This window comes from Astatotilapia calliptera, chromosome 7 (assembly GCF_900246225.1).
Source record: "Astatotilapia calliptera chromosome 7, fAstCal1.2, whole genome shotgun sequence".
Classification (NCBI taxonomy): domain Eukaryota; kingdom Metazoa; phylum Chordata; class Actinopteri; order Cichliformes; family Cichlidae; genus Astatotilapia; species Astatotilapia calliptera.
This window is the reverse complement of record NC_039308.1, coordinates 23,881,929-24,026,107: the sequence shown is the minus strand read 5'-3', so window position 1 is coordinate 24,026,107 and position 144,179 is coordinate 23,881,929. Positions and strand designations below refer to the sequence as shown.

Below are 144,179 nucleotides of genomic sequence, written 5' to 3'. Positions count from 1 at the left end.
CCAGCAGGTGGATGAAGGAAAGGGGACGCAGAAGGAAAAGAGACCCGAGGCAGCCGCCGGTCCAAGTGTGAACTGAACTTCAGGTAAGAAGTTATGACCTGCAGTCTCTCTGGGTCAGATATAAACCAAGTTTAGGTGGAGTTTATTTTCGTTATTCTGACTTTTTCCGTACTGCGTGCTAGCTAGCATGACGGGAGTTTCTATACAGCTGGGTGGGTGCTATGAAGTTAATGAAGTTGAACTTTATTTTGTTCATAAGTTATTAGAGTTGCCAACCGTCCCGTCTGGTATTCAGAGAAAATATTAAACGCTTCTTATTGAGGTGAAAAGGAACAGTTTGTCCCGTAATTCAGCTACAATGGAAAAGGCACAAAGCTGGAGTTATTCTGTGTCTTTGCTGCACAGCTGCCTCTTCTTCTCTCATTCTCTCCCCCTCCCTCTCCCGTTTCTACTTCAATCATGAAAACTGATCAATGATCAGCTGATCGGCTCTCTTGTTTGTTTATCGCTCACTTTGCGCCGAAAGAGGAAACCAGTGGATGTCACGCTAAACAACAGCAGCACGTTTAAGCTTGATCAGCTGTTGTTAGAATTTATTTAATATTAATTTCTAGTATCAGCTGATGTTTGCTGGAGCCACAGCTGTAAAAAAAAGCTGCTGGTCATGATATGGTTTGGTTATCTGGTGAGAGGGAAACATGAAGATGAAACCAGGAGATGTCCTTACTGGATCATCAGAGCTGAACAGGTGATGGAGAAACAGGTTTACCTTTTAGGTGACATGAATGAGTTGAAGGGAAGTTATGAACTGTTTCTGAGAGACAAATAACACCAGGATCCTTTTTTAGGTAGCTGACAGCTGGTAACTGTGCAGGGGCGGATCTAGCAAAGTGTTGCCAGGGGGGCATGTAGGGCATTAACAGGGAAAGGGGGGCACAAAGAAATACTTTTCTTTCTTATTCCCATTTAAAATGTCTAGCTTTTAAAAAATAAATATCTGAATCTTACAACAAACGATTGATAGATTGATGCATATATACCATCAAAACAGTGTACAACACTGTCACAACAGTGTTTATTTTCATTCAAAGGCTTTATGATTTTTTCCTATAATGGTGGGACGGTCTCTAGTCAAAATGCCCGGGACGATTTTCTGTCCCAGTCCAGCCCTGTATGCAGCTCATCTGCAGTCTGGTGTTACCTACATCTTCCTATTCAGAAGGCAGAATTTCCGAGTTCTGAGTACAATCGAAAGCACCACGACTGCAGTTTTTGTGTTGGATGTAAAAGGCGCACATGACGCTGTGACGTAGGCTAGAATCATGGCAGCAGTCAATGACGGTCCAGGCGTGGGATTTCTCTCGTGGAAATATGCATTATACATTATACATTATATTTTCCTTTCTATTGGTAGGTGGCACAGTGCACTTGTGGCAAGTAAGCAAGCTAGAAGACTGGCAAAGTTATGGGAGAAACACATTAACAAGAGAATTCTGAGTAAAACCAAAGTTACTTTCCCTAGTAACTAGTTACTTTGAAAGTAACGAGTAACTTGAAGTAACTGAGTTACTTTTGAGAGAAGTAACTAGTAATGTAACTAAGTTACTATTTTAAAGTAACTTACCCAACACTGGTGATAAGTGATAGCTTCCATAATTTCTTTGTGCCTGCGGGAGTTCGACGTGTATAGGGAAGCGCTGCATAAGGTTCCTGTTATTGATGTTTGGGTGGTTGACCGGGACAAATTTTCTCCAGTCACTTTCTTGTCATCCCTGACGTGCTCTCCGTTGTTTTTTTTCCCTGCCAATTTCAGCAGCCAGCTTCTGTATCACGTGGTATAAGGCTCCGCCCTTGTCATTTGTTGAGCAGGAAGAGTGAGCGCTTGTTGCAGATTGTACCCAGATCAAAATGCGGTACAATCATCGTCTTTTTTTTAAAAAATTGTTGTCATTTGGAAATGAGATCGCACATAAGTATGAATTGAGATCGCAATTTTCTAACGATTAATCGTGCAGCCCTAGCTAAGACCGTTAATTTTCTTTCACTTAACCTGAGCTTTAATTTTTTTTTCTTAAGTTGATAGCAACAGTGCTCGTTTTTATAATCACAATCAAGACCTATATTGGTAAAAAGCTATTAAACTTATTATTTTAGTTTAAGCAGCCCAGTTGTGGGTGGGAAGAGTGGCAGCAAAAATATCCAAAGGGGGCAGTAAAACTGTATTGGCCTTTTTGTGTGTGTGTGTGTGTGTGTGTGTGTGTGTGTGTGTGTGTGTTTACGTATATGACTACTGTATATCCTCTGGTATAATGTTTCTTTCTGTCAGCAGTACTATACTGCTGACAGATGACTGCAAGAAGAGTACTACATCTCATTCCTCTGGAAACTAACGTTAAATAGTTTTGTGCCATCAGCAATTGAATTACTTGTAAATTCACATATTTTTGAGTAAAGTTGTTTAAAAAATAATACGTAGATAATAATAAGCTAAAAATTACAGATCTGATTAGATAAAGCAAAAGTACCGATGGCAACAGTGCCATCTTTGCCTCCAGTCAAATTCCTCACCTCACTATTTGCCGAACACATGACCACTACACAATGCTCAGCAACACTTTATTGCTGAGCATTGTCGAATTTTGAGAGGACAGCAAAGTTGCCAGCAAAGTTGTTAAACGGTTTCATAAATGTTAACAAAGCCAGAGATCACATTAACAGTAGCCATTTCACTATTAGCAGTTAACCAATAGCCACAGTAGCCAACATCATTAAGCTAGGAACTAGCAGCTATGGCTAATAATAAAATATTAGGAGGATAACACAGTTATTTGTGTCCAGTGTCAAGTACTCAAAGGTAATAAGTGGCATTTTTTTTCTGTTAGAGCATTAAAGAAAACAAACTAATGATATAGTGATATATATGACTGAGTATGATTATGTCTTGGGTTATTAGTTTTATTGTAAATATTCTGTATTTTTATATAAACTTGTTCTCAGAAAACATTTTAAACTAAAATCATCATTCAGTCCAGCAGGCATCATTGTGTTGAGTGTTGAGACCCAATACACCTCTTTCTGAGAAGTCAAATCCAATGAAATGCAGAGTGGCAAGGGACTGATGTTTAGCTTCTTGGTAGTGTTTGGCTGTAACTACTCCAAGTTCCCAGTATGCATGCATCTAATATGTTCTGAAGTTCACTGGTTGACTGCTCTTTGTTTTTTCAGTGTAAGCTTGACCATTGGGGCATTCAAGAATACAGATTACTGATGTTGTACTGTAGATTAGTTTATGAATTGTTTGATAAGGAACGTTTTACCAATATGGGTAAAATATATCTGAAATGGTGTTACACTGTCTGCATTTACCAACATCTTAAGTTTCCTTTTAGGTGATGCCAAGTGTGATTAGGTTTGCTGGCCTGAAAACTGTGTGCACGATTATTGCTTATTGTTTGAGCTCTTTGAAATGATAGGAGAGGAGGCATTTCAGTGATTCCACTCAGTGATTCCACTTAGTGACGGTTCAGCTTTTAAGATGTGCCAGTGTCTGTTAATTATGTCCCTGGATTTCTGATGATAGTGGTTCAATTCAGTGATGAAAGTTATTCTTTCATTTTTTTTCTGTTAAGGTTTTAAGGCTTAAGCAGTTCATATCTTGAAGATACTAAAGCATGGAATTAGGCTCTGACGATTATGGAGGGATGGCACTTTCCTTAATTAAATCATGATTTCATCTCCTTTGTCATGCTTTTGAATTCTTCCAAGTCTGAGAAATTTCTCCAAAGGCATAAAAATTGCCCCGTAGGTATGTTTTCCTTGAGATGACTTGGATGGTGTTGCAGTGAAGAAGAGTGTTATGTTCAATAGGGTTCCTTTAAATTGAAATATGTAGGCTTCCATCTTGGTGTATAGACATGGGTAGATTACAATGAAAAAGTGTCTAGAAGGAAATACTTGAATTTACATGTCAGAAACATTTTGAGTTCTCCAAGAAAGTACCATCTCTCCATAATTGACATAGCCTACACCCAAGTCATATGTCATTTCTGTGTCAGTGTGACCTAAGGGTGGAGGATGTTAAGGATGATTCAGGTAACAACTAGTTACCTGAATGCCAGCGTATCATTGGTAGTGCAGTGCTGTTTATGCATAACAGGCCTGTGCAGTCTTGCAGTCAAGTTAAACGGTGTGAGTCTCAGCAAGTTAGTTCACTTGAGGAATTTAACTAGCTAGCCACCATGCTAAAACTGAATCCATCTGTCTAATCTTTGAAACACTTTCAGTTAGTTAAAATACTTTTCTGTCAATTCAGATTGTGGATCAGGCTAAAATGTTAAAAAATAATGCTATATATCTTGACGCATGCCCAATCATCCAGGTAAGTAAATCCCAAAAGGTTGATTCTGTTCATCTGGACGTTTCGTCACTTGGGTGGGTGACGAAATGTCCAGATGAACAGAATCAACCTTTTGGGATATTGCCATATAGTTTCAAGGTTATATTAATAGGTTATATTATATTTCAAGTACCCATGCATTTCCTTTTTGTTACTGACAAATGAGAGTAAAAAGGCAATAAAGGCTCAGGGTTTTTTAGAAAAAAAAATTAATATGGGACAGGATTAGGAAGCTGAGGAAAAATGAAGACAAGATAGTGGCGCTCGTAATAATCATAAGATTTAAGTTGGGTTACTGCTCAGTTTAACAGGCAAAACTGAAGCAAACTACAGGCTCACTTACCACAGAGATACATTTGCGGTAGAGTTACGAGTGCCTGCGTGTTTTTAAAAATATCTGTATGTCTGAAGCGTAACTATATTGTATAGCAAGATGGGGCACTATGATATGCAACATGAATATTTTATTGCACATGTAATTAGTGTGTCCTTGTGTAGAGATGCCACAAGACCCAAGACTTGAGTGGAAAGCCAGTACAAATAGTTAAGGACCTGATGGTACTTCTATTTTACTGTAATTTATATAATTGCAAGAACTATGAAGTTTACTCCAAAATAATAACATAATGCTGCAGCATGTAGGTGTAAAGGGATGTACAGCAGAATCTTTGTAAAGAATTATTTGTTTAAACTAAGAAGTTTGGGTTTTGTTTTTTTTTGCTTTTTGCTGGAGCTTTTTGTTCCTAAAACATTAGACTTTACATTGCATGTCTGCTGATTGTCATATCCAATCAAATTTACAGCATATTTAAAAAATAGAACTTTTCTTTTAGTTGTGCCAATCTGACACATTTAATAGTTGACAAAAAACAAAAGGAGAGAAAAGCAGAGATCAACTTGTGTGTGGATTTATGTCAACATATGTTCTCTCTCAGAACAAACCTGTAGAACAAGCTTTCTACCTGACACTTCAGGTTTGGCATGCTAACCTAAAGTCTTATAGCCCTTTTTCACTACTACCTGCTCAACTCAACCCTACTCTGTTTCGGCCATTTTCCATTACGATCAAGTACCACCTAATGTATGTGGGGGTCATTGAAACTGACAAATGCAGACTTGACGTCACAGCTCCAGGGTCAGGGTGCCGGTGCTTTAAATGCTTGTACACTGCATGTCGTGAAAGGAAAGCTCAGTCTGGAGTCTGGATTTAAAACACTTGCTCTTGCCAACTAGCAAGAGCAGCAATGTTTAAACATCTAGTTAACTAGATGTTTAAACATTGCTGCTTTTGCTAGTCGGCACCAGAAGTACTTGTCAGGTAAACAAGTGATTCTTATTTTATTGATATCCAAAATTACCCATTGGTTGTAATATCTCGTCTTCCGTCTAAGGGCAGGCAGTGGTGCTTGCTCCCTCTTTGTGATGGAAAGTAGGCAGACAGCTGTGAGAACTAGTGCGGTTCTACAATGCTTTGAAAGATGAGTGGTTATACGTTAGATATTACAAGAGTTAACATAAACAAGACTGAAGCTGTGTGTAACCACATTCTGCACAGGCACATATGTAGATGCTGGCCAACAGGAAAGGTGGATAACTGCTGCTAGCAGTGCTAATGTAACACTTGGCAAACTGATCTAATACTGCACGTGTGTAGTGTTATACACAGCACAAAATCTTCAGCAATATTTAAAAGCACAATGTCATTAATGGAATGTTAAATGCAAATGCAATGATTGTATTTGCACTTTTCCTGCACCTTTTTTTTTTTTTTTTTAAATAATCTTAATACAAACTTTTTTAAAATATTGTTCATATGTACACTAATGTGATTATTTTAATGAATGAATACCTTAGTAAAAGTTAATAGAGTTAAAAAATTAAAGAAGAAACTTTACACCTGGAAACCTAGTTTTTAAAGAGAGAAATACAAAGTCCTGTTAAGACTTATCTACAGTACAAGTCGATGATGCTTAACCCTTTAAAACCGGTCGGAGCGGGTATGCTCGGTTTTGCGTAATTATTTTTAAATCCCTGTAGAACCAGAACCACGTAAGCTAGCACAATAATTTTTAAAAGTCATTTTTGAGTTCATAGTTTTCTGAATAGTTTCTGGGATGCTTAGAACTCAAATTGCACTGCTGGAAATAGTTTATTTTGATGCACATGGTGTTTATTTGCATTGTAATATTTATTTTCACTTCTCCAGCAGTATATAAAAATTGGTGCAGCTCAAACATAAAACTATGAAGACACTCAAAATAAATTTCCTGTTATTAGAAACTATTTTGTGCAACTTTTTTGTATTTACAATTTTGAGGGATAAACCTCTTAAAACCCAAAAAAGTATTATCAATTTTTTTGTAGTTTATTGCACTTTGTTGTAATATATGTAGTTATTATAGACTTAATGCATACATATTATTAAAATCTGGGCTATAACGGTTATATTGATGTATAGCAACTTGAAATGCTCCCAAAAATGGCACTACTGCATGCAAAAATATAAAGATAACTCTGGCGGACTTGGTTCTATAGTAGGTCTTAAAGGGTTAAATGACTTTTGCACTTTTTAAATAATCCTGTTAAATCTTAAGGAGTTTTGAGGGCTTCTTCAGTAGATCTTACAGCTGTATAGACAGAGCTAATCCTGCTGAATTTTCTATTTAAGAGCACACATTGACCTGAGTTTGGCACACTACTAAGGCACCTGTTGGATGTGTCCTGAACAGAAGCACCACTAAGATAACCTCTCAGAGCTGAAAAGCTCAATTTGTTTTAATTTGGAGAGACAGGCGCCTAATCAAGCTTAAATTTTAATGGTGGTCATCTGTGCTGATTAAATGAGTAAAATTGTTACATGTTGAGGCCAGCCTTAATAGGTATGTGCAACAGCTAGTATTATCCCTGATGTCTTAATACAAACTGATAGATTCTTGGTTAGTTGGTTATTCAACTTATTTTTTCATTAGCATACGTCATGCAGTTACAAAACTTTAAAACATGTCTTTTTGCAGGAGATTTTCTCTTTTTGTTTAAAAAAAAAAAAAAAAAAAAAGATTAATTCAAGAATGTATTTTTGATCTCATTATTATTTTTGCTTACTAGTCACTGGACTCCAAAATTGTAAACCCCTCCTAGAGGCAATCTTTGCTACGTTAAGATGAACGATGGGCTGTCGGATTGTAACACCAGAGATGAAGCCTGACCAGAACCGCCTGGATCTGACCAAGATCCATTTCAATGCTAAATTCTCAAACAAACACAAAATGGAAAGATAACTCATTACAGTACCAATGCAGAGGAAATGTGTCCTTTTATATTGGGTGTAGTCCATTAATGTCCATAATTGATCATAAAGGTGAGACACTAAATGCTACCTAATTGGAAGTCAAACACCCAGTGCCTCGCTTAATGTAATTGATGGGAAAACTTGTTCGCAAGATTAATGTTAGTCCTGGAAGACTTGCCTTTTTTCTGTTTAATTTGTGTGTGTGTGTGTGTGTGTGTGTGTGTGTGTGTGTGTGTGTGTGTGTGTGTGTGTGTGTGTGTGTGTGTGTGTGTGTGTGTGTGTATTAGACCAGACCTGAGTAAGATGTTCATTTTGCAATAGTAGACTTTTGCTACTATACCTCACAGTAGCAAAAGTCTTTATTGTGGCCTGTTGACCTGGCCTTTAGTGGTCAGGTCTGGATGCAACTAGGACTGGGCGATATGACCCAAAATTCATATCTCGATATTCTTTTGCTGGATGGCGATATATGATATATATCTTGATATTTTATTTTATTTTTTAAATTTTTTTTTAAATCCCTAAAGTAAGAACAAAAAGTGAGTTCGTAGTCAAAGCTGTGTCCCAGATCTCACACAGGCACTTTTATTAATATACAGCGTACATGAAAAAATTACTCAGAAATAAATTATCAGCATTTATTAAATAATAATTCTCCATAAATAAAATAAAACAATGTTGTTTTTGTGCATAACAAAAAGCTCACAATTGTGTTCTACTATGTGACTGACAGCCTGGAGTTTGAAATCCTCTTTGTAACCATGTCTCTTAACTGGTGCCATTTGTGGTCCTTACAAACACACAATGCGGTAATATTACGTTGAAGCACAGTAGGTATTACTCCGCGAGGCTCCTGACTACGGTAGCCGTAATGCTCCAACAATCCATCAAGTGGTGCGGCTTTGTAGCTTACAGATTGCTGAGCGCCGTGTACCATATAAAAGCGGTTTGCGGTCAGTAAGCACAACCAGAATTCATACATAATTCTGGTTGTATGAATTCATACACTGTCGATTTTTGAGAAAATGAAAGGGTTTTAGGCCGGGCAGCCCCCGTGCGTGGGGCTGCATGGTGTCAATGTGTTAGCCCGGTTGGCTCGTTAACGTGTTGACGCCGTCCAGCCGCATTGACGCATTAATGCAGTTATGGCATTAACGTCGTTTTAATGAGATTACCATTTTAGTGCTGGTAGCATTAATCTCCAAATGTTTACTTTTTACCGACCAGCTCCTCTTTGATAGCTGCCATGTCCATCTTGTCGTTGCCTGCAGGTGAAGCGATGGGAGAGGGGGAGTTGTGTTCAGTGAAGGAGAGAGGCGAGGCAGAGTAACGTTGCGTAGAGACAAAAGTGGACGAAAGACAGGCAAACTTGCAGCTCCTCAAGTATAATTCTAACTTAACACATACTATAGCGTTACGATATTGTCACATCTCATATCTCGTCTAAAAATATATCAATATATTTAAAAAGTCGATATATCGCCCAGTTCTACATGCAACTGCTTTGATTAAGAATGGTATTGGAATTGTTATTGAAAACCTAGTCTGTCAGCGAACAAGGACGTCTTATGGCACTTCGGGCTACCGTCCAGGCCTCAACAGTCCGGGATTGTATTTTGTTTTTAAATGTTCCATTCATCTATCTCACCCATGTTCTACAGGCTTCTGTGCACAGAATTCAGACGAACCAGTTCGATGCTAGAATATGAATTAGGTCTGTGGGAGATTAAACTAGCTGTCTGTCTGCTTGCTGTGTTGACAGTGGAGCAGTGACCTCATTGGTGTGTTGTAAAACAAAGTCAGCTTTCCCTTATCACTTTATGAATGCTCGAAACCAAACTGACCATGTTGTTTTAACCCGCACCTAGAGTCAAATATACCAACCCCCATTGTAATGCTGTATGATGCAGTGCTGTCCTAGTGTCCCGTTTCCACAGTGAACTGTATGTTAGTGTTCCAGACTCAGAGACCCAGTAGAAGTTTCTGTACCACTGAATAAATGAAAGCGACAACGGTCTTGCTTTTTTTCACTTTTGCAGAGTAAGAACTAGAGCAGGGGGATATGATCAAAAATATTTATCACGATATACATTTGAAAATTTGTGATTAAAGATATAACTGACGATATAATTGACACTAGACAAAATACTTTACAACTCCACAACTTTATTAGTGCAAAAAATCAATGTATCAATGTATTTTCACTTAAACAAGCAGCTGTTTTTTGTGTATTAAAGTTATATAAAAATTTATCAGTGCAAATGCAAATTCCTTGCTGACTGTTTAACCAAAAGGCATTTCCAGTGGAAATTGGCCGACATATCCTCAGCATAACCATGTATAATATCCACAAAACTTAAAAAGAGGTTATAGACACACAATACAGTAATATTATGTTGAAGCACAGTACGTATCACTCTGCGAGGCTCCTGCCTACAATAGCCGTAATGCTCTGCCAATCCATCAAGCGGTGCTAAAACATTTGACAGATTTTCGAGCGCCGTGTACCGCATAAAATCGTTTCGAGGTCAGTAAACACAACCAGAATTCATACATAAGGCACACGGGATAATAAGGGGCACTGTTGATTTTCAGAAAAATCAAAGGATTGATTTTAAAAACACCAAAAAACACGGTAATAATGACGGCCGGCTAGCATGCTCTACCAAAATAGTGCTTTGTTGTGTATCTGACGGACGAAAGCTAAACCAGTTCCACACCACTGAAGTTGCAGCATTTTTACAAACCAATTCTGGTTCATCCGTTTCATTTAACGATCCGCTTTCGCCCTTCTCGTTCTCCTTCGCCGCCATGTTTTTTCCACCATGTGCGTATGAAAACAAAGGCACTGCACATGCACGTTTTACCCATATTCTATCACTATATTTCATTTTCTTATCGTTACCCAACATTATACCAGAACACCAAAGTGCAGCTTGTGCCAATGGAAGTGATGTCACTTCTGGCGTCCGGTGCAACTCGCAAGGATGAGAACTGAGTATAAAGGGCCCATTATGCTAAATGTTCTATCAGTGTTTGGAGGAAAAATAATTATACAACTCAACTGCATGCCAGCAGAAAATAAATCTTTGTAATTGCACAGCCAAACTAAAAATGCATCCCCTTTATATCATGATATTGTGTGTGTGATAAGCTTTACATTCGGGTCAGTTCAGGCCTGCAAAATAAAGTCAGCATGGGCCAAAAACAGCAGTTCCTCTGCCACTAGAACCTTGTTCCAAAAGCAAGTCAGCTCTCATAGACTCCCATCTTAAAATGTCCATCTTTGCAGCAGGATCAATTTTACATCCCCCAGTTTTAATAGCTGACCTGTTTGAATTGTACAAAATCTAAATTCTGTTGGAGGTGTGGCAGCATAGTCTGACAGGTGGCTGCCGAGACGTGGGTGTAGCTGGTAGATATTTCCTGGGCTGGACATCAGCCAATTAATGTTGATGAACTGGATCTCGGTTCGTGTACATGGTGTTGGAGTATTTCATCTGTGTTGACACTGTGTGTATTACGGTATATGTACCAATAACCAATTCAAGGAAACTGTTACTTATAACATTCGACCTATGGAGTTGCTCTCAAACTTATCTTCTACTGGCTTTAATTAAAAAAACAAAAACAAACAAAAAAATATCCAAGGATTGTTTGATTTAATTAAAGCTGAGAGGCATTATGGTGCACACTACAGAGATAAAACATCCAAGATTGCATTTGTTCATTGTCGCTCTTGAAGTATAGCTCACGAAATTGGCTTCAAAAATGCAGATTTTCAGTTAGTTATGATTGCTATATATTATAATATAGCTTTCACATTTTGCTGGTGCTGACAACACAAACGGAAATGTAATGTGTATAATATAGGATGTTGCAAAGGAAATCATTTTTGCATCCATTCAGTGTTGTTTCATAATAACCAAAGAGGATGTAGCTGCTGGCATCAGGTGTCATAGTGTGAGAAACATTTGAAACACTACGAAGTGATACTATATTATATTACTTTTAAATGTCGTACATATAGTCCACATATAGTTTCTGACACTGTGTGTTTGTATGTTTTCTCTTTTTTAACACCTTATTTCTTTCTCTGTATATTTTTATTTCATTTACTCTTTAGTAAACATTAAATTCAACAGCACTTTTAAATACACTCTGCATTCCTCATCCATGACCAGAGTTTGACAGGAGACACACGGGTAGGATTTGGGTCAAATTTGCACCTCGTACTAAGGCAGGCAAATTACAATACCAGCCTAGTTTTTGACTGCATAATAAGGTTGCATGTCAAGGATGTGCCGCATATTGATATGGGACGAAGATCAAAATAAAAGCCTGGGTAAACATTTGTTTGAAAACAGCTGCCACTGTTTAATGTGCAAACATCCAGATTAGATGCAGAACTCTAATCATGACTGATTAACAAACTGAAATGGATAGATGGATATCTGAAGTTTTAAAACCATGCTCACCCTTTATCAAAATAAGTGCAATGCATCTGTCATTGTGCATAACTATGATTCCTGCTGCTTTCAGGCTGAGTTGTGTGGATCATATTTTTAATAGTGACTGAGCAGAGGGCTATTGCGTTGTTGTGCTCAATCTGTTCCTCGGCTATTTAATAAAACTGAAAAACATAAGTGCTATAGCACATGGGGATTCCACTCCAGAGGCATTATTTCAGCAAGATCTGCAGATGATCATAGGTGGCAATCCCAGACTATAGAACATTTTCTATACAATCTTTTATGTTACAGAGTATTCTAGGAACCAAATGCATGATTTATATTTTCTATCTGGAGTGTTGGCTTATGCATTTCAGTCCGATCGGGAATTGTTATACACACAGTGAAATTTCAGATGTTCAGATGTTGATGGATCTAATATAGGTGCAAAGCTAGTATTTAGTGCAAGCTCAGCTTTTATAAAACCTCAATGTGCCAGTCATTTGCTTTTAAACTACACCAATAAACATAACACCTAAAACCTGAACTTAACATTAGTACAGTTCTTTCTTTTCTTTTTTTTAATTCACACCCTCTTCTTTAGTATACAGTTTCCAGTGTGCCTTCAACTCTGTTCCATTGGCCTCATTGATTTTCATAATCAATAACTTGCTTTTCCTGAGTTCTCATTTTAACATGCAGCAAAATTAGCAATTCAGATTCTGCTGTCGAATTGGTTTCATTCGCTCCTTTGGTGTGTGTGCATTATGAGGTCCGGTCATCTCAGGGGAACATATGCTCATGGTTGTGCGGCTCAACAGTATTGTGCAGCTTCAGTGGGATGTAGGGTGGTCATAATTAATTTATTCAGATTCTTTTCCAGTTCTGTTCTGTTGCATGTTTGGTTATGTAGTGATAAACGGGGATTTTTTTTTTTGTTCGTTTTATTCTTATTCTTTAACAGGCCACTGTGATGGTTAACTGAACTCTGCTGACCCAGTTCCCTTTGTATGCACAATGCACAATGCTGTACCTTTGTATAGAATGGACATGCTGCCCAGTTAGTTTACACTTGCTGGTACAGTCTGCAGACTTCATTATTTTATTTCCAAGCATTAAACTTGCTCCACTCAGTTTATCATTTTTGTGGTTGCTGTTGGTGCCGTGCTACTTTGCTGGGACAAATGTGTCTCATGGTGATAAAATTGCCACAGCCAATTTTTCCATTGTCAGGTATAGAGTCTGAAAGGAGTCACACAAATTGCCATTTTCAGCTAGAGTCTGTTTTTGCTATGTTTAGAGTATGATGATTTAAAAAATAATACTCCATGGAAAGAACAGCACAGCCATAATTTATTCGGACATCACCAATGGTTTGTATGTCTCTATGGGTGAATTGATTACAGAGTAGAATCCAGCAGGAAAACCACCTTTTATTCTCAGAGAGAGGCTTATTTACACAATTCACCACAGTCTAGCAAATCTAAGGGCTGAACTTTCTTCCCCTGTAATATACCAGCTCTGAAGCTCATATTTCCTCTTCCATAATTGAACTTTGAGTAAATTTGACAGTAATCACATGCATCCTGACTCACTAAATAATCCTTGTCAACTCAACATGTTTTGTTTCATAACTTTATTTGTTTTGCTGGTGTGATAGTTTTTTGGTTTGTTTTTTTTTCCCTTCTTTTTGGTAATGCTTGTATTTTAGTGAATATTTTCTTCTCCTTTAGCTAAAAAAGGAGAGGCTAGGAAGCCTCACAAAAGCTAAAATCACTTTTAAACAATTTCTCTTTTGGTACTAGTTGTCAGATCACATCAAGTGAGAATTCAACTTGTGCAACAAGCAAAAGTATATTAAAAAAACTGAAGAGTGGGCAAATCCCAAGTTAAACTTTTCTAAACTTCAAGACAAGCAAAGCTGGCACTAATGAAAGTACGGGATAGCGTTGATTGACATAAGAGTGAGTGGTGCATTTAGAGCAGGGGTTGGCAACCGTGTGGCACGCGAAGGGTTAACTGATGGCACGACCATAGCTGGATTGGCCATAGGGCATACCGGGCATTTGTGCGATGGGCCGATTGTGATTTTTCATTTTTACGGGCCGATGGTTCTTTTTTTTGTTTGTTTGTTTGTTTGTTTTTGTAACGATATAAACAATGTAAGGTGGTGGATTGGCCAGATGATGGCCGATGTGTAAAAATAAGTTCGTTGTTTGGTGGTGGCTATGGCGGAGCTCACAGAGGCCAGTGGGTGGATGAGGGAAAGAGGAGGCAGGAGGAGGGCGAGACCTGAGGCAGCCGCCGGTCCGAGTGTCAGGTGAACTGAACTTTAGGTAGAAAGTTATGACCTGCAGTCTATCTGGGTCGGGTATAAACCAAGTTTAGGTGTAGTTTATTTTCATTGTGCTGACTTTTTACAGTCAGTTACAATAACTCGTACTGTGTACTAGCTAGCATGATGAAGTTTCTATACAGCTGGCTGGGTGCTATGATGTTACTGATAGTGAACTTTATTTTATTCATAAGGTTTGTTAGCAGAGTTGCCAACTGTCCTGTAAAAAAACAGGATCGTCCCGTATTCAGAGAAATTATTACGCGTTTCGTATTGAGCTGAAAAGGAACAGTTTGTCCCGGACTTCAGCTAGAATGGAAAAAGACACAAAGCTTGAGTTTTTCTGTCTTTACGCTATCAGCTCCATCTTCTTCTCTCATTCGCTAGTACATAACAGTAACCTATAGCACACCAGAAAAATAGATTCGGACTACCTTTTAGGCTCAAGTGCAGTGACACGACTTTAACAAGTAGAAAAGTCAGTCATTCACCATCTTTCTCTTCTTCCTGTGCACTAAAACCACCAAAGTCCTCTTCTCCAGTGTCGGATATGAACAGGCTCATGATGGCTTCGTCATCCACTCTTCTTCTCTCCTTTGTTGTCACTTTCAAAACCAAACAAATCCTCGTTGTCAGTGTCAGAGTCGAACACCCTCGGAAGGGCCGTGGCGGTGTCCTCCTCTCCATCATGCAGCAGTCCAGCCCTTCGAAATCCGTTGGTGATCGTGGATGTTTTCACACTTTTCCACGCTGTCAGAATCCACTGGTGGAGTTGAGCATAACTTGCTTTTCGCAAGTTTATCGCCTATCATTATTTACGCCTCCAGCTGAACGCGTAGCGCTACTTTGAAGTTTGTTTTTCGCGCTACTTCGTACGGCACTATGTTGCCTGGCGGATGGACATGTGACCAACATACCACTCTTGAACCCTGATCCTTCCGCCAGGCAACGTAGTGCCGTACAAAAGCGGAACAAACAAAACAAATCCTCTTACGATATGACAAAAATCATGGACAATCCATAGAAAGCCGCACCTGACTAAAAGCCGCAGGGTTCAAAGCTTGTGCAAAAAGTAGCGGCTTATAGCCTGACAATTACGGTAATATTCATTTCTAGTATCAGCTGATGTTTGCTGGAGCCACAGCTGTAAAGGCTGCTGGTCATGATATCGGTTTGCTTATCTGGTGAGAGGGAAACGTGAAGATGAAACCAGGAGATGTCCTGATGTTACTGAATCATCAGAGCTGAACAAGTGATGGAGAAACAGGTTTACCTTTTAGGTGACATGAATGAGTTGAAGGGAAGTTGTGAACTGTTTCTGAGAGACAAATAACACCAGGATCCTTTTCTAAGTAGCTGACAGCTGGTAACTGTGCAGGGGCGGGTCTAGCAAAGTTTTGCCAGGGGGCCAGCTGGGGCATTGACAGGGAAAGGGGGGCACAAAGAAATACTTTTCTTTCTTATTCTCATTTAAAATGTCTGGCTTTAAGTAAATAATTATCTGAATCTTACAACCAAAGTTTTCATCTCATGTAAAATGTATAGAGATCATACATATACCAACAGGACTGTACATCACTGTCACAACAGCGTTCGTTTTCATTTAAAGGCTTTATGGCTTTTCCTATAATACCTGGTGGGCCAGTCTTTAGTCAAAATGCCCGGGCCGATTTTTTTTTTTTTTTTTTTTTTTTTTTTTTTTTTTTTGTCCCAGTCCAGCCCTGGGCACGACACGCAGTGAATTAATCTGAGAAGGTGCATTAAAAAATAAATGGCTGGGCCAGCGGTGCACATCGCACACATTAGTTGTGCCGCTTCTTAATGATGGTATTTTAGCTGACAACTCCAACTACCAGATTCAACTTGTAGTTGGCTAAAGATAACTTAGCCTACCGGTGAGAGGGACGTTGCTAGCTGGCACCTTTTCAAGCGATGTTGAAATTTCCACATTCCGACACTTCAAATGTGCTCGGCGCAGCAACAGCACTGTGGAAATACATGGATACATCCGTAGACTCAAGACAGAATTCACAATGTGTTTTCAGGACTTTCAGGTGTATGGACCACTGTTTTCTTTTCTGATCAAACCAGAAAGGCTTAATGAGCAGCTGGATTTGGCGCAATGAATAAATTTAATAGTTAAAGACATTCAAACATTTTCTGAACTTTTAAGTGCCCACTGACACTCTGTTTTACACAACAAAATAAAAAATGTTAACTCTTTACCCCTTGAAAGCCTTAGAGGAGCAGTTTCAGTAATGTTTCAGGGCTGTTAGTGAAGGTGGTCTCTGCTTATGCGGCTACCCTTGGAAAAAATGGTCATCGAACCACATCTTTATTATTTATATGGATTCTAGCAGAAGCATTTCACCACAAAGGTTTGATTTATTTTTACAGCAAAAGCAGTACCTAAACTCTTTTTTTTTTTTTTTTTTAAGTTTTTCACTCGAGTTAACTCCTCCACATTGTTGTCTCCTGCTGCATCATCCTGACTTTTGTTGTTAACCTTTGTGGTTTAAAAAAAGAGAGACTTTGGTGTTTTCTTTTCTTTTCGCTCATACTTTGAAGCATGTGACACTTGTTTTCAGTCTCCTTTTCCTGGCTGCTGCATGTCTTAGCACTTATTGAAAAAAACATTTAAACTGATGAAATATCAAGTCTAATAATGCCAAGTGTTAGAGGCCACACCACTGTATTTTTAGTTAAACAAATCCCATCAGCATCACAGTTGTGAGACTGCTCTCCAGAACAGCAGCCACTTTGCTATAGCAGTGAAACTCATCGCATATTCCTCATATTCTTAGCAGTTCTGTTTGTGAGATGTCATTGAGGTTGCTGGCATTGGTCTATTTAATACTTTTTTATATGCTGTTCACTATTGAATGTAGTGAATGGAGCCCAGAGTTTTGCCCTGACAGCTGTGACCGGAGAGTACAGAACATAAACACACACAAGCATCAAGTATAATCGCTTGACAACAGCATCTGAGTGTTAGGAATTTGAAAACTTAAGCTGTGGTAAAATAAATATCAACAGCAGCACAGTTAATTATCAGATTCATGTGTTTCTGCTCTTCAACAGTACATAGCAGTAATCTTGTGTTAATAATGAGACAGTTGTGCTTTTGTTGTTGTTAAATGTCCATGCGTAGTCATTTGTGCCGTAAGTAATGTTTGTATGTCTCTCTTTCTTCTATAGGGCGTACTCCCTAGTTGACTCCAGTCAGGTGTCCACCTTCCTCATTTCCATTCTGCTCATTGTCTATGGCAGCTTCAGGTGAGTGTTAATAGCAAAAGGGGTTTTTAGTGTTTCTATTACAGTAGATGAGCAGTAAAATGTAGGTTGGTTTTTTTTTTTTGGTTTTTTTTTTTAATAAATTTTTTTGTTTGTGTTCAAGTCAGTAAAAATGCTCAAGTTCTAGTTTAATTGTTTGGATTAGCAAACAGCAAAATTACGACATCTCTCTAATTTATATTTTGTGATTAATCTGTATGGATATATTATCTTCTCCCATCCCAGTAATAACAGGTGTAATCTATCATTAAAACTGGACATAATTTAATTAATGATCAAAATGATGATAACATTTTCACAGTGTTTTACCAGTCAGCCCACAAAACAGTCCCTATGAATTTTCACGTAGTCTAAATTTGTCTCCATACTGGGTACCTGAGGGGCTTTACTGTTGACTGCGGCAGTCTTTATGTGACCAAAGCAATCAAAGGTTTTCAGTTAGCACTGTATAACCCTTTGTGACCAAATTTACCTAGTGACAACAAGCAACCTCCAGCAACTACTCACAACCACACAGGGAATATTAATGTTTCCCTAGAGAGCCGTGGTTGCCTGGGGGTGGGGGAATGGGCTCCTGTTAGACTTGTAACCAAGACCAGAGGGTATCAAGACCAAGACAAAGTCGAAACGAGACCGAGACAAAAAAGTCTTTAAACTGCAGCCAGATGCTGCTTCGTTTATGGGTGTCAGGCATATTTATGTGTTTTTGCGATGCACTTGCACAGCCCTCCTCACCGCTGTCTACTGTCTCACTCACTTACTGAGAGGACAGACACAAGCTCCACTTGACTGTCGTGTCTCTCACCCTCTGTTTTCCACATAATGATATTATCCTATATCTTCGCATGTGATTGGCCACAATATGGAGGGATTGGACCATAGCTGAGCCACTGTGTGAGAGCTGAGCAGTGAAAGGAAATTGAGGAGCCGGCTCTCGCTCAATGGGAGTCGACTCTGATTCACTACAAAGCACTCTCTATGCACGGCTCTTAGAGCTGATGCTTTTGCGCATGACAGATTATCGAACGTTGCGTTGTGTGTCATGGATACTGTTGACTCCAAATCTCCCAACCACTATGTTGATCTGAGACAGCAAGACAGAGAGAGCGAGACCAAGACAAGACCGAGGGATCCGAGACCAAGACAAGACCAAGACCACGTAAAAGTGGTCTCGAGACATCCTACTCTAGCTCCTGTGTGCCCGGTGCCTTATTCACACTTCTAATTATATGATAGAAATCAATAAGTCACACTATAATCTGTGAACAATAAACAGTTTAACTCTAATAACTGCACATTTGCAAAGCTACACACATGCTGGGTAATATTTACTAGCTAGGTAACCTGACATCATTAACATTCGACATGGAGTCCATCATTGCATTACACAAAGAGACCAGGAATATGTCAAAAACATACAGCACTCGTCTACTGTCTGACTTTGTTCAATTTAAAAAAAGAAAAAAAAAATTGTGCTGAACTTTCACTGTGGTTGTGTCTCAGGCAGCTTCTTTACACAAAGTATCAGGAAACCAGCTAAGGCACAGAAACATGTTACTTGAGGCAATCGAGTGTTCTTCCTGATAACAGGATAGTTTGTGCCACATAAGTTTGTTTTAAAGTCTTAGTTCACAGCTCTGCTATGGAAATGCTAGCCTGACTTTTAACTTTTAAGGACTTTTTCCTTAAAATAGGGCATCACAGCTAACCAAAAACAACAGAGAACGCCTCTTATGGGAGTCTCTGTCTCTTTTTATGACCTTAAAATGTTTTATACACTTTGTGGTACTGAAAAAAGGTTGAAACACTAAACATTCATATAGCTGTGATTATACCATGAAACTGCCACTCAGCCATCACTCCAGCAAGCACAGCAGCTTGCAAAGCATCAGACAAAATTTAGTTAGTTAATTATTATTAACTTATTGCACTCTGCTCATTCTAGTCTGAGGCGGCTGCTGTTGGGAGGCATGCCATTTGATTTTGCACAGTATAAATCTCTGGCAGCGATGACAAAAATAAATCAAAATGTAAAAAAATTCCAACTTGGCTAAGGTGAAATCTTAATTAGAAACAAAAAGTGATAAAATTTTTTACGATAAAAAATGTCAGTTAAATATATGATATAGGAGACACACACAGTGATATTTGAGAAGTGAAACAAAGTTTATTGGATTTACAGAAGCAACCAATGATTTATACAGGAAAATAATGACTATTAAGGTTGCCCAAACTTTTGCATCCCACTGTAAGTGATAAGTGGCCTCAAACTATTTTTGCAGGATCTTCAAGTGTTTGAAATGCGACTTGGTGGTAACTGATGTTCCCAAACTTTGGAATTTCCCACATTTTCATGTGTGTTTGAAAAGATGGTTTACATTAGCAAGTTTGACTTACTCATGCATCTCAGATCAGCTTGTTGCAGCTGTTGACGAGACTATCTAAAGAACCTCAGCCCAACCACAAACACAAGTGGCACCTTTTAAGTAACTGATATCAGGATTTTTTATTTTTGGTTACTGTGTTGTTGGTCTTTAAAACTTTCGTTTTGTCTTTGAATCAAATCTGGTTTGAACTGTAGGATCCCAGCCTCTCTAGTGTGACAGTAATCTTGTACTTTATTAACATGAAAAGTGCCATAGATGTTAAAGAATGCAAAAAAGATGGTTAGAGAAGGCAACGAGTTTTCAAAGATATCCAGTGAGCATTTTTCTATCTGTGTAACAATAAATGGTATAAAGTCTGCTTATAATTGTTTAGATAAACATGCATCCATACGTAATTTCCACTGCTTCTCCACATTTTCAGTTTGCACCCTCTTCTGGTAGTATGGCTTATAGTACCAGAATGGAAAATTGGTATCAAAGTATGACTTAAAAAAGCTACTGTAGATAAGCATAATTAATTCAAAACATGCATCAAGTTTAAATTTGCTAATGTTTAAGGATTAAATTTTTTTGAACTCAAGGTTTCCAGTCACGGGATTTGTGAGTCAGGCATTCTGACTCAAAGAAAAGATGTGCTTTTTCAGGCACAAGCTTTACACTCTTCTGCCCACACTCTTTATTAGCAAGTCATCAGACTGGACCTGTGTATGCAGACTTGGCCTGCACAATATGAAGAAACTCAGTATTGATTATCTGTTTGACATGTGACAAAGAAATATTAAAATATGCATTTTTGGCAGTACAGGTCTCTTGTCTTTTTTGCTTTAATAGATACACAGCTTATGTAGAAACCAAATATTTAAAAAAACAAAAAACAAAACCTATGCCTAGTAAATGAAGAAATAAAATTAAAAGCTTGCATGCTAAATGTGAGGGTCTTTTGCAAGGTGCTTATCATGCAAAAGACCCTGAAATTGAGCTGCTAGAGCATCCACAATGAGATCTGATTTGCAGAGATTGCGTTTTCACCTCCCTTCACCTCATACTAATGTACATGCTTTGAGGAGCTAATTGTGGAAGCCAGAATCACACATAGGTTTTCTTTCCCTTCCTTGTGCAGGTCATTAAACATGGATTGTGAGAACCAGGACAAGGATAAGGATGGAAACCCTTCAACAACGGGGTCATTCAATAACAACAATACAAACAACAGTAAGTATTACATACAGGGCAAAGTTGAACTGTGCATGCTAAACGTTTTCTTGGATTTTCAGGTAATAACTTATGAATGATTAAATTCTCTGCTCGTACCGTTGTTTTTAAAGTCATATATAATATCCATTTCTGTTTTGTGCATTTTAATCCATCTTACATTAATGTTTGAATTCCTTTTCAGGCATTCAGACTATAGACTCCACACAGGCCCTGTTTCTGCCCATAGGAGCCTCAGTGTCTCTGCTAGTCATGTTTTTCTTCTTCGACTCTGTACAGGTGGTCTTCACCATCTGCACTGCAGGTAACTACCAGTCTTGAACATACCACAAAAAATAAGCTGTGGAGTTATTATAAAGCTTTTATGTTAGTGTTGTGTAATTACGCACTGGGGAAACATCTTTACTGCATTGATTATTATAACTGAAGACATTAGCTGCCCCATTAAACTGACAGGAACCACTGGAACAAGCAGCGGAGGTGAACTGGGCTTTGGATTTAACTGCTGTGTTTTGTTCCTCTCCTCAGTTCTTGCAACAATTGCATTTGCATTCCTTTTGTTGCCAATGTGCCAGTATCTGACCAGACCCTGCTCCCCACAGAACAAGTAAGAAAATCATGTTTCATAGTCTTTCTGGCTCCTGCTCAATTGCTCTGTGGTGTTTTGCGTTTCTTCCACAAAGTATTCAAAAAGGTCTTTTACTACTGCTTATCAAATGTCCTTGTCCTCTCAGCTGTTCCTGGTGTGATGGAAATGCTTTGCATTAATTTCACAGAGTAGAACGGAAACTAGATGCAAAGCTCAATACCACTGGGAAATTTATTTTGAATGTTTGGAGGTAGTAAAAATTCAATAAATTCTCTTGCATTGCCTTGCTCCATATAATTTCCATTTAAAAGTTCAGCATAGTCTCTAGATTAAGACATCTAGAATAATCAACTCTTCTATTCCACCGGGGAGTTCACACAGAGTCACCAGGAGAGCTCATCTGCTCAATAAACTGACACGGAAAAAACTGCTTTAAATAAAAACGACTTTGTTTAAACATTCAAATCCCCATATCTAGTTTTCAGTAAATCTTTGTCTGCTTCTCTCACCCAAAACAATTCCATACCTACCCAGAATCCCTTTAGACTTAATAAAGTATGGTCATGATGGCAACGGCTTTCCACATGCCATTTGACAAAAATTCCTGACATCACCCTCCCATCAAAGCATCAGCTGAATGCCCCAGAGCAAGCCTGAACCACTGAGGCTCCACCCTACAACCCACACAATGTAATGGTTTCTCTGCCAGCGCCACACCCCAGGGAAAACTCCTAGCTGAAAGATGGACACCTGCATGCTATTTACCAAAATAACTACTGTTAACTTGATCTGTAAAGCAGTTTACAGGCTTACCTTCCACTCTCACTCATCCAAACATCAGTTGTCTCAAACATAAGTTCTTTGTACAGTAGTCGATATGCAGCAGATCCTCAGTTAAGAAATATATCCACCTGTAAAAGTTTTTGTGCACTGCATTTTACCCCAAAGTGCTCTGTGAGATTTAAGTGGGTCACTTCTGTGTCTTTTTGTCTCATTGCAGGATTTCGTTTGGTTGCTGTGGGCGCTTCACTCTGGCTGAGCTCCTGTCTTTCTCACTCTCTGTTATGCTGGTGCTCATCTGGGTGCTGACTGGACACTGGCTTCTCATGGACGGTACGTTGCTCTGCCTTAACTTTTGTATGAATGTTGCTTCAGTTCATACTACAAACAGAATGAGAATCCACAGATAAGAGCCGCAGCAATGAAATTTAAACACAAAGTAGTCAGGTTTCAGAAATGTAACTGCAATGTGTGATTTGGTGTTGTTTTAACATGCCCTGCTACACAGCATGCTAAAAGTAAGCATTTTAACATCTTCAGCTTGTAATGATTCATAGTTTTAAAAGAAGTACTTCTCCTAATGGTGGAAAAGTACATGCTAAATATTAGTCATTGGTTCTATATTTTACCCACATGACTAACCCATGAACTGGCATTCCAGTTCGCTGGACTTTGAAAAAGGTAATGACAGACTCCCAGCTCAATATAAAGGTATATGTTGGTATTCATCTTCAGTTATGCAGCCCTGAGAAAATCAATTTCAAGTAGGAAAATAATTTGAACAGCTTTATCGTGTTGATGTTTTCATTCATTTCTTTTGAAAATGTGAAATTATATGTTGTCCTCTCCTTTCAGCTTTAGCCATGGGCTTGTGCGTCGCCATGATAGCGTTTGTGCGACTTCCCAGTCTGAAGGTGTCTTGCCTGCTGCTGTCAGGACTGCTCATTTATGATGTTTTCTGGGTAAGAGATGCTCCCAACCCAAATTAAACCTGCAACACATACAAGCAGCTTCCATGAGACGCAGCAAACAGACTGCGATATATGAAGCACACATTCAAAGAGAAAATTTCTGTTTATAAACAAAAAACAAACAAACATGATGATTCACGATTATGAAAGGCTTTGTATTTATTCCTCAAACCTGCAGGCCGGTGTCTGTCATTGCTGATTAAGTGAGGCACTTTACATTGAACAGTATTGAGTTTGGGGGAGAACTTGATTGCATTGACTGCTGTGCAGAAATTAAATAAATCATGAAAAATTAAAAATTCATTTGGCAGAAAGCAAAACTGATCGAATTAACATGTTAAATGAATCATGAAGGTGATCTTGCTACAGAGGGTGCTAGTCCAGGAAACACTAGATCACTAATTCACTAAGACATTTAAGCATCTAAGTCTTGCTAGCATTTTATGGCAGACTTTTGGTATGTCTCTCTTCTTTGTTTAATATCCTCTAATTTTACAATGCTACACATCTTTCAACAGCCCCATGTCTGGTCAGTTAAACAGTTCTTCCATTTTGTAGGTAGTGTGTTGAGTACTGCTTAGAGCTGCTCAAAACAGAGGAAAAAAATATATTTTAAGACACAAAAAAATAGTTGTGTATCTGTGTTTACATGCACAAAAGGTTTACGTTTTGTGTCTATAAATAATAGAGCGATGTTTAGCTGTCTCTGCAGTAAGTTCATCTCGTGGATGGTCTTCAGCGCCACTGTCTTAGACCACTCGTTCTGCTCAGCAACCTAGATGAGCTACAGCATCACAGCAGCAGCCCTTTACCTGCTGTGGGTTCATGTTGTCCTCCAGCTCACAGCAGATCTCCAGAGCAGAACAACAACTTTAATAATGGCAGAGACTGTTTTAAAAGTGTGCCGTCATAACGCCACCCATTCATTTCTGAAGTCCTGATTGTGAAGCCTCAGGTTGAGCATTTCTGCTCTCTCGCTTCCTTAATTGTAAAAAACCCCCCACAAAAGTGACAAGGACAAGTCTGACTGTGAAGCCACATGCTCATTTTCTATTGACTTGTGATTCATACCACAGAAATTCCTCTATGTTGAAACAAGCCACGACGAAGATTTACATAACAGGCTTAATTTTCTTAATTATTTATTTTCGTGTTCAAAATTACCCGAAATGATTGACTGAGCCCTTCAGCTCAAGGAAGGTGTATACAGGCATAAAGTCAGAAAGCAGTTTTTTCCCTTAGACCTCTATAGGACCAGAAGTCTTTTTGAAATTATAGCCATCACTATCTAGTCGCCTTCAGATAGATTCCAGGATTAAGACACTTCCCACGTCTGCACTGGCTTCATTTTTCTGACCCGGTAGCTGCATCCATATTTTATATTAGACAGTTGTCTATCAAAGACATCTGCAGTTGTGGCTTCAGCAATGAGAAAAAGAGTCAAGACATATATACATAAAAATATATATATGTGTATGAAACTGGCAGTGATTCCTAAACAGACGATGCAGCACTTATTAAAATCTCTTGAATTAAAACTTATTAAACTACACCTCTGGTATGCAAAGACAGAACTTACAAACAAGTGTCTTATGATCGAAATACTTATGGACGTAGTTGTATACTTGGGTGACATTCGGTGTATATATAAGAAGAGAACCTGGCCAGTTTATTGGAGGACCACTATTAAAAATGTTTCAATCTGTCAGTATATGGCTTTAAATGAAAAGGAAGGGACAGAAAAAACAACCTTCATCCATGTTATGAAATCTGTTTGTTTCGTCTACCTGGAAGAAAAATATCGGTCAATATCTGAGATTGTGGCAGCACAGTGGCACGGTGATTAGCACTGTTGCTTCACAGCAAGAAGGTCATGAGTTCAATTCAACCACCTGTTCGAAGCCTCTCTGTGTGGAGTTTGCATGTTCTCCCCCTGTTTGCATGGGTTCTCTCCAGATACTCCGGCTTCCTCCCATAGTCTAAAGGTGAGGCTATTTAGGCAAACTGGTGAATCTAAATTGCCCATGTAAGTGTGACTGGTTGTCTGTCTCTATGTGTTAGCCCTGCAAAGAGCTGGTGACCTGTACCCCGCCTCTCGCCCTGTAGTAGCTGGGATAGGCTCCAGCCCCCAGTTCATGTTCAGGAAGAATTCAAAATTAACTTGATGACAGCCCTATGATTTTTTTTTTTTTTTTTTTTTTTTTTTTACAAAATAAAATTTTTTGTTGATTTTATTTTGTAAAGCACTAAGGAATGGGTTAAATGTGCATGTCTGCTGTCCACTGATGAAGCCGTTTGCTTTTCCCAGAACAACCAGCATTTTGAAAAGTGCTTAAAAATGGTCAATTGTATTTTGCGCTAAGTACAGACATTTTTACACCAGTATTGAGTGTTACCCTAATTTAAAGCCAAGTCAGTTGCCTTTGAATTTGACAAATGCCATAAGCACCAGAATCGGAAAGCAGTACAGCAGCAGCTTTGCAAACAAACATGCCGCTTTCCTTCAGATTTATAGAAATTTTAAATTCACATGGGTAAAAGGGTAAGGAAAGCTGAGTGCCATATACATTTCATTTATGGCATTCAGTAGAATTTCCATTAAATACATCAAAGTGAGCACACGCTCTTGAAGAGTCTGCCCTGTCAGCTATGACTGAAGAGCACATAATGCAAACACACAGTAGTCAGACATAATCTCCTGAGACCGGTAGCTTTGTCTTTATTAAAGAGCTGTTATGAGTTGCTCTGTCAGAGTGAATTAAAAGTGCATAAATACTGATGGTGCCTCTTATCAAAACTTGGGCATTGACAAATTTATAAGCCGTCCCTGCTGTGGAATTTCCGTGTTACTTAATATCAAACTGGCTGCAGCCATCTTCTTTTAAGTGGGATTTTCTTGCTTTTCATGCCATAAACATTGTGTTTTGAGTTTTATGAGAAAATTCGCAACAGTCACTTTGGGTTGTGGTGAAGCCTGATAAGTATTAACAGCCGGCTCTCTTTCTTTCCAGGTGTTTTTCTCAGCATACATCTTCAATAGTAATGTGATGGTCAAAGTAGCCACTCAGCCTGCTGAAAATCCCATAGATGTTCTGTCCAGGAAGCTCCATTTGGGGCCGGGGATGGGCCGTGACGTACCCCGCCTCTCCTTGCCCGGCAAACTCGTCTTTCCCAGGTAATGCTGCTCTCAATCATAAAGCAGTGCAGTGTGTGCTTGGTACACATTCATTTGGGATCACCGAGTCGTTTGCTTGTGATCAGCCTCTGCGTGTGCATGATGTGTGACCTTTATTCAGTCACTGATGCTCACTTCATCACACCGCTCAGCTTTTTGACATTTAAGTTTGCTAAATGTTACCGACCCTTGAAAAGACATCTTTCAGGTCCCACGAGGTGAATCCTAAAGTATTGTTATCTCGCGGCTGTTGGTGTCGCCAACAAATTTACAACACCTTCAGGAAACAAAGGACAAACATTTTAACTACCTCTTAAGATCTGCCTCAAGATTAATGCTAAAGGGTACATCCTAATAGCTGAAACTGTCAGTGAATTAGTATACCAGTTTGTGGGGTTTGTTTGTTTGTTTGTTTTTGTCCCTTTGTCACAATGAGTATGTATTCTTTGTGTTGGATGACAACCTAAACATGAACTTAGACACCGTCAGACAAAACACGTGCTTGTGCTTCAGAAAGGTTTGATATGTTATGTTTTCCTCGTACTCTGCTTTGGAGTTATATTGATTAAGTGAGAAAACAGCTGTTAATGTTTTATTTCCTGCCATAGAATGAGTTGCAAACATGACCTTGCTGATTCTCTATACCTCCATTAAAGGATTGAATTGCATGAATCGAGTCCCTGGATCAATATTAGTTTGATGTTTTTCCTTTTCCTTTTTATTTTTTATTTATTTATTTATTTATTTATTTTCAGAATTGCATATTTTTCAGGATATGATGTGAAATTTTTTGCCCCGTCTTGCAATGGTAAACAGTCCTTACAAATGGAAACTTGGAAACCGAATCTAAACCCAGATTTGGACCAATGCCAGAGGTTAATCATCTCCAGCTATAATTTTGTTGCATGATCCTGCTAGCAAACTAAACCAATCACATATTCTATCTTACTCTGCATAACTTTCTTTACTGAGGTAAAATCAAGTGAAGCTCAAGCCTCAGACTGCATTAAGTGCTCCATTTTGGACAGTTTTTTGACTCTTGTATTATGTCAGAGAGGAGATATACTTAATATGGTCCATGGTCTCCAGCGCAGCAGGTCAGAAGAAACTAGGCTTAAAGGTAGAGGAGCCACAAGTGCCTTCCAGGTGTAGGTTGAATTATAAGTTAAATAAAGATTATTATTATTATTATTATTATTATTATTATTATAAATAATAGCTGGTAATAAGCAGTTCTAGGGCCCCTTTAAAAATGAGTGTGTTAGTAGCACTAACAGAGCTGCAGTTAACATAATACAGCTGAAGCTGACACCTAAAGCTGTCAGTTCCTTTTCTGTTTCAGTGATCGTAGTAACCACAGTGCGGCTACCATGGTGACTGACTTTTGGCCGATTTCAGTCTGATATTTGCTCAGGACCTTGTGTTGGCTTTAGCCAAGTAGTGATGAAATGGAAATAAAAGACACAGGAATTGATTTGCCATCATTTCTTCTTTTTTGCTCTTTGCTCCTGCGCAGTTCCACAGGAAGTCACTTCTCGATGCTGGGAATAGGAGACATCGTGATGCCAGGGCTGCTGTTATGCTTTGTCCTGCGTTATGATAACTACAAGAAGCAAGCGACCGGGGAAGTCCCAGGGCCCGGTAACATGTCTGGACGCATGCAGCGCGTCTCCTATTTCCACTGCACTCTCATCGGATACTTTGTAGGTAAGCAATCAATGAAGGGATGGATAAGGTCAAGGTTATATTGTCTCAGTGTTAGGCAGTGGTGAATTTTTGTTTTGTTTTTTTTAAAGCTGTGACCTTTCAAAATGTTTTGTCTTAAGTATTTGTGACATTTCTGACATGTTGTTGATGTTTCCTCAGGACTGCTGACTGCCACCGTGGCCTCCAGGATCCATCGTGCTGCACAGCCCGCTCTGCTCTACCTGGTGCCCTTCACCCTGCTGCCTCTGCTCACCATGGCCTACCTGAAGGTATAATAACAGCCATGGACTGTGGCAAAAATCTAGCTGTTGCAGTTCTGATTTAGAAATAACAAAAGAAAGAAAGAAAGACTACGTGTGGGGGGAAAAAAATAAGCTCTTTGCTTTGTGCTGCTTTTAGAGAAGTGTGAATCTAATTGTTAAGTGAAACTATAAACTGCACTCAATTTCTATAAATGGTAACATTTTCTTCGAAAGTGCTAAAGGCTTGCCCATGTTGTTTAATAAACTGGTTACTGGGACTTTAAACTAAGGAAAATCAGAAGACAGTGATAAAATGTCAGCATGCTTTTTCAACGCACATTCATCTGACTTCAACAAGAAACTCATACTTGTGTATTTAAAGGTTCAGTCAGGGTTTATTTAACAGAAAAAACTCGTCATACTCGTGTGTGTGTGTGTGTGTGTGTGTGTGTGTGTGTGTGTGTGTGTGTGTGTGTGTGTGTGTGTGTGTGTGTGTGTGTGTGTGTGTGTGTGTGTGTGTGTGTCTTCCAACAAACTAATGCATACTCTTAAACTTAAAATTAGTCCATTTAAAAAAACAAAAAAACAACAACAGCATAGAAGCAGGCGCCACTTTGTGGAAGCCACCATGTTGGCCTGCCATCTTGAATAATACAGTGTTTGAGATGGACATCGCCATCCTGCCGATAGTCTTTTAGGTATGTTGACCTAACCCTGCAAAAACGGCAGCGCTTACTGACAGAAAGGTTCAGGATACGCTCGATAACTCACCTCAGTATCACTTTCATGAGACAGAAGTGAGCTTCACTGAGTCGTTGCCTCGTATCAGACTACTTTCACAAAGTTTTACAGCCTCCTCCTACATAGAGGTGGACACCTGGCATATTGACACCTGAGGTAAACAGAGTGATGAACAGCAGCGAGAGTTGTTTGTCCTACAGGGGCCACCGTAGCTTACGCAGTTGAATTGGGAGGGGTAAGAAAACAGAATTCGGTTGACTGCTGTCTGCAATCTACTGACATTTGAGTGATTCGCTTAAAGACTCGTAACTTGTGTTTGTCTTGGTGTTTGTGGCCCACAGGGGGATTTGCGGCGCATGTGGTCTGAGCCTTTCCACACTAAGTCTAGCAGCTCTCGCTTCCTAGAGGTATGATACAACTTGGGACAAGCGACCAGCACGGAGAAGTTCTTTTTTTTTTTTTTTTTTTTTTTTTTTTTTTGTTGTTGTTGTTGGTTTTTTTTTTTTTCTCCCTTAATTCGAGGGAAGGAGAGAGGGCACACTCACAGTGAGGCCATGTTGTCATCACTCGTTCATGCTTTCCACCAATCTTCTGAGAAAACCCTCCGAAGGGACACCAGTGTGTGGATCACAACGCCCCGACACAACTCATCTTTGGTCCCTATATCCTCCCTGTTTCATCTCTGCTTCCTCTCTGCTGTTTATTTCCTCTTCACTACAGCACATCCTGCCCATGCTGATTTTGTTCTACCCCCCCCCCCCCCCCCCCCCCCCCCCCCATCCCCCCTCCTTTTTCACACGTGTATAGTTGGTCTCATTTGCCACTTCCCTCACATGGCCTCGTCTCATTCGTCAGGCCTCTTCTCTGTCTGCAGTTTCCTCCTTTTTCTACGTCTTTAATTTCCTCTGCATCTCTTTGTCTATGACTCAGATGAACTCGAGGGCAAGGCCTCCCCTCCCCCCTTTTTGTGGACTTGCAGTTGTGAGACATAGCAGGGGTTTATATATATTTTTTTAGCATTGTCGTGGTCATTATTATTAATATTGTTGTTATTATTATTATTATTATTATGGAACAACTGAAAAAAAATGGAGTTGAGGTGGAGTATTGCAGCGGCACAGGAGAATGCCCACGAGCAGCGACACCGTAAAGGAGAAGAGTCTTCCCCTTCCATCCGTCTGCCCTCGTTCACCTTAGCTTTCTCCCATCTGTTCCACCATCGCTCCATAATGGCTTCTCCTCGGCGCTCATGCTCTCCTCTGACACTCCCCGCGAGCTCCTCCTCTCTGTTCATCTGCTGTCCTCATTCCCCACCCTCACAGATAACTATGTATTTTATTTAGAAAAGTTTTATTCTTGGCATATACAGAAATGATGCATTATAAATTGTTAAGCTGCCTCCTCCCCCCAGCATCGGCGGGTGGGGGGCGCTTCTATTTGTATATATGTGTACACATGTATTTGCAGTATCTTGAGTTTGTATTTGTGTTTGGGAGCATGTTGAACAGGGTGGGAAACTGACGCCAGCCAACAGCCGAATTTTTGGTGAATTTTGACTGCCAGCTGCGTCGACAAGCAAGCGTCCATCTATTGGAGACAGTTTTCTAAATGTTTGTCGACTTGTCCAATAGAATCAACAGATGGATTTTTGTGTGTGTGTGTGTGTGTGTGTGTGTGTGTGTGTGTGTGTGTGTGTGTGTGTGTGCGTGCGTGCGCGGTTTAAAAAACAAAACAAACAAAAAAACAATTTCCTTTGTTACTGATCAATTGCAAAGTTAGTTTCCTGTTCTAGTGTTAAAGTGTGTGTGTGTGTGTGTGTGAGACAGAGAGAGAGAGAGAGAGAGCAGAACAAATGAGTGAATGGTTGTTTTACATGGGTTTTAATTTGAAATCACGAACACTGAAGTTTAGAAACAGCGACAATAGTCAGGTTTGCATTGAGCTGGATGTTCAATCAAAACTTGCATGAACTTTTACACAGAACTCACCAGAGGTCATTTTTTCTTCGGACAGGTGGAAATGTAAAAAGTGTTGTTTTTTGTTTGTTTCAAATAAATGAATGTTGAAGTAACTTGAAGGTATGCTACGTTACTTTTATCCTGAAACTACATGTTTCAGTGATTTTGCACATCCCAAATTTGCACCTTTTATATATGACCTTGAAAATACACTTCTTTCCAGAATACACAAGTCTTTTTGTGTTTTGGCAAAAAAAAAAAAAAGGAGGAAAGGAAAAATCAACAACAAACCACAAAAAGAACAAATCAAACGAAACATCTGATCTGAACTCTGTAAATGTCAGTGTTTGACCTCAGTCGATGAAAACCTGACTATTGTGAGAGTTTGAAATCGAAGCCTGCTGCAGAGGAGGGTCATTGGATATGAAGGCTTACTGAGATTAAAGTAGCTACAGATTAAAGGTTTTGTGGATGGATGGTGAATGTGTATGCGTGTGTGTTTGGACCTGTTTGAATCCATTGAGCTGAGTCATGAATCAGTCACACCATTCAGAAATCAGTGAAATAATTGAGGTTGAAGCTAACCCACAGGATGTTTTTACTGTCACCATTAACTGATGTTTTTTTTTGTTTTGTTTTTTCTTTTTCTTTTGGTCTTTCCACTGTTTTGTGGTGCTTGTCAGTTAATATCTAATGTATACTGGAAAGTGTGTGATTGAAGATGTCTGGATGCATTTTGCTGGCTTTTTGGGTTTGGGGTGGTGTTTTGTTTTGTGTTTTCTTTTTATTCTTTTTTTTTTTTTTTTTTTTTACTTTTTTATGCTACCTGGCCGTGCATGTTAAGTGTACAGTGTATCATTTCTCAGACTGCATTAAACAGGGCTACTGCAGTGCTGAGCTCTGCTGGCCAACACGGAGACATTGGACCTATGAACTCCTGTCAGTGGGTAGTACAAAGGCTGCAGGTCAGAAGGACTTTGATTGGTCAGCTCTGACTGAAAGTTTTGACCTGAGTACTGTCTGCTTCGGGATTTCTGGCAGTTTGCTCATTGCAGTCGTCATAACTGACATCATGGATCTACACCCCCCCCTTCACCTCTTCATGGACAAGGCAGAAAATATATAGATTTATATACACATATACATACCCGTGTGTGTGTGTGTATGTATATGTGAATATATGCATAACTAATGATCTTGGGGGGTTTTTTGTTTTGTTTTTTTTATTGAAATTTGTTTTCTTTTTAGCCCCTCTGTATTTTTAGTTTAGTGCTTTAGGTTTTTTCTTTTTCTTTGTTTTTTTTCTTTCCATCTCTCTTCCCCTCCAGCAGAGCACACGAGCTCTGTCGGTTGAGTTGATATTACGGCTGAATGGATTCTGTATAGAAAAATGGTGAATAAAATAAATTAAGAACTGTGTAGTGAAACATGAATCCTGAAGCGCTTGATCTAAAAACACTTTGTCTCCTTTTAACCCCTCTTCCCCGCCCCCTTTGCTCCTCTCCCCCCTCATTCAGGATTCTGCTGTAAATAAACATGACTCTAACTGTAACACGAGTGCATCTCTTTCTTTGGGTCCATCTCCTGTGTTGGTTTGTCATACATGATCGGTAGTGCCATTGAAGAAGGGGGGGAAAAAAAGGTTGTGCTTCGACTTAGGTAGCACTTGATTAGGCACACGTTAAATACAGGGTTGGTCCTTTTTGACATGAAAGCATTACAGTTTTTGCACATCCATGAGGCAAATCTCATTTCATCCCAAATGTGCTTCATTGGAGGTCATTCAGTACAGTGAACTCATTGCCAAGTTATGAAACACTGAGGTGATCTGAACATTGTGAATGGGTGTGTTATCCTCCTGGAAGCAACCATCAGAAGATCAGTGCACTGATCCTAGTGGGATAAACACGGTCACCACCAATACCTCAGGTAAGTGGTGGTGGTTAAATGATGCTCGGCTGGTACTAAGGCGCTCCGAGGGTTGCAAGAAAATCTCCCACACTATTACACCACCACCAGTTTGAACTTTTGATGCAAGGCAGGATGTATTCATATCCCAAATTCTGATCCTACAGTCAGAAAGTTGCAGAAGAAATTGAGACTCATCAAACCAGGTGAAGGTTTTCCAATACTGTCCTGTTCTTCATGCGAGCCTTAATTGTAGCTTCGGTTTCCTGCTCTCAGCTAACTGGAGTGCTACCCAGCGTGGTCTTCTATGGCTGTAGTCCATCACCTTCAAGGTTCGACGTGTTGTCCATTCAGAGAGGCTCTTCTGCATACTTCAATTGTACTGAACAGTTATTTGAGTTGCTGTTTCCTTCCTATCAGCCTGAAGCAGTCTTGCTATTCTCCTCTGACCTCTGATAATAAAGCATTTTGTCTCAGAAAGCTGCAGCTCACTGGATATTTTCTCCTTTTCAGACCATTCTCTGTAAACTCCAGAGATGGTTGTGCGGGAAAACCTCAGTAGATCAACAGTTTTCTAAAATACTCACACTTGCCTCATAGAAAGTTCAAAAGTTACTTAAATCACCCTTCTTCTCCATTTCTGATGCGACAATTTGAACTCCAGCAAGTGATCTTGGCAATGAGTAAATCCACTGAATTGCTGCCATTTTATTAACTGATTGGGACAGTTATACAGGTGTGCCTAATAAAATAGCAGGTGAGCGTAATAAACGTTTTCCTATGCAACAATTTTACATGACATGCTAATATTGACTAAATAATGGGTGTCACACTTTTCATCAGCTCTGTGGTGTAAATCATCAACTCACACCAGAGATGGGTGATGAAGGCATCAGCAGTACAACCAAGTAAAGGTAACAGATATCGAGCAAAGAAAAGACTGTTTTTGAAGTCACCCCCCGCTGAATTCCAATATACGGCGTTTAAAAGAAACCACTGGAGGAAACGTCTGTGTCAGCATCCTGTAATATCCACAAGGTCCACTGGCAGAACAGAAGCCAGCTAGAGTTTTGGTCAAAGTAATATACCACATATAATATGTGCCGGAGTCTTCACCCAAGCCTCTGCTCGCGTTTATGCGCACCCTATGGGCGCAGTGATGTGGTTTGCAGGTGTAAATTGGTAGAAAGAAAATAGTTCCCGTGTGAAACTGCTCACAGTAAGAATAGTGGATTATGATTTCTATTTTATGATGTACACTTTGGAGAAATACTTTAGCTAACAAACCTAAAAAAAAAAAAAAAAAAAAAAAAATTACAGGTTTTCCCATTTACGTTAGATAAAAATAAAGAAAAATATATTGTCAGCCTAGAAACAGAAATTTCAAGCCATTTTTAAGGCAGAATGCATGCACTGGTGATAGATTCTGGCGGTTTTCATATGCAGCTACAGAATCGACCCCATATCTTCCTATCGAAAATGAAATTTTCCATTAACTATCAGTTGCATAATTCTCTGCAACATGAACATCCCCCAGCAGATGGCAGCAGAGCACAAATATCTGAAAACCCTATGACACCAGTCAGTTATGAAAGGTTTTTACTCCTAAACTCAGCGTGTGTATTTTCACTTATTGGCCGATGTTATAAGCTTGTTTTCCATTGTATATGAGCAGCTTTCACCCAATGTATCAACACGCAGATGAGCCGCAGCGTTTAAGGTTCACATTTTCACAGCCAGGCTACATTGGGAGAAGCAGAAAGCTGCAGAATCAAACAATCAAAGAGAGAAATCATCCCTTGATTAAGCAGTTAACAGAAATGAAAGGTGTGCTCTCATCAAAGTACAGTAATTGGTTCCTGCAGGGCTCTGTAGGGAGATCTTAATGGGGGGAAATGGCTGCCTCAATGACAGACCAAAGACGCTGAGTCAAGAGTTTACAATAATGTTGAGATCTTCACTCCGTGCTTGTGTCTGTAGTGGATGTGAGGCATTTTGTCTGATCTGCTGTGGCAGATCAGCGCTAAAATATTTGAGTACGAGCAGGGTCAGGATTGAGCTCCAACGTTTATGGAGAGGAAGCCAATTTACTCTAGCAGGGACCAGTTTAATGAAAAGATGCTGGTGTAACATTTGGCTGAGGTTTCGTGCTAAAAGAAACGGCTCCATATTGAGTGCTCGTCATTGCTTAAAGACACCCAGAAGACCTTCAAACTGCCATACAGATGAACAGGCCGACCCACTGACTGACTGATTGACTGGCTCGGTGGATAGGTGGATGGTGTGGATGGTGAGGGGGTGGATGAAGGCCAGGACACTGAATGCGTGGCTGGGGGAGGTTTTTTGGGGGGGAAGGTCTCTGAGGTCAAAGCAGGCAGGGTCCATCCCCCTCCACCTATTGGCCAGAGCAATCCACGATTCCTGCACAGCTTTGAAGCCCTGAAGTGGACAGAATTCCACCACAGTCATGGGGATTGTAGCATGTCATTTGTAAGATATTTTGGCGAGATGGTCCTAAAACTCGGGAAGCTGGCCCTTGCCTGGAATGCAGGGTTTTGTATTTAGAGGCGCTCGTACCGCTCTCTCCTTTTGATCCTAAAATTAGAGACATGCAGATCAAGACACAGTCCCAATTAGCCAGCAACTGCTGTAGGAATCAATCCTTTGTTTTAATTTATGGGGACAGAAGATCAATAAAATCCAATGAACTTTCAGGATATTTGTCTAGTACTAAGTGTGAAAGCTGCACATGAAATAGAGACAAATGTGGATATAAGCCTCGCTGGTGTGTCTTAAGGAGTGCCAAACACAATTCATATGAAAGGTTTTCCAATAATATCAAAAATATTTGGATGAATTCTGCACAAGAGTTTTAAAAAACAATGCAAAAGTCACGAAAAACAGATTTGATTGGGCTTAACTAATAAAAAACAACAACAAGCCTATATTAATCTACGCAACACTGTCAGTATGTATATTAAACTGAGTATAAAGTCTATATGTATTCATTGTCCATCTTCAGAGCTTCTCTGTTTCAGAGGTTGATTGCACTTCCTCAGTCTGCACGGCACATCTGAGCACACATAGTAATTTCACCTATCATTACAGGAAGACTCATCTAAGCAGTAAACATCTAATGAGGGAAAGCTCATAATAAATTTCAGAGTCAGTAGCAGATGAACTCATCCAGTGCGGGTAATTTAAAAAGTGCTGGTATTCATTGGCAGTGGCCCCTTAACTCATTTTAATGGCATAGAGGTTCCTTCCCCTTCTTCTTCTCCTTCTTCTCCTCTCCTCAAACCAGGCATTCCTGGCTTGTTTAAATAAGGCCTGCCTGCCTGCCTGGGCGGGGGTGGATTCCCCTCTGGCCCTTTGCCCTTTGACCTAATGTGCATTCCGTATGTAAAGTGAGGAATTCCTCTGAAGTTCAGCTAATGGGGTTGAGTTTTTTCATCCTTTGGACTCTGCTCCTGCACTCGCCCGGTGGAAGTGAGGGGGGGGGGGGGGGGGGGGGGGAACAAGCCTGACGTAGCCTTCGCTGTGAGTTATGGACGAGGTTTGTTGTTTGTTGGTGGTAGGAGAGGAATCGATGTCTCCCACCCGCAGGTTTTGAGCTTCAGTAAGTTTCTGCAGTGATCCTCATGACTAATTGATTTAATGGAGGGTGCTGTTGAATGGAGGCATGAAGGTCTGTGGAAGCTGAAGGCTGTTTGGTGCTTCCACTCCCTGCTACCACTACAGCTCAGCTGTTGGGTTAATATGATGACAATAAAATTATTACTGATGCTTTTGAGTTTTTTCCCCGTTATTTATTCCAAGGGGGGCTGGGAGTCTCTGGGTAGAGGGGACAGATTGAGCCCCTTGTGGCAAATTTGTGACACTGAGCTGTATAAATACAAACAGAACATGTGTCAACAAGCAAAATCACAAATTATTAACCTGCGCTGACATGATTCATAGTAGACTGGTGAACAGTTTCTATAATTTTTAGTCGAGCACTGAAAGGCATTTTGTTTATTTTTGATATCCTCTTTACTTCTTCATAAACTCCACTCGTCTTTTTTAAAAACTACCAACTTTACTAACTTTAATAACCCTCACCCTAACTTTTAGAAGACCGCCATAAACCTTTGATCACTGGTTTGTGGTGCATGATAATGTAGTTGTGACCAGCTATAAGAACATTTTTTGTAAGGTTTGTAGGTCTCAGTATCCAATTTTGTCTTTTTGATTCCTGAAGCTGAGTCGTTAATGTAAATTATTACATTAACGACGTTATCATGATCTCTATCAGAGAAAAAAATGATGGTTCTGCCTTCAGTCAAATTCCTATTCACCAACTTTATTTATTGTGTGCTTTGTCTATTTTTTAACAAACGAATTACACGTAAAACAAAAGTATAGTGAAGGCGAGGGAGTCTCTGACCGTAAGAGTACGAAAGGTGCAATTAAACCTTTGAGCGACTTAATACATATGCATGCGCAATGTTTATTCACTATTTCCTTCCACTAAATATCAAAGTTATTGCCATTACATGGATATATGGAGAACATTTTTGAGGTGAACTGAAGAGCAAAACGAAAAGTATTGTGATTACACTTACTAAAGATATAGTTCAAATGTTATATATGATATGGAAATGTATTAAAAATGTGAGCTTTCTTTAAACACAAAGGTAGGTTCCAGACAAATGTACACACTGCTGTAGATTCTGACTTTACTTATGAGACATATAACTGGCTATTAAAGGCTTTTAAAACTCCAGTAATGGAAAAGCTACATATTTATCACAGATACAGGGCACATGAAAATCTTTCATATTAAATTGTGTATTAAAGCTGCTGCCTACAGCTATTTCCCAAAACATATAACTAATTAGAAAAATCATGTTTAGAACAAAAACATATTTTTGAACAGCCATGAGGTGTCAAGGTGGTAAAACAAAATTCCAGGAATGCTTCTGAGCTCCTTAAAGCTCTTAAAACACAAAATCAGGGTTAAAGATAAAGAAGAGGGGAAAATGTGCCGCCTTGTGACTTATTCTTTCACGTGTCCTGCCCTGTGAACTTTTGGGTCATCAGATAACGAGCCATCAACATTTGTGATTACATTTCTCAGGTAAAACCGCGGCACAGAGCTGAAGTGATGAAGTGTAAGTGAAGATGGATCGTGGGCTCCTTTGCTGTTGTGCTTTAGGAGCCATGTGTACTGTTGGAGAAGCTGTAAAGGCTGTGCCACCCACACAGCTGGAATGTCATGTATGCAGTCCATAGAGTCTGTTTCAAGAAAGAGGAGAGAGGGGGGAGGTGAGGTGGGGAAACCTCTTTTAGGAAGGGAGCCGGTGCTCGAGGTGGGGTCTTCTACTACTACGTCTTCCACTACTAGCACTAATACTACTGCTGCTACTTCATAAAAAAAGATGAAGCAGAAAACACCTCTCTCCACTGACCAAAACCTTCTCCATTAACCTTTTTCTGTGTGTGGGAAATTATCAATGACGATCCATCACAGTTGTTTGGTCTTCAGCCGACGAGAGGCGAGAGGAAATGTTGAGGGGGAGAGACACGTAAGATGGAGGGATAGGGGGTTGGTAGAGGTTAAAGGGCAGAGGAAGAAAGGAGGTACATTTTCGGAGGATGGGAGGTTGGGAAAAAGAGAGGGAACAATAACTCCCATGTTTAAAAGGCTTTTCTCAACCCCCATGACACCTCACACAGGCAGCAGTTTAAAGTCAGGCCTTTTTTTTTAGCTTTTAGCTGGTAATTTTCTCCCAAGCTCGAGCTCAGAAGAAACATTTTGTGAAAAATGAAACATTTTTTTTATGTTTAAAAATATGTTTTTTGCTTCTGTTATTTGCTTAATGAAAGGAGGATTTGAGTGCACCACATCCTGTGTTTCTATAGGTGTATTCCTTCTTTAATGTCCTCTAGATTAACCAGTTTAATTAAGGTGTAGCTATCTCTGTTTTGGGAAATACTGATCTTCTAAATGTTTTTTAAAGTTAAACCAAAAAAAGAAAAATAATTGAAAAAATCTGATAAAACTGAATTGTTTGATCCTTTTAACTCGTGGTTTATTTATTAAATTATATCAGACGTAATTAGCTCAGAAAACATCAGCCCTAAATGTCAGAAATGTAGATAAAATGTCCTAAAAGGTGTAAAATTAACTTATAGATGTGTCAGGAACTGCAGTATATATGTGCATAAATGAACGGTGACATTATTGGTGTGTTTTCAGTGATAGCTGCTTTATCAGAAACTGTAAACAAATTTGCTTTATTAACAGTTTATAGTTTAAACCTAAAATGTAAAGGTTGAATTGTGGGATCCTCGTAAATGTGAGTCAAACACTGTATTTAAATCAGGAAACACATGTTTGAAATAATCATAAAACATATGTTGTTTTAGTCTTTGTTATTTACAGAATAAATTATTCAGTTCTGTAAATCTCTTAAATTACAGTTATTAAAAAATCCAACTGGATTTCCCTGAACTGAAGAATGCAAATCGTCATATCTGAATTAAACACAGCTGAAAATCAGCCTTTGGTGACCACAAACCTGATTTGAGTTTAGCTGTAAAATGGTTTAAATTGTCCAATCAATAAATGTATTTTATCTCCTTTTGTTTGATGTTATTTTATTTCAAAATATAAATATGTAATTGTGTCACATTTTAAATGAACAAATCTGAAAAGAAAGTATCTCTTTGTACTTTCTAAATTTGATTCCTTTTATTTTACCAAAGGTAAACCAAGTGTGAACAGAGTCTAATGAAGTGTATTCAGTTTTATAATCTTACAAAATATATACATATAAATTCATTTTAACAAATAATCAAGTCGTATCATAGATTAGTCGTTGCTGTGTCTTTGAAACAGTAAAATGTTTTTTTTGTAAAAGTAATTATGTCAATCCTGTTAAATACTCATTAATCTTTCCTCAAACATTTTTGAAAATATGCTTATTAATAATAGCAATAATAATAATTCATTTTCACTCCTTGTGAAACCAGATTTTTATTTTAAATCCAGCCTGAAGCAGCAGTGAATCAGCTCATTTCTCCAAATTGTTTTTGAAACTGTCTATTTCCTTTTAATAAATTAATTTCTTTAATGTGAAAAACAGGTCTATTTCATACATCCACCTAATATGGATCCACTCATTTTCATATATTGCATGTCAGTGTTTTTTAAACAGATTTCCAGTGTTCCTGGTGTATTTATCAGATTCATTAAAACGGATTTCCTGTCTGTCTGTTTCTATTTGGTTATGAATGAGGACAGAAACAATGTGTGAAAATGGGCTTCAGCAGCAGTGATAAAATCAGAATATATATACCATAATTGGTCTTTATGATCAGTTTCAGAGGAAGTAATAAACGTTGACAGGACTCGGTCCAGCATGCGAACAGTCACAGGAGGGGAAAAAAGCCTCTCTGTGTGGATTCAGATGGGACATCACTGGCCCAAACCTTCACCGGATCCATCATGCCTCGCCTTACATCAAACATATTTTGCCGACTGGCTGCACAATCAGATCCCTTCTGAGTGGGCTAGAGTCGGGTGGGTGTGTGGGGAGTAAAAAGTGGGCCCTCTCCCACTGGATAATGCCATTATTTCAGCTCCTCTGGCCAGGAATGCCAAATTTCACAGCCCGCTACTCCTCTCTGTGCGTCAATCAAAGCTCTGCGAGGGGCCGAGGCGCCCAGTAGGTCCGCCTCCAGCACCGTGTGATCCGATCCAAGCATTGACCCCTCACAAGCTGATCCATACAGGCTAATTATGGATATTCTTTAAAAGAAAAACTGTCTTAGTGGTTTAAAGCCTGTCCAAGTTGAATTTATTATTCTAATTTCTTTTAATAAAGGTTGCATATCGGCGCCCACTATGGACTACATACTACTTCCGCCTTCCTGTCATAATTATATTAAATCGATTATTTTAAATTTTGGGTCACTCCTGATGGTCTGATCCGAGCTATCCAAGCCGTGAGAATAAGCTGGACTTAGTCCACATTTTAACTAATGAGAAGCTTACTGTCCCCTCAGAGACCAATTACACACCAACCATAATCTCCTTTATAAGCGCACAAAAGGTTTGTGCGCCACGCAGTAAACGCAATAATTAGTGATTAAGTATCCAGATAATGTGCGGGGCAGATGATGAGAAATTTGTGAATGGGAAACATTTAATCAGGTATTCGTTGTACGCTGTGACGCTTCCACGCCCGCAGCCAATCCCGTGCGCGCTGAAAATGTCGAACACGCCGAAACCAAACCAATGGCGCATCATATAGCAAAGACTAGCGCAAGAAGAGGCCAATCAGCGGGAGGCATGCAAACGAGGAATTTGCTCCGGCAGGCTCTGAATGTCAAGTAGTCAAAGATGGAGTCCGGGTCTGCGAGGCCGTGTGCTTGTGCATGGAAGACTTGCGATTTTTTCTGACTCTCCGAGCTCCGCAGATTTGATCTGTATCCACCCGCAGCCTCGCAGGATGACGGCTCGAATCCTCAAACTAGCGGAACGCGAAGTGTGGTTTGTGGAGAGGGCTGCTTTTCTTTGTTTTATGGACAACTTTTTCCCTTTTCTCCCCCCCCCCCCCCCCTTTCTCTCTCTCTCTTTTTTTTTTTTTTTTGCCCATAACGGATTGTCCCTCCCTGGCTTGATACTATTCATGATTTTGGAGGAGGAGGTTATGGAGGTGGAGAAGGTGGAGGAGGGGGAGGTTGGCCACGATGAGTTGTAGCTGATTTTTATTTATTTATTTTTAAAATCTTTTCTTTTTTGTGTGCGTAAATTGTCAGGAGCTCAGTGCAAACTTGGAAGTTGCAAAGGTCGAGATACGAAGATTTTCCTGTTTCTGTGACCTAAAGGAGCAAAACGGCGATAAGAGTTGAGTGAATCCCGCGCGCTGCGCATCTGGAAGCTCGTTTCAAAACTTGATCAGGACACGATTTAACGCCTTGTGGACAGACACCCCGCGTCCTCCACCTTATCGCGCCGTTATCTTAGTGCGGTGGGTCTCTCCGAGGGGGGTTCGGTGGGTGGGGGGGACATTTTCACGGTGCTAGCGTGTGCGTACGTTTAGTGCAGCCTATATGCTGTTGTGCAATCTAACAAGTCGTCAGTATGGTTCTGTGGGTTTGTGAGAGCTGGCCGGAGTGGCTCGCACAGCAAAGCCAGCGCTTCTAGATGGCGTATAGGCCGCTCACAGAGATGTATGGCGGATAAAGCTCCCAAGAACAGGTAAAAAAAGGGGGGAAGAAAAAAGGGGTGGGTGGGGGGGAGAGGAACACCTTGAGGTGTATTTATAGGAATCGTCAGATGTCTGAGGAATGAGGAAGCTACGCTGTGTTCTGGACGCTTGCAACGCCTCTTTCCTGTCATGCTATAGATTCTGTACGTTGTGTAACTGCGCACCCATTGTGTAAACTTGCAGGATTTGCTTCACTTTTATTTCCAGGGAGTGCTACAGTTTACTAATTTTTTCCTGTATTGATGCAAACTTTTTTTTCAGTTTGAATATGTTAAATAATTTAGCTCAATTTTTCCCCCACCATGTGTTCGTTTTGCACAAAACTAATATTTATTTATTTTTAAAATGTGTTTTTATAGTTTGGCATTATCAGCCCTGGCTCTTTGAATCCTTTGAGAGAGAGAGAGAGAGAGAGTGTGAGAGTGTGTGTGTGTGTGTGTGTGTGTGTGTGTCCCCTCCCCTGTTTCCAACCTCCCATTTCTCCACCAAAATTAGAATGCATGTCATTCACTGGAGAGAATAGTATGGGCCCACATGCTGGGAAATTCCCATTCTCCCAGGGTGAGAGTAACCAATGCTGTTTAATTTGGGAAGTTCATTTAACTCCTCAGCTGAAAAGCTATACTGTTAATCTGTGACATCCTAACTTTTGTTTCCAGGACATGCACGCTTGCAGGGCTGAACTTTTTTTGAGCTAAACCCATGACTTTGTGCAGAAGTAACAATTTGTTTCCGGTTTAATTTAGTTAGTTTGCAAACTAACTTTACTTTTTTTTCCCTCTTTTTTTTTTTTTTTTTTTCTGATCCAACTGTGTGTGTGTGTGTGTGTGTGTGTGTGTGTGTGTGTGTGTGTGTGTGTGTGTGTGTGTTTTAATTCATTTGTGTGATTTAAGCGACTGTTTGTTGCAGGGCTGAGAAAACAAGGTGGGTAGTTGAGTCAGTATGTGCAGTGGAGGCTGATTGTGTCCATGTTGTTGTCCACTGCCCTTTTTCTGTTGCACTACTGGACACTGAGATGAGCAGTGCAATATTAAAAGGGCATTGGCTGATGAAACAGACACTCAAACCTCCCTTTACTGCCTTAACTCTTAACCTGCGTGTGGAGAGATTTATTTTTATTTTTTTTCCCCCGGGTGTGCTTAAATGTGATGCAACTGTGTCTCCTGCTGCACGGAAACCTGTAGACTTAAGTCCACACTCGACAGACGTTATCAGCCACATGGAAGAAGACAGGTAAATTTGCATTTCAACACCCACCTTCTTGTTTTGTTATAAATAACACCTTTGCTTCTTATTTAAGCGTAATTGGAGTTTGGCTGTGAAGAATGGCTGTAACCCCCCACCCCCCCCCCCCACCCCCACCCCATGTCCACGTGCTGACACATGCTGAGGTCAGCTGCTTTGACAATGTTGCACTACTGTACCATCCATTCTAGCAGTGCAATAGTATTGTCATAGCATTTGGCCTCAGTTCACACTAAAACCGGTGCTTAAAGGGCTCGCTTCAGACGAGCTTGTGTAGAAGTAAAGCCAGTGTCTGATGGCAGGTAGAGGCAGAAAGCCTCCTAAGCTGTTTACCTAGTACTGTATTTACAGAGCAGAGTTTACACACATTTTCTAGGCTGACATAAGTCCTTGTGACCAGAGTTTTGGGTAATGGTTCACAAATGAGGCACATGAAGTAAAGAAGACACATATGGTACAGTTGGGTTTTTCTTTTTTTTAGGAGGGGTCAAGCTTGTGATGGAAATCATCACATATTTCCATCAGGCGCCAAACAAAGTGTGAATTTAACTTAAAAAAAAAAACCACACACACAACTGTAGATGGATTTGAAGTAAAAGCGGACACTGCAGTTTATTTATGTTAAAATGATTAAACAATCAAGTTTTTCTCTTCTTATCAGACTTCTACCTTTTTTCTTCATGGTGTTCTGTTGTCAATGAGATGGTGAGCATGGATGTTGGGGTAAAATAAGCAGATGAAAAAGAAAAGGAGGAGGGGTGGGAGGTCAATGTATGTGGGGGGGGGGGGGGGGGTTTCTTTCTTTCTGAGCATCCTCGGTGGTAGCAGGTCGATGGGGGGAGGGGACGTTTGTGAGGAATGTAGGGAGCAAGGCCCTCTCACCCTCTTGCCTTTTGCCTTCCCTTTATTTTCTTTCTTCCTTCTCTTTCCGTGTCGAGATTAGGTGTCACTGCTCCTGTGTGCGTGCGTGTGTGCCTCGTGTTTGAACCCTGAAGTAGGAGAGCAAAGACGTTTGTTTTGATGACTGTCAGCGGACCTTTCTGGGTGGAAATGTTTAACCACAGTCCAGTTGCTGTTACAAGCTGCTGGAGAAGGACTCAAGGTATTATTAAAAACAGACAGGAAGCATATTTTGGGGCACAGATTGCCCCGCTGCAGTAAAAGGTTTCAGGTGAAAAGAAGGTTTGCTGTGACTGTGTAGTAAAGCTGGTTTATAGAATCTCATTAGGTCTCTCCAGAAAGGAACAAGGGAAAAAAAAGACAAAAAAGAAAACGTATGATAGTAATAATACATTTTAAACGGTGACAGAGGTGTTTCAGATGTAAAGGTGGGTCTTTCTGATTGCTCACCAGAGGGAAAACAAAAGCAGGCTTCAGTCACTTGACTGTGTGAAATTCTTCCTGAGTAAAGAACGTGACTTGTTTAGGCTTGCTTGCAATGCTTGCTGGGAAATCCTGGAATGTGTGGAATGGGGGACGGTGGTGCTTCTGCAGCTATCTGACTGCATAGAGCAGCAAGTATCCTGCAGTGAAACCCAACATGTCAGCAGTGCTTTTTGAGCAGCTTAAAACCTCAATCAGAGAATGCACGGTTAAACTCCAGGCAAGAGAAGCTAATTAAATGATTACATGAACTCAATTACAGAGCAAACGCTGTGCTTGTTTTGTTTGTCATTTATTTTTGGAGCTACTGCTCACGAGTTAATGTGTTTGATTTAGTTTTTGGTAATGTACATTTTTGAAAAGGGGGAAAAAAAACAAGTTAAATTATGTGATGCATTTATATAATTGATCTTAAACCAAGTAAATGTGTATTTCTTTTAAATAATTTATTTAACAGGTTTGTGAAACCTTTCTCATTAATCTGCTGTCATGTTCTTCTGTCACCCTCTCTCTAAATAAAGTCAGTTAAATTTACATCTTTGTCAGTTTTTTATTTTTTTTTGCAAAATGATGGGTTTAAATGAAACCACACGATTGCACAGCAGATGCAGCATTCTCATAAAAATATAAATTGCCCTTTATACTCCAGTGACAAAGTCTAGAAAGTAGAGGGTGGAAAAAAAACATGAAAATTGTCAGTTTTTGTACCTAAACTTTGAAATCCCTGCAGGCCTTAAACGGACGGTTTAGCAGGGTGCACTTACAGCTTCGACAGTTTTGATGCACAAACAGATTTTCGCTCTGGATCTTGTTGCAAAATTGTGTTGCATTTATTAAAAACATTTATTTATTTATTTATTTTGCAAAACTTACAGAACTCCATTTTTAATTTGAGAGGAAACTAGAAAGTTTAGAAAGATAGCAGAAATCCTGCCTTAAATAATCAACTATTGTGAGTACGTGTGAACCGTATCGGTGTTATTGTGTCGTGGAAAAAATAAAAGTATATATTTGGGTTTAAATTTCACTTGTAGACTATCCAGTCAAGTGGAAGACGGGGAAAACACTCAGAGCTTCACACGCAGTGAGGAAAAATGTTTGTAAATGCAAACAATGACCCAGCAAAGGCATAGGATCAACAAAGTGAAAATCATTAGGTTTGAAATTCATATGGCAAACATTAGGGGGTCAAACTCATCTGACTTCATGGGCCTTATACAGCCCAGTTTGACTGTAAGTGGGCCAGAGCAGTAAAAACCACCAGTAACTTTCAAATTACACCTCCAAGACTTTCCATTTGTTTTAGTGTAAGTAAGCACAATTTATTTTTAAATGTTTATATTCACTGAACCTTCCGTTTGCAAAGTAGATGATGAACAAGAAATAAAATATGATTTTTTTTAGTTTGTTGTGAACAATAGTATCTTATTTGTAGGCTCAGATCTAAAACCACTTTGGCATTCCATACATTTTCACTCTCGTGCAGTGATGCTGCTTTCGCTGCATAACAAAGCAAATAACTGGAATTATTAACGATTTCTTTGGCATTTTCACACTTTGCAAAGCCATTCAGTGTGGTGACATTTTTCACATTCTAATAAATGCAACAAACAGTTCAGAAAGGCCTCCAACCAAAAGCACATTAGCCACTGTGTTTAAATCAAACAGCAGGTTCTGGATGCTTCGACGGTGTGATGAGCTCTCTGGAGAGCAGACATGCTGTCATCGTTCAGCCGGGGTGCCATGTTAACCCTGACTGATGATAAAATACATCTAAACTGTGGCAGTAATACACATGTTGCATATATTGTAAAATATTTGCATAATTGTTCCCATTATATGCTTTTAGAAATTCATAACCACAGACTCTTTCACCACGTCTGTGCACTTGGATTTTGAGTCACATTCATTTCCCCCCAAAACACAGAACATATACGTGTTTTAATGGATTTCACCAACAGTATTATGGCTACTCGTGTTTCAAGTTCTCCTTTAATATCATGATAAAAATCATTGCTGTGAATTTTGTTTGCCAAAAATAATGCTGGTGTGAAACTATTAATGTCACGGCCCTATTTTGGATCCTGATGGCACTCCTCTTCCTCCTCTGTTTAAGCAGTTAGGCTATTAAAGGAGTGATCAGACGCTAAATTATTTTAAAGACAAACAGTTGTGATTTACAGTTCTCCCATCAGAGAGCGGTGTGGTGGCTATTGTGTGATGCGTAGGGTAGATTTGTATGTTAGTCTGATTTTTGGACAAGTCTAAAAAGGAAATTATTGTATTTTTGGCAGGGAACAAGTTTCCTATTTTATATAATCTCTTTTGTATTTCAGCAACTTTCAAAATATTTGAAACAGGAAGCAATGCTTTATTTTCATATTAAAAATGGGAGCTGGTACATTTGAAAAGAAAAGCAAAACTTGTCGTTTCTCTCGGCTCTTTTCTTTGCTGAGAGATAAATGAAGATGCACAGCCTCTCTGCTGATGTGCTGACCGTGCCCATCATTTAACCCTCTTCAAAGATTCATCCCTGCTGCAGAGAGGCAGTTTAATGCCATCCAAAGGACAGGCGCTGTAGTGCAGAGGCAACTAGTGAATTTGACACAATCACAAAATGCTCGTTATGCTGATGTGATAAATGATTAATGATGAAATGAAAATTTACCACAGCAACAAACTGATCATCAGAGCCTGCTTTAGTTTCACTGAACATCAAATAGCAGCGGACGCCGAGTGTGGGTTATTCTCACAAAATGCATTCATTCAAAAGCAGATTAAACAGAAGCGATCAGCTGATTTGTGCAGGTGAGAAAATACAACAGGGCAAAGCGAACACAATGACTCAAGAAACAGCAACAATAAACACGGGTGACCAACAGACAATGGGCAGGCAGAAATCCAAATAAACCAAAATAGCCCCGATACAAGAAGTGAAATCATCAAGGAAATGTTTATGTGCCTGTTTTGACAAGGAGGAGGAGGAGGGATTGAAAACTGAGCATTGGATTTACCTCTCGTGGCTTATCTGAAAACAATCTGAAGCAAGCAGCGAAAAAACGCAAAAGAGTTCATCTGTGTTAATCTTAAAGCAGCTGAAAGTTTGAAATATTTTTAAAACAATGATGACTTTAGATTAAGTTAGATTCACATTTAATCTCTTCACACACATCATCTTTACTAATGCTCTAAGTAGTTAATAAATAAAATAAAATAACACGATCAGCACATCACTGTGAAGCTGAAGTTTGGCTCCAGAGTGAAGCGTCACTGATGGTAAAGGATTTCACCATTTTCACCATCGTGACACTCTGATAGAAAATTCCTCCACAATCACACATGAGCGCGGAAATCCTACAGTAACAACGGAGAGAAAGTGTGTGTGTGTGTGCGTGTGTGTTCCTGAGATACAGAAGGAGAACAAATGCTAAATGTCCAGGTGCCCTGTGTCCTGCAGAGCCACACATATTTGTGAGTGTGTTTAGGTGTTTGCTCATGGATTGCGTCACATCTGTTTATGTTGGTGCTCTCCATGATGAATGAATACCCAGATGGAGGCTCCTGATATTAACATCTGCTTCTGCTTTCATGTATTCAAAATAAATGTAACTTATTTAAGTTTAACGATCAAGACGAGCTTCTGCAACAGCTGTGAGATAAATGTTTCTGGTATAAAAGTGATGAGAGCTTTTTGGAAGATTAAATATTTGTTTAAGGAGATAAAACTATTCAATATGTTTGTTGTGGGTATAAAAATAAACTCATTCAACCACACAGGAATCAATCCTCAGGTGGGCTGCAGAGGTGATCAGGCGCCACCCACTGGACAAAAACTTTAATGCAGAAAGTAAAATCTTTAACTACACGTTATTTTTCCTAAAGTATGCTATATTGCTATATTTTTAAGATTTTGCCTCCTAGTTTAAACGATCTGTTGCTGAGCTTTAAAATAATAATACTTATATTTTTGTGTGAAAAATCACATCTAAAAACTGTGATTGCAACAACTACAAAAAAAATTCTGAATATTATTTATCTCTCTTAGACAAAACTGATTTATATGCTTATTTAGGAGCTTTACTTCATTGAGAACAATAAAAACGGATTTTATGAATGTTTTATTGAACCAATTCAACAGATTATGGAGTAAAGCTCCTTTTTTTGAACATTTAAAAAAAAATAAATAAACCATTACATAACCTTTAAAACTAGAAGTAAAAACACTGAGTCTGTTTCTGTTTGAAATCCTAAACTGTCAGCGTGCATGTGGAGCAGTAAGTTAATTTCGTGCTAGTGTGTGCACCTTAGGTTTACAATAAACCCTTCATGTGTGCACGGGTACAAGCAGCCGTCTTCAGTGTGTGAAATGTTAATGACAAGAAGATGCACATTACTCTGTAGCTTCTTCATCCCTGAGTCTGACTCTGCCGTCACTGCAATGGAAGAAACAAATGAACTACTTGTGAACTTTTTAACATGAACAAATGTAGAGAAGAAATACAGTTTATCATAAAGATCTGTTACCTCAGTTTTTGTTTGTGAGAGGATAGCTGTTGAGAGTAAGCGGCGATGACACAAAGTCTGGAGATGCCTCAGAAACAACCTCGTGGGGCATCTGAGAGAGAAAAAAAAAGACTCTCAGGATAAATGATGAAAGAGACAAACATCTCCTTTCTGTGATGTTTGACCAAAGAGGAGGGCTGACCAGGACTGGAGGAGCCATGAAGAGGTAATTGACGGGGTAATGCATCAGATTCAGGCAGGAGGAAGAGTACAGATCTGCATAGCGCATGAGCTGGCTGGCGAACAGCGTCTGCCTGGAGCCGCTGCGCAGGAGGCTGCCCATCTGGCCATATGACATGTCCATCCTGTAGGTCAGCAACTGCAAGTATAAAATAAACAATGCAGTGGCTTAATGGCACACATCACATCGAACATTTTAAATGTTGATGAGTGAAAATATACCAATCTGACTTCCTGCTTAGTCCAATTTAATTCTAAGAAAGTTTACTTTTTTGGGAATAGACTTCTTATAGACAGAGGGAGTCAAAAGTCATAATCTACCTCTGACGTGTTGTTTTAAGGAGATTCGTGTTACGCTCAGGAGCGTGCAGAGGTTTCCCTGCAGTCTTGGAGACCACAGATATTATCTGTTACTCGGTCATTAGTGTTACTGTCCTTCTACAGTTTTCATAGCAGAGTGCAGTTGCTGTTGTGTTGGAAATCATGTTGCACCATGAGTGTCCATGGATGGTAAATTTCCACAGAGGAAATGTGTCAGTGTACAGTTCAAGTCTCTGGCATGAGAGACACATTCCAGGAGCATGTTCATTCTTGCTCATTCAGGGATGATTTCTTGTTCAAAAACAGCTTCATTTTAACCATAAACTTTTTTGTACTGTTTTCTTTTATTCTGTCCTTTTAGCAGTAGACTGTATATGAAAGCTAGACACAACCTCAGGGTCTGAAAACTAAAGCATATTTTGAGGTGCCTTAAACCTGTATTTTTTCCAAAGGCCAGCAGGGGGCATCACCACCAGCTGGCTACAAGTCAGAATGTATAAAAGTCTATTGTAACATGACTCCCTGTTCACTTGATTTATGACCTCAGCAAACACTTTTATTGTTAACACTCATGGTTATAAGTTTTAAGTCATACTGAAAAGTTGATTATGGTCTGGTTTATGGAAAGATTGGGTATCCTTCAGTATGACACACGAATGAGTTACATCCTCAGGTTTTTTTGTAGCCAAACTCACCTTTTGCTCCTCGCTACCACTTTTGAACAGCCTTTGGTGGACTCTGTTCCATCTTTTTCATACAGTCTATGGTACTGGGCGTGTCAGTGTAATCGGGGATTGTAAACAGACTCCGAACAGTTTCCATAAAATACAAATCAGCACATGATTTCAACATCGAAGGCAATTTTATGTCTTCCGTACTGTTAACATGCCAACACCTGTATTTACTATTAAAAAATACACTTATTCTGTGAACCTTAACACTATGGGTGACTTGTGCCAACTAGTGCTGCAACTTGGTGACTGTGGAAAGTTACTCAATACTTTAAAAAGTGTAGTTTTAACCATATGTAGAGCGAAGGAATAGAAACACTGTCAAAGTGGTGAAGTGAACTGTAATGGTGCTGAACGACAGTTATGCTGCACAGACACATTTGGGTTTTCTTCTGCTACAATAGTGAAGCATTGCTATCGTAGTGGTAAATTTTAGAAGTGCATTTATGCATTTAAAATGACATAAAACGTATTCCAGGTATATCTCAGGACATATGAGACATATTTATTTCATGGTGGTGATAATTTAGCTCCCATGCAGGACTTTGAGCTTTCAACATACAGAGAATGAGGCAGAATTTGAATCCAAAAAAGCATTTCTAATACCAGCTGAAGGTACAGTGTAGGTTGTACGAATGCATTGAACTTTACGCGCATCCACAACTAAGGTGTGGAAATGTTTAAAATACTGTGTTGTGGTGTGCAGAGCTCACCTTCATTCTCATATGAATGGAACCGATGTCACGATATTCTTGACTGGTGGTGTCTGGGTGCCTTCAAAAGACACATATAGAAAAATGAACACGTGCTATGTCACTTTATCTAACTGTGTCACATGTAGGAAATGAAAAATCAAATGCAAGTCTTATCAGCATTAGTGTTAGTGAGTAAATACGCAGCGAAGAGTTCTCTCGTTTGGAATCTCAAGAGCTGCAAAACATCAACAAACTTGTTTAATTTCCAGTAAAAATGCATGAATTAATAAAACATTTAAAATCTTACATATGGTTACTGAATAAAATGTTAGTCTATCCCATCTATACATGACACAAGATGGGATTTTTTTTTTTCCAAAACTGGGGCTTGTGGGTGCTTGTGCTCCACCTGCTAGCCACATATAGAACCCTGCACCTTATGAGAACATGTTGATTATTTCATTGGGTTTAACTATTTTAAATTATAGTAATGGTAAAGCTCACCGATCTAAAAACTGCAGATCTGAGTGCCTTTCAAATCTAAACATATCTACAGGAAATATACCGAAACAAAAAATAGACTCACTTGTTAAGTTCAGCTAAGTAGAGATCAAGACACTTGAGCTCCTCAAAGATATCTGAAAAACCAAGTATTGCATCAAAACCATGACACAACAGTAAAACAGCACACAACGAGTGGATCATTGTTCTTACTTTTCCTTTCCTCCCACACTTGCAGCTCTTTGGTGAGCTCAGGAACGACCAGGAAAGTCTTCCAGCCCTGTCTCTTCTTAGACTTCAGGATGTCGCCAAAGATGTGATCTCCGACATAGAGGATGTCCTTGCCTATGACGCCCAGCAGATCACAAACAATGTCTGAGGATCCTGTAACCAGAAAACACAAGTTAAGCAGCTGAACTGAACAGAATTGAACGTTACTAATAAGGACAAAATAGTCGAAGGAAAACTCAGTGCTGTCTCACCTCCTGAGTAGACTGTTCCATGCTGGAGGTCACCGGTGTATGTCCCGATGCGAAGCTTTCCTGTGTTCTGTGTATAAAAAGGAAACAGATTACTGGAAACTGTTGATGCTCAACATTGTGATGCAACTCTTCAAACACTCTTTCACACCGTGTCCACTTGTCTCAGCACAGTCCCCTCTGCAAAGAACAGCGGCTTTTTGGTGTCCACAACGACAAGGTCGAAATACGAGCGCCAGCTCTTTCTGGGGCTTCCAGGCTGGAAGGAAAAAAATTTTTTTTTTAAATGTCATTCTCATGATTCTCTTTAGAGGACAGAAAGTCCAACCACAGTTGAAGATGCCTTACCTTCACATTACTTTCCAGCAGGTATGTCATGATGACCTTGATGAAGAAGGTAAAGTGTAAAATATACAGTTAGAATGATTTAAAAGGCAGAATGATCATTTACAATGATCTCATAAACATTAACAGGCCGCTTCATTAGGTCTACCTATTCAACTGCTTGTTAATGCAAATATCTAATCAACCAATCACATGGCAGCAACTCAGTGCGTTTAGCTGTGCCAGAACCCAGAGAAGCCAGACTACTTTGAGCCATAAAGGAAACAGTATCTCAAACTTTTGGCTTCAACATTCAGACTCAGAATTTGTTCTCCGAGGAAGGGCCTTGTTGAATATATGCCACAAAGAATTGAGGCAATTCTGAAGGAAAAAGGGGTCCAACCTAGTAATAGCAAGGTGTAGCTGACGATGGGGGCATTGATTTTCCTTTGTAGTTGGAAGGTTTTAGTCATGGCACACTCACCTCGGTGTAGTAGTAGTCACTGTTAGTGGCGAGGAAAACCTTGGCCACCTCTTTGATCCGGGTGAGGAGCACAGGGAGGTTTGGCTGTAAACATTTATACTTTCAGTGTTTCAGTCTGCTAACATAAACTCAGACTGATAATCTTTTCAGTTTACTCACATCTCTGACAACGTATTTCTCCAAATTCTTGGTAGTTAATTCTTTCAAGGATCCCTAAAAAACAGTTTGAACATTTTGTAATTTTGAGAAGTCCACACATTTTCTTTGTGTTTAACGTTGCACTTTGGCGGGTTTTGTGAACTCACCGTATCATGAGTGTAGTCCACGGCATCTCGAACATCCTGGAACATGCTTCTGTACGACATTAGCAAGTCACCGTGCTGGAAACCTTTCAGGAGGCTGGAAGAGTTTAACACAGGTATGGAAGGGACAAAGAGTTTATTCAACAGTGAATATTTCTCCAAGTCTTGGTGGGATGATAGTTTAATATAATATGGATAAAATATGTGACTTACTTTGTGTATCTGGTACATCCAGTAAAGAAGTCAACCAGGCAGGCATAGAGATAAGTCTCTGCAGGGTGCATATAAATCGTAAATTGTTTAGAATGCATAGGAAAATTTGAAAAATTGTAGAAAAGCAAAGACGCTAAACAAAATTTACACAAAGTATAGCAGAGTGCAGGATTTTATACCTGAAAGATTGAAGAGAGTGTTCAGGATGTAAAAGCGATCAGTGTCGTCTCTCTGGATGAACATGTTCGGGTAATATTTGTGAATGTCTTCACTGTGGCACAAAATGATAACACGGATCAATGTTAACAACCCAGATGCACTGACTGGCTGCAGAGAAACAAAAACATTTTTGCAAACGTGCGTGAATTTACATCTAGTTTGTGTAAATTCTTAGCTTTGAACTCACTTGCTTGTACTGACTGCTGCGATTTACAAGCAAAAAAGAAGAAGTTGACAGCCATTTCAGTGAGACAATATAAAGGCCAAAACAAAACTACTCAATTTTGAGATTTTTTTTTCTTCCTTGTCTGTTGGATATCAATGCAAACCAGTGTTTATTCAGTGAGGTAATATCTCATTTTCATATTTAAAAGGAAACCTGATGTTGCTTTTTTTATAACAACAACAAAAAGGTGGGACTTAATTACACAAGTGAGACCGCTGATGTTGATAACTGTTTGTTGACATTGTGTCTATATCTAACAATTTTATGCTGACTTGATTTTTTTTAAAACAAGTTTATGGAATTACAGCCATGTTCATACACATTCCCCTGTTTTCAGAGGCTCAACAGCAATTGAACAAACCAAAATTACTTTATATATAAGAATTGCTTATAATACTTCAATAAAAATCCTTTGCAGTCAGTAACTGTCTGAAGTCTAAAAGTCTAGAAGAATGGATGTCACCAAGTGCTACGTTTCTTCCCTGAAGTTTATTTGGGATTTTCAGTCTGATGATGGCCTTCTTCACTTGCACTGACAGCTCTTTGTACCTCCTGTTGAGAGTTTCAAATATAGTTATGCACTTGGACCAGGACCTCACCTGGCTATGAAACTGTCAGGGAGCCCTCTGTCACAGAAAATAGGGGACTGTGTATAAAAATTACTGTAATGTAATTTTTGAATTTAAGCTGAAAGTTTATAAGTTAATCACATCTTGATTGTTTATATATATATATATATATAAACAATCAATATATATATATATATATATATATATATATATATATATATATATATATTAGGGGTGCAACGATACACAAAATTCACGGTTCGGTTCGGTTCGATACTTTGGTGTCACGGTTCGATATTTTTTCGATACAAAAAAATGTTCATGCCTTTTTAATTTGTCATTTATTAAAATTATAAATATATATTTTAACTCAAAAGTACAGTTTTTAAATTTAACCCTAACCCTTGTGCGCGTTTTTTATTTTGACAGCGAATGCGCACCTGCGGACCACTTATGTGCAGCCCTGGTTATTTAGCTCGTCATATTGCAGCCACAGAAATTATTTTGTCCATGAAACCATAAAGCTGCACTTTCTTTTTGCCTTATAGTCTGATTTGTCATAACTTCTCCGTTTTGTGGTAAGCTTTTCTTTGGCTGTCACTTCTTCACCCTGACCTGTCTTATTTGGCTCAGCAGAACTGAAATGCTTTTACACACTCACTCACATAAGCTCAGCGATTCTCTGCGCGATCAACCTCTCACATGTTTAAGCTGCGGGAGATTTCACTTGTCATGTTTGCATAGTAAGCTAACGATTAATAAGACGATGTCAGAGGAATTGGTGCACAAATTATCATCACTCACAGATCAGTGCTGTCGCTCTCTATACACAGTTCGCACGATTGCAAAGTGAAAGCAAAAAAACAAGCGCAAATTCAAACGCGATTTCAATATTTCACATATTGACAGTGGCTCACCGATGCCAATGACATAATTACCCAGCTACATTTCTGAAAGAATGCAAAAGCATTGACATATATTTTTCCTACAATAGCCCGACGGGCAGGGCAGAGATAGATTTTGGTAGCCCGACTGAAAAAAATCGCTAGCTCCGGGACGTCAGGCTAGCGATATTGCAAGCCCTGTATCTGATTGAGGAATCACTCATCTTTGGAAAAGAGAGTTTATTACAGAGAAATGTCTCTTTCCAAAATAAAAGCTATACTATCCGCTTCTTCTGGGCTATATTCTCAGCAGCATAAGGAGAATCATGTGCTAACAGCTGTCTAAATGACTCGGCTAAAGTTAGTAGCATGCTTGCTTTTTTTTGTCTGCTTCCACTTGTCTTTGCACTAGGATGATGTCGGTGTAAATGTGCAGTCATATTCGTTGTGTTCCCACTAGTGCTTTCAGGTTAATCTCGTTGAAATGACCTTAACGCCACAACACAGCAAATCTCCGTTAACGAGCTACCGCCAATCGCCCCGTGCATGGGGCTAGACGGCCAACACGTTAACGAGCTAACTGCGCTAACACACTAGTTCCCACCCATGTAATTGAGCATTGCATGGCACATCCAACATACTGTTTTACTTTAGTCCATGACTCGCTTACCTTCAGGGTCATACGTCACATGAAAACCAAAATAATTCCAAACGCCAGATCTGAATGACGGTGGGGGAGGTCCATGTAAGGAGAGCTTAACTTCTGTCTCGCTAGCTTGCCCTGCGCTCTTCCTTCTGACGATGCTGTCTGTGTTGAGCGCTCAGTGAATCTGCGTTCGACTACTCCGCCTAGGCTGCACTGTCGACCCTAGGCGGAGTAGTCGAACGCAGATTCACTGAGCGCTCAACACAGACAGCATCGTCAGAAGGAAAGTTGATAAAATAAATTACAAATTTTGTATTGTTCGATACATATGCGTACCGAACCGAAAGCACTGTATCGAACGGTTCAATATCGATACGAGTATCGTTGCACCCCTAATATATATACAGGGGCGTGCTGGGTGTTTATATATATATATATATATATATATATATATATATATATATATATATATATATATATATATATATATATATATATATATATGTGTGCGTGCGTGCGTGCGTGCGTGCGTGCGTGTGTGTGTGTGTGCGTGTGTGTGTGTTGAATTCAACTGGCCCAGCCTTGCTTGGGTTTTAGTCTTTATGTTTCTGTCTCTTTCTCTCTGCCTGTCCTCACCTCGATGATCTCTATCATTCCAAACAGTACAAAATAGATTATACAAACATTTTCTTTACTGTATTCACTTGTTTCCAACTTTACCCTTTGAGGAACTGAAAGCCATGACTGCAGACTAATATATTTCCATTTGAGTCCACCTTCAGGAGGTTCCCATATGTAGTGTCAACCACTAAGCCACTGAGGGGGAGAAAAGGGGAGAAGGTTTATCAATAATAGACAAGAACAAAAAAAAAATATAAGAAGAATTGATTGGCTACTTCATTGTAGCGTAAATCGACTTGGAACTAACCGAGTGGGGAAGCTGGGGTCGTACTTGTAGCGCAGAATCTCATGAGGGTATCCAATGGACACCATCCTGTCTCGTATCTGCTCAAAGCCCAAGCTCTCGTAGTCAGGAGACGTATACGCTGCAAGCAGAAATGCACACAGCAAAAGCATGAATACACAATCATCCACTGTTGTGCAGCTTGTTTGAAAGGAAAGTCAGAAACTAAAATGAAGAATTCAGCACAGAGAGTTCAAAATTATGAATGAAGACAACATGTAGCATCTTCAGGGTGATTTAATATTTTATACACATGCTGTAAAAAGTATGATAAGCAAAATATAGTTTAAAAATGAACAAATATAGATTAAGTACCTTATACTTCATTCTGCTCAGGGAAGGGTTTTATCCTTTGTTAAGTAATAATGACTTTATTGGTAGGATACATGGTATCCTGTTGGTATCTAGACCATTATACACTCTATATATTGTACTATAGATAAATAGGTGGCAATTTTTAAAAGTGTGCAGTAAACATAAATTAAACAATCAAGTTAAAGTAAAAGTAAAAATGACGTTATTATACAGTTATACATAAACTGTACTGTTCTTGGCCAAGTGTATCAAATGTAAACATTGTATAGCTGACATCATCACAACACTGCAAACTTAAGGATTTGTAGGTAAATAATAATCCTATGACTCTCTGTGCTAGACACAGTCATGTTCCTCAGAAAGCAAGGAGAAGTACAGATAACTCAATATCAAATAGAATAAATAAAGATGATTAAACTTTTTTTTTTGCTTCTACTTACTTGCTAGCGTGTAGTCCATGTCGAAGCCATAGCATTTAATATTTTCCAGCGTCAGGCTTCTGTTGACAAACACCCTGTGATCAAACAGAAACACAGCTGAAGGCAGACAGTCATAGAAATTCATTTTTTATGCACTATGGTCAATTTGATGTTTTCATTTATCAGAATGGGTTTCCTAAGGTTCAGTTTGCGTCTTGGCTTTTTGACATCAGGTCTGCCCTGAGATGTGGATTAAATGAATCTTCAAGGGGCAGAAGTCATTTAGTGTGTGAAGCTATGATTTAATTTCTCTTTTCCACCAAAGAAATTCAGAGACTTCCATACTTAGTTTGAACCTATCCTACCCTTGAAGTCCCTCAAGTCAGGGTGGTGCTGGGTGGAGGCTAAAGATGTTATCAAAACCAATGTCATCACAGATGTTTGAAATGACTGCCAAATACTTAACATGGTGTATTTTGAACAACATATTAAAAATAATCATGACGTATTTTTGTCTGTCATGTATTTTCTACATCATTTGCCCCCAGATGCTACCTTTTAACCACACAGAGCAGGGAGGCCTGTCTGCAGCACCAGGATGGCCCAGTCTCAACCTTTCCTGACAGTTCATACATATAGAGTTGCTGTAAATAATTAATCTGTAAGCTCTTGTTCTGTGAATGTGTTTCTCCTGAGTTCCACACAGAAAATAAAAGCTGTCAGCAAGGGAGTGTTTCTGATGCAGGAGCACTTACTGACAGGAAGCAGCTGAATAAGCTGATGATTCAAATAGTTGTGTAGGTTAGAGTGCAAACTTTCAGAATAGAGAAATAGGTCAGAATGTCAGAAAGCACTGGAAGTTGTGGAAATATACCAGTGGATTTTTTAAATTTATTTTTTGCAATTCATTGTCTAACTTATTATATGAGCAACAGTATTCTTATGATGTAAAAATACGTAATTAACTTGTGATCAGCAAAAATGCAAAGAAAGAGCTGAAACTGACGACTTTTCTTTTCTTTTTGTGTTCTTTTTTAAAAATATATTGTAAAACCTTAGAAATTCTGATCGTGGAAATTCATCTTTAGGTTAAAAAGTGTTTCAATTAGCAGCAGTTTACATATTCGTGTGCAATATTACCCCAGTTGAACTTACTTTTGTTCAAGGCGCCTCTTCTTCTCCTCGGTGGAGATGCTTGTGTCCATTGCCTCCATGGTCCACACCTGCTGATGTGCAGCTCCTCTTTTCAAAGAGGTATTTAAATTCTCAAATGTACCCAAAACTTTGTAGGCGTGCCGCTGAGCGTCTTCTCTGTTTTTGTGCACATGTTGAAACCCCTCCTTTTGACTAAGTGCTCATTAATGACGTAAACGGCCGTGGGACACGCGCACGCAGCCTGCTGCCCCCCTGCATTGACACCCATGGTGCTGCGGAGCTTTCAGCTTGGAGTGGGTAGATTGTGTTATCAGAGGCACACACATGTGCACAGGCTACATGTGTGCGTAACTAATGGGAGTTTTGCTGATGGCTGTCAGTCCCGCTGCGACTCGAGCAGCTCAAGTACACGCTGCATGTATCAAAGCAAAACATTTCTGATATTTGATTTATGAATCATTTGGTTTGCGTTTCATGTGCAGAAGCGTTATCAGCAGCATGCGCTCAAAGTAACAGCAACAATTTGGAGACATACTGTCCAATTTCACCCAGAAACACATCCCCATCCTCACATTTATGCACAAAGCAGCCTTAAGGGTCACCAGGAAGAGAAAAACTGTATACAAGCATCCATACATTGGAAATCATTTTCATTTCTCTTTCAGTCTCCCTCTCTTCGTTTTTACACTGTTAACTTCATATGTATAGTGTCACACAGGTGCTTTTACGTAATTGAATGTTGTCATTTTGTTTATGCATTGTGAATGTAAAAGCCCAACAAGGGAAACGTGTTGGAAATAGGCAACAGCTATATACTATGTGCTGCACATCTGTCTCATGCTCCATATATGTTAAACTGCATTGCCCCTTTAAGAAAAATAAGAAAATGCGTTTTCAAGTATGCTTTTAAATCTCTTCACCTTTTAGTAACTTACATCAAACTTGAGCTTCGCAGTTTTTGGGTTTTTTTTGTTTGTTTTGTAGCAAATATTATTTGTAAAACTCATGTTTTGTACATTTGTGGTTTGTGTAGTGCGGTTGTTTCTCTATGTGCTGTACTGTAAGTCCCTTTGGGCTGGGACTTATCTGCATGACACACCACCATGACATAACCAACCCTCTTTTTCTATATATAGTGTCACACAGGTGGAAAAACGTCATCAGTATTTAAACGGCACTCCAGTGATACAACTGGTCAGGATGGAAAAAGACTGTGGAGCAGTTTCAACTATAGAAATGCATCATGTTTCAGACGAGTTAAATATTATTGTGTAATTTATGGTTGATTTACCACATTTGAGGAGAAATTAAAAATCATAGCTTATAGCAAAAAGCACAAGAGCAAACACAACAATATTTTAAGGTCTGATATTAAAGTTTTAGAGTAAAGTAAGAAAACGCAAATAGAAAAAAATGCTGCTACAACTCACTTTAAAATCATTTTTTTAATAATCAAACAAGAGTGAAAGATCTATAACGTGTCAGTAATGTCAAACTCACAATATGGGTCATGGGCCATATGCAGCCCACTTTGATCATAAGTGGGCTGGACCAGTGAAACTCTCCTTTCTGTCTGTGTAAAGACATTTAACTACACACTGAATCCCTAAGACATCTTAACATAAGAAAAAGAAGTGCAGTTACAACAGCACAGCTGTTTTTCTATGCCATATACTATACTGTTGTAGTAAATGAAAGAAAGTTCAGGTATAAACTGTAAGAAAATGTTTGACAGAAATGTTAAAAATTACAAAAAAAGTTCAGGTATGAAAACAGAAATAAATTATTCATTGACAGAAAATGTCCTATTTTATATTTAATTTTTTGTTTGTTTGTTTTTTATCTTACTGCGTATCCATTGTAAAGAAAGAAAAAGAAAAAAAGAAAATACGTTTTTATAGTAGATAAAATGACTTTTCTGTCATTTATTTGTTTTTTGTATTACACAGTTATTTTGGTGCAGTGTGAATGTCCTTCATCAGTAAAAAAAAACCAAAAAAAAAAAAAAACCTCTGTGCTATGTCCTTGATGACCAGTTTAATCCTAAATATTTATTAACGTCATTCATATCCTGTCTGTCTGACATACAGTGACTAATTCAAGCTGCACATTTAACAGCATATTTTCATTTTTTTTAATAAATCTAATCACAGTTTGGTTTCGTATGATATGATTCTATTGGCGTACTTCTCAGTCACGTCTTCTCTTTTGGGTTTGCAATGCATCTTATCAAATTCTGCAGCGATCTCCAGCGGTGTCTTATTTTTGATTTCGGGGACGTTGAACTTCATATAAAGCCCACAGATGAAGCAAGAAAACAGAAAAATGAGAAAGCAAAAGTAATCCAGTTTCTCCTGGAAATAAAGCATTTGGAGGCAATTTGTCAGTCCTTGTGCTTGACACATTTCAAATGATCTTAAAAATATGCCACATTTTACATACTTTTAACATACTTACCACTAGGATGGGGAAGACCATCCCAACCACAAACAGGACTAACCAGTTGAGGCTGCAAGAGATTGTGTACGCAGCCGATCTGAAAGGCTGAGCAAAGAGTTCCCCTGGAAGACTAGGTGTAACTCCAACTTTGGGGAAAATGTACATGCTACAATAAGATCTCCTCATTGTTTGGTCAAAAAGAAAAACTTCTTGGTGTTAATTTTACAGTCTTTAGAAATATTAGCTTGAGAGACAAACGTACCTGGACCAATGGCAAAAAAGACTATACAGAGGAAAATAAGGACCATGCTGCAGTACGGCATCCAGGAGACCTGACTCTGAGGAAAACAAAAGGGTTTAAGTTTGTTTATTTATTCAAATATGCAGATGTATATACTATCTGTCAAAGGTTTCAGAACACCCCAATTTTTCCAGTCATTTATCACAATTCAAGTCATTCAAGTCCAGTGAATAGTTTGAAATGGTACAAAGGTAAGTGGTCAACTGCCAGATGTTTTTTTTTTTTTTTGTGAAGGTAAGTTTACCCAAAACTAAAAAATAATATACATTTCAAAATTATTTAAAAAAGGTCTTTTTCGGGGAACACAAAATGGGTTAACAATTTAAAGCTGTCGTTCAGCAATGGAGGTTGATCAACCATTGAAAGCTGGTGCTACTAATTGCAACTTTTCTGGATTACTTACTGGCCCCTCTGTCTGCATAAAAGCAGTGCTGGAACACACTGTGGTACCATGCCCTCGTGAGCATCAGTTGAACAGTATTGTACTACAGAAAGTGTGTGGCTACAAAAATGGCGAGAAAAATGGAAGAGAGACAGACCATCATAGCACCTAAAAATGTAGGTCTTTCCTACAGAGAAATTGCAAAGAAAGTAAAGGTGTCAGTGAGTACAGTTCCCTTCGACATCAAAAGGCACTCAGAAACTCAGACGGGAAGAGCTCTGGCAGACCCAAAGCCACAACTGAATCAGAGGACGAGTTTCTGAGAGTTAACAGTTTGCGTGATAGGCGGCTCACAGGACAACAGTTTCAAGCACAGCTTAATAGAGGTCGTAATAAGCAAGTCCCAGTTTCAACTGTGAAGAGAAGACTTTGAGCAGGTTTAACAGGACAAGTAGCAATAAGAAAGCCATTGCTAAGAATAATCAGAATAAGACAAAAGGCTTGCCTGGGCCATGAAACACTGCCATTGCACTACTGAAGACTGGAAAAAGGTATTATGGACTAATCAAAATTTGAAATCTTCCCATCATAACTACCCTTTCGAGTAGGCGAAAGGATGGTTTCACAGTGTGTGGTATCAACTGTCAAATGTGGGGAAGGAAATTTGATGGTGAGAGTGAAAGGGACCCTGAACCAAAACGGCTACCACAGCTTTCTGCAGCCCCAAGCAACACCCTCGGGTATGCGCCTAGTTGGGGTTTATCCTACAGCAAGATAATGACCCAAAAGATAAGTCCAAGCTTTACCAGAACTACCTCAGGAAAAAAAGAATGAGATAATTAGCTTGAAAACATGGAGAGGCCAGCACAGGCTCCAGACTGAAACCCCATCAAGCTGGTTTGGGATGAACTGGAAAGAAGAGTGAAAGCAAAGCAATCTACAAGTGTCACACATTTATGGGAACTTCTGCAAAAGATATGGGAAGAACTTCCTGAAGAATATTGGATTTCTATTGCAGAAAAAATGCCACGGGTGTGTTCAGCTGTTATATCTGCCAAAGCTGGCTACTTTGATAAATCAAAACTTTAGAATACATTTTTGTCTATAAATTGATTCCATGATTTCTCTTTTAACTCCAACAGCTTATTTGTACTATGCTTTCATTTCAGGGTGTAATGAGACATTAAACAGCGTAATTTTCAATTAAAAAATGGAAAAAAAATAATGTGTCCTAAAACATTTGACTGGTAGTGTATATATAAATATATTTTTAAAAGTGGTTAGTTTTGCAGTGACTTACTTGCAGGTACAAAGTGATGGTGAGGAAAACTAGTGTCACAGACATTCCTGCGTAGCCTCTGAAGAGCAGGGCCGTTTTTCCTGTTCTGTTAATAATCATGAACTGCAACATGAGAACAGATTTAGCCTGCTGCTGTAAATGTTTTGCACAGAATTAAAATTAAACAATTAATTAAACAGCCACATGGGGGAGCTACGATTACACATGAAAACAGCTGCCACAAGGCATTTACATCACTGGTGAGACCTCCAGACGTTTTTTCCCTTAAATGATTTGATACATCAGCAGGAAGTAAATAAAACAAACATTAATGAAAGAGTGTTTACAGGATGTTAAACACAAAGTTTCCCTAAAATTGGCTTGTGCTAAGTGACTAACATTTCAACAGAAGTCTGAACAAAGAAATGACGATGAGTCATAGGACACAAGTTGCCCTTGTTAGTTTTTGTCCACTCTGGCTCCACCTGCTGAAATGCTAGTCTGTTTGCACAAATAAACACCTTTGGATCAGTCATTGTGCTGCACTACTTTTTGTCCTTTAAAGTTTGTCGTTCTTGAGCTGAGCACCTATATTTTGCTGGACAGTCCGTTTTTTATTGGATACAAACATGATTGGATATCAGTGAAAGAGTACTTACACAGAATACAACAGTAGAAAATTCACAGAGCCCTGTCCCCAAGGCAGTGTATCGTAACTTTTCTTCTGGGATTCCCGCCGCACGAAACACATCAAAAGAATAAAAGTACACCTGTAGAGAAGTTAAACATACACAGATAAGAAACTGTGTAATGTTTCTATTCATTTTACTGAAACTGGCCAGTTTTCCTGCTGAATATTTCACTGTTATTGTTAGTTATGTATTTATTACATTTTATTATATTTAGACATTACAGGATTTTTTGAAAGAACATAATCTAAAAAAGGAGATTACAGAGACTGGTGAAAGAAAGACTCCTCTCTTTCTAGCATATACACTCACAGCATTGATGCCACAGAGCTGCACTGAGGTGAAAGTTACAGCGACAGTGATCAGCTGCCAGCGGATCGTTTTGTTCTGAATCAGCTCCAACACTGAGTAGCTGCGGACACTCTGCAGGGCAGCTTTCTCCTCCAGCATCTCCTCGATCTCTCTGCTGTAGTCCTTATTGCCCCAAAGCTGCTTTAAAGCTAAGGTGGCATGAAAAAACATGAGATTTAAATGGTAAGTTAACAGTCACTAAGTAAAAAAAATCCCCTAAGGCTAAAAATGTTTTTGTACACCTTTTTCACAGGTTCGTTGGTCTCCTCTGTCCAGCAACAGGAAGCTGGGAGATTCTGGCAGGAAGAACAGGGTGATGAGTTGAAACAACCCAGTGAAACCGATGAAACCAAGCAGCCAGGGCCACAGCTTCTCTGTACCAAGTAACTCACTGCAAGTATAACATCAATAGTCAAGTTATCACAGGTTAATATCTAAAATAGCAACATGCTTCCAAAAACACAGTTATGAAAAGTTTTAAAGGGACAAAGATTTTTGCATATAATTCTTTCATACATGGTAACAAAGTGCAATAAATTGCACTTAAATACATTGCAAATAATCCATCCATCCATTTTCATCCGCTTTGTCCGGGGCCGGGTCGCGGGGGCAGCAGCCTAAGCAAAGAGGCCCAGACCTCCCTCTCCCCAGCCACCTCCTCCAGCTTATCCGGGGGAATACCAAGGCGTTCCCAGGCCAGCCGAGAGATATAATCTCTCCAGCGTGTCCTGGGTCTGCCCCGGGGCCTCCTCCCGGTGGGACATGCCTGGAACACCTCACCCAGGAGGCGCCCAGGGGGCATCCTTGTCAGATGCCCGAACCACCTCAGCTGGCTCCTTTCGATGTGGAGCAGCAGCTGCTCTACTCTGAGCCCCTCCCGGATGGCCGAACTTCTCACCCTATCTCTAAGGGAGAGGCCAGCCACCCTTCGGAGGAAGCTCATTTCTGCCGCTTGTATCCGCGATCTCGTTCTTTCGGTCACTACCCACAGCTCGTGGCCATAGGTGAGGGTAGGGACGTAGATCGACCGGTAAATTGAGAGCTTCGCTTTTACACTCAGCTCCCTCTTCACCACGACGGACCGGTGCAGCGTCTGCATTACTGCAGCTGCAGCCCCAATCCGTCTGTCGATCTCCGGCTCCCTTCTCCCATCACTCGCGAACAAGACCCCGAGATACTTGAACTCCTCCACTTGGGGCAGGAACTCATCCCCGACCCGGAGTGGGCACTCCACCCTTTTCCGGCTGAGAACCATGGCCTCAGATTTGGAGGTGCTGATCCTCATTCCCGCTGCTTCACACTCGGCTGCGAACCGCTCCAGTGCGAGCTGGAGGCCCTCACCCGATGAAGCCAACAGAACCACATCATCTGCAAAAATCAGAGATGAGATTCTGAGGCCACCAAAGCGAAAGCCCTCCGCCACTTGGCTGCGCCTAGAAATCCTGTCCATAAAAATTATGAACAGAACCGGAGACAAAGGGCAGCCCTGGCGGAGCCCATCACCCACCAGGAACGAGTCCGACTTATTGCCGGCAATGCGAACCAAGCTCTTGCAACAGTTGTATAGGGATCGAATGGCCCGTAGCAATGGGCCAGACACCCCATATTCCCTCAACACCTCCCACAGGACACCCCGAGGGACACGGTCGAATGCCTTCTCCAAGTCCACAAAACACATGTAGACTGGTTGGGCATACTCCCATGCACCCTCAAGTATCCTGGAGAGGATAAAGAGCTGGTCCAGTGTTCCGCGACCAGGACGAAAACCGCATTGTTCCTCCTGTATCCGAGGTTCGACTAACGGACGAACTCTCCTCTCCAGCACCCTGGCATAGACTTTCCCAGGGAGGCTGAGGAGTGTGATCCCCCTGTAGTTGGAACACACCCTCCGGTCCCCTTTCTTGAAGATGGGGACCACCACCCCGGTCTGCCAGTCCACAGGTACTGCCCCTGATCTCCACGCAACATTGCAGAGGCGTGTCAACCAGGACAGCCCAACAACGTCCAGAGCCTTCAGGAACTCGGGGCGGACCTCATCAACACCAGGGGCTCTGCCACCAAGAAGTTGTTTAACTGCCTCAGTGACCTCGCCCCCGGAAATTGGCGGGTCATTCCCCTCATCCCCAGACTCTGCTTCCTCCTCGGAAAACGTGTCAGTGGGATTAAGGAGGTCTTCGAAGTATTCCTTCCACCGCCTGACAATTTTCTCAGTCGACGTCAGCAGCGCTCCGCCAGCACTATACACAGTGCAGGTAGAGCACCGCTTTCCCCTCCTGAGACGTCTGACGGTTTGCCAGAATCTCTTCGAGGCAGCCCGAAAGTCTTTTTCCATGGCCTCTCCGAACTCCTCCCACACCCGAGTTTTTGCTTCAGCCACTGCCCGAGCCGCATTCCGCTTGGCCTGTCGATACCTGTCGGCTGCCTCCGGAGTCCCACTGTCATGATCCTGGGTCCTTTTGACCCAGCGTTTTGTGTTTTCTCTTCACGATTTTGGTTCTGTTCTCTAATTGGTGTTTACCCTGTTCCCCCCGTGTGTTCCTGTTTTATTGTGAAGGTCTGCATCTTATGTGAGTGTTTTCAGTTTGCCTCCCTGGTCTCGTCATGTTAATCACTCCCAGCTGTGTCTCCCACCTGTGTGTAATCTCCCTGTGTTCTGAGTGTATTTAAGTTGTATTTTCTGTCTTAGTAATCGCTGGTTCGTCTGTGTTGTTTCCCCTCGGTCTCCCTGCGTCTCCCCGTATGTATTTCTCCGGACCTCCCTGCATCCTCATTCTGGTTTGTCTTATTAGTTTACCCAGTTTAGGTTTCCGGTTTCATGTTTTGTCGCCACCGCTGTTTGTACTTACACCCCTGTAAATAAACACTCACCTGCACCAGAGCTGCCGCCTTTTGGGCCCTTACTACAAATCCACACGGCTTGCCCCGCAAACCGTGACAGAACGAACCAGCCACCATGGACCCAGCGGCAGTCAATCCGTCCGAGGAGCTCCAGGATGACATCGGCTACAATGTGGAGATCCTCCTCGGGCTGTGGCTGGAGAATCCTCCGTACGAGCTTCGCCGCGCCGTGGAAGGTCGGCTACAACGTCTCTTTTCCGGCCTGCCATGGCTACTGAATTCACTTCCTCCGACCATACAGGCTTTTCTCCGGCACACACCTCACCTTCTCTCAGCCACTCCTGCCTCACTGCCCGACTCGCCGGATGTGATCTTGCCCGGCCCGTCGGAGCCGTCTGCGGGGAGGAAACGCCGATCGCGCCGCAAGCGCGCCACCCCACAGCCGTACGTTCGGGCTTCTAAATCACCGGCTGTGGTGAGTGAGGACTCTTTTTCATTTTCAGACTGCATGACAGGGGCGGATGTCAACGCGAGCTGCTTATCGCCTGTGCAGCTACCGGCAGCTCAGTTAGCTCCCCCGCAGCCACTCTCAGCTCGGTTAGCTCCCCCGCAGCCACTCTCAGCTCAGTTAGCTCCCCCGCAGCCACTCTCAGCTCAGTTAGCTCCCCCGCAGCCAGTGCTCCTTTCAGTTCAGTCTCCAGTGCCACCCTCAGTTCAGTCTCCAGTGCCACCCTCAGTTCAGTCTCCAGTGCCGCCTGTAGCGCAGGCCCCAGTAGCTCCAGTGCCACCTGTAGCGCAGGCCCCAGTAGCTCCAGTGCCGCCTGTAGCGCAGGCCCCAGTAGCTCCAGTGCCGCCTGTAGCGCAGGCCCCAGTAGCTCCAGTGCCCCCGCTACCCGTAGCTCTGGCTCCAGCAGTACCGGTTCCACTCATTCACTCCATGCAGGGAGAAGATTTAAGGTCCAGTCAGGGAGTTTCTCGCGCTTTAGCTGCTTCAAGCACCGTTCTGCACTCCAGGGCTTCCCCAGAGGCTAGGTCTCAGTCCCCAGCTGATTCTGGACCCCTGAAGATTAAGCAGCCCTCAGAGAACAACTCCGTGTCAGTGCTGTCTGAGCAGGGCCAGTGCTCAGCACAGCACCTATTGCCTTCATGTCTGCCAGAGGACTCCATGCCTGCTGGCTTTGTGATGGCTTCTGCTGGAGGGTCCAAGGGGCCCGTTCAGCCACCTGTCTCAGCTGGAGGGCCCGAGGAGCCCGTCCAGCCACCTGCTGCAGCATCATCATCATCCTCGCCGGCTGCAGCATCATCATCATCCTCGCCGGCTGCAGCATCATCATCATCCTCGTCTGGTCCAGCCTCAGAGCCTTCAGCCTCGTCTGGTCCAGCCTCAGAGCCTTCAGCCTCGTCTGGTCCAGCCTCATCCGAGTCTTCATCCTCGCCTGGTCCAGCCTCATCCGAGTCTTCATCCTCGCCTGGTCCAGCTTCATCCGAGTCTTCATCCTCGCCTGGTCCAGCTTCATCCGAGTCTTCATCCTCGCCTGGTCCAGCTTCATCCGAGTCTTCATCCTCGCCTGGTCCAGCCTCATCCGAGTCTTCATCCTCGCCTGGTCCAGCCTCTGCAGCCTCGCCTGGTCCGGATCACCATCGCCTGAGTGGCCGCCGTTGCCTTCCGCACGGCCGGCCCCCGGACCGCCATCGCCTGAGTGGCCGCCGTTGCCGTCCGCACGGTCGGACCCCTAAACTGTTTTGGACTCCTGTGCTGTCGGCCCCCTGAACTCTTCTGTATTGGGCTCTGTTTTTTCCTGTGTTCTGGTGTGCTTCGTTTCTTTTGGTTTTGGGCTCGTTTTTTGTTTTTGTCTTTTGGCCTTCTGGTGCTCCGGTTTTGTTTTGCTTCGAGCCCTCCTTCCTGGGCCCCCGCCGCCCCCCCTGGTCGGGTTGTTTTCTGTTTTTTCTGGCTGTTTTGTTTCTTGTTGGGCTGTCTGGAGCCAGCCTTTGAGGGGGGGGGGGTACTGTCATGATCCTGGGTCCTTTTGACCCAGCGTTTTGTGTTTTCTCTTCGCGATTTTGGTTCTGTTCTCTAATTGGTGTTTACCCTGTTCCCCCCGTGTGTTCCTGTTTTATTGTGAAGGTCTGCATCTTATGTGAGTGTTTTCAGTTTGCCTCCCTGGTCTCGTCATGTTAATCACTCCCAGCTGTGTCTCCCACCTGTGTATAATCTCCCTGTGTTCTGAGTGTATTTAAGTTGTATTTTCTGTCTTAGTAATCGCTGGTTCGTCTGTGTTGTTTCCCCTCGGTCTCCCTGCGTCTCCTCGTATGTATTTCTCCGGACCTCCCTGCATCCTCATTCTGGTTTGTCTTATTAGTTTACCCAGTTTAGGTTTCCGGTTTCATGTTTTGTCGCCACCGCTGTTTGTACTTACACCCCTGTAAATAAACACTCACCTGCACCAGAGCTGCCGCCTTTTGGGTCCTTACTACAAATCCACACGGCTTGCCCCGCAAACCGTGACACCCACAGGCTAACCAAGCCCGATAGGACTCCTTCTTCAGCCTGGTGGCTCCCTTCACCTCTGGTGTCCACCATTTGGTTCGGGGATTACCACCACGGCAGGCACCAACCACCTTGCGGCCGCAGCTCAATGCAGCAGCTTCGGCAATGGAGACGCTGAACATGGTCCATTCGGACTCAATGTCCCCAGTCTCCCTCGGAATGCTGTTGAAGCTCTGCCGGAGGTGTGCGTTGAAGATCTCGCGGACTGGGGCCTGAAACTGAAGCGGGACCTGCGCAGTCATGTTCACTCAAATGTCCCTGATGTACCATCCAACCCTGTTCCCTCCACTCCCACATCACTTTAGCCTCCTTCACTGCCTTTGAAGTGTGGCCATCCATCCCTGCAACTATCACTTTTTTGTTCTTTTTCCTTTTTTTGCAATTGCAAATAATACGAACCATAAAGGACTGTTTTTCAGAAATACAGTTAAATACTATAAAAACCTTAAAGTAGTGATGTTGTGTAGAATGCAAATAAAAGCTGAATGCAAATGATTTTCAAATTTCAGATTTTGTTCAAAATAGAAAAGATATGTTGTTTAAAATTTCATGTAAAATATTAGCTCATGATGAATTTCATGGCAACAAGACAGCTCAAAAAAGCTGGGAATGTGCAATGAAAGGCTGGGAAATTAAGTTTTACTAAGGAGTTGAAGGAACATTTTGCATCTAATTAGGCTAACGGTAACAAGTGAAAAGAGCATCTTACAGAGAAATGGCCAGATGAAATTTACCAATCCACAAAAAAATGTCTACAAATATGTGAATATGTCCCACATTGTAATACCACATGATCTGACCCTTTGCAGTCCTGTTGCATTGGCTGCAGTGACTCAGTCAAAATTAAGACCTGACTGAAATGCTGTGGTGAGCTCTTAAGAAAGCTAAATGAATGCCCAAAGCAGTGCTGTGAAGAAGAGTGAGCCAAATTTCCTCCACAATGAGAGAATGATGATGTTATACAGAAAATGATTACTTCTGGTTATTTCTGCTGAAGGTGTTAGAATCACGAGATGTACTTAGTTTTTCACAGGACTGTGAGATACTTTCGTTTTCACATGTAGGCTACCTCACCTGATCCCCAGCAGTTGGCCAGAGAACTTCCCCAAAGACATGAAGGAACCAATGAACACGCCAACAATCCCTTTCAGCTTCCGAGGAGCGATTTCCATGACGTACATTGGATAAACTGCAAGACTGGCTCCTAAAGTAACAGGAAAAATCAACAACACACATACACAATCTGACCAGATTCAATGAGGTGACAGTTTGGACAGCCGGGAAACTAGCTCCAGTGAGTTTGCTCAAAAGGTTACCTGAATTAATGCCAAAGAAAAATCGTCCTGCCATGATCATCTCAAAGGACATGGCTGTTTTACTCAAGAGCATCAACACGCTGCCAAGTATAGCCACAAAGGTGTTTAACAAAAGGCATCGCTTTCTATGGGACAGGAAAACAGAGACTTAGAGCCTGAGGCCAACGCAGAACATCTATTTATGCATGTCTTTGACAGTGCCATGTTAATAGCTAAACAGAATATGGAATTTTTATGCTCATGTACACCAACCTGCCAAATTTTGACGCCAGTGAACCAGCTGTTAGCGACCCCAGTAAACCCCCAATGCAGAAAATGGACACTGTGAAGGACCAGATGAGCGAGAGCTGCCATGGCTCCAGGGAGAGACCGTATCTTTGCACGCATGTTTGCTTCACCAGCTCCTTTATAAACTACAACAAGGTGAACAGGTATAGACTTGTCTATGCATGCTGAAAATACAGCTTAAGGTTGTCTGTATTTTAATTTAGTAAAGTATCTCACTTACAACAGAGGGGGAGGTCATCACAGACACGCTGTATCCATAATGAAATGTCCCACCGATACCACACACAAAAATGGCAGCAAATACAACAGGATAAGCTACCTGTAAAAATGTTTTTAAAGAAATCAAGAAATGTTTTTATGGAAAATGTAGGTACATTTTGTTTAACGTCAATCATGCTAAATAATCAAATTTTAATTTTTCAATACCACATTTCCCTAAACTTACATCTGTCAGTCTGTATGTTCAATTATTTTTATGGATTGTGTCAATTCTCCATATACAGCAGTCATTTAAATATCAAAAAAAAGAAGTTTTCCTTTCATTTATATGCTTGAGCTAGCCATTCACAATTCAAAAAACATAATGTAAACATAAAAATAGTTTTAACTGTCACCTACCAGGAGTCCTAAGTGCTGAATCATTGTTGTAGGTCTGTCGCTTTCGGGTGAGAAGTCTTTTCAGATCATTCACATGGATGCAGCACACATTTAACTGAGCGCTGAAATGATTAACTTTTTTCTGGGCCAAAGAATAAAAGGTGTTTGGAACAAAAACAACAACTTAAAAAGTTATGTGTCTGATGTGGAATAAGTCATGTGGGCATGACTTTTGTTTGCTTAAGGATTCTGCCCAGTGATCATGAAAGACCCTTAACCCTCTCCAGGCAGAAGTTGCAGATTTGCAACAGTTAAAAACTAACAACCTGATTACCCCACATACATATTTAATGAGTTTTTTTTTACTCAGAAGTACCACTGCAGGACTTGGTTGTGCATTAGCAACAAAAAACTTAATTTGGGCCTGAGAGGGTTAACAGGCTGCTTTAAAGAAAAGTTATTTATTGTCCTGCAATCTGTTTAAAAGTTTGAAAAAGTTACACAGAGAGAGACAAAGACGTGATTATGAAGTTAAGCCAAAACCTTTAACCTATTTTTATTTGTCTCAAAGCTTAGTGGAGAATTGCATCACAAAACACAACAGGAAAATCATCTCATGGAAGGGATACAGAGCCATAAGTCTCAAAAGAAAGGTTACATTTTGGAAAATGTATTAGCTATCCAGACAGGGAAAACCTCAGTGTCAGTTGTCAGTAAACATTAAGCTACAACCAACATAACTTCCTTAATGTTTGCACATACCTCATTCAGTTATACAAACAGTGAACAGGAGAAACTGGATGTTGCTGGAAGATTCTTCAGCAAAGAAAGAAACACATTGGTCTTGCTCTTTTGTTTTGTAAAAAAAAAATATTGTGTGGGAGTTTCTTTTTATTCTAAATCCTTTGTTAATTGTGTATAGTAATCTGTCTTTGAAAGGCACAGTGAGATGTCTATTTATTCAAAGTGTTGCTTCTTAGGTTTGATACCCAAATTAAGCTGTTTCAGTCGTTTCCACTAGAAAAACAAGAGTGGCCCAACACACCTATTATTACAAAACTCTGGTTCAGAGTCAGAATCACAAATATAAAGTATCAACGAACGATCAAAAGCAGCAGTAAGACGCTTCACTGTGAAAAGCACAAATTTTGTTACATAACATCTGGTTCTCAAAAGTAAACCGGTTCTCCAAAAAGGACAAAAGCTGTGCACAACTGTCCCAAGGAGACAGTGTGTCTGTGTCTGACACATGATGCAGCCAGATGTCACACAGCTGACCTCCAGAGAGGAAGCAGAGTCAGCTTCAGACTAAAAACACTGTCAATAAAGCACTGAAAGACCAGAACTTAAAAAAATAAATTCCTGCTGGTGAATGAAGCTTTTGCAACTGCCGTTGAGGCTGTATTTTCAGCTTGACTGAAGGAGAAACAGCTGACACTTTATGAGAAAGCTGTAAGACTTTTCTTACGGAGTCATTACTGCGAACTGAATGATGAACCAGTGTGTTTTTTCTTTCTTTGGAGAACCACACATGCACCCTCAGATCAAATTATAAAGGATTCAATCTTTAACTTGGGCTCCAAATTGACTCGTCGTCAATAGTGAAAAGGACTAAAGAAACAATGGGGATAAAGGGGAAAATGATCTTCATCTGAAATCAGTAAAAGATACATAAATATATATTTCACCAAGGAAGGCAAACCTACATACATATTAAAAAAAACCCACAATATTCATGAAAAACCTACTAATGCAGGGCAAAAATAAAACCATCAGTATCAATGTTGTACAGGTTGCACACGTTGCTGTTCAATTCTCTGACTTTGTTGTTGGATAAAAGTTATTTTGAATAGCTGTGAGTCTCTATGTCAGACTTCCCACTCTGAGAAGCATAGGCCGATCTTCTTTATAAGCCTGTAACTGCAGCCACATCCACCTGCCCATCACTCTCCTGTGTGAAGAGAACATTCCTGTCAAAATACTGTGATGATCTATCAAAACAAACAACTAGAACTTAAATACAATACACTGGTTTTAAATGGTGTTGGTGAAACATGAGCAAAGTTAAACCATGAGCAATCTGTGTTGTGTGCTAACTGAGACCAGCTATACCAAGCAAACATGGCTGGAGCCCCAGATGGGTCCCAAGCCCATACTATGTGCCCCATGGTACACTATCACCGTGACCTGGTGTGGCTTTGTAGTATGTTTGCTGGGTACTACAAAGACACTTCAACATTATGCTTTCTTTATGCTAGCTATCCTCAGAAAACATAAAGACCCCGTCAGCAATAATAGGGGTGACATCAGCGTTATCGACTTTCTTTGTTAACTCGTGCTCTCTCCTTTAGGCTCTGTTCTGAAAAGTTCCACAAACTTTACCAGCGAGACACATCATTGTGTGCCTCAACTTCACAGGGTGTTTTGGTCTTTTATCCCCAGGCTAATCCACCATTTTTTACCCTCCTTGTTTAGGTTTAGGGATTAGAGATCTGGTCTACATTATCATATTAAAATTTGGGACACATCGTCAGTAGTGGACCTTGGATTCATCGGGTGTTATCACTAGACACCCTCATCCAAGGAGGCCCTGCCAGGGTTGATCAAGCCCCAGAGTGTGTCAGTGTGTCAATTTAAAATAAACTTTTAAATTGTTATTTCTCTTCTACTTTCTTCTGTTTAGTTTTCTACAATTTATTTTCTTCTATCAATTCACCGCAACTGAGAAATAATACTTACCTCTCTAATATTTATGGAGCCTCACTTCTTCAAAGGAATAGAAAAGGTAATAGAGAGAAGTAAGACAAAGGAGACAAAATAGAAGAGAGCAGAGAGTGCCTGGCATCCCGCACCTCCCCGCCGGATCGGGCTGTGCGCTCTACCTCCCCACTGCCTCCCAGCAAAGGGAAGAAGAGCAGAGGGGAGAAGAGCAGAACATTTTTTTCTTTTTCTTTTTTTCTCTTTCATTCCTCCTTTAGGTTTCACTTTCATGAACTGCACAGCTCCCAGTAGGCTCTTAGCCAGCTGTATCAGTCAACCAGCAAAACTTCTACTGTTAGGTTTTCTACCCTTTTGACACCCTCTGCTGAGGCCAGCCCACCACGGGTTGTCTCACGGTTAGCAGACTGCCTTAGCTACCCAAGTGATGTCAGCCCTCTTTAGCCATAACCAGTGACTGGTCCTCTCAGCAGTGTTAGCTAATTCTCTTATAGCCTGCTGTCGTGCCTGTCCTCTGATCCCAAACTCTATAAACAGGTTTGCTGTTGTACTGGCAACAAAGCACCTGCACCCCACTTCCACCGGGCACACTTTGATCTCCCAGCCTCTGTCCTCTGCCTCAGCTGCCAAGTTGGCATAGCGCAGTGTCTTACGCTCAAATGCTTCTTCAATTGCTTCCTCCCATGGTACCATCAGCTCAGTTATGTACACAAATTTTTGGGAGTTAGACCTAAGGATGCGGTCTGGTCGCAGAGTAGTTCTTATGATCTCTGTGGGAAAAATTTGCCTCTGATCCAAGTCCACTTGCATCTGCCAATCCCTGGCAACCTTCAGTGAGGTTGAAGGGCTAGTCCTCAGCTTGTCCCCCTCCCAGACAAATGCTGATGAATACTGACGCTCCTCTTGGTTCATGAAAGGTTGAGCGTTGATGGATTTTATCTTGCTCTCAATTTTCTCAGCTAGACACCTGAGGACCTGATTGTGTCTCCATGTGTATCTGCCCTGAGTAAGGCTAGTCCTACAACCAACCAAGATGTGCTTAAATGTTGCTGTGACTGTACACAGGGTGCAAGATGGGTCCTTTCCAAACCACAGCTGCAGATTTATTGGGGAAGGTAGCACATCGTATGTCGCTCGGATGATGAAACTTAGCCTATTGGACTCCATTCCCCAGATTTCACTCCATGTGAGTTTCCTCTTTTCAACACTCTCCCAATTCATCCAGCGACCCTGCTTGGCCAGCGCTATGGCTCTGGCATGTCTTACTGTTTCCTCCTGTCGACGCACCTCCTCCACCACCATTTTTTGACGTTCGGTTACAGATGCCTGTTGCCACAGAGGTGTTACTGCTCCAAGACCAAATCCTCTTCTGCCAAGTTGGACGTGACCCACCACGTCACAATGGCGAAGAGCAGATTTGGCCCGTGGCACAGCTGTGGCTGGGGTCCACTTCCTCCCTGTTGCTAGGGTGGGAGCAGTGCCTCTCACTATTGGGTCCCGGAATTCCGTGAGTGTGATCTCAAGCCTCAATTTAGGGATAGGCAATGACAGTATCCATTCACTGTAGATTCCAACTCTGCTGAGGAATTTGGGAAGTCTGAGCCACTTCTTATCGTAGGAGCTCATTAGCCTCTTTAGTTGATTGGCATGACTGAGTGAGACCTCGTACACTGTCAACGGCCACAGTAGTCTGGGTAATAACCCAAACTGGAAGCACCAGCGCTTCAGTTTCCCTCAGAGTGCAGTGTTGTTAATCCGCTTGAGGTCGTTAGCCATGTTCTGCCTTAGTTGTTCAAGTTGCCACATCTGCATTATACCACTGTCCCAGGCTCTTGATGGACTTCTCTAAGACTGTTGGAATTGGTTCTCCACTGATATAGAATTGCTCGGCTGTCAGTTTTCCTTTTATAATGGAGATGCTGTGAGATTTACTTGGCTTAAACTCCATTCTTGCCCATTCGATGTTTTCCCGGAGCTTATAGCAATCACCTAGTACATGGTTTTGTTTTCGTAATGATGGTCATGTCATCCATGTAGACTCTAATGGGAGGAAGATGAAGGCCACTACTGAGTCTCTCATCTCCCGCTACCCACCAAGATGCCCGCATGACCAACTCCATTGTCATGATAAATGCCAGAAGAGAAATCGTGCAGCCTGCCATAACTCCAATTCCCAGATGCTGCCAGGCTGTGGTGGTGTTCTCAGCTCTCACACAAAACTATAAATCCTGAAAATAGGTCTTGACCAGTCCTGTGATGTTGTTTGGTACACTGAAATAGTTGAAGGCCATCCACAAGATCTCATGCAGAACTGATCAAAAGGCCAGATGAAGGTCTCTTCGTTCTTTCTTGGCAGTTTGAATCTGGTGCCAGATGACGGTGGCATGCTCCAGACATCCCAAGAAGCCCCGGATGCTGGCCTTCTGCACTGATCTGTCAGCATAGTTATTTCTTTGCAAGAAAGTAGATAGTCTTTGACCAAGACACTGAAGAAGATCTTTCCCTCTACATTCAGCAGGCTAAACTGACGAAAGTGGCTGATGGATGAGAAGTTCTTCTCCTTAGGGATCAGAATACCTCCTGCTCTTCGCCAAGCCCTTGGAACCACTCCTTTATGCCATGCTACCTCCATCAGAAGGTGAGAACTGTTTCTTTTATCTGGCAGGGTTTGGCCTGGGATGTGTTACGTTTCGGTGTGTCAGTGTTTTGTTTTTGCATGACTTATGTATTTCCTGCTTTACTTTGAAAGTCTGTGTTATCTTAGTGTGTTCAGTTTACATTTTCCCTGTCTCGTCAGTTCTAATTTGCCCCAGCTGTGTTTCCCTCCTGTGGTCCATTTCCTGATTGCTCCCTCTATGTATTTAAACCCTGTGTTTCAGTGTGTCATGGTCGCGATCTCCCCCGTGTTGTAAATAGTTTGGTGTTTTTGTTGTAAATAAATAGTCTGTTGTAAATAGTTGTGAATGGGTTTGTTAATACTTTCGTCATGGGATATTTTCGTTTTGGGATTTTGGTGGAGAGCCTTCGTGGTTTTATTTTCCTTATCTTTGTTTTTCTACGTTGCACCCCGGTTGCCTAGGCCGGGGTGTAACATATGGGGGCTCGTCCGGGATCGGTGGAGGGTCCGAAGGAGGGACAGCTTCGGCCTTCTGTCTTCGCTGGAGGGTCCGAGGACCGCTCCAGCCTCCGTCTGTCTTCGCTGGAGGATCCGAGGGACCGCTCCAGCCTTCATCCGCCTTCGCTGGAGGATCCGAGGGACCGCTCCAGCCTTCTGCAGCTGGTGGGCTGCGTGTCCGTGTGTGCAGCTGGTGGGCTGCGTGTCCGTGTGTGCAGCTGGTGGGCTGCGTGTCCGTGTGTGCAGCTGGTGGGCTGCGTGTCCGTGTGTGCAGCTGGTGGCTGCTCACCCGCCTTCGCTGGAGCGTCCGAGGGACCGCTCCAGCCTTCATCCGCCTCTGCTGGAGGGTCCGGGGGACCGCACCAGCCTTCGTCGTCTGCTGGAGGGTCCGTGGGACCGCTCCAGCCTCCATCAGCTTCGTCTGCCTTCATCCGCCTTCGCTGGGGGGAGGGTCCGAGGGACCGCTCCAGCCTTCGTCGTCGCTGGAGGGTCCGTGGGACCGCTCCAGCCTTCATCCGCCTTCGCTGGAGGGTCCGAGGGACCGCTCCAGCCTTCGTCGTCTGCTGGAGGGTCAGTGGGACCGCTCCAGCCTCCATCAGCTTCGTCTGCCTTCGTTTCAGCCTTCGTTTGTCTGAATCAAACTTTTCACTTGGGGTTACATGTTTGATTTTTGGGTAGGGGGAAATGTTACGTTTCGGTGTGTCAGTGTTTTGTTTTTGCATGACTTATGTATTTCCTGCTTTACTTTGAAAGTCTGTGTTATCTTAGTGTGTTCAGTTTACATTTTCCCTGTCTCGTCAGTTCTAATTTGCCCCAGCTGTGTTTCCCTCCTGTGGTCCATTTCCTGATTGCTCCCTCTATGTATTTAAACCCTGTGTTTCAGTGTGTCATGGTCGCGATCTCCCCCGTGTTGTAAATAGTTTGGTGTTTTTGTTGTAAATAAATAGTCTGTTGTAAATAGTTGTGAATGGGTTTGTTAATACTTTCGTCATGGGATATTTTCGTTTAGGGATTTTGGTGGAGAGCCTTCGTGGTTTTATTTTCCTTATCTTTGTTTTTCTACGTTGCACCCCGGTTGCCTAGGCCGGGGTGTAACAGATGTTATAAGAGAGAGAAAGATGCCACTGAAAGAAAATCAAACTGAAATCTGTGCTAAAACAGCAAATACAAGGGTGAAAGTACAAGTTAAAATAGGAAAGCTTGTTAAACCTAAATTTGAAGCAAAGTCAGCAGGTTTGAAGCTGCATTTATCAGATTGAACTGGTGATTGTACAAATGTACTTTTTATGTCTCCATTAAAATGTAATTTAATTAAGGTTCATTTAGATAATGCTTCAAAATAACTGCTCAAATAAATGTCCAAAGTGGTTTTGAGTGGGTGCAAAGCAGTGAGACTCTTCTTATATTTTCTAAGAACTTCAAACTAAACTGTGTCAACAACTACCAGATATCCATAAGACAAACCCTAATAACCCTGGTGATCCCTAGCTCTTTTATTTAGCATCACCAGCAGGACAAATCTTCACTTAATGGTAATGATAACAATAATAATATTATTAATATACATTCTGTATATAGACAGCCAAAGTGTCCCCGCACAGAGATGGAGACAAAACTCATTCTTGTTTTAAGTGGTCTCTTGTGAGCCCTCCAGTTTAATAGAAGTGCAAAATGAATCAGTGAAGAACGCCTTAAATGAAGTCAGCCTGAGAAGCTGCTCCAAACCGAGGTGTCACTTAGCATTTTCATGAGTGCTGTTATTTTTCCATTGCATTTATCCAAACTGTCTTCACTTTTATCCAAGCAGTTTCGGTTCTTGCAAACTTTTAACCACGGTAGAGATTTTGTTTATATTGTGTATGGTGTAAGAATGTTTAGTACACAAATGGGAAAAGCAGCACAGTGGTGCAGTACTTAACACAGTCACCTCAGATGAGTTTGCATGTTCCTCCCATGTATCTGCGTGAATTCTGTCCGGGTCCTCTGGGATCCTCCCACAGTTCAAAGACAAGCAGTTAGTGGAGTTGGGATAATTATTGATCCTAAATTTCCTAGAGGTGTAAATGTGAGGGCAAATGGTTGTCTGTCTCTTTGTGTTGGCTCTGTGATAGTCTGGTGTTTTCTCTTGTCATGTGTCAGTGACATGTTTTGCATCTTCCATCCCTTGCACTGACTTTAGATTTGGAACAATGTGTCAGTTTCTCCATTTATATTCCCAGGAAATAACTCTGTATTTCTGAGTCTGGGCTCTTTGTTTCAGGCTGTCTCAGAAACACTTGGCAGTAGAAACTGACACTCAAGGCCTGGTGCCAAACTCGTGAAGTCCTCCTAAGTAGACGGAGACCCATGGCAACGCTTGATCACGATAAATAATGAATGCCTAACAGGTTCACTTTACAAGGAGCTTTTCAGGTTCACACACACACCTTCTATATCCTCATTAACTCCAGTCTGGTCAGGGTGACTTAAACTGTCTAACAGTTTTATAACCTCTCCTCTCGGCTGATTATTTCCAGAAACACTACACCCCTGCTTGGCAGGAATCAACCCTTTCAGCTAAAATGAAAGGCACATGATTGCAATAAATTATGGGGATGGGGGGTCTCTATCAGAACTTCCACTGACTCTGTGGAGAATCAGACTAAAGAAAACTGTTGAATAGGCTTCCTTAGAGCACACACAAAGCAATCACAATCCTACTTCTATTCAATGAACTTAAACTAAAATCACTTTTTTTATAGTTCAGGGAAGTGAGGTTGTAATCACTTGATTAAACATACAGATGAACAAAAGGGGAGAAGCAGAATATCAAACTGAAGATATAACCAAGCCAGTCTGAACGAGAAACTCAGAGAAACCACTAAACAAACAATAGGAAGTGGGAAAAACTGGCTAGTTGATCAAGACTGGAGGAAAGCACAAAGAATAAATTTACGCAAGGGAGGCCAGGGTGAGCACAAACAGTTCACAGCAGAGCAGGCCATCACAAGGACAGGAAAAGAACAAAGACAGGATGAGGCACAAAGAAAAGTATTTACCAAAATAAAACAGGGAGAGCAGATAACTGAGACCCAGAAAGGACACACACACACAAACACACAAAAAGAGAAAGAAAGACAGACAAGAAAAGTACCCAAAACACAAATAAGGATTAAAATAAAACTGGAGCTAAAACTCAAAAAAAAAAAAAACTATGAAAATTGACTGGTGCTTTCACCGATCAGACATAACATTATGACTATCTGTCTAACATTATCCTGGCGGAATAGACTCACTAGTCGCCTAAAGGTGTGCTGACGTATCTGCACCGAGATGCAAATCCTGATACAGAGAAACTCGTTGTTGTGCATCCTGGTCTTATTTTTTACCCAGTAAGAAGCGCACAGGCACCCAACCATCCACATGATGCAAACGAAAATGTGATTCATACGACATGACCGCCTTCTTCCTGTGATGGCATCAGCCACACAGGGGTAAATCAGTCCATTTTTCCACTTTATTAGTTTGTTTTGCAGTTTTCTTCATTAATATAATTCATTAATCATCAGTGTTGGGAAGGTTACTTTTAAAATGTATTCCATTACAGATTACAGAATACATGCCCCAAAATGTATTCTGTAACGTATACGTTACTCAATGAGAGTAACGTATTCTGAATACTTTGGATTACTTAATATATTATCATGCTGTTTACAACTACATGAATGTGCTATTGCTGTGATTTATTACTGTTACTGAAGGTCCGCGGCTCCGGACCGTAGTAAAGGGACCTCTGACTAATACGGTGGGTTCTGTGTCAGGCACGTAGCCGAAAAATAGCTTTACTTTGTTGTGTGGGTCAACTTTGCTGGCGAGAGACAGAAAGAGGAGTTGAAAGACTGCTCCAACGGAACTTATTGTTTTTGGAGGAAAACACGAACAGTCGAGTCAACTCCAAAGCCCTTACTTACAACTGGGCTCGTCAGACACTCTTCTTGGCTGCAGTGGTTATTATTATATTTACATGCTTCCAGCTCCCGTTTCTGCTCCGTGACAGCTTGTACTTTTCCTTTTTCTCCCTCCTCGCGCTCACAGACACATAACGTGTATGGCAGTCCATTCTCCCTGCAGCACGGACTACACTGCCCATGAGGCTACATTCTTCCTGTAGCATTCTGCCTATTAGCTTAGCACAACAACAACAAAAAGGCGCTCTCTCACCCAGAAAACAAGCAGAGAGAGAGCCTCACCCTGTAACGATGGCAACCGTAACGCTGCCGCCTGGAACAACAGAACATCACAGCTGTCAAACAAAACCCAAACAGTCCTGACCCGCCACAATATGAAACAGGGAAGTACCGCCATGTAATCCATTTATTTCAACAAAGTAACTGTATTCTAAATACCACCTTTTTAAACGGTAACTGTAACGGAATACAGTTACTCATATTTTGTATGTAACGGCGGTACATGTATTCCGTTACTCCCCAACACTGTTGATCATTTGGTTAAACCTAACACTGATATTACGAGGCGCGCACATAGCATCGTGTGGTTTTTCTAAAATGTTTTGTTATATTAATTATGTTTCTCTTTCTTTGAGTTCCCTGGGTTTGGGCGGTGGCTGTTTCCTGTCTGGGCAAAAAGGCTGAGGACTCTGGGAACAAAATGCCTGCTCAGCAGGACCAACCATGGGCTTACCAGGAGCAGGGGTGTTTTAGGTTTAGTTAGGTTATTCTGTGCTTAGTTAATATTAGTATGTTTTTGTTTTCCCCCTATTGTGTGTAAATGGTTTGGCCAAATCATTATAAAAGCTACCCTCATGCATCTTTCTAATTAGGTCAGTTTGTGAGTTAAGTTGTGTCTCACTTTGTTTTGGTTAAGTTTCTGGAAATTACTTTTCGTAGCGTTTTATTTAGTTGACCTCTTTTACGGGCCTGCTAAGTATGTTTTTGAATGTTGTTAATTTTGGACTTTTTGGGGGTTAAAATAAAGAAAACACTTTTTGAAGATACCTTTTTGCCTGTGTCCTCTTTGCTTTGGTTGCTTGGTCCCTCACACTTCCATTGCTCTGTGGTCCGGTTCTAATGCTCATGTGCTCAATTGTAATGGAAAACATCAGAAACTGAGATGTGTCAAGTTGAGCCATGTCAACCGAGTCGAGGCGAGTAAGTGCTAGTGGAAAAGGACTTTTCGACTTGTGGACCCAGGTGCTGCACCGTCAACACTCTAAATGACACACAACCATCTCTGTCCAACATGTCTGTGGGAGAACATGCAAAAGCCACACAGAAAGGCTGAGAACCTCCAAACCCAGCATCTTCTTGCTGAGAGGTAAGAGTACTAAGTGCTACACCACCATGCTGCCCAGAATTAGACTTTCCAGGCTTAATACAGAATTATTATTCCAGAGAAGTTTTCTTTTGTTATCTGTAGGTGGGGTTATAGAAATGATCAAAGAACAGCAAAGGGGAAAGGCACAGCTGACGTCAGACTTTCAGATAACCCCTCATTTAAGTTGCTGTGCTCAAAGCAGTGTCCTATTATGTACTCGAGCGATGCTGCATTTCTGGATCCATAATTTGTACAAAATGACAAACAGTGGTACTTTCAGGTTGTCAGACAGACACACACACACACATAATTTGAAGAAAAAACATGCTGAGCTTGTCAGGGTTGTCCTCAAAGTGCCACTCACAGTGGATACATTTTCTAATCTCCAGTGGCAGGAAAGAGACCGATGAAAACAAAGCAAGTTTAATAAAAGGATTTTGCAAGTACTGATGTTAATTATGTTCAGATACGTAAAATATGTCTTTGTGTTTTACTACTAAATCTTCATTTCTTGATGCCACATGCCGCAGTCAGAAACCTCACTCCTCACTTTGTGTTTCACATTCATCTTCAGTTTTCTTGCCATAAAGCACACGAAAGTCAGACAGACTAATTAGGCTGCGAATTTCTGCCAATGCATGCATGGCTGCTGCCCATTCTCCAGATTACAAGTGACACATTTACAGATGAATCAGCACAGCAGCACTATATCACTCTTCCTCATGGAAACCGAGAGTCAAAATCCCAGGTTCCATGACGCGCCATCATGCCCTTGAAGGTGCCACTTAAATCAGATTGCCAGTAAATCTGCGTCTCAACACAAATGGCTCTTCTGTCAGGTGTGACGCACCTAAAAGCCCTCCGTAATCAGGTATCAGCGACATTAGAGGAGGAATTGTAGTGAAAACAGATGCAAACTGATGCTGGAGTTAAAGCTTCTCACTCAAGTCAGGTATCCAGTGTCCATATGACTCACAGCTAAATAAATCATGTTTAATTCATTCCCAGCACAATGGAGGTGGGTGACATTGAGCTTGAAATGCCTCAAGAAAGTACTTTCCCTTCTTTATCTATCCATCTACAAAATCACAATGTAAATAATTGCGTACGCACATTTACATTCAAATACGAATCATTTATGTGCAGATGGACAACAGCAGGATACCGCCCATTATAAGACCAAATGATAATAACAATTATAAGACTTATTTGTCATTTTACATAAGAAATATGCATTTAAACATTAATTAATATTAAATGGTTATTTAAAAATAAAAATAAAAAACATTAAAAGCAGACACTCGTATTTGTACATGTTGGACATGACTGGGCTTAAGAGATTATATTGAAGGCAGTATCACCTTGAGCAATTTTAATACTGTTTTGTCACCAAAGCATCTAAATAAAGATGTTCGGGAATCTGTTTTGGTGACACTGGGTTCAGGTGCACGACTCCGTCAGATGTGCTTTGAAAGGAAGGAGCAAACTATACTGTTGACTAAGCAGGCTGTTAACTTTGCAGCTTGCTTCTCTCCTCACTTTTTCCTAACCTACTTGTCAGTATGATCAAAACACAGTCCAGTAGATAAACACATGGAGTTGCAGAGCAAACTGGTGCTGACTCTGTAATTGTGTAAGGAAGCATTATGTTTCTCTTTCAAGGTACATCAGAGGCAAGAATGGAGAAATGGCACAAAGGAGGACAGACATAACTCTGGTGCAAAACTCATGAATCTAATCCTGGAAATTTCAACACACATTCCTGTCGACGGAACCAAAGCTACACACGTTCTCTTAATTACAGTACAGTTTAAGCCTGAATGAACAGAGATAGCATACTTTTAGATTGTAAATGCAAAGGCCCATATATTCAGTCATGTGGAAAAGGAACTTTTTCACATGACTCCATGTAGTCCTGTAAAAAACTAAGTACTCCATTACTGTTTCTAATTAAGAGGGTAAGTAGCAGCCAGGTGTTGCTAATCAAAGGTACGTGGTTAATTGATCATCAGCAAATGTGAGCACCTCTGAAAAAGCATCGGTTTTGGCGGTTTGCTGCTCTGGAGCATTCAACTGTGTGTAAACACAATGTCACACTCTGTGCAGAAGTTGATGTCCTAACAAATTCACTCCAAAGTCAGATCATGCAATGTTCAGAGAAACTGCAAAATGTTATATCTCGAACTCTACAGGCTTTAGTTAATGTGTTAAATGTTAAAGGTAAAGTTCTGAAAAAAGCTGAACAACTGTGTCTTGTTTGGAAGGATTGCCAAGAAAACGTCTTCCATGTCTAATAAGAGCATGACAGCAAGGCTCAGGTTTGTAATGTTGTACCTGAACAAACCACAGAACATCTGGAGCAATGTCCTGTGGACAGATGGGACCAAAATGGAGATATTTGGCAACAATGCACAACACCATATTTGGAGAAAACCAAATACACTATATTAGCACATATCAGCACCTGGACGCCTTGCAGACATTGAGTCGACTATGAAATCTTCTTTATATCAAAGTATTCTATAGTCAAAGGTGACTGACTGAAATGCTGCAGCTGGATCTTAAGAGAGCTGTGCATAGATAAAGCCCATAAATCTCAATGAACAGAAGCAATGCTGTAGAGAAGAGTGGACCCAAATTCATCCCTAACGATGTGACAGACTGACAAAGTCAAACGAAAACCATTATTTCAAGTTATGTTATTCCACAAAGACCCAAAGTTTTCCATGGAACTCCATATGGTCCTGTGAAACACTTTGGTTTTCATATAACTGGATCTACAAAAAGGCATGAATATAAAACAATTTATCTGGGTTTATTCTCCAGCTTGGAATTCACATTCATGTTTATTCTTCCTTGTTTGGTGCACGCCATTTTGAAAGAATAAAATGTACACCATCACAGCTGCCAGCATCTCATTAGAATATGTGCTTCCTGTCTCCTTGTCTACTGAAATCTCTCTCCCCTTCTGTGCAACCACTAGAAGGCGCAATAATTAGTTCCTCTGAAGTGAGTAACTCGATCATAAATCTGTACCTGGGTGGGTTAGCCAGGCTTTAGCAGTTTTAAAATACTATTTTAACTAAATATAAATTACCGAGAATATCTGATTTTATAACTTCCTGTTTTTCCCATATTATTGTGCATATGATTGTTCTGGATCTTGTGGGTTTTTTTCCTAAGATCTGGAATTCCCTTACAATTAGAGCTTCTCTTTTTTTGTCTTATAACAAAAATAGTGTTGTGACATTGTAAAATAAACATATTTTTAAATTACCTAAGAGGACAAACGTGTTGCTGTTCTTACGGTGTAATTTCAAAACACCGCTCAAAATGCTTTTAAGGACTAAAATGCTCTGCCCGTTTTGCAGAGAAACGAAGGCTAAGATATCTGACAATGCTTTCTATTCAAAGTGGGGGGAAGAAATGACCATTCTGTTTCAATGAAGGCTATTTTATCTGCCTTACAGAAAAGAGTCCATAGACTCCCATAGATTGCGTGCGATTTGTGGCTTGAATTAACGAGCACGGCTCTCATTCATCGGACTTCACAGAGAGAGAGAGAGAGAGAGAGAGGGGGGGGGAGAGAGAAGAAGAAGCTTCCGGCTCGTTAAGGCGAGAGATGTCACGTGGCGTGTGCATCAGCCAATCAGGAGTAAGTGCGCATTGCGATCCTGTGCTGAAGGTTTGTTTTATTGAGGGGTTGGTAGTGATCAATGGGCGAGTGGAGCAGTCCACGGAGTCGAAGTTTCTGACTTTGAAGACTCAAATTTTTTGTCTGTGAGCTCCAGTAAACAGCTCCACTTAGATAACTGCAGGAAAACACGTGCACTTTAATGCTTTACCACGCACTCTCGTGCAGTTCAAACTTTTGCGCCCGTTTGGAGCTGTTTTGTTGTTTCTGGATCTACGCTTTATGCTTAATGTAAATATTGCATAGAAGGGCAACTTTACGACTTCACTGCAGATGAAGCAAAGAAATCATTCCGAGCAATCAAACTGCGCAGCTCGCACTCAAATCCCACCGCAAACACAACAACATAACTCCAATAGCGCCAAACGGCCCTATGACTAAATTTGCTGCTGCTGCTGTTACGCCGCGATGTCTGGATGATTAGGTTTCGGTCTTTGTTTTATGCCACAGCTGCTCAATCTCGGGCAGTTGGTTGTATTTCCTTGGGGTGATATAACTCTTGCACTCCATTAATAAGGTAGCCACCAGCGCTCACATCAATCTGGCTGCGGAGACAGAGGGCCGTTGCTTGCGAAGGCGTCACGCGCTCAACGGCCAATGAGCTGAATGAAATCAGCACCTTGTTGTAAATCACGGGTGACAGCGAGCTACTTGTGTTTCCTCTCAAGTAAGAAATTGGAAATCAGTCCGGGTTTTCTTAATAGGAGGTGCTGATGTGTTGTTGGGGGCAAAAGCTAAAATGCACCTGTGGGAGTGGCGGTGTCTCAGCAAAGCAGAGCTGCACTGATCAAGGGATGTTTCACAAATCAATAGAAATAATGAGAAATAAAAAACACACACACCTTGAGTAAGTTTTCCCTGTGTGTCTTTGTAAAGGTGTGACAGTGCAGGTGGGGGGAAGCAACAATTCACTCGCTTATATTGATGAGAATGAAACGAGGCTGGGCTTCAGTTCCTGTGGTTGCAACCTTTTCATGACGTCGAGACAGTTGTTTTGGTCCCCTCTGCCCAATCGGAGGCTCCTCTCACACATCTACCGGAGCCGAAATGGATCTATTCATGCAGCAGCTCTGTCCTCCCGTAAGGACCGTGACGCCCTTTGTCGGGGGCTCTGTGGCGCCTGGTCGCTGCTTTAAAAAGCAGCACTGACATGGAAACCCCATTACAGCTGCAGAACGATTTCTTCCCAGAGCAGCAGCTCCAGCACTGTAAGTACCAGCACTACTGCGGACGCGAGGATCGCCTCGGCAAGCAGCACGACCAATGCTGCACCTGCAATAATTGCACCTGTGATGCGAGAAAAAGCCTCGTCTTTCGCGGGACGTCGCCGGCCACTGTGGGAACTTTAAGGGCACCTTCGGAAACGTCTTCGAGGCAAGGCTGCCAGTACAGTGTCTGCGAGTTCACACCTTCTAGTCATGGTAGTTCATCCAGACATCATCATCATCATCATCCTCACCATCAGCAGCAGCAGCAGCATTGCCGCGATAGGCAGCGGGGCAGCCTGGGCAGCAGCCACAAAGACAGTAACTCCTACAATGAAATAGCCATGAGCAGCTGCAGATACAACGGCGGCGTAATGCGGCCGCTGAGCAACTTGAGCTCGTCCCGCAGAAACATACACGAGTTTGATTCCGAGTCCCAGCCTTTGCAGCCCATCTCCGCCGCAGATGCGTCGGACACTTTAGTATCCAAGCCGGAGAATAATTCAAGCACCCTGATGCCTTACGCATCGGGAGACGGAGGGGGAGGCTGCAGCCACAGCGGGGCCAAATCGGGTAAAAAGAAGAACCAGAACATTGGGGAGAAGCTGGGGCACAGGAGGGCCTTGTTTGAGAAAAGGAAACGGCTCAGCGACTATGCTTTAATCTTTGGGATGTTTGGGATCGTTGTTATGGTTATAGAGACTGAACTCTCATGGGGAGCGTATGGAAAGGTGCGTATAGCCCACTCAAAGTCCGTGCCTCGCAGTCCCATGTAGGCTAGAGTTGATTTAGGGGACATGTGACTCACGAAACAAGTGTTTTTAACGTTAAACAACTTGTGGTAGGATAAAGTGTTCTCAGGCAGGTCCCAGGCACGCAGGCCAAAAGGCCCACAGCTGTCCAGCCATGAAGGGGACCCCCCACCACCATCACCTCCAAAAAAATGAATGGGAGAAGAAGCTGCAATGTTAGAATTTGTTGCACTGTGTCCTAAAAAGCTAAATCGTGCCGTTTTTACTTACTTATTTATTTATTTTGGCACATTAGTAGGAGTTACTCCAGCATGTAAGACAAGATCTTCTGTCATGTTGTTGTGTCTTCTTTGACTTTACTGTCCTTGCTCTTTTGCAGGAATCCCTATATTCATTAGCTCTAAAATGCCTGATAAGCCTTTCTACAATCATTCTCCTGGGGCTGATTATCATCTACCATGCAAGGGAGATACAGGTAATGCTGATGCACTCTGTTGTTGTTTTTTGTTTTTTGTTTTAATCAAAGCATGTTTTATCAGTTTTATGTCTAATCTGCTGTATTTCTGCACACTTTTCCCCTTCTTTTACACTGTTACAGGTTGATTTTAAAGTCATTGCTGCTCATTTAGTGTCAGATTTAAGTATTTTGTGCATTTAATGCATGAACATTGTGAAACATGTGAAAGGTGTGTTTGTTTCTTTGCCATCTTTTTTCTTTCTTTCAAAGAATCAAAGACTTTCTGCAGCCCTGTGAGTGTGTAAATGATGGGAGAGGTTGTTGCACTGGTGCTGTTGTAGGCCTAATCATCAGCTATTGAAGCCGCATTAACAGTTCATTATAGATATTGGGAAGATTAAGGAACTCCTCGCAGGGTTGAGTGGATGAATGATTATTAGCCTGAGATACTCCAACATGACAGTTTTATGACCATGCCTCGGAGCATTGTTGCATTACTGTGCTTCAGTACTCATGTCTTTGCCACAAATTTTCACTTCCTGCAGCATGGGCCTCCGTTGCATGCCAGACAGCTTCCATGTGCCTGATGTGTTTCTGTCTCTTTCTTTTTAAATTCACCTAAATGGGAAAAGCTTCACCTTAAAAGAAACACCACCCAAGCATTTTCTCAAATACTAAACAACGCCATGTTTAATCATGTTAATGGAGTTTCTTACCTTTGCACAAGAGGGTGATTTTAAAAATGCCTTCAGCTGAACTGTAAAAGCTGATCCAGCTGTTTTCATCTGACCTTATTTCTTCACTTTGTTGCCAGTCTATAGTCTCAAACTCAAGACGTAGCCTCATTTTGTTGTTGAAATAGTGCATTACACTTTGATAAAACATCACTTCTTACCTCTTGCATCTGGCAAACAGAATCTTCATCAGCTTTGTTGGTATATTTAGCAGCTACAAACCCCAGGAGAGGATCAGTCATTAAAATAGCCCAACAGTAAAATGTGTCACTGCCTTGAGATCTCTCATTGTAAACCTTTCTTCATAAGAGATGGTAGAAAGGCATCATTATCATATTTCACCGTACAACAGAAGCTGTTTCATTTCCCCTGCAGATGGTTCCCAGGATCTGTGTATAAATTAGAAAGAAAATCATACGTTGGTATGAAAGTATCAAACCCATTTTTTTCTTCTTCTTCCTCTTTTTTTGGCCATTGGATATTTCTGCTAAAATACAGAGCAAATAAATAAATCCATAAACAGAGCTTTTTTTCACCATTTGCTTATGCAGCTGCCGACCGGTGTAACAATTTAGTTTTGATGTAAAGAGACATTCTTTGTACACAGCATGTTTCTATTTAGGTAGAGGTATCAAATTAGTCCTGCATCAGCCACGCGGTTATTGTTCCCATTCACAGGAAACCAGTTTGCTGAGACGCTGAGACTACTTTTATGTATATATATCCTTGCTGCAATGTTACAGCAACACATCTGTATATTATAAACATGGATTCAAGAAGTTGAAATCTCTTTTCTCTGCTTAAAATGACTCTGAGGAACCGCTGTTTCCTGAGCGCAAGTGATTATTTTAGCTCTAAAGCAAGGATTTCTTTCCATTCCTTTAATTGTCAGCAGATGCATATTTAACACACAGGCAGGCTGCTCAGACATCTTTGATCAAGTCCCCTCTGACAGTCACGTCAATATCCACAACATTTTTCACCCCGCATAGCTCTCTTTTTGCTATAAAAGACATTTCCTCCTTTGTTGACCTAGAAAACTTTATTAAGGCAGTTGTTTCTTCACAGCTGATTATTGCAATTCGCCACATATTCACGCTGACTGAAGTAGAAGCTGGAACACTTTGATGAGTCAGAAAACATTATCAAGTCACCGCAGTCTTACTCACTAGACCTGCTCTGTAAATATACAAGTTGATTAGAAGGTCTGTCCTCTAATTCATCACATTCCCTTTGGGAGTAACCAGTCCCTGGAACTGACTTTGTCTCACTATTTTAATCCAGTTCACACTGTTATACTTCAACATCCACCACAACAGCTGCTCCCATCCCTCCTTGCCTGAGGCTCTTTTGTGTCAATTGTTGCTGTTTTTTGTGCCAGTTGTGGCTTTTTTGGTTCCTGCAGATTGACATATGTGCCTTCAAAAACGTACACATGCACATGTGTAGACGGCTGAATTAATTCTGAATCTGCCTTGCTGATGGTAAACGCAAGTACACACAAGCACACAGAACAGAGAGAGACCGGAGAGAGCTGATAAAATGTGTTTTTCTTTCTGATTTTCTCTGTCCGTGTGCTGCCTGCTACTCAATACACTTGTGAAAAAAACAAACTGATTGTTTTCTTTCGGTTTATTTTTTGTTTAAGGAAGATAAACTGAAACAGACTCCAGATTGAATCCTTAAACATTTAAATATCAGGACTAAATGAAGGTGTAATGCCCCAAATTGAAAATCCTGATTGAAGGTTGACTTTTTTATTAGCAGTGAGGTGCTACGTCGGGTGCATTAGGAACTTGTCCAATGCAAATTTTACCATTGCCAATATTTTGATAGATGATTAAATTGGGGTGATACAACAGTTAGCACATTCACTTCACTTCAAGAAGGTTTGAGATTGAACCTGGTCACCTGCAGGCACTGTGCTGAGTGCAAATGTCCAAAGGCATGCATGTTAGGTTAACTGGTGATTCTAAACTGGTTTGGGTGTAGATATTAGTCATGTGATGCACTGGTGATATGTTCAGTGTGTATGTCCAGTTTCACCTGGACTTTAGTGTCTTTGCAGTTAGGATTGATGGAGATGGATGGATTTAAATGCGCATTTTTCTACGTGACATCATGTTACTTCAGATTTTATATCATTAAGTCTTCACTATATCTCTAAATAATCTGGAGTCATTTATTGGTGCTGAATTAGCCTTTTTTCCATTATTAAATGCAGAGATTTTGTACAATGCTTGCAAACACTGACAGTGATGTAATACAAACAAAAACCAGCAAATTGTCACACCAGACGAGCTGAAAAAAGAGAATTTTTTGGGGGGGAGGGGGGTTCTTGATTTTTAATTTGGCATTTAATTTTTAACTTGATTATCTGCTTAACTGGCAGTTTTGGAAAGTCTTTTGAGAAAAGCTTCTCCAAAGTCAGAAACATTACTTTAACAGGTGGAAGAATACGACGACTGACTGGTAAATTTTCAGTGATTCGTAAATTCACACAGGGAAATCTGGCAGTGGCAAAGAGGTTATCAGATGCTATACAAGTATTAACAACAAAGTACAAAATCATATAAAGTCAATCATTTTAAAAGCTCAGCTGAAAGTAAAGCTACTGAAAGTGTTTCTTATGTATCTATTAATGTGATTAGGAAGTTTACCTAAAATATCAGAAGTAGAAGCTTTCGCTGCAAAGAAATGAACAACGTAACATCTAAAAACTCGTGTTTTATCAAATAGTCTAAACCTAAAGAGGAATCAGTTGCCAACTAACTTTCTGATAGTTGAATCATTCTGTCTTTGACCATGTTTTGTTTACCTCACATAAAGGCTGCCAAGTAGTAAGTGTAGCAAAGCAAAAAGTACAGTATTTTCCCATGAATGAAGTCAATGTAAATGTGCACTACAATGCAAAAGCCAACGACAATTGCTTCATATTTTCTTTCCAAGGAACAAGATGTGTAATTTTTTAAAGTGCTCTTGAACAATAGCTCTCCAGGATGGAGGTGTTTTAAAGATTTTCTTTGGATATTGCCCATTTTCAGAGGAATATTTTTACCTACTGCATGAATCATTCAAGTATTAAAAAACACCTAACTCAAGGATCAGCCGGTGTTGTGTCTACACATAACACACAACTTAGCAAAGAATGAATATTGAATTGAGTTGTTAGACACTTTGTTGCTAGCAGCCTGTCACAAAAGCTCATCCTTTGTTCCCGTTTCTTTAGCTGAACCAGTTTGGCAGACTTAAAATAGGATTTTTGTAACAAAAGGTGATTCCTAAAGAGCTATTAATCGAAAACTTGGCATAACTCAGCATGCTGTGGAGCGTGTCTTTAAAATTTTGAGGAAACAGGGCAGTGGAGGACAAAACAAGAAGTGGCAGGTCTAAAAAAAACTCTCTACAGCTCTGGAAGTTGTGTCCTTGACAAATTGGAAAAAAATCCAACAAAGACCTGACGCAGGACCTGAAAGATGCATCTGACACTCCAGTTTACTCGTGTACAGTTCACTGAAGACTCATCAGAAATAGTCTCAGTGGCAACAGGTCTGATGCAAAGAGTGTCTACAGCCTTTTGTAAACACAGTGGAGGCTCTGCCATGTCAGCATCCAAAGCAGCGCTTTAACAAGAAGCCTGGAAACTATTCTTGAAGACAAAAGTAATTATGAGAAAGCTTGTCTAAAAGAGTTCAAGCTCTATTTCTATATTTGTTTAGACAATTTCTGCATCTATTTCCCATTTTCCTAACAAAATGTAAAGAAATGAGGGGTGGCTACTCCAAATATTTGACATTAGAGCCTGAGTTCAGAAACTAATCGCTTTAAATGATAGATTTCCCATGTAGAGCTTCACCAACCCAAATATTTTTATTTTCTATCTGCAAATGACGTCCCCTGGAGAAAAAGTTTGAAAACCACCGCGCCCACCAAAACACAAACACACCCATCGACTGAATCCTTATTTAGCATTACTGCATCAGCACTCTGTCAGCTGTTGTGTTATTCGGTTTTATGCAATGTTCTTAGGTTTAACACGCCCTCCCCATCCACATCCCCGCGCTTCATTTTTACGCCTCTACGAGAGCCTAATGTGTTTGCAATGTTGCAATATGAATTGCTGTTTCTAAAGTGCACTTTGCCATGTGGGAAATGTTGTTCCTGCAGTGAAGTAGATTATGCATGCACATCCATGTGTACTCACAGATGCCTGTCAGATGTAGAGGCATAAGTCAGGGTGATGAAATGGTTTCCCCACCACTTCTAGCCCCTTAAAACTGATTTACTTGTCAAGCTCGGTAAAGTCTGCGCTCTCTGATTTCCACAACACAGAGTTTGTTCTGCGCAGAGTGACTGAAAACTCAAAAAAAGGTCACTCTGAGCAGGCAGGAGAGAGGTCGGACACAGGCTGTCATTTGTTTAGGGATACAACTGCTGTGCTGCATTGGCAGTGAGGAGTGACCTACTGAGCTGAGTGTGCTTAAAAAAAAAGAAAAAGATTTGTCCTTAGTTTTTGTTTTGTTTTTAGTGTCCACAAGGAAAATTATATGTATTCCTCCCTCTACACACCAGCTTTGATAAAGAGCCGGAAGCATGAATCTCATTATACGTCTCCTTAATATTTCCAGATGAGTAATTTTTAGACTTCTTAGTTAGGCAATGCAGCTGTGTTGTGGAAGTTAACACAGCTGCATTGAGTGTGTAGCTCTTTCCTAACTTTGACTTGTCCTTGTCAGAGTCTGATATGAGCTGCAAGCTGCTGAGGTGGTTGATGAGTTCTCTCTGTTTTTCTAAGCGAACACAAACTGACATTTTGCAAGTTTCCCTCTTCTTCTCACATCAAAGTGTTGTGTTAAGGCCACTGCTGTGTCACTCTACCTTGTGATGACAGTTCTGCTGAGTTCTCTTAAACTAATGCAAAATGCTTTGGGGGCTGGGTTGGGGTTTTTTTTGTCTTTGATGTGTACTTTTGCGATAAGGGTCTGCGCTGATGTTTCACAGTCGCGCAATATTACATTTTTCGGTTCAGCGGAAAAGATAAAACAACAACGCGTCACCCAAACTGTGCCAGCAAAATTCTGCCAAAGCCAAACTTGGCTGTGCTCTGCAGATTGCCCCTGAGTGCTGCGTATGTGTCAGAGATATGGTGTAACTGCAGGAGACGCTCTAAATTTCTCACAGTGAAATCTGTCCTCTACCTGAGACTCCAGACTGGAGTCAGATAACCACCACTGGCTGGTGACCTCAATGTTTTCACTGAACGTACCGCCTTTCAAGGGCACAGATACCAAACCACCCATAGAGTTGAGGATCCTGAAGATTATTTATGAAATTGCTCTTTTTGTGCGTGTGTGTGACTCCAAACATGCAGCTGAATGTAGATTATTAATGTGTGGCGACTTGGCTGCAGCCACAGCACTTTAAAGAAAGATTTATACAAGCTTTTACTTTGGCTCAGAAATGTTTCACTTTGCTCGAATGGAAAAATTGCACATGCAAATGTGAGACTTAATCTCGGAAGCGAAAGCAAACAGAATTTGCGAAAGCTTCAGATTTATTCTGCAAACTGGCCTCTTAGTGGCTCACTTTGATATCATAAATAAAGCATTGCATTAATGCCTAATTGGAACCTCTCAACCTCTCAACCTAATTCACTAATGAGATTGAGTGATTTCATTCTCAGTGACAAGATATATGTTCCCATCTACACATTACACAGATTAAATATTGAGCTGCACTCCATTAGTTATATTGAGAGTAGTGAAACCAGTAACCAACCCAGCTAGCAGCGCAGGTGAGCTCCTCCGGGGCTGCACAGTGCAGACACAGGACATCGGCAGGCAGGGAATGAGCTCAAGACATATTCGGCTGTGCTGTCTCTCAGACTGACATGAAGAAGCCTTTTCGATGATGGGAAAGGGGCATGCACTCTGAGTGATTAGACTGTATTTTAAGTCCATCAGAAAACAAGATGAATGTCAAAGAGAAACCGCTGATGCTTTGATTTGGCCCGAGTTAGAAACAGGCTGGCGCCCTGTTCCCTGGGCTCTGTTGTACATTGCAGGGGATTAACGTCTGTGCTCTTGAACTGATTTTAGGTTTTTTTTCCTAAGGTAAGGTGGGGATTTTGGAGAGAGCTGTTTTAGAATAAAGGCACACAGTTAAGGTTAGGACACATATATAGATACAAACAAACGTGTCTTTCAATATCCATGTGATGAATATAGATTGTAAGAATTTAAAGGCCTGTTTTTCATCTATTATTTTTGTGACTAAATTTTTAGCCATTTTATTATTAAAGGAACGACCATGAAACTTTATTATAGGCATTCATACTGAGCAGATAAGGATAAATCCTAATCTCTTGTGTGACCCCACACACAGTTCACATTCAAATAATATGTCTGGGCAACTATTGGATGGATTGCCACTGAATAAAGTGCACATGTTTGTCTTTCCCCCAGGATGTACTGAAATATATTTAGTGACTCCTTAGCTTTTAATCTAATGCCATTAAGGTCTTGTCTTCTTCTTTTTTTTTTACCTGATCCTTTAGTTTATAACCTCACAGACTTAATGGCATTCCCATCACTCTGAGCTGTACTGTGTGCTAATTAGAAATGTCACTGGCCACTATATTAGGTACCAGGTGCTAATGCCAGGTTAGATCCCCCTTTATATTTAGAACGTCTTTAATTCTTCATTGTACAGGTTCAACAAGGTGCTGGAATTATTCCTCAGAGATTTTAAAGCATAGTGACATGACAGCATCACACAGCTGCTGCTGATTTTTCAGCTCCACATTCCCATCTTTGTGCTTTATTAGATTGTGACTGTGTGGGTCATATGAGGCCACTGTCATATGCAAGAAACCATGATCAGGAGATGATTTGAGTTTTGTGATATGGAGCTTTATCCTGTAGGAAGCAGGCATCAGAAGATGGGTGCACGCACTATGGCCATTGAGGGATGGACATGGTCACCAAGATACTCAGGTAGACCGGCGCTGTTACTAAGGGGTCCAATGTGTGTCAAAAAAACATCCCTCAAGCCAGTACATGCTCGGCAACCTGAACTGCTGATACAAGGCAGCATGGATACACACTTTCAACTTGTTTATGCCAATTTCTGGCTCTACCATCACCAGACAACATTTTTTTAGGCTTCTGTTATCCATTTTTGGTGAGCCGAATTATAGCCTTAGTTTCCCAGCTGGAGTGGCACCCATTGTGATCTTCTGCTGCTGTAGCACATCTGCTTCAAGGTTTCACATGTTGTGCATTCAAAGATGCTCTTCTGCATCACTTGGTTGTAACAAGCAGTTGTTTGAGTTTTTGTTGCCTGTTCATCACCCATCTAGCACCGATAACAATGCCACATTCAGTGTCACATAGATCTTCTTGCAGTCCCATTCTGACGTTCGGTTTTGACTCTAGCAGGTCATCTTGACCCTGTCTATAAGCCTAAATGCACTGAGCTGCAGCCATGCAATTGGCTGATGAAATATTTGCATTAACGAGCATTTGAACATATGTACCTAATAAAGTGGTTAACAAGTGTACGCTAAGTAACATACACGTGTAGCATTTGAGCAGATTAAACAAGTTGATTTTAGCAACTAGGTTGCTAATTGACACCTGATAAAGTTTCTGCCACTTTTACAAAAGATTAACCGTATTTAAATGTCATATTTCCACACAGTGAGCACGACAAAGAAAGTCTATGCACAAGATTTTTTTTGAAAAGAAAAATGATTTCTTCTATTCTAGCTGTGCCTCTGTTTCATCTTCAAATCTTAATGATCCACTGTGTACGAGGTTAAGATGCGGCGCTCTTACCGCTTGAAATAGATTCTTTTTACCTTCTTTATCTTAAAAATAAACTTTCAGGTATGTTTCTCAAGTCAAAGGCCTTTATTTTATTCTCATGTTAGGTTGGACATATTTTTAATAATCATGTCTCTGTGGTTATAATTTTCATTTATGTAATTGTCTATATGTAAATAAAATAAAAAATGTAATAATAATTTAATGATCACCACAAGATTTACTTGTGGACTCATTTGTTTTTTTGAACCTCTATTAATTGTTTCATATTTTCATTCTTAACATTAAAAAATGTAACTATGATGTAACTGAAATTATTATATTTATAGCCTGTTTTTATAGTACTTAAACCATCTGTGCTGTAAATAATTAACCTTCTATTTCTCATCAGGGCTTTTGTTTTTCACACTGTTAACATAAGTTTTTTCTTTTTTTAAAAAATAAACCTCACAGTTGAATATTTTTCATCCATAGATGCAGTTTCTTCCGCCTCTCTGTCATAACTGCTGGTTTTCCAGCGAGTATGAAATATTTCATGCTGTGCGGTTAAAGCCCCATGAGTATTGTATTTCAGGTCATCCATTACCATAATTGCTTTTACTCACCAAGTAGGCTTTCCTTATGCAAGCTCCTGCTAAATGTTTAATTACATTGTTTGGAGGTAACAAACTTTGTAACTGCTTTTGACACGACCGGTTTGTTGTTTAAAATGTAAAATAAAACGTCGCTTGTGCCGCGTACAAACAATAGATTTAGCCTCTTTCAGAGAGCTAATTCTGTAAGTAAGAGACCACAGTGTGAGTGGAGACACAGCTTGTGTTTCCATGTCTACATTACACTCAGCTGGAAAGCTGAACAGGACAAGCTGTGGTTAGAGTTACACACTTCTTTGTCAGATGTCAGTTTGTTAAAGGAGCTCAGTGTCGCTCATTTGATAGGAACAACCACAGCTGAAAATTTAATTCACGTGTTTTCTGTGTTTGGGGGAGGGCGGGGGACTTTGATTGTAGCTTCTGAATAAATACAAATGAGAGGCTACGTGGGGTTGTTGTACCATTTATTCACGGACTTGTTGCTGTTGTTGTTGGCTGGTGTTGTACTGTGCCGGCTTGTTGACAGCTGATATTTCCTGCACATTTCTTGGCTCAGAAGCTATAATAAGCGTGCAGTGTGCCGTTTCTGCATTAAAGCAGCTGAAGCTGTAGTCTCGGAGTCCCTTTGAAGCTGTCGAACTGTAGCATGTGGAGCACTCGTACACGTCTGTAGCGCAGTCTTATTGATTTCTGCGCGCTGGCTTTGTCCTTGAGATGAACGCTTTGAATGGGGAGCTTTATTTAAGATGTGAGAAACATGACTATTTCAGCGATTCCATTTTAGGTAACATGTCACAGCTAAAATTACAATCTAGGTCAGTGATCCCATTAGCCTTTCAGGAGTGGGACAGTTTTCTTTTTGCTTCTATAATGAGAAATTCCAAATTAAATGGAGAGTAGCTGGCAAACTGCCGAGTCATGATGTATGCCTCCAGAGTGTCCGGAAAATTATGACCATATGATTTGTCATAAAGTTTAAGACAGACTGATTTGCAAATCATATAAGCCCTATATAAATGATTAAAAGTGCGAGGGCAAGGTAATAGATGCTAAAAGAGAGGCATATAATTGTTTTTGAAAAATACACCCACATTTTTAATGCTAGCTACACATTTTAAAAAGGTTAGGATCAGGTTTTCCTCTGTTTCTAACAACACACTCTTTAAATGTTTGGGGATCGAGGAGACCAGCTGCTGCAGTTTTGTAAATCAAATGCTTCTTGCTGCTTCTTGTTGTCTTTTTTTTTGCCTATTAATCCAATGTTTTCAATAGGCGACAGGTCTGAACTGCAGACAGGCCAGTTTTTCACCCTGACTCTCTTGCAACAGAGCCGTGCTGTGTACTCTGCGCAGAATGGGCTCTGGCATTGTCTTACACAAATAAATAAGGCCTTTCCTGACAGCAAGACAACAAGTCGAACGGTCCCTCTCCTCTTTAGCCTGGTTAGAGCAGCGCGCGTGAATTCAAGCATGAATTTAAAATTTGATACATAAGAACACAGACAGCTTTCCACTTCACCTCAGTCCATCTTACACGAGCAGAGGATGCAGCAGCATTTCTGTAACCTGTTTTTTTCTTTGCCAGTCAGTTTTGTTTTTCAGTGTTGTCCTTTGTGTGTAGGGATTTCTTCAGATACAATGTTTACTAATATTATGTGCTGCAAATGATGAATTATTCTAAAAATGGTCATCTAATTTTCTTTAAAATCTTTTTACTCCTATTCAGTTCAATTCAGTTTTATTTATATATTGCCAAATCACAACAACGGTCACCTCAAGGCACTTTATAGGTAAAGACCCTACAATAATACAGAGAACCCCCCTATGAGCAAGCACTTGGCAACAGTGGGAAGGAAAAACTTCCTTTTTATAGCAAGAAACTTCCAGCAGAATCAGGCTCAGGTAGGGGCGGCCATCTGGCGTGACCAGTTCGGGGGATGGGGACAGGACAAAAGACATGCTGTGGAGCCAGGCATCAATAATAACTAATGATTAAATGCAGAGTGATGTATAAACACATTAACAGCACGTTAAAAGAGGTGAGTGATGAAGATACACTTAATGCATCATGGGAATCCACCAGCAGCCCAGACCTATTGTAGCATAACTAAGGTATCACTCAGGGTCACCTGATTCATCCCTAACTATATGCTTCATCAGTAATTAAAGTTATAAGGCTAATCTTAGAATAAGAGAGGGTTTCTGTCTCCTGAATCCAAACTGGGAGCTGGTTCCACAGAACCGGGCCCTCAAAGCTGAAAGCTCTGCCTCCCGTTCTACTTTTATCCTGTAAGTGAGCCAGTGGTCTGAGAGTAAGGAGCTTTATTGGGATGATACATTAATATGAGGTGTTTAAGATAAAATGGGGCCTGATTATTCAAGACCATGTATGGGAAGAGAAGGACTTTAAATTCAATTCCAGATTTAACTGGGAGCCAAGCCAAGCGAGAACTCAAAAGGGTTTTTTGATGGCTCCACCTCTCGAGTTATATCACTGACACGTTTAAGATGACCTGACTGCTTGTGAGATGTTGCCCCTGCAACATGTGCATTTATGAACAATAGAAACTCAACGACATAGTTGCAGACCACATAAAGTTACAGAGCGGCATCACCGAGTGCCTCTGAATGGCACAGAGAGAAAAACTCGCTAACGCTCTGCCGACTCAGTAACTGCAGTGTTTCAGCTGTTCTCTCGCATTAAGATCAGCACAAAACCTCTGCAGCGAGCATCATGACTTTTTTTTAACTATACATTTTCTGTGACTTACGACATAACCTGAAACTAATCCTTCCATTAAATATCTGGGTTATTTTTTGATTTTCATTTCTTACCATTGAGTAAGCAAACAAATACTTCAGTATTATATAACACATTAATAGGACAAATTGTGAAGATGTTCCTCTTACTTTAATAATTCTTGTACATTTCTGAGCTGAAAGATGAACAGAACTGTGCAGGATGTTGTTTCAGAGGGCTGTAAGCAAAATCATTGTACTGTATATCATAGTTAAGCCTGAGAAGTCAGTGGACACCCCATAATTTATTACCGAGTACATTAGGGAGGTTTCGGACGGCACGTAATAGTGCAGTTTTCCTTTTCTTTTTTCCCCCTTCATAAAGGCGTCTGCTCTCATGGCAAAAAAAAAGCTGCCAGGAAACCTCGATTGGATTTGCTGACAACAATGTTTTGTGAAAAATCTACTGCCACTTGTGACAGCTTGTACAGGCGCAGGACCTTGATGTGATTGAGTGGATAGAGCGGGCGCATTAGAGAAGGGATACCAGTGCGAGGTGTCAGAGAGAGGAATACAGTTTGGAGCGCTTTTTATCTACAAGCCTCACAATACAAAGCAACAGGTATAAAATTGAGATCGCCTGTTTACAACCTTTAGCGTGAGAAGTGGAGACCGTGAAGGAGCTGATATTGGTAGTTGTGTGAGGACACGAGTTGAAGATAGCTGTAGAAAGTGATAAAGAGGAGTGAAGGGACATCAGCAGGAATGACCATGTGAGAAAGCTCCTGCGTATATATGACAGAGGACGGGGTGGAGAAGAGCGATGGGAGGTGTTGAAATCCACTCACACTGAAGTCCCCAGTGAGACAGCCAGCCTTCTGGTCAGGGTGGCCAGGCGATCAGCACCTAATGCTATGTGGAGGTGGCAGATGTTCTCATTAGCATACTGCTTAGAAGTTGAAAATGCTTACTGCACACCGCTAATGTATTGCCTGATGTAATAATATTTTATTTTAATGCATTTTAATGAAGAAGTCAAAATTTTCAGTCATCTTCAGAACAATTTATTCTACAGGCACTAAGATGCTTTACACTAAGGATTGTCATTTATTCCAGAAATTTCAATAATTTATTGTATGCAGAAGCTGTTTTATACAGCATTGATGAGTCTGCCGTTTCCTGGCTTTCTTTTTCTTTTTACATTATTTAGTTTTCACGTCAAAGTAGCTTTAAAAAGTCCATACTGCCCTGACAATCTTTAAATGTCTCAGTTTTGTTGAAAAGGTAAAACTTTAAAGAAAACTGGTTTACAATCATAAGTGAACATCTGAAGTCTTTGGACTATTTTGTTTTTTAAATTTGATGCTGAAATAACCGTTTACTGTACCAACAGTTAAGTTGTCCACTGCCACAGTGGATTTTAAATCAAGCAATTGAGATGTGGGTGAAGTGCAGACTTTCAGATTTAAATCGATGGCTGTAACAAAGGTATTGCATTAACTGTTTAAGAACTGCAGTCGTTTTTATAAGTAGTCCCATTTTCAGCTGCTTTCAGATCAAAGAAAATAAACACACAAATCCTCTCTGAACCCAAGCTCATTTAAGATGGACTGGGGTGGAAACTAACTCTGCTGTGGTCAGAACAACCAAAGGTTTCCACATTTTCAAAAGCGTCTTTAATGCTGAATGGCATACGCAGGTTTTAGAGGAACATATTGCCATCCAGAAGTCTTTCTCAGAGGTTTCCAGTGTTTTACACACATCGCAACAGTGAGTCTGTGTTGAAGTCAAACAGCTGAGCAGCTGCGACCCCACATCAAGCAAAAATGGGGAAACGTTTGACTTTCAAAGCTTTAGTTCTCAAATGCTTTAAGATTGTTGTTAAAAAGGGGGGGTGATGCAACACAGTGGTAAACATGACCCGGCCCCAGTCTTATTTTGTTACAAAGACCTTTGGCATTAAAGGAAATGGGAAAAATAGCAACAAACGTTCCTTAAGGCATTAAAACTTACACACCTGGTGTGGTGCGCTCACAAACACAGATATGACATTAAAGCCATGATGAGGTCATTAGATGTTGTATATATCTGTAAATATCTGAAAGCTTGTAACATCCTCCCCTTGTCATGAAATCTTTTCCGTTTTCTTTGGCTACACTTCCTTCAAATGTTCTGAGCACAGTTTCTTTTTAAAAAAAAATGTAATTTAATGGCTTGAGGCGATTTGCTGTTTACTCTTTAATGGGCTTAATGATTTCCTGTAGTGTGCTGTGTCAACATGATGAAAATTTCAGCTGTTTCCTTTTGTTTGATTGCTTTTTCTACCCTTCATCACTCTCATGGTGCCCTTTCCTTGCAGCTATTTATGGTGGACAATGCAGCTGATGACTGGAGGATAGCCATGACATACGAGCGCATCTTCTTCATCTGCCTGGAGATCCTGGTGTGCGCCATACACCCCATCCCAGGCAACTACACCTTCACCTGGACGGCACGCTTGGCCTACTCCTACGTGGCATCCAAGACGGATGCAGATGTGGACATCATCCTGTCCATCCCCATGTTCCTGCGCCTGTACCTCATCGCTCGCGTCATGCTGCTGCACAGCAAGCTCTTCACCGATGCCTCGTCCCGCAGCATCGGTGCACTCAACAAGATTAACTTTAACACGCGATTTGTGATGAAGACTCTCATGACCATCTGCCCCGGCACTGTGCTGCTGGTCTTCACCATCTCGCTATGGATAATCGCTGCATGGACAGTGAGAGCCTGCGAGAGGTGCCTGGATCAGTTTTCTCATGCTATGCCGCGCTGCTCAGCATGAAACATAGATAAGGCTTAAAAATAGATAGAATACTCACTCTCTGTCTGAGCATCAAGATAGAAGGATTAACACAAGCTGTAAGAAAAGATTATGAAACTGCAGAGTCCTGAAACGTTGGATTTTAGGCATTACAGTCGCTAAAACCTCTTTTTTTTAAAAAAGAAATAAGTAGCAGTTTGTTCAGGTGCATGAAGGTGTGTCAGTCTGATACATTTATTATTCATTACAGGTACCATGATAACCAGGACATAACCAGCAACTTTCTTGGAGCCATGTGGTTGATCTCAATCACGTTTCTTACCATTGGTTATGGGGATATGGTCCCACATACGTACTGTGGGAAAGGAGTCTGCCTCCTGACTGGCATTATGGTGAGATTATGATGCTTGTTTTGTTTTTTTATCAGCTTGTGAAACTATTGAAAGACTCTTATTAATTATGTAAAAGCAGCCGATCTGCTGCTAATTTATCGTGACTGAAAAATATTGACAAGTAAAGGAACGCTGTATATTTTCTCTGGCTCCCAGGGCGCTGGCTGCACTGCCTTGGTGGTGGCTGTGGTGGCAAAGAAACTGGAATTAACCAAAGCTGAAAAACATGTTCACAATTTTATGATGGACACCCAGCTAACCAAAAGAGTAAGTGAAAGCGCTGCAAGGTGTCATAGATGCTTTATTTCATTACAGTCTTAAGCAATTTTGTTTTTGCACCCTAAGGTGAAAAACACAGCTGCGAACGTTCTCAGGGAGACGTGGCTCATCTACAAGAACACTAAACTGGTGAGGAAGATGGACCACGCCAGAGTCAGGAAGCACCAGAGAAAATTTCTCCAAGCCATTCACCAGTAGGTGCCGTGCTCTTAACCCTGACCTCGCCACTTTTCTTCAGCAATTTCATTCACCAGAGCAACACAAACCTGAAATCTGAATTGTTTGACACCTGTAGCAAAGCTTTGTGCTCATAGATTTGGAGGATCTTGTATTTTTATAACCATGCTTTGACTTGACTGATTTCACAACTTCCTCTGCTGATGTTTGAATGTTATATATGTATATATACACAATGACTCATTGGAGATTCCTGTAAAGCATTTACCCGTTTTTTAAAAGGCATAAACTAGCATCATGAAAAAGAAACTCTGTGTAAAGTTCATTTTACCTCAAAATATGCAGGTTTTACAGAATTCACAGGAGTATGATATCGATTTCTCCACCTTTTGCTGTCAGGTTGACTCTTGTGTGTCTTCTTCGCTGTGAGTCAGATGTCAGGCTGACCTCAGGGCTGACACATTTCGGTTTCTACTCCTCTAGCGCTTGCTCAGACATTCACCTGTCAGCTAGTGTTTTAGTGGGTCCCCAAGGACCCCCAAAGTGCTATCTCACTCCAAAACAGTATTGATTTTAACCTCACCTCACTGTTGTTTTCCTTCAGCTTACAGTGCTTACCAGCACAGCCACACTGAGGCTTCTTTCATTAACTGGCAATCACCTCGGCGCTTTATTAGAATAAATAATAGCAAATACGCTGGTATATTGTTCATACTCAAGTAAAAATGTCCTCTGTTTGTATGTTTGTTTTGCTTTCTGTGGTTTTATTCACACACACATATATATATATGGTGTACTGTGTGCAACTTTGCTTTGCTCGTGAATCTTTTGGACACACATTTAAGTTTTAACGGCATTCGGATGTTTATTGGGAAGGTAGGGAAACACAAATATACACAAACTGTCTGCTGCTGCTGCAACCCGCATCCAGACTTGCAGTTTAATAGCTTTCTCTCATTGTTGCTGCTTTTCGAGTCATTATGCCCTTGCTGTTGGGTTCAGGTGATTCGCGGCATTGATGACGGCTTCTCATGTCCACCTCCTGTTCTCTTGGACAGCCTAATAATGGAAATGGCTCAGAGCTAAAGTGCAATCTATAAAGAACCAGATTCAGTTGGGAAAAGTCACGTTGCTCTGTGTGCTTAGAACGACCACTCAGCGTGGTATCAACATCTCCTGGTCACATTCTTTGTGTTAGAGAGATTCGGTCTCGGTTATGAGGCAGAGTGTTCACGGGGTTCGTGTGGGAGAGTTTTAAGTAGGGCCTGTAGCCTAATCGCAGGGTGTGACAGACAAACTCTGGCGTGCAATTAATATAGAATAGGAAGTGGATTAACAAGTGGAGGCTTTTAATAGGCCTACAGCAATCTTTGACTTCCTCTACTGGTCAAAGTTGTAAGACAGTGAGAAAACTTTGCTCACACATCCTTATTAGTTGAGGGGGGTAAAAGCTGTTGTTAAACAGACACTTCTGGTTTGCCGGCATTAACAGGAAGATTGCTTTTATTCACTGTCTTTCTGATAGGACCAGAAAAGGCTAAATTAGATTCAGAGAACAAAAACAGCTGCAACCACCAGAAACGGTCCACGCAGGGTAAAATGACAAACTGGTTTCAAGATGAGGGAAGTCAGGAGAAGCGGTGGCTGCTCTTCACAGGTGACAGTGTAGCGATGAGGGTTTCAGCAGCCAGACGTGAGCAAACACAGTTTGCCATCTGACTATGTTTATCTGATATTGTAATAATTCATTTGTCTACTTCATGTTTCCTTTTTGTTCCTGTTTTGTTTTTGTTTTTCCTGTTTGTGTCGACACAATGCAATAGAGCTCGAAAGTAAGTCTTCGCCTCTCATGTAGATACAGACCTGTTGTGTGCATGCTAACGAGAGCTTGTCCTTGAACCCAATAACTACCAAAAAAAAAAAAAATTACACTCCCTCATTTGATAAGTGAAATTCATCCCTCAAAAATCTTTGCTTCACACAACCCAGTCACACCTGCTAAAAGTGTGTTTTTCTTAGTTGGCATGTCAGTTTGACGAAACACACAGCATCACATTTTTCTTTGTCTGATTTAAATCACCGGTACAGGCACCTTGTTAGTGAACAGATATGCGCTGCACATTGTATACACACCCACAGATGCAGTTTAAGTGAATTTCAATTATCAATGATGGAGGGTGTTTTTCTTTCCATTTCTGCATGGATGTGATGAGACTTTTGATCTTTAATCAGAAAGCAACTGATTAAACTCCAATCGACTGTGCTTTCACCTACCGAAGGATGACGACCAGAGTGGCATTAGCCTGCAGACGTGTACGTTCTGTGATACCCCAAAAAGTCATGCGATACGCCCAAGCGGCCACGCTCGCACAGATCAGGGCTCAGGGTCATCTTTCGGCAAGTGGAACCATTGTTACGCCTGTTACGACATTTGCAGCTACATTTCCTCCATTTCCCTGTTGGATGACACAGTAGCAGAGATGCCAGTCCATTGTTGTTGTCATGGCTGGTAAACAGCATAATAGCAACGACATGCAGCTGCCATGCAAGAAGAGTTTGGAGACACAACAACACTGAGGTCCTTTGGATGACTCGTGCTAGAGGCACGGTATGACACAAGTGCTAGCCAAATGTCTTGCAGAATGTTTTAGGCCATAACGGCTGTGAAATCAAATGTCTCCCTTTGGGGAGGAAGTCTTTTTCCATGCGCAAGGCTGAAGGAGGAACCATAGTGGGGACAAAAAAAAAAGCAGGACAGTGAGCGCTTGTTAGCTCAGAGATCAGCGAATTGAACAAAGAGGGAAGTGACCTAAGAGGAAGGTCAGGGTAAAGCCTTGAAGAAATCCCGTTTGTGCTCGAGAGGCTGCAACTGTGACCAACAGTGTGAATGGTCAGCAGGGACAAGGGCGACGGGGGGGTAAAAAAAGAAGACGTCAGACCCATCCATTACTTTGAAGAATAATTTGCATTTCTTTTCACCATGAGTTTAATGGAGGTCATGACAAATAAAGCAACTTGAGAGGGTAAAAAATGTGGAGCAGCACTAACTGAGATTGAAACGCTTAGCATAGCCGTTTTCCCCCGATGAACACCAACCGCATATAAAGTGCCCGTTCACAAAGGGAAGTGCCCATGAGCAGTGACTGATTGTGGAAAACATACTTTGAATATAAAATAGAAGGTCAGCAGGCTTTCTCGCCCTCACCTCAACCTGCCCTCTGACAGCTATTGGTCTTCCAATTGTGAAATGTATATTTCTAACAGGTCTCATGTCAACTACAAAACCATGTAACCCCGAACACCTATTATCTTCTGTAATTTAGAGCAGACCACTGCTCTTTTCTTTATTTGTTTCATTATAACTAGAAGAATATAAGAGTGATGTTTTGAAATTTGTTCTGCATTTGTCTGAGAGTCTTCTTTGTATGAAGCATAATGGGGCTAAGGTGGCAGGACATTTTTGCCCTATGCTTGAAGTTTTCTTTAGTGGCTTCTGTGGCACTCTCTGTTGGTCTTCGCTGCACATTTGGGAGTTTCTCGATGAAATATCAGTCTCCCTCGAAGACTCTTGAATTTCTTCGTCTTTAGCAATCTTAAAATTTGACCCTCAATCATCACCTAAGAATCAGACTGTATTAATGGTGTATTATTATTTTTAAGCGATTCAGGAGGAAGGAAAAAAACCCTCTTTAATATGTTGATGCCACGTGGCTAATACTCTACAATAGTGCACATTTTGCTGTTTTTAAGTCCCCTGAGAAGAAGAGTTTAAAATGGTGCTTCAGTAGCATAATTAAACAGGAGCTGTAAATTATTTAAGCACATTTTATAAAGTAGGCAATTTTCAGTCTTTGCAGGTAGGATTTTTGGGTGATAGAAAAATTAGCGTTTTGCATGGTTTTTTAGCCCACAAGAGAGTTTCTGGAAAAATCTTTTCATTTCCTGCCCGCAATTAACAATTAAAACGATTCTTTAAGTTGTCACTTTAAAAAAAAGAGAGAAGAAAAAATAAGAAAGAAAAAAAAAAGTTGTCACCATGACACGATTTTCTCTGTTCTAATGGGAATATTGGAAAGTCTCAAAAGGGAAGCAGGCTCATAGCTGCTGTTTAAAGGTTAAACTTTACCCTCTGTGTTAATACAAAACAGTGTGTGATGTTTTTGGCTCTCTGAGTGACTAAATGGGAATAGTAAAGAGAAAAAAGTTAACCAGAAGGGAACTTTACAGGAACAACAGCTGACCTTTTTACCCTTGCTGTTGATGTTTTCTAATCTCATATGTCAAGAAGACATACAGTAGGACTTGATAAATGCTGTTTACACTGTACCCAGATATGACCCCCCACCCCCATTCCCTTGTGGTGTGTATTGGTTGAGTAGGACGCAGAGCTGATTTCATTCACCCCCCGTGGCAGCTCCCTCTCCTCCCCCCCACCCTTTCTTTCTCTGTGGTCTCCTTTCCACTTGCATGCAGCTCAACCAAGCAGACTGCCCCTCCAAACCCTGCATTCTCTACACATATCCCATGCATGTCCTGGGAGTGTTCTTCATGTGTATGCCTTGTGTGTGCACAAATTTACAACAAGAACAAAAAAGAAAAGAAAAAGAAAAAACATATCGACACTAATAGCGTTAATTTATTGGGTTCTGAATGGTCTTGTGTTCAGATTGAGAAGTGTTAAAATGGAGCAACGCAAGCTGAATGACCAAGCAAACTCACTAGTGGACCTTGCTAAGGTAAGCTAGACTAACAGTACACTGCTGCCTTTGTAGGTTTCCTCCCTCTGTGTGGCTGAATCCGATGCATGCTAGCTGACTGGCTGAATTAGTTGTGTTTTCTAATATAAATCAAAGTCTACAGGTGTCAAATAAACAGACAGGCTTTACAATCTGTGTGTTGATTGCGGTTGACTGCGCTCACCTGGAATTCAATTTGCTTGGGGTATGAAATAATAACGCATCTTCATTTTGCAGTGTAAATCACTGTCCCCGGGACAAAAAAATTACTGAATGGGAGTAATGAGAAACCCGGCACAGTTTTTCCCTCTATGTATTCTCTGATGTTTGTCTCCAGATGCACTAAACAGAAGTCGACAAACCTTAGGGAAAGACCAGGCAGTGCGCCAGCCTGACACAGCAGAAACAGTAACCTGGAAAGGGAGACACACTGTGATCTGATGATTCAGCCAGAAATAAAGGCAGAGAAAAAGAGGAGAGAAAAGCAGAGCACTCTGACATTCAAAAGTACACCACAGTCAAACTGGATTCAGGCCAGCATGTCATGAAAGGTATTAGTTAATATTGCCTATCACCTCATGCTGTAAAACAGCACGGAAACCTGCGACGTGACATTGAGTAAGGTGGCTTATGGCCAGTGTTGTATGAGTCTGCAACCATAGGAGGGCAGTGTGGCTTCAGTCTTTTCACGCTCTCGGTGGAAAGACGGAGCTAAATAGAGCTGAACATATCTTTTTGGAAGATGCATTGCCACTGCAGTGCACAGTGAAATTCCTCAGATCATAACGTATCCCCTTATTTCATTATCTCCTCCAGAGTCACTTATACAGACCCTGTTTATTCATCCAGCGTGACATAAACGATGTGACATTGGCTGAATGCAGTTTCCTTCCACAGGATTTTTTTTTCTTTTTCATTTTTTCCAGTACATATCCTTAAATTACAAAAGTGCTCACTCAAGTGGCTTTAACAACCATCTCTGCCACTCTGCTCGCGCTTCTTCCCTCGTCTTGTACAGAAATTGGTTTATAATGTCAATTTGCGGTTTTACATTACAGCCCAAGTGGATGTCTATTAACCACCTGTATTCTTGCTCCATCACATATATTCCTCAATGATCTACTAATGGTTTTCTTGCTCTCTATCATCCATTCCACCTTATTTGAGCATGTTCTCCTTTCATTTCACGGTTTGAAACTTGGAGGCCTGTGCCTGGATGCAATCATTTCTTAATTACACTAAGAGGAAAAAGACCTTTATTGGATTGATTTGATATTAATAGCACAACCCTAACAACAGTTGTCAGGTTAAGTAGTGTCATGGCTTCCTTAGTCCTCACTGATTCATATAAACAAGCTATCCCATCATCCCCGCCTCAAATCAGAAGAGGACAAGGTAAGTGATGGATGACATCGCCTCTAAGCTGCCAGGGGTTATTAGTCCTGCACTGAATAGTACCTCAGAGACCACCTTCCAGCAGCCTCACCACCACTTCTCATCTGGAATGTGACATGAATTTCTTAGGCTGTTGCTGACTTTTTTGGAAGCCCAAACCGTTTTAGAGAAGAGTAGTTATACGGTAGTTATATAATTTTCATGGAGGTTTTTTTGTTTGTTTGTTTGTTTGTTTGTGTGTTTGTTTGTTTTTCTTTTCTTGTTGTTGTTTTTTAATAGCCTGTTATGAGATGGCTGATGCATCAGAAGAGCATTATGTGAAGTCAGCAGGCACCTTTCCTGTCTCCTCAAGGTCACAAACTAATGTACTCTGGTCTGCATGAAAACATAAAGCTCCTGTAAACTGTCCAAATAAAATTCACCCTTCTAGATCAGTTTACGGTAGATACTGTGCTCCCAATAATGTTCCTCTGACCTTATTTTGAAGGATGGTGAAGGTTTCTCTGGGTGAGACACAAGCCATTGCAGACAAGATGGATAAAATGGCAGTATCATAAAGCAGTTTGTAAAATCTGAACTGTTGATTCAGCTCAAGAAGCCTGCGCAGGAACATCTTACCGTGCAGTATTACGACAGCGTGCAGCCTGACACATAAACTGAAGCATTGGTGCAATCACCATCCTGTCATATAATGCAGGTTCTGTACAGGCTGATCTCGTGTGTGGCGTAAGGTGTATACACTCACTGGACACTTTATTAGATGCACCTTGCTAATACCAGGGTGGACCCTTTTTTGCCTTCATAACTGCATTAAGTCTTCGGGATATAGATTCAGCAAGAAGTTGGAAACATTCTCCTGAGAGATTTTGATCCATATTGACATGACAGCATCACACAGTTGCAAATGTGTTGGCTGCACATAATGGAAATCTCACATCCCACTACATCCCAAAGGTGCTCTATTGGATTAGGTTGTGATGACTGTGGAGGGCGTTTGAGTACAATTTTGATGATTTGAGGAGCATGACATGGTGCACTATCCTGCTGAAAGCAGCCATTAGCAGATGGGCACACTGTGGCCATAAAGGGCATAAAGAGATGGACAAGATCCGCAGCAATATTCAGTTAGGCTGTGGCATTTAAATATTCATTTGGTACTAAGTGGCCAAAGTGTATCAAGAAAATATCCTCCACACCATTACAAGTAAATTGTAGCTCCGTTTCCTGTTCTTAGCTGACAGAAGTGGCACCCAGTGTGGTCTTCTGCTGTAGCTCATCAATATGTTGTTCATTCAGAGATGCTCTTCTGCATACCTTAGCTGTAACGAGGAGTTGTTTGACTTCCCGTTGCCATCCTATCAACTCAAAGCAGTCTGGCTGATTAGAAGTTTGCATTAACAAGCAGTGGAGCAGGTGTACCTAACAAAGTGGCTGTTGAGTGTATCCGAGTCATTACTGCACTCAGTCATGAACATTTTTTGTTGTCATTTAAGAGAAACATGAAATCCTAAAATACTTTGAATGTGATGGTGAGTTTTTTCTTCCTTCTATCTTGGTTTAGCAAGCAAATATTGTGCAATACAGTGAAAAAAAGCCTGTAACATCTGAAACTGTGAGCTTTATAGATCTGACTCAGACTGTGGAAGCATCATATTAGCTGAACTTTTATTGCACTTTTACACAGCATAGCGCCATTGATGTTTATTCACGATTTCTGACATTGAAATTGCAGGCAGAATGTGAGTATTGTTTTCAGACAGACGTACAAATAGATATACATCAGTTTATTATTTTAAAGTCATTCTTTACTTTGACTTTGATGTGTTTGAACAGTGAATCTTTAGCACTCGTAGCCTCTTGTAACCAGTTTTCTTTCTTCTCTTTTCAGAACTATCAGTGCATCTTGATGTGATGAAAATGCATTTTCCCTATTTTTTTTAATGTATAATAAATTTTCTGGTGGTCCATCAAAAGTAACGTCGGTTTGAAAATGTTAACAATAAGCTTGTTTTATCTCTCCTATTCCAGACTCAGAACATCATGTATGACATGGTATCAGACCTGAATGAGAGAGGGGAGGACATGGAGAAAAGGATTGCCCTGCTGGAGACGAAGCTGGAGACTCTACTGAGTAACTTGCAAGCTTTGCCCGGACTCATCAGCCAGGTCATCAGCCAGCAGCACAGGGACTTCCTGGAGGTGCAGCTCCAGCCTTATGACAAACACAGCCCTGAGCGCTCACAGTCAGTGTCCCGGCGGAGGTCGTCCTCCACGGCACCGCCCACCTCCTCCGAGAGCAGCTAGAGTCCAGGGGGAACGCCTCCACTGGAGACTTTTGCCATCATATGGCCAAGTTGCATTTATCGTAAAGCCTTATGGTTTCAATAAGTATTATCCAAATTCTGATGACAGAATCCAAGATACTGGGGACAATACATTTTAATGGATAACTTCATGCTGTTATTTATTTTTTTATTACCTCAAAAGATGTTGTTATCCTTGCTCTGGTGACATAAAAATAATGGCGCTTCCCTCAGTAACAACTAAAAGGCCTATCGATGGGGCTGTGATAAGAACTCTTCTCCATCTCTATGCAGAGGTAGCCAGTTTTAGGTAGCAGAGTTACCAAGTGTGAAACTATTGCACTAAAATAGTGCTTCTCACAGACTTTGTGCTTCTGCTGGCTTGATTCAGTCTCTGTGTTCCTCAAAGGAAACCGAGAAACCACTGAGAAATCAGTCAGGGAGCATGGCAGTGATATTGAGGAAAAATGCTGCGGTTTACGGACTGGAGTGAGCTGACAGCAGAAGCCAGATGAAAATCGCTCCTACACACTGTCACTCAGAGATAACTTTAAAAGCTTGAAATGAGGAAAACAGCATATATCTTTTAGGTTAGAAACAGCATCAACTATAATGGTTTTCCTTTGCAGAGTGCCCCTGTAGAATGACTATTTTTTGGGGCCACGTTGCAAATAATTTAATCCTCTAGTAAAAATGAATGCATCAGAACCTGTACTTGCACTTACTTTTTAATCAATGCACTTCAATGCTGACTAAGATATGATATAAAGATACGTTGCTCATTAAAAGAAGAACATTTTAAATGTTTGGGCATGGGTTTATTATTGTCAATTATCGAGTTGTGGCTAGTGTTAATGATTCAAATCGAAGCCCTATTTCTGTTTCTCACAAAGAAGCATCATCTTAGACCTGCAAAAGTCTTTAGAAACTTACTGAGTGATCATACATTTACTAATTAACCCCCAGTCTCGCTGTGTCTCACCTCCTGTCCTTTTTTTTTCTTTTACCTGTGCTCTTTATGCTTGCTGCCATCAAATGCTGAACAACAAAACCATAACCATATCTACCTTTTAAAAAGTAAATGCCTATTTTTATATACTTTAATGAGGAGAAGCACACCTCTTAAAACTAAACAAACAACAACGTGGGATCGATTAAGAGGCAGATTCAGCATAACTAGCACACGGTAAGGATATCTCGGACTGGAGTTAAGATACATAAAACTGTCTGTGAGACTTTTTCCTGAACATAATTAACAAACAGTGTGATTTAAAAACTGTGGTATTCTTCACACTTCATCTATCGTTTACAGCATACGCTTTGGATGATACTGCGGGATGAGCTGGAAGAGCAGGGCTGGTAAATGTGATTGGCATTTACTACACTTGGAAATGTTACGGTCCACAATTGATTTAACATATATTCTGATTTTATTCATATATCCACTTTGGTCATTAATGCACAGTAGCTACATATGAACTGTGAGATCTCCTGATGTGTCCAACATACCCTTTTATGCATTATTACTCAGTATACGACCATAATGGTTGTGTATTTTTAAAACAGCCGTTCCAAGGTTCACAGAGCATTGCATGGGTCAGAGGAGATCCATCACAGGTCTTGTTCAACCAGCTCACTCATTAACCAATAAATCAATCAGAGAGTTGACAAAACACAGATGTTCCGTCCACAAACTTTAGCAGCATAGAAACCAATGACAGACTATACTGTATGCGACTTAAACGATAAAGAATTAAACAATAAAAATATACAATTTCACCGGTCTCCATCCTTTTTGTGTGCATTTAAATGTGGGTTTGTATCTTATGTGCTTTTGTAGAAAGATGTTACACAGTTCAGTGCAATAACCAGTGTTGTAGACAATGTGCTCATCAGTATGTACGCTCCAGGTAAAGTGCACCACAGACTTTGTAGATCTTCTAAAGAAATAGGCTCGCTATGACATACATTAGGTTATTTGATATAGCCAGAGTTGCCATTGTGTTGGCAAAAGTAAAGGCATAGTCCTTAAGTATATAACAAAGTTATAAGATTTTTCTTATTTAGAAGCAGAAAGGTAGAATTGATTATTTCTTAAAAGTTAGCATGCAACAATTTTACAATTATACACCAGAAATCCAGTTACAGTATTTAAACGTCTACCTGAATAAATGTAATTATTATTAAACAAATGTGATATTATATTAATCTTACCGAAGCATCAGTTTGCAATACTTTGACTTTATATGCAGTTATACACTCACTGGATGCTTTTTTGGTACACCTTTTCAACAGCTCATAAATAAGACAAAAACCCATGTGTTAAATATGATACACATCACATGGCAGGTAGATACGGTCAAGACAACCTGCTGAAGTTCACACGGAGGATCAGAATTGGGAAGAAAGGTGATTCAAGTGACTTTGAACATGGCGTGGTTATTGGTGCTAGACGGGCTGATGGGTGACATGAAATACGATACATGAAATATAAACAAATTTCCATAATATCTGTTATGTTATTTATGAGTCCTTCCAATTCAGTTTAAAAATAATCATATTTTATTGTCAAAGCAAGTCCTGGATTACTCGTTCATGCTCTGCCTGACTCTACTTAGATCTGCCGTGTTTGTGCCAACCAATGACAGTCATTGGTGCCAGCAGAGACGTTAAAGAGTGCCCTCTGGTGGACAAACTATGCAACATGAAAACTGATAACATTACCACTCATAACATAACTCATAATATCAGCAGTGCCGATATATCGGTCGGTCTTCAGTATGATCACAGTGTGTCCATCTTCTGATGGCTGTTTTCAGGAGGATTACACATGATGTCACAAAGTCCAGATCATCTCATACTGACTGATAATGAGTTGACTGTACTCAAATGGTCTGATCTCAATCCAATAGAGCACCTTTGGGATGTGGCAATGGGGGATTCTCATAAAGGGTTGTGCAGCTGCAAAATCTGCAGCAATTGTGTGATCATTTCAACATAGACCAAAATCTCTGAGGAATGTTTCCGGCGTTTCGTTGAATCTGTGTCACGAAGAATTAAGGCTATTCAAAAGGCAAAGGGTATTCTAACCTCATATCACTAAGGTGTACTCAGTGAAGTGGCCCACGAGCTTATTTTTTCATCAAAATTTTCTTCTATAGAGGTGTTTTTTATTCATAACCTAATTTAGGAGACGATAATTTAGTTCATGTGTAGTTAAATAGTTTTGTTTTATACTGAAAAGCACTTCTAATATTTAACTTGTGGATTATTTCAATAAAAGAGCAAAATAAATGAAAGCGCACTATCCAACCTGAGTAAATGTACTCATGCAGTATTTTAGGTACAACTTTTGTATGACGATATAAGACAACAGTGGTACATTCTCAGCTAGACACTGATTAAATCTGATGTTTTACAGCGTAAAACAGTTATTTAAATCAATTTAGAGCGACGATGTCTCCTCACAACTCAGAAACATCCGAAACTTGAGAAAAGTACAAGCCAATGCTCATCTGCACAGGCACACAGGCCTCATTAATTCTTAATAAAATATTGTGTTTAATAGCTTTGTTGTACGTTTTGACGTAAAGATTTTTTTTTCCTCGAAGAGCTAACTGGGATTTATCAAGCAAGTTAACTAAACGTTTTTTTTCCTGATATCCAGTGAAGTAGAACAACCTTTCCAAATGAATAATGGAATTTTCCATTGTCTATAGCCGTACTATAGCAGTACTTGTGTTTATACATTTTATTTGAAATTTTAGTTGTACTAAATTCCACCTTCCTGATTCGCAAATGAAGCATTTGCACTTATGGAAGCTCAGGGGCGGAGCGTGGGGGTGGCTTACTGGGCTTAAGCCCGGGTTGTTTTGTCAGAAGCCCGGGGTCTTTTGGAGTGTAATTTTTTCATAGTTAGATGCCTGGCTGACAACTGTATAAAACAAAAAGTACACACAATATTCGAAGCACATAGTGCACACTGTGGGAATTTACGACTGTGCGTGAATCCCCCCTGATATTGGTATGATCCGAGCTCAGGCACTAAGCGACTGAGCGAGGGGGCGGGGCAGCTGCTACCTGTTAGTGCGCTGTTGGAGAAACAGAGCCAGCCATACTAAGGAGAGCTTAAGTTTGACCAGGTACCAAAGCAAATCATTCGTACCGTATAAATAATGTAAATATGACGGTGAATCACGAAAGATTGATATGAAACTGATCACTTGACCAATATTACGTTACTTGCTCTTCAAGTGAATCAACAAATGGCGAAATGAAAAGCCGAACAAATGCTATTTTTTAGAGTCTTAGCTTACGTGTGTTTATTTCATATTTTCAGTTCTTACCCTCCCCGACTAAATCGGTTTCAGTTATGTACTGAAATATAAGAATGGACATTAGAGGGTTCTTTCAAAGAAAAAACTCAGGTAAATGTTATTTTATATATTATGCTTTGTATGTTGTTCAGTATATTTCTATGCAAAACAAGAGGGATTTCAGTACACAGCAGGATATTTACATTTGTAACCAGATATTTACATACACTTTATGGAGAAAACATAAAACATTTTTACTGTACAACATCAATTTAGAGTAAACTTTTGTTTTAGATAAATATTGAAATATCTTTTGAATTAGTTAAATGTCAGAATAAAGAGAGAGAGATCTGTCTATTTATTATCACTTTCATCAAATTTAGGAGTACATATACACTAAGTTTGTTAATTAATAAGAAAACTCCAGACGATTCCATTCTGAGCTGAAGAAGCTTCTGATAGGTTAGTAGAGTCCATGTGAGTAAACTGGTGGCACAGCTGTGGATGCATATAAGGCAAAACACAGAGCCTTCTTCTTTGAAATGGGAAAATCAAGAGATGTCAACCAAAACACCAGGAAAAGAACTGTGGAGCTCCATAAGTGTGGCTCAGTTTGAATACAATTTGGTGCCATTTGCAATTAAGAAATACAGATAGTTTCTCTCTTTACTCTTAAAGTTAACAAATATGTTTTTTATATTTATCAATCTAAAAAAATAAACATTTAGTCTGATTTGATGTTACAATTAAAAAAGTGTTTGTTTTGATCTGAAGAGTTTGTAAATATCTGGTTTCAACTGTATATTTTATGATTGTCAGCACAAAGAGAGAGAGAGAGGAACAGAGAGAGAGAGTAGAATGAGGACAGAACAGATGAACAAGAGCAGGTGAGACACACATGTTAGTCAAATGGTCGTTTGCCAAAAGTATCACCGTATCATAGGTCCTCATGTATCTCGTACCTAGTGTTTCTTTTTAGGTTTGTTATTTTTCAAATTCTATATTTATTAAGTTATGCAGGCTTGTTTGCACAACAAGGCCAAAATAATTATATAAACTTTTCTCAATCTAAATATTGTACTTTGGTAGATTTAAAAAAATAAGTGTAGTGCAGGTCTATGATGATTTTTAGTGCTACTATCATCTAGTTCTGATTCTGGTTCTGTCTTGGTTAAGTCCTCAGTAGTCCTGATTTTGAACTGTTGTAGTCCTGTTTTAATTCTGGATCAGTTCTGCATCTGGTTGAATTGGGGTTTAGTCCCTGTGTCTTGATACAGCCCCGACTTCGTTCTGTCTTGCTGCTTAATTAAAAAACTAGTTTAAGGTGTCCTGCATGTGTGATATATATATTTCCCTATATCAAGTCATTCTTTTTTGAACAAAACTCAAAACAGAGCCTATTAATCTTTCAGTCATTTCTAACCCCACCCCCCCAAAAAAAAAAAAATCCCACATGCATACTACCCTTTAGGGCTAAGCCCCGGGTGTTTCAAATGTCTGGCTCCGCCTCTGTGGAAGCTCATGCTGCGTTGGCGTTTCTCTTTTTTGTTCAGTGAGCAACCTGTGAGTGAACGCGGGCTGTCATTGGTCAACGCACCGGGTATCACGCCCCGCCTCTGTCCGGGTTCTCGCGAGATTTCCCTGGAAACACCGCACCACCGCGTTCGTGTGGTGTGCATGCTAAAGTACCCCAATAACTTTGCCAACTTCCATGTAAAACCTTTTCAGTTTCAATCGGTAACGTGAATTTTACACGGGGAACACCGTCACCATGAGTATACTCGCCAAAATAGCAGAAATTGAAAATGAGGTAAGATGGAAACAGCGGGCGGGCTAACCCGCTGACTGTCACGTTTAAGCTAGCCACAAGCTGTTAGCGTTAGCAAAAATATTACAGCCGGGCTTTGTTTTGCTCTTAATATTTCTAACTCACATTTTTTCTTTTGGCCACAAAGTGCATATAAAGTTGCTTTACCCAGTCAGTGAACTTGTGAATCCATTACTAATCATATAAGACAGTGTAACGGACGTGCTAGTGCAGGTTGATGGTGGTAACAAGTAACAAGTTCGCCTTTAAATAATGTGTACACGTTAACTGTTCAATACAAGTTAACTTAAAACGACAGTGTTGTCTTTTAATTCACACGTATCCATATATTATGATCTTTGTATGGTGTGCCGTCTGTTGTTGTATTGAGAAAGCCTCAAATTTGAACATAAGAGTTCGTACCAGCAGGGGTACTTGCTTTAAATTACACTGAATGTTTTTGTTTAAGTTTTTAGTTTAGTTTAAACTTAACTTTAGCTTAACATTCAGCAATTGTTTCATTTCAGCTCAAAACATTCAGCTATCGGCATTCACGCTGCAGTTTCTTCAGAAAATGCCTTTTCTAGTTTTTAATGGAAACCTTACTGTATTATCAGAGGCAGTAAAAGGAAACTCTCCAGGTTGCAGTGCAAAGACTACTTGTTTCACTGTCTTCTTTAAGGGTTGCCACAGCAGATCATTGCTTTCATCGGTCTTCTCTGTGGTCGTCCTCTTATCTCCCTGCCTGGCAGATCCATCTTGAACATCCTTTCCTTTGTTAGCCATTTCTCTCACTTTACCAGCCATAATTCCTACATTTAAAATCTTGCCTTCTATTTTACTGCCTCCAAACATGCCTTCCCCTACTATTCTTTCTCAGTCTTTGGCCATTAGCAGCCACCCTGCTGGTCAGTTGTACCGGTAGCAGTTCTTGTAAGTCACTAGTAACATTTCTAGCTAACGTGTTTGATTTGGCAAAGACTTTACACCGGACGCCCTCCCTGTCACAACCTACCCATTTATCTTTAACTTGAGACCAGCACTAGGTGTACATTTTAATGTGCAGAGAAACACAGTTGTGTTGATCTTGGCCAGGACTTTTCTGCCTATTAAAAATGTTTCCTCCCACATTAAATGCTTTAAACTGTATTATTTATCAAATGGACAGAAAAACTAGGATTATTAAATAAAATGAATGAGTATCTGTTAATTTAGGGTTAAAAAAAAACTCTTTGCCTTAACTATGATCATTCAAGTATGTAAGTTTGAGTTAAAGTTGCATGTCAAATGTAAGAAACTCTTGCATTTAAGTTGGCATAAAGTAAAAACTGTACAACATGAGAGAATGGGACCAGGTTTATAGTGTTGTTACTGTGTTGTTACTGCACTGACATTACAGTAAATCCAGATGGGCAAAATTTAACTTTGAATTGTAAAGGATAAGTCTATTCTGTTTTAAGTTTCACCATGACTGTACCTGAGTGCAGTCAGTAAAAACTGCTTACTTAATGTTTTTTAGAAAGTTCTCATGCAGACTGGTATTATTGTTCACTGTAGATGGCCAGGACGCAGAAGAACAAGGCCACAGCTCACCACTTGGGTCTGCTCAAAGCACGTCTTGCCAAACTCAGAAGGGAACTCATCACACCTAAAGGAGGCAGCGGTGGTGGGACAGGAGAAGGTGAGATCAGGATACTTGTGTCCTAATGATGTTACCAAAATTTTGTTTTAAATATTTCTTTATTTTTGCCCGGCAAAGAATGCTAATGCATATTTGATTTTTTTTCATGTGTTTCCTCCAACTTTTAGGTTTTGATGTAGCGAAAACCGGTGACGCTCGTGTCGGCTTTGTCGGCTTTCCTTCTGTAGGAAAGTCTACACTGCTAAGTAACCTTGCAGGTGTATACTCTGAGGTTGCTGCCTACGAGTTCACCACTCTAACAACAGTACCTGGAGTCATTCGGTATAAAGGTGCTAAAATTCAGGTACAAGAGTTTCTGCTTTCTTCAAAATCTGGAATATTGTTCATGCTGTGATAAGGTTTAAGTTATTTGCTTATATTTTTCTTTTTCTGACTTCGTCCTTTTTAGCTCCTGGATCTCCCAGGAATCATTGAGGGCGCCAAAGATGGAAAGGGCAGAGGCCGACAGGTCATCGCAGGTAATGATTTGATTACAGTGGAATCTGCTTGGAGGGAAATACAATGGCAGTTAGAGCAGGGCAATATGACCAAAAATATTTATCACGATATACATTTGAAAATTTGCGATAACGATATAACTGACGATATAATTGACACTAGACAAAATACTTTACAACTCCACAACTTTATTAGTGCAAAAAAACCCATCAATGTATTTTCACTTAAACAAGCAGCTGTTTTTTATGTGCATTAAAGTTCTATAAAAATTTAACAGTGCAAATGCAAATTCCTTGCTGACAGTTAAACCAAAAGGCATTTCCAGTGGAAATTGGCCGACATATCCTCAGCATAACCATGTATAATATCCACTAAACTTAAGAGGTTATACACACACAATACCGTAATATTATGCTGAAGCACAGTACGTATCACTCAGCGAGGCGCCTGCCTACGATAGCCGTAATGCTCCGACAATCCATCAAGCGCTGTGGGTTTGTAGCTTAGCAAAGTCATACTAAAACATTTGACAGATTTTCAAGCGCCGTGTACGACATAAAATCGTTTCGAGGTCAGTAAACACAACCATTGGCTTCATCGGGTGAGGGCCTCCAGCTCGCACTGGAACGGTTCGCAGCCGAGTGTGAAGCAGTGGGAATGAGGATCAGCACCTCCAGATCTGAGGCCATGGTTCTCAGCCGGAAAAGGGTGGAGTGCCCACTCCGGGTCGGGGATGAGTTCCTGCCCCAAGTGGAGGAGTTCAAGTATCTCGGGGTCTTTTTCCGAAATGCAGACCAGCTCGTCCTGCATCAAAAACCAAAGTCACTTAAATCCCCATTCTGAAGCTCAAGTTAGAACTTCAGCAAGTCGTCTTGACCCATATGACCTACCTGGCTATATGTCTAAATATTGCCTTGTGATTGGTTGATTTCATATTTGCATTAACGAGCAGCTGAACAGGTGTACTTCAACTGGGATTTCTTTTTACACATTTCTGACTGATGTTATTGTTTCTTTTTCCGCTCTCTCACAGTGGCTCGAACCTGCAATCTGATTCTGATAGTGCTCGATGTGTTGAAGCCTCTTCTTCATAAGAAGCTAATAGAACATGAGCTGGAAGGCTTTGGCATTCGGCTTAACAAGCAACCACCAAACATTGGTTTCAAGAAAAAGGACAAAGGAGGCATCAACTTTACCGCTACGGTACGTCTCATATAATAAACACACTAAATGAAACTTCGCACTTACAGTTTTCACTTTAGAATTAAAAACTCAAGTGAACAATTACACTGATACTTAAAACATCATTTACTTGTCATTAAAGTTAAAGCCTCTACATTCAAGTGTAATGTGTTCTCCAAGCTAAGTTTTTAAAATCTCACAGTCCCAGACATTTTGATGTTTTGTCCTTTATTTGTGTTTATCCTCCTGTCCGGCATTTGTGTCTATCTGTACTTTCGAGAACAGTTTAACCCTCTTGCTACAGCTTACCTGCGCTAATGTTAGCCTAACAGTAGTTCTGTAGCTCATCATGAGGTAGCAGAATGTCAGCTATCCCATTTTCTCTAATCAAACAAACATGGGTGGTATTTAATTTTCCCTTTTTCGTTTATGTCCAGAGCTGAATGTTTTTCATATTTTGCAGTTTATTGTAACACCTTGGAGAGCAGCCACTTTTATTAATTCAGCAGAGCATTTAGATGCAGAAATGGGTAGTGATGCCACATGGATTAGAACATATGGATTTTTATTGTATTGCTGACTCTAATATGTAATAATTGATTAATACAGATCTTTAAATTGTGACTTTTTTAATGACTATTTTCTTGCTTTTTTGTGTTACTTTAAGTCATCCATCCACATGCACTCTCTCTTTCTCTCTCCAGTGTGCACAGAGTGAGCTTGACGCTGAAACAGTTAAGAGTATCTTGGCAGAGTACAAGATCCACAACGCCGACATCACTCTGCGCAGTGACTCCACAGCTGATGACCTCATCGATGTGGTGGAGGGAAATCGGTGAGCTGCTGAAGTGTCACAATGGGCCTTTCTTAGTCATTCTCAGTGGGTGTGGCCTGCCGGTCTGAAATCCTATTTAACACTCCCATCATTCCCACTACAGATGGATTTAAATATGCTGTTTATGTGCTAGGCAGCATCTGGGAGAACTCCTGTTTTAATCTTACTTAGATGACTCAAAGGTTTTTATCTTAATATAAGAAGTCAACAAATATGGGATCAGAGATATGTGGAGTTGAGCATGGTCCCTCCTCTGAAAAAAGCAACTAGGAGAAAGTCCACAATACAATAAAATAAAAACTACAATTTCTGCAAGGAAACAAATTTATCAAACACTATGTCTATAGAATATTTTTTAAATAATGTCTAAATCCTGTACACCCCCATGTGGATCTTAAGACTGGCCAATCAAAGTCTGAAGTCCGGACTTATTGTCAGCTTTATTGTAAGGGATTTGGCCAAAAAATGCATTACATGTTTAGGATTTACAGCATTTCTTAATGCTGTAAATCCTAAACAATCCTGAAAAGTAATTGGAAAAACATAATTTTAAATACAAGGACTTTTTTTTGTAATTCTTGCAGTGAGTGCTTGAAGTCACCCTTGGACATCACAAGATGTTGTTTCCTCCCATGAGATGCTCCACTAGGCTTTTACCACAGCTGCCTTCAGCTGCTGCTTGTTTGTGGGTCTCTCTGCCCTCACTTTTGTATTTAATAACTGAAAAGCTGCTCTACTGATTTGAGATCAGGTGACTTGGCCACTGAAGAATGTCTCATTTCTTTCCCTTGAGAAACTCGTCATTGCTTTTGCAGTATGCTTTGGGTCATCATCCATTTGCACTGCAAAGCTCTGTCTGATCAGTTTTGCAGCATTTGGCTGAACCTGAGCAGAGAAGGGTTTTTTGTGAAAATCCCTTGAATTAATGATGAAATTCTGGCTTTCATTCACATTTAATTGAGTTAAAATCCACTGTGATGTTTCATAAGGGCAAAATATTTTTAAAAATTCTCATAATTCAGAAGCCTATGGGCCTATTAACTGTAATTGCATAAAGCACTAGGTGGGGCCCCCTCCTTACCTGTATACTTACAGTATTTATTTGAAGAGAGGTGTCTTAACAAAAGGAAATGTAGCACTACATATTTTAAACATGATTAAAATTACTTAATATACATATAAAAAAAAAATAAAGTCAAATGTTCCTGTGAAAAGTAAACACTTTTTCCTTCAAAAAATTACTGAACTTTGGGAGGAAAATGGACACAGTGGAAACTGTAACCACCTGTTATACAATTGAATGAAATATACATTATTTATTCCATCCATCCAGCCATTCTCTTCCATTTATCCAATTCAGGGTAGCAGAGGGTTCGAGGCTATCACAGCTACCATAGAGAGGTGGGGTACACCCTGGATAAAACACCAGTCTGTGGCAGGACTAACGCGGAGAAACAGACAACGATTCACACCGACACAGACAGCCAATTTGCAATCACCAATTAACTTAAACCCACTAACTGCATGTCTTTGGACTGGAAGGAAGTACAGCGAGAACCCAGGCGTGTAAACTCCACATCAGGCAGTAGTGCTTAAACAGTATATAGATCGATAAAATAAGATATGTCAAAAGAAATAAGGCAGAAAGTAATTTGAAGTTAAAAAATAAATTAAGATAAATTAAGATAAGTTTACATTTAAATGAAAATATTAAGCTTTATACGAAAAACAAAATATCTCAAAATCAACAAGCAGAATAAAGGAATTAAATGTCTTACTAAATGTAGTAGAAACAGTAGAGCATGTCAGTGACTCAGAGTATACTAGAGTGTATAGTTGACAATGCAGTTCAGTTTTATTTATGTAGCACCAAATCATCACAATGGTCTCAAGACACTTAATATTTTAAGCTAAAGACAACATTATAGACGAACCCCAGTGATTCAGCGATTTCCTTATGAACACAAACTTGGCATCAGTGGGAAGAAAAACTCATTTTCAACAGGAAGAGGCTTCTGGCAGAACGCGGCTCAGGGTGGAGCAGCCATCTGCTGTGAGGGGAAAGGGAAAAGCACAGAGATGGCAAAGCACAAACTGTGACAGAGTGCAAAAAAAGGACTTACTCTAGTCGCATGTAAGTGCAAGAGGAGTGAAAGAGGCAAATGCATTATGGGAGGTCGTGCATTATTCTGAGCCAACAGCAGCAACACCGAGGGATAGTTCAAGGTCACCTGATCTTACTTTTACTGCAAGCTCTATGAATTTATAATGATATTCATTAGGAGTTATTCTGCCAAAAGTAATTGATTTGTAAATCTTCTGTTTGAGACCGCGTGCACCCTGTGCTAGGCAAATGGCATTAGTTGTAATATCTAACATTTGCGTATCAGCTGACATGTTAGTTAACAAGTAAATGTAGTAGAAGGCTTCATGCTGCACCAAAATATAGACTCATTTATTCACCATTTTATTTCTTGGATTATTTAGTATAACTGAGTATGTAGTGGTTTCACTTACAGACTCTGTCCCTGTCCCAACAGCGTCTACATCCCATGCATTTATGTGCTCAACAAAATCGACCAGATCTCCATTGAAGAGCTCGACATCATCTACAAAGTGCCCCACACTGTGCCCATCTCAGCCCACCACCGCTGGAACTTTGATGACCTGCTGGAGAGGATGTGGGACTACTTAAGGCTTGTGCGCATGTAAGAATTTCCATCAATACAACCTGCAAAAGATTCTGTGAATGCGGCGAAAGTCAGTTATAGATTTAAAGCAAGTCTTTGGAAAATTGAAGTGTTTGTGTGTTCAAACTGGAAAAAGTTACTGAGATGATACGTTTACTTACAGCTACACCAAACCCAAAGGCCAGCTTCCTGATTACACGTCTCCTGTTGTGCTCCCCAATGACCGAACTTCAGTGGAGGATTTCTGCATGAAGATTCACAAAAACCTCATCAAAGAATTTAAGTAGTGAGTATAGTTGCCTTAGCTAAAATGCTAATATTTTAAAAATATTTTTGTCATCTGAGGTTATATGTAAGTGATTTTAGAGTGTGGTGTTGATCAGATTATTCTTAATGTGTTTTTATGCGTCAAAACCTTAAAACTAAAACTGGGTGGACATTCATTTTCTCATGACTCTATCACCTCCCTTAATGGCAACATTTACCAGACTAAATGTTGCCATCACTGGAACGTTTGATTTTTAGACATGTGACCGCGTGTTGCACCACCATCTCTAAATGGCCCTGGCAAGATAACATCGTCAATCATTCATTATGTTAGTGCTGCTGAGCATTAGCCATCCTCAAGGGAACGGACGGGTAAAACTGTGACACATGGAAGCTTTTGCTCCTTAAGGATGTCACATACCCAGTAGGTTCCTTTATAATAGAGCTGTAGCAAAGAATGATTTGTCGGGCTACTTTATAATGGCCTGATATCTTTTCTTTTCACACTCTTGAACGAATCATCAGTCAACCAGGATCAAACTCTTTTTTTTTTTTTTTTCTTAACTCTTTCTTTCAGTGCACTTGTTTGGGGCTCCTCTGTAAAGCACAACCCTCAAAAGGTGGGCAAGGACCATGTGATGGAGGATGAAGATGTTATCCAGCTGGTGAAAAAGTAAAAAAAAAAAAAAGGATTCTTAATGCTCACTGCATGACCCATGTTATCACAAAGTGTTCTGTACAGCTGCTCAATAAACTACCGGACATGTCTGTCATTACAGCATCTGTTGTTTTTGCTTTCATTGATTTAAAACAATGGCAGGTTAAAGTGTCATATTTAAAGTAACACACAGTACTTAACACCATGAATAGTTCATATTGAATATTGGTTAAGGCTTCCATTGACTCCTAAAAGAACTGTACAATAAAATCACAGTGGAATCTCAATGTGTCTGTTATTTTATGCTTTTTATTATTCTGTGCTTTTATTCAGATAATAGATTTATTACTTTATCAAAAAGTGTAACCAGGAGTGTTCTGTGTTGTGCTAAATTTGGTTTTTTAGGAAAAATCCGACAGAAATGTTGCAGATGCGTACCCGCAGCCAGCATTATGGCTAACATTTAACTGTGGCTTAGAGGGGGGGGGGGGGGAAAGAGATTTATATGACATTGATGATGGGGATAGTTATTCAAACTGGTGGCCCACCCACTCCCCCGCTCTCTGGTGGGGACGGCCACTCAGGTTAATAAGTTCATTCACTCAGATGCAGTCTGAGGGTTGTTGGGATGTTCACAAGTAGCCAAACTCCACAGAGCAAAATAAAGCTGCTTTTTATTGGCACTGGGTGCACTCTTGGAAGTTGGTGTTATTTAATGTCCGTATGTTACAACAAGACCACTCGGAGTGCGAGTACCAGAAGCTAATGAATGAATGCGATGGATGACACCAAGCATGTAAACTGTGGTATAATATGGCTGGATTAGAAATTTGAAGAGTGAAATCAAGCAGTCCAAACATGAAAGATACTCATGTTTTGTTTTTTAATTATCAAGCGTGTGTGCAAAACCCATGCAAAGATGTTGCCAAGCTAAATAGGAGACCCTTACAGTATATTTAATATGTATACATCAAATGCAGGCATTTTATCATATATTGGATATAGTATTGCAAAAAAATGCATGCTTTTATCTTCATTTACTAAATTAATATGATATGGAACCGCAAAGAAAAATGATTCCAGTTTGCCAGCGAGAGAAATCCACTGCATGTTTCCACAAAATCTTTCTCTGCTCATAGGTAAAAAGCCACTTATTTGTTAGAAGTGTCATCAACATTGTGCTTTTTTCTAAAATAAATTGGTTACAGTGTCTAATTCGGGATCATCCTTAACACTTTAGATTTGCACAGATGTGTTTAGGAAAAAAAACAGATGTGAAAGTGAGACAGCATGACCGACAGTATAACGGTTCATGGAGTGTATTTGATATCTTTTGACTCCAGTTCTTTTAGCCCAAAAGCCACTTTTTAGTAAAAGCTGCAGTGGTTGAAGGTGAAGCCTGCCTGTCCAGCAGAAGCAGCAGCAGCAGGATCAACCCTTCCCAGACACCGCCTCTTCCCCACCCCCTTTTACCCTGTAAATTATAGCAGCACTTTAGCTAATGAAAGAGTTGAACACTGGGCACTAATAAAAGCCATTAAGTGAATAAAGCACTTCCCCCTCTAACAAAATTAAAGAATCTACCCATTTGGAGAGAGAGGACTCTGTATTAATATTTATGAAATGCGGAACCGGCGCCCCCCCATTCAGACTCCCCAACCTACATCCAATCCCAGCCTGACCAAGTCCTCCTTGCCAGTGCACCTATCCCAAGAGAACATCCCCAACCCCTCCTAGCTTGAAGGAGGGGCAGGAGTTGGGGACTTGAAGGGTGCTGAGGACGCAGTCAGGACAGTCTGTCTCCAGTAGAGCAAGCTGGAAGACCCCAAGACACAGCTCAGAGCATCCAGCGGTCTTCACCACCCCTCAACCACCTGCGCCTTACGCTCGCTTTGAGGCTAGCGAATGGAAAGGTGAGTTTCTTGGAAAGACAATGTGTAGAGGAGACTTTCCAACGAAAGCAGCTGGAAAGTTGTCCGTTAAACACAGAGTAGGTTGAGACCAACTGTTTTCAGTGATACTGTGCTGGTCAGGTTTGAAGAACAGTTGCTTTAGGTTTTGTTGCTTTAGCTCAGAAAGCACTTTTTTCAAATACTTCTCTTAGTATTTTAAGCCGTGTTGGTTTCCAGAAGAAGACAGGAAAATAGAAGGTAAGTAAGCGTAATCATGTATCACAATCATCATCTGTGCATAAAACCCATTAAACCATCCCATCAGCTGCGCTGCATCCCTTTCAAACATCCTCATTGTTCTGAAAAACAAAAGTCTGTTTCATCACCGCCGCCCACCATCTTCACCCAAAGTACTCCAATTTTCGTGCCATTTGGTCACTTCCAAAGGCAGCTTTTTTCCTGTTTGGTGCATTAATATGCATTATGGTGTAATTTCATCACACAAAGTGGTTTCACTTGCTGAGCCTTGTAAGTTGATTATTGTGCCGTGCCTTTTCATTGTAGTAAAATGTCCTCAGGGAGCTAGAAAGAGACACAAGGGAAGGTAACAAGATTGTCAAACCTTTTGGAAAAGAAGCTCTCTTAGCCTGATGGTATCACAACACAGGAACACTTAACATAGTTAAGACTAAAATGTTAGGAGTGGTTTTTCTTTGCTCTTAGTAGATGGCAGATGCACCCCAGATGGACTACAGAGAAGTAGCTATACCTCTAATTCTTAATTCAATAGTGTCCAGGGAGCATGGTTTGTTTTTAGTCAATAACTACTAAAATTTCAGGGACTTGGACTCTATGAGATCTTGCGACTCTAATAAGATCACAGATGAATTACCCAAACTCTGTTTCCATTGATCACTTTGGGAATGCCCAATGAGGAAACAAATTTAATCAAGCCAACATTTTTCAGGCCTGCTGCAGGTCCTTTCTTAAAAATGTTTGAGATTTGAGTTTTAAAAGAGTGAAAAGTGATCAAATGGTGACTTTTTTCCTCTGTTAGAGTTGGGCGTGAAGGGCGAGAGGGTGGGGTTTGACGCAGTTCGTGCGCAGGAAGGGTGTAGCCCTTTTTTCCCGCAGTGACCATGACCTGTGAGTAATCTTTTGCTCTTTTTAATTCTGCAGCTCTTCCTAGCTACAAGTCTCTTCATCTTTTTTTGATCGTAGACCAACCAGTAGCATTTCTTTTCTTTCTTTCTTTCTTTCTTTCTTTCTTTTTTTAAACATCCCCATGAGATCAGATCACTTCTCTCACACTTTTTGGATTTTTCTGAAATTTTGCATTGCCGACAGCTCCGACTGCAGGACCGTCCTTCAGCAAAACCCATAAAATATTCTAACAATGCTGTGTCTTTTTTCAGGAAAAAAATAAAACCTGCTACTTAACATTTGCACAAAAACCTGGTCGATACGGCACGTTGCTTGGTCAATTTGTGCAGAGTTGCATCTGTGCAATATCTGTTGGACTTTTTTTTTGTCGTTGCTCATGACTCCATTGTGCTTGATCTAACCATGCAGTGCATCTTCTGTCCATGGTTGTGCCAAGCACCTTGGAGTCTTGTGTGCACTGTCTGCCTCAGCTATCTGGATATCTATTTCAATGTCTCTGCATTTTTCCAAATATTCATGTATAAATGAAATGATCACAAAAAATAGGGCAGTAAATAAGACTGGACGACAGCGGTGGTGTGTGGTAGAAAAACACAAAGAAGATCAATAACCACAGGGTCAATTTTAATAATATTACAAGTGTTTAGTTTATATTTTAATAAAATCTCATGATGCAGTAAGATGTGGGGCTATGGCTCATTAATACCATCTAAATATTCTGTGTATTTTTACTGGTTATGTTGAATAAAGTGGAAAACTTAACAGTGAAAGCAAGCAATCGGGTTCATAGCATTCATATAAAAAAAAGTGTTTTGTTTTTTTTATCTATAAGTTGGATAGCAAAAAATATGGGAGGTTTGTGGAAATGATCAATTACAATAAGTGCTCAGTGATTTTGAGCATGTCCAGTGATTTCAGCCTGGTAGAGGTCATATATTAAAACAATGTGTCGTTTGTAAGGACTGCAGACTCATCACAGATCTGTAAATCAAATGACGAGACTCTTAGAAACGCCTGAAACTTACAAGCCAATATGTCTCAGCCCGAGTTTATGTTCTTGAAATGATCATCAAATATATTACTCCATTTTCTCCGCAGAGGTCGGCTATTTCTTTTAAAATTCAGTCTGTGTCGTCCAATCCCAACTAATGCATCAAACCAATAAATCTGAAATATGAAAACCAGACTCCTCCTTTCTTTACGACTCTTATTTTAATCAATCAACTCATTATGGATGTGGTGCCATGCCATTTGTTATTCCTCAGCTGTAGCTGCTATTTTAAATACAGTAATTGTGTAAGTGTTACTAATACATTCTACTCAAATGTCTCACAGAGAACGTTTGCAGTGACAGAATCATCCATCCATCCACTTTGTTAACCACTTACCCAATGCGAGGGGGCTCAAGCCATTAAGAGAGAGGTCGGGTAAATTCTGGGTACGTGGTCAGTCTATAATAGAGTTAACAAATGCACAGGGACACAGAAACATACGCACTCACAGTCACGACAACTTCAGAATAAAGAATGAACATGCTCTGAGAAAACTGATGGAGGCAGCAGAAGAACATGAAATATCGACACAAAGACAGCCACAGTCAACAAGCAGCTTTGGACGTCTGTCAGGCGACCTCCTAAACACTACAGTCTGCAGTCAGCATGGCAGTGCAAAGTGAAAAATAATAAGACCTCACCATCTGCCGTTCAAAACAATGATTACGTAGCCCTAAATTCTGCTGTGAAGCATAAAAAACACTTTAAGGTATAATATTCGATAAACCTCTCAAACTAAAACTAGTTAGGACTGGATAAGCAGGTTCAGTAAGGTTAATTCACTAGATACACACATCACAGCAGACAGTTTTTATTTTTCAAACTAGACTTGACAAGAATATTGTTAAATGAGAACAACTATTCCCATTCCCATGTGAAACTACTCTTAGCTTGAGCTATTCAATCTTCAGATCTCTATCTATGAATTTAAACGGGCAGATTTGTGTTTGCAGGTCCTCAGTCTTCAGTGCTTGTGTTGAAGGCGGCTAGGCTTCTTTCTGGTCTGCGAGGATGTTTCACGTTTCTTTCAAGTGGCGGGTTCAGCTAATCGCATGTACCTGGTATTTAACCCTGGGAAGCTGTCATCTTGGAGGTAGTCCTGAGGATTGTTTGCCAACTTAAAGTAAAGACTACACAATGTCCGGTGTGCAATACAATGAGGAGTTCTTGTACATATAAAAGACCAAACATCCACCCCAGAGATGCAAAGAAGAAACACCTCATCAGAATAAGAGCCAGTGGTACGTCTGCACTTAAAGGAGAGGGGACGCTCTTGTGAGAATCCGAATGTTCCCAAAGACAGATGGTTTGAGAAAGGAGTAAAGGACATCAACAGCCAAAGTGAAAGATCATCACTGAAGAGAACTGGTGTCCTGCAACGCCAGCAATCAGCCACCTATAATGCAATCCAGAGATCCCAAGTGTTTCAACCTCTGTAATCCTTCTTTGTGTGTCCCTCTTTCGCCTCTTTTCCCTCCCCTCATTGCATTCATAAGTGGTCACGGCAGACGGCTGCCCCTCCACGATTCTGGCGCTACTGGAGATTACTTCCTGTTGAAAAAAGGAGGTTATTTTTCCTTTCCACTGTTGCAAAGTCTTTATTCATAAGGGGTCCTCTGATTGTTGGAGTGTTCTCCCTATTATTGTAGGGTCTTTAATCTAAACTATAAAGGACATTGAGGCAACTGTTGTTGGGATCTGCCCCTACAAAGGGTTAAAGATTGTTTGACCTCTACCTGTCAAATCAGACTGCTATAGTGCAATGTGGGGAGCAGAATTACTTAATAAGTGACATAATAGCTTATTTGGAGTGCCAGTAGATCTTTCTCTGAGTAGACTGATCAGTCACCTATAAAAGCAGCAGCTGACCTGTGCTGCTGCTTTCTGTGGATTAAGTCAGTCGAATTAAAGGTTGCAAGATGTTTTGCAAAAACATCTGTTGTGCCCACTAAGGTCTCTCTCCCTGAGAAATACAGCAACTGGACATTAGCTAGCAGAGAACTTTTTTGCGACAAACTGTGCAGAAACTATGTTTGCTGTTATTTAGTAAGCAACTTTGAAAAGTTGCATTTCAAATTTCCTGCCACTTGAAAAAAAGACTACTCTGTTTAAGTTGACTCCTCTCTTCTTCCGTACAGCGACTGCACCTTTTATTTACATCTGCACCATGAACACATCACAAATATATATTTGGAAAAAAAAAAAGCATCCCAAATGCAGCTATGGTTTAAATTTGGAAATCATTGGTAATTTTCAGAAATTATCAAAGAAACCACTGACTTTTAGGTTAAGGTCACTGGGACTTTTAACGGATGGACCCAAGATATCAATTGGAAAATGCTACGTCACATTGTCCAATTATCACCTTCAAACTTCAGCCACATGAACTCATTCAATACTATTATACATAAACCTATCAGATTTAAGTGCTCATTAATTGCACCTGGGACTCATCAGTTTTAGTACTGAAGAAGCTTCTTGGATGAGAGGTAAAAGGTCTTCATGAATGGTAAATGGTAAATGGCCTGTATTTATATAGCGCCTTACTAGTCCCTAAGGACCCCAAAGCGCTTTACATATCCAGTCATCCACCCATTCACACACACACATTCACACACTGGTGATGGCAAGCTACATTGTAGCCACAGCCACCCTGGGGCGCACTGACAGAGGCGATGAACCTAAATGAACCTTCATGAACCTAAAAAGATGTGGAGGTAACTTCAAGTCAAGCACTTAAGACAAAACTGGCAGATATCTTTTATAAACGACATGCAGCTATTTTAACACGTATAAATATTTGATGGTAAAGTAGTACACTGTGCTGATTATCTGCAAAGAATCAATAGTCAGCATAGATATAGCAGTGAGTGTTATCCAGAGCAGACAAATTAAACAGTGTGTGTGCAGTAAAGCTTATATGTGCAGAGTGTCACAGACCGTCTGACCAGACAGCCTATTGGATTTACAGATTATCCCATTAGACTGGACGATGGTGGCCCTTCAGTACAAACACTATGCTAATCAATCATGGCCCCGAGCAGCACAAGTCAAAGCCAAATGCTTTCTGCATCAAAAGTTGAACCCACAATGATACACATAAAGGACTGTTTATTTCATCAGATTAATGTTTCTTCCATTTCAGAAATTAATTTTAAATCACGTGGATTACAAGTGCACCTGTTCATAAGCCACACTTTCCCCCCTCTTTCTTTTCCTAAAAGTTTAACAATGGAGAGAGAGAAAAAAAAGTTACCTGCAAAACAAAAATAAGATGTGAAAACTGGTTTTAAATACTGCAGGTGGCACAGAGGTGTCTTCAGTTATCAGATCATTCAAATGTCACACACACACACACACACACACACACACACACACACACACACACACACTAAACATTAGCAAGTATGACATACTGTTTAATTGGGTTATAATGAGAGTCAATTTGCACAGTCAACCCATGAAGAGTATCTCATCTTACACTGCCATTGTTAAAAACACAAACAGCAGGAAAACACTTCACAACAGAATATAATTACACACACTTTTGATACACTGGGAGCATACGCGTATCCACACATGGGACCTCCCTCACACAAGTGGAAACCACCATATAGAATTAGCCAATTCACTCAAATGTACCATTTGAGTGAATCACATCTCGCAGCACAAGCTTGCGCTACAAGATGTTAGGGTTTTTTTACAACATTATTTCACGATTCTTGTGCCAGTCTGTAAACAGTGAACTGTGTTAGGCGATGTTATATATTCTGTGGCATGTGCTGCTATTTGTACATTCATAGCACCCCCTGCATGCAAGGGTGACATGGAAAGATGAATTCAAAGGAGTTTCAGTAGGACACACGAGAACAAAACGGTAGCATCAAAATTTAGGAGAAAGACGTGAATCTCATTGCACCCATTGACAAAAAAACAAAAACAAAATAAAAATCCAGTCCTCCAGATGTGACTTTTTGAGTATACAAGATCTACAGCAACACAGAAATATCCAGACCTCCAGGAGTGCAAACTGTGTTGATGAACCCAACAGTAACAAAATAAATTCTGAACTGAAATTGGACCACCTCTTAAAAACACAAAAAAAAACCCCCAAAAAAAAAAAAATATCACATTAAATGCAAATGGCTTGGGATGTGGCACAAATACCTAAAACTTTACACCACTGTATCTGAGGATTTATATGGTTGTTATAAGACACTATGCCCCTAATGCTGAAGGACTGGTTCATCTTCAGAAGGCTGGATGCTTTAAACACTTGCAGGAACACAGTGAGACGGACCGTCTGATACCTCAACAGGGTGGATAGTAAACTAATGTCGATAGCAAACAAAAAGCTTTATTTTTTATTTTTAAATTCAGTAATTGTATCATTTTTTGTCCAAACTCATAATTTAACTTGTCATCTGTCATGCTTCAAACAAATCAAAATCACTTGCTTTAAATTCCCAGCAGGGGGCCTCAGTTCTTCTCTTAATCCATAATTTGACCAAGCGTTAACTTCTTAGTAAAAACAAGGCAGGTGTAGTTGCAGTTCTATGTCATACTCATTTCCGCCACAACTTGTTGAAATCACACTAAAGACGCTAATACAGTAGTGAGCAAGCTGGCGGTTTGAATAGAGTTTAAAGTCAAGCTTTGTCTAAAAACATAAGACAAGCCATTAAATACTAAAATGAGTAAAACTGTGTGTTTGGCAAAAACATGTCTATGGTTAGGAAATTTGGCTCAATTGTATAATTGCAGGAAAACATCAGGTGGCATTGACTGGCTGAAAAAGAAAAATGCCAAAACCAGCAGTCTGAACGACAACTTGCATTGCAACACTTTCTCCAGTGACAACAATGCCGTCACTAATGTAGTCCATCGTTCTTGTGACATCTCCTCTATAAACAGCATAAACATGTCTATGGATGGACACGTGCCGCTATTTTAGATCGCACCTTTCATTTTCAGTTCTTCTAATCTACCCCTAAGTTTGGGGTTGGAGGGTTATTGTTCCTGACTTGAGTGCAAGTGAAAACACACCAAGAAAACCTCTGCTCTCTACGAAATCTCCATCTCAAGCGTAGATCTGTCCAGAACCACCTGTATGGGCATTTTCTCCAGTGAGGCGCTCCTGGCTTGACGGCCTGTTTGTGTCACTGGATTTAATGACACTCGTGTAGTCTTGAATTCCCACTTCTAAGTTTTTGGCCCGCAGGGCAGCAGTGTGCAGTTTATCCAGAAATTCGGGCATACCTAGACAGGTTTTAAGAGGGAGAACATTCTCAAAATCAGGCTGGAAAAGGCATAACATGATGGAACACTCTCTCTGAAAACTAAATTTTACATTTTAGATTGCTACATTTCTGTCCAGACTTCTACAAAATGTAGTATTATTCATATATATTATTCAATTAAATATGAATACATGTGGTTAAATATGATGTAAAATATGGTCAAAATCTTGCCTTATGTCCGTTAGTTATGGTGTTGATTAACAACATCATGACAAATTGCACTGCCACAGTGTAGTCAACTTTTTAAATATTGTTTTAAACCGTGTTTGCCTCCAAACTTGTTAGAGCATCCCCCACCCCGTCTGCTCCTTCCACTGAGACTTTTAAAACTAGACTGAAAACTTATATTTATTCACTGGAATTTGAGTCAGTTTCCTTTATTCCATTCCTTTATCCTCTTTCTGTTTTGTGCTTTGTACAGCTCTTTGATCAACATTAGTCATTTTGAAATATTCTTTTTTGAATAAATTTCAGTTAATCCTTACGTGATTAGCGTATGACTTTTTCAGTACTCACCGCTCGACACCATCCAGCTCACACAATAGCGGGGGAAGACGGTCTGAGGGTCATCACTGTAGGTCAGCAGATAATCAAATCCATTCTGTGAGGAGATAAGAAAAACTATGCTGAGCAACTTCAAAAAAAGGACACAGTTGTTTAAAATTAAATAATCTGTGCAGCATGACATTCATCACTAACCTCATCAAAGGACTTGTGTGGGCGAATGACCATCTTTGACTGGTATGAATGAACTCTCACATATTCCTGTGTCTCTGGTACTCTGGGATGCTGTACAGCTCTGCACAGCCAGATTATCAATGCACAAGATAAGATACAGCATTTAGTCTGATTATATAAATACACCCCAAAATAAACAAATTAACAAACATCTCTTTAAGTCTGACCTGGAGACCAAGATCATCAGGTTGTTGTTGAAATCAACATCATAGCGGCGCACATATACATAGTCCCTCGAATACATGGGATACTGTGAAGGACATCAAACAAGATCAAATAACAACTGAGTGTGCGAAATGCAACCTAACCTTACTTGGTTGGCAGTTGCTCTTGATCAAAAGGTAAATTAAGGTTATTCATACTTTGACTGATAACAAAAAAAGTGTCACGGGTGAATGCAGGGTAGGCTGAACAAATAGCAATCTACAAACTCACAGGAAAGTGTGTAGCCCAATGCACAACTTCAGAGCCAGTATTGGCATGTCGGTCCACCACTTCAAGCTTGATAACGAGAGAATCCCACTTCTTCCTGTACTCTATGTCCAACTGGGGGGAAGGGAAAGGCAGAGTGTTATTGCTGTTAAAGCATTCCTGTGATGTGTAATGCGATTCCAAAAAAATAAAATCCCATAACCCCGAAAAACCCACTCCAATTAATATTAATCTATAACCCAACTTGATGTGTCGATTTTAAAAGGTTGTCTGAGTAAACAGTGGTTCAGAAGGTCAGACTTCAAGAGTAAAGAGATTGCTGCACACCTAAATCCCCAATAATGGATTAGGAGTGTAGCCTAATCGTACGTCCTAATCATTTCCTCATGTATGTCAGCACTGAAATAGAATAGGTGATCAGCTTCACGCAGTTTCCTCAATGACTTAAACTTTTGAGGTAGTCAAAATTGCACATAATTAGACTGAACTTAAATATACCTGTACATTGAAGAATTGTCTTGGTGTGACATCATCATAAGAGCCCAATACTGCAAATAAAAGATAACAAATCAGACCAGCTCAAAGTACCTTCAATTAACTGCTTAAAATGCAAGAAAAATCTGCAGAATCCTTTAGAGCTACAAAGATTTCTCCCTCTATGACAAAACTGGACAAATATGTGAGACACTGTTAAACATGTATGTGACTAGCTGACCTCGATATTCGTAGAGGTGACTGTTGGGAATAGGTCGCTTCCACACTCTGAAGTCCTTCTTTTCCACCACAATTTCCCAGCCAGATTCCTGTTGCCCAGTTGCAGTCTCCGAAGACACACTTAGTCGTTTTGCTGCCTCCAGCGCCTGCAGCTCCAGTCCACACCTTCACAAAGATGCAAATAACAAGCTTAGATTACTTACAGGTTATATTCAGGTCATAATGAAATGCTTAACTGTACATACAAATGTAAGAACAAATTTAACTGCACTGTTTACTCAAATTTTGAATCAAGACAGGAATATCAATGCTGCTTTGTTGAGAGTGTCAACAGAGTAAGAGGCATGTTTACATCTATTCCTTTTTTTTTGCAAAAATATATGCCTTTATAAAATGTTGTCCCACCTCTGAATTTCCTCATCTTGGATTTTCTCATTCTCCCACATGAAGACACCAGCCAGGGCAGCCACAAATTTCCCAGTAGGGGCGTGCTTGCTCTGTAATCTGCGCCATATGTTGCCAACCAGGGTCCACTTGGTGCGCTCCGAGTACAGGTTGGAGTAAAGCTCTCCAACCTGGCATGCACGCCGGAGTCTCTGGCCGGTCACAAAGCCGCAATGGTCCGCAAATATGGACAGCAAACCCTTCCTCTTGGGACCAGAGGCCGCGGAGTCGCTAGCACCCACACCTGCCCTCTGCAGCCAGGACAGCAGCAGGCCCACGTTCCTGCCTAGCAACGGGAGCCTCTCAAGCTTTCCCCTTCCCTCCTCGACAGTGCGTCGAAATGACCAGCTGCTCTGAAGCCTCACTGTATTTATACCGATCTCACAGATCGGACGGCGGGGCACCGAGTGAAACATGACAGCTGTGTCCGTGACACAAGTTCACAAAGACAACGTGAATTCCAGAAGTAGCAGAGTGCAGCAGCAAGGGTTAGCTAGCAAACTTTGTTTCCAAAGCTAATGCGCTGCGAGCTACCACCGCGCATTCCCTCTCTACCTACGCAGATAATGATGCACAACTATAGAAAGAAAAATTCATAACTTACTCTAGTAGTGCCACTAGCTGCGGAGTTGTCTGCAAACACGCGACATGTAACGTTAGCCTTAGCTAACCTTATCTCTCTTCACTAGCTTCTAAATTAGCGGAAGTTACCAGCACAAACTAAAATGCACAGAAACCCCCCCGCTCCTGCCTCTGAATATAATATCTAATAACTCCACTGTAAACTGAACTGTTATATTGTAGCTATCTGTCCTGAAACAGCCTCACGTTTTCACTCAATACATTTGACCTCCTCTTCCTACTCTCTACCTTATGCACGCGCTTTTTAAGCCCGCCCACAATTCGCTATACGCCCTGTGATTGGATGTTTCTTGCTTAATGTCACTTCTTATTGGACAGGGCCACACTCCGTTTGATTTTGAGTCGTTTAATCACCAGCATGTCTGGTTGTCCAGCTTCGTGTGTCTACTAAAGCCCATCCACCTCAGTTGCAGCGCTTAAGCGATGATCTGGGTTAAAGGTGAAGAGAAGGTAAACTGCAGCTGGAGTCCAGGATAAGTGTTTACGGAAAGTAAAAATCATGCATAATAGAAAGGGGAATGCTGGTACTTCGTGCCATGGAGCGTCTGAAGAAGAGGAAGTCAAGTCGCCCTCCAGCGGCACAAAAGTCGTAGTAAGAGTGGTGACTCTAACCATGACCATAAATTACGCGCAAAACGCTATCGGAGCGGTGATACTTGATTGCTAAAATATGGTCCGTGGCCACATGGAGGTCCTGGAGATGCTTCAAGTGAGGAGTAAAGTCATTTTAACTTCAAACAGGGGAGTCAGATAAATCGAGGAACGTACTCCTCGTCATTAACTTTTAATAAATGTACACATTAATTTGCAAAAGTCTTAAGACACCCATCATTTCTTTATATTATGCTAGGAAAAAAATTGAATAGGTGAAAGAAATTAAAAATAATGTGCAGTCATACATGAAAATACAATATAGAAAGGGAAAAAAGTTTAATTCTAACGAGCTTGAAAGTCAATATTTGATACAACCACTTTTATTCTTTCTTTGCTTTTGTTTGCTATGTTGTCTGTTATCTACAGACACAGAAATGGTTCATCCTTTCAGTTAGATATTTTGAATGATTTCTAAGTGGCCTAAAATACAAACAAACTGTTAAGTATGGAAGCCCGTTTCCGCCACTAAAAAAAAAAAAGTATCCATAACTCGAAATTTCGAGCTGTCTTTCTCGAAATTTTGACTTATTAGTAGTTCTAAAATGTTGACTTACTTTTCTCAAAATTTTGAGTTAATAACTCGAAATTTCGAGTTAGCGCTGCCAATCAGTAATCTAAGTGAATGATGTAATTTCCTTGTTATGTAGTTCTAAAAAGCTTGATAATATATTAAGTAATTCAAAGTATTCAGAATACGTTACTCTCATTGCGTAATGTAATGGAAAACATTACAAAATACATTTTGGGGCATGTATTATGTAATCTGTAGTGGAATACATTTTGAAAGTAACCTTCCCAACACTGCACAAAGCAGAAGATGAAGCATTGCCAAATATGTTTCCAAACAACTTCCTTCCAAGCCAAATACTAGAAAATGTGATGGAGCATAGCTTCCCTTTGGCTTCACCTGCACAAGTGCCAAGGTAGGTCTCCCTGACAGAATTTATCTTGTAAGGCAAAGGGGGGCCTAGCAAAAAAAGTTTAGGAACCCCTGTGCTAATGCATCCTGTTGTGTTCAATGTGTTCTACACATGTTCAACAGCCACCAAAATCTAACACTACTGCAAGGCATTTTAACATTTTCTGCATTCAATGCTCTGTCTAAAGGGTTGAAGTTCAAATGTAAAGTTCAAATTCAAAGATACGCTGCAGATACTCACCAAACATTGAGCTGAAATATCAAGCCATCAGTGCTCAGAGCCGTTGTACATGTCCACTCAATCGCTCACTTTGGCCCCAAGAAGCACAGACCCCAGGGTTTCAAACACCGTTGCTAGAATACATGCCTGACGCAAAATGAGTCCACGGCTGTGCCAAATGAGTTAGTAACATCATTGGCAAAGAGGGAAAAGGCTAAGATGAAGGCAATGATGAAGCCAACAAGGAATAAATGTCTGACAAAATAGGTTTTTATATAAATTGTTTTAAAACAGCAGCTAGTAAAATAAAGAGGTACAGAGATGTAAATAAATAATTAGCTTTATTTTTAGGCCCATTTGTCTTTTTGTGGGATTCAGCAGTGCAAACTTCTGGAAGTTAGTTGCTGATTGTTAGTTGTTGTAGGTGAAACCTTTTTTAAAGTGAACTCACTTGTTGTTGCACTCAGACACTTAGCAAAGAAACTATCAGATTATGTGGTGTGTGTATATATATATATATATATATATATATATATACCCATAGTGTACAGGAACATCTGTGCCGAGTATAACCTAGAAGTCCCGAGGTCAAAATGGGAGATGCCCCCAAGGGTGGTGGAGAATGACCGAGCTAAGATCCTGTGGGACTTCCAGATACAGACGGACAAAATGGTGGTGGCTAACCAACCGGACATAGTGGTGGTAGACAAACAGAAGAAGACGGCCGTAGTGATCGATGTAGCGGTTCCCAATGACAGCAATATCAGGAAGAAGGAACACGAGAAGCTGGAGAAATACCAAGGGCTCAGAGAAGAGCTCGAGAGGATGTGGAGGGTGAAGGTAACGGTGGTCCCCGTGGTAATCGGAGCACTAGGTGCGGTGACTCCCAAGCTAGGCGAGTGGCTCCAGCAGATCCCGGGAAAAACATCGGAGATCTCTGTCCAGAAGAGCGCAGTCCTGGGAACAGCTAAGATACTGCGCAGGACCCTCAAGCTCCCAGGCCTCTGGTAGAGGACCCGACCTTGAAGGATAAACCGCCCGCAGGGGCGTGCTGGGTGTTTTTTTTTATATATATATATATATATATATATATATATATATATATATATATATATATATATATATATATATATATATATATATATATATATATATATATATATATATATATATATATATTAGATCCGGGGCCATCAACACGTACGCCCTGCCTGTGATCAGGTACCCTGCTGGGGGTAATAGGCTGGCCAAAGGAGGAGATAGAAGCCACTGACATAGGTAAGCTCCTTACCATGCATGGAGGGTTTCACCCCAAGTCCAGCACCCTGAGGCTGTACGCTAAGCGGAAGGAAGGGGGCCGGGGACTGGTGAGTGTCGGCACCACAGTCCAGGATGAGACAACGAACATCCAAGAATACATTGGGAAGATGGCCCCAACTGACCGAGTGCTCAGTGAATACCTCAGGCAGCAGAAACCCAAGAAAGAGGAGGGAGACGAGGAACCATCATGGAAGGACAGGCCCCTGCACGGTATGTACCACCGGCAGATAGAGGAGGTGGCTGATATCCAGAAATCCTACCAGTGGCTGGACAAAGCTGGACTGAAAGACAGCACAGAGGCACTAATCATGGCAGCACAAGAACAAGCTCTGAGTACAAGATCCATAGAGGCTGGGGTCTATCACACCAGGCAAGACCCCAGGTGCAGGCTGTGTAAAGATGCCCCAGAGACAATCCAGCACATAACAGCAGGGTGCAAGATGCCAGCAGGCAAGGCATACATGGAACGCCATAACCAAGTGGCCGGCATAGTGTACAGGAACATCTGTGCCGAGTACAACCTGGAAGTCCCGAGGTCAAAATGGGAGATGCCCCCAAGGGTGGTGGAGAATGACCGAGCTAAGATCCTGTGGGACTTCCAGATACAGACGGACAAAATGGTGGTGGCTAACCAACCGGACATAGTGGTGGTAGACAAACAGAAGAAGACGGCCGTAGTGATCGATGTAGCGGTTCCGAATGACAGCAATATCAGGAAGAAGGAACACGAGAAGCTGGAGAAATACCAAGGGCTCAGAGAAGAGCTCGAGAGGATGTGGAGGGTGAAGGTAACGGTGGTCCCCGTGGTAATCAGAGCACTAGGCGCGGTGACTCCCAAGCTAGGCGAGTGGCTCCAGCAGATCCCGGGAACAACATCGGAGATCTCTGTCCAGAAGAGCGCAGTCCTGGGAACAGCTAAGATACTGCACAGGACCCTAAAGCTCCCAGGCCTCTGGTAGAGGACCCGAGCTTGAAGGATAAAACCGCCCGCAGGGGCGTGCTGGGTGTTTTATATATATGAC

The 144,179-nt window shown here is 40.7% G+C and overlaps 6 protein-coding genes across 7 annotated transcripts in view; 3 read left to right on the top strand and 3 right to left on the bottom strand.

The window, feature by feature from the left end:
• Positions 1-30,013, top strand: part of sppl3 (signal peptide peptidase 3) — a 37,215-nt gene extending 7,202 nt beyond the window's left edge. The window contains exons 2-11 of the mRNA XM_026173990.1: positions 17,670-17,747; positions 21,273-21,364; positions 21,549-21,668; positions 21,893-21,971; positions 22,954-23,066; positions 23,589-23,695; positions 26,716-26,879; positions 28,396-28,586; positions 28,746-28,855; positions 29,911-30,013. Coding sequence (XP_026029775.1) covers positions 17,670-17,747; positions 21,273-21,364; positions 21,549-21,668; positions 21,893-21,971; positions 22,954-23,066; positions 23,589-23,695; positions 26,716-26,879; positions 28,396-28,586; positions 28,746-28,855; positions 29,911-29,982 — 1,126 coding nt within the window. The 3' untranslated portion in view covers positions 29,983-30,013. The remainder of the gene's footprint in view (positions 1-17,669; positions 17,748-21,272; positions 21,365-21,548; positions 21,669-21,892; positions 21,972-22,953; positions 23,067-23,588; positions 23,696-26,715; positions 26,880-28,395; positions 28,587-28,745; positions 28,856-29,910) is intronic.
• Positions 30,014-47,673: 17,660 nt separating this feature from the next.
• On the bottom strand, positions 47,674-59,691 carry nt5c2l1 (5'-nucleotidase, cytosolic II, like 1). Its single transcript, XM_026173988.1, has 18 exons — positions 59,514-59,691; positions 58,380-58,453; positions 57,589-57,706; positions 57,381-57,476; positions 54,296-54,387; positions 54,117-54,174; positions 53,907-54,000; positions 53,761-53,814; positions 53,602-53,685; positions 53,142-53,177; positions 52,945-53,052; positions 52,797-52,863; positions 52,528-52,698; positions 52,400-52,451; positions 51,832-51,892; positions 50,029-50,205; positions 49,848-49,938; positions 47,674-49,756 (listed from the first exon to the last, which is right to left on the bottom strand). The coding sequence occupies exons 1-17, from the start codon at positions 59,570-59,572 to the stop codon at positions 49,849-49,851; spliced, it is 1,491 nt and encodes a 496-aa protein (XP_026029773.1). The 5' UTR covers positions 59,573-59,691; the 3' UTR covers positions 47,674-49,756; position 49,848.
• A 1,842-nt stretch (positions 59,692-61,533) lies between these two features.
• On the bottom strand, positions 61,534-72,863 carry slc2a11l (solute carrier family 2 member 11, like). Its single transcript, XM_026173989.1, has 12 exons — positions 72,563-72,863; positions 72,165-72,263; positions 71,909-72,069; positions 71,657-71,781; positions 71,415-71,544; positions 65,197-65,345; positions 64,916-65,103; positions 64,574-64,684; positions 63,936-64,037; positions 62,215-62,290; positions 61,971-62,098; positions 61,534-61,867 (listed from the first exon to the last, which is right to left on the bottom strand). The coding sequence occupies exons 1-12, from the start codon at positions 72,584-72,586 to the stop codon at positions 61,661-61,663; spliced, it is 1,500 nt and encodes a 499-aa protein (XP_026029774.1). The 5' UTR covers positions 72,587-72,863; the 3' UTR covers positions 61,534-61,660.
• Positions 72,864-88,115: 15,252 nt separating this feature from the next.
• Positions 88,116-115,550, top strand: kcnn2 (potassium calcium-activated channel subfamily N member 2). Of its 2 annotated transcripts, XM_026173986.1 has the most exons (9): positions 88,116-89,317; positions 89,718-89,813; positions 104,046-104,464; positions 104,740-104,881; positions 105,038-105,148; positions 105,227-105,354; positions 107,161-107,169; positions 110,004-110,073; positions 113,497-115,550. In XM_026173986.1, exons 1-9 carry the CDS (start codon positions 88,532-88,534, stop codon positions 113,770-113,772), a joined length of 2,037 nt encoding a protein of 678 aa, XP_026029771.1. In that variant the 5' UTR covers positions 88,116-88,531; the 3' UTR covers positions 113,773-115,550. The 2 variants fall into 2 exon arrangements, with proteins under 2 accessions (XP_026029771.1, XP_026029772.1); XM_026173987.1 differs by lacking the exons at positions 107,161-107,169; positions 110,004-110,073 and having other exon boundaries at positions 113,497-113,598.
• A 4,121-nt stretch (positions 115,551-119,671) lies between these two features.
• On the top strand, positions 119,672-127,953 carry drg1 (developmentally regulated GTP binding protein 1). Its single transcript, XM_026173984.1, has 9 exons — positions 119,672-119,897; positions 121,452-121,575; positions 121,704-121,879; positions 121,985-122,054; positions 123,068-123,237; positions 123,921-124,051; positions 126,592-126,759; positions 126,905-127,027; positions 127,586-127,953. The coding sequence occupies exons 1-9, from the start codon at positions 119,859-119,861 to the stop codon at positions 127,683-127,685; spliced, it is 1,101 nt and encodes a 366-aa protein (XP_026029769.1). The 5' UTR covers positions 119,672-119,858; the 3' UTR covers positions 127,686-127,953.
• Positions 127,954-134,868: 6,915 nt separating this feature from the next.
• On the bottom strand, positions 134,869-140,338 carry stard7 (StAR related lipid transfer domain containing 7). Its single transcript, XM_026173983.1, has 8 exons — positions 139,364-140,338; positions 138,960-139,123; positions 138,743-138,792; positions 138,248-138,358; positions 137,980-138,062; positions 137,774-137,873; positions 137,591-137,675; positions 134,869-137,033 (listed from the first exon to the last, which is right to left on the bottom strand). Exons 1-8 carry the CDS (start codon positions 139,816-139,818, stop codon positions 136,855-136,857), a joined length of 1,227 nt encoding a protein of 408 aa, XP_026029768.1. The 5' UTR covers positions 139,819-140,338; the 3' UTR covers positions 134,869-136,854.
• Positions 140,339-144,179: the final 3,841 nt, after the last annotated feature.

Coding starts and splice junctions, on each gene's coding strand:
- nt5c2l1 (XM_026173988.1), bottom strand. CDS start 59,572: ATGGAGGCAATGGACACAAGCATCTCCACCGAGGAGAAGAAGAGGCGC. Junction 50,206..51,831: donor CCATTCATATGAGAATGAAG/GTGAGCTCTGCA, acceptor TTATACTTGCAG/TTGCTGACCTACAGGATGGA. Junction 49,939..50,028: donor TCATGGCTCCTCCAGTCCTG/GTCAGCCCTCCT, acceptor TTTCTCTCTCAG/ATGCCCCACGAGGTTGTTTC.
- slc2a11l (XM_026173989.1), bottom strand. CDS start 72,586: ATGATTCAGCACTTAGGACTCCTG. Junction 71,782..71,908: donor CTGGCGTCAAAATTTGGCAG/GTTGGTGTACAT, acceptor CCTGTCCCATAG/AAAGCGATGCCTTTTGTTAA. Junction 62,291..63,935: donor CCATCACTTTGTACCTGCAA/GTAAGTCACTGC, acceptor TGTTTTCCTCAG/AGTCAGGTCTCCTGGATGCC.
- kcnn2 (XM_026173986.1), top strand. CDS start 88,532: ATGGAAACCCCATTACAGCTGCAGAACGATTTCTTCCCAGAGCAGCAG. Junction 89,814..104,045: donor ACCATGCAAGGGAGATACAG/GTAATGCTGATG, acceptor CTTTCCTTGCAG/CTATTTATGGTGGACAATGC. Junction 110,074..113,496: donor CACTAGTGGACCTTGCTAAG/GTAAGCTAGACT, acceptor CTCCTATTCCAG/ACTCAGAACATCATGTATGA.
- drg1 (XM_026173984.1), top strand. CDS start 119,859: ATGAGTATACTCGCCAAAATAGCAGAAATTGAAAATGAG. Junction 121,880..121,984: donor ATAAAGGTGCTAAAATTCAG/GTACAAGAGTTT, acceptor CGTCCTTTTTAG/CTCCTGGATCTCCCAGGAAT. Junction 126,760..126,904: donor TACTTAAGGCTTGTGCGCAT/GTAAGAATTTCC, acceptor GTTTACTTACAG/CTACACCAAACCCAAAGGCC.
- stard7 (XM_026173983.1), bottom strand. CDS start 139,818: ATGTTTCACTCGGTGCCCCGCCGTCCGATCTGTGAGATCGGTATAAAT. Junction 138,359..138,742: donor GACAATTCTTCAATGTACAG/GTATATTTAAGT, acceptor CCTTCCCCCCAG/TTGGACATAGAGTACAGGAA. Junction 137,676..137,773: donor CACACAAGTCCTTTGATGAG/GTTAGTGATGAA, acceptor ATCTCCTCACAG/AATGGATTTGATTATCTGCT.